Source organism: Rattus rattus, chromosome 5 (genome assembly GCF_011064425.1).
Source record: "Rattus rattus isolate New Zealand chromosome 5, Rrattus_CSIRO_v1, whole genome shotgun sequence".
In the NCBI taxonomy this organism is placed as follows: Eukaryota; Metazoa; Chordata; class Mammalia; order Rodentia; family Muridae; genus Rattus; species Rattus rattus.
In genome coordinates, this window is record NC_046158.1 from 97174225 (window position 1) to 97317862 (window position 143638).

A 143638-nucleotide genomic window follows, 5' to 3' on the forward strand; every position below is an offset into this window, starting at 1 on the left:
GAAAGACAGAAAAAATACAGATCTAGTCAGAGATCTACTCAGCAGAAAAAACAGATGAGTGTAGTTAGAGGCACAAAGAATATGAAGAAGCAAGAAAGCAGGAGCCAGCCACTCAGGACTTTGGGCAGAATGATCTGAAGTGGTGCAAAAAAAAAAGAAGCATGGGCTGGAGAGATGGCTCAGTGGATTAGAGCACTGTCTGTTCTTCCAGAGGACCCAGGCTCAATTCTAAGCACCCAGTTAGCAGCTCACAACTTGTCTGTAACTATAGTTTCAGGGGATCCAACAGCCTCACACAGACATGGGTGTAGACAATCACCAATGCACATTTAATAAATTAAATAAATTTCTAAAAAGAAAATACAAAGAAACAATGAAAGGCAGAGAGAAGGGACTGGAGAGATGGCTCAGTAGTTAAGAGCACCCGACTGTTCTTCCAGAGGTCCTGAGTTCAATTCCCAGCAACCACATGGTGGCTCACATCCATCTGTAAAGAGATCCGATGCCCTCTTCTGGTGTATCTGAAGACAGTTACAGTGTACTTATATATAATAAATGAATAAATCTTAAAAAAAAAAAAAAGGCAGAGAGAACACGGACAACTAGGGGAGATAATCACAGACTGAAAGAAATAAGGAAGAGGACTTCGAGGGAGGACATGAGGGGGGAGAGAGAGAGAGGGAGAGAGAGAGAAAGAGAGAGAACACACCACACACACACACACACACACACACACACACACACAGGAAGTCCCTTTATTCTATTTCTGCTCAAGTTCATCCTAACTATTCTCCTTTCCCAGAAGGTAAAATAGGAGAGCACTGAGCAAGAATGGTTAAATATAAATAAATAAGGTTTTTATTCCCGACCCAGTAGTTTATCTTGCCTGCCAGGTGTCTCTTTGTCTTGTCCTCTCTGATGTCTCTGGACCTGTGATGGCTGGCTGGCCCATCTCTGCCTCCAGTTGGGTAATTAGCACCTTAAGAGGGAACTTCTCCTAAGGCAACAATAGTAAAGTAGGAGCTCATCCCATTACATACATCTCCTGGAGTCTCTTTCACTCCCAACCCACCATAAGCACCTACCCTTGTCCTCTCCTCCCAGGAGATGAAGCTTGAGAATGTTGGGCAGGAATGGGAAGAATAAGAAGAAAAGGTGGCCAGAATGATGATTCAGTGGGTAAGAGCACTTACCACCAGGGCATGATCATACACACACACTATACACACACACACACACACACACACACACACACACACACACACACAGAGAGAGAGAGAGAGAGAGACCCATACCCCACTCCCACACACACAGAAGCACACACCCACACATTAACAAAAACAATCAAATAAAACTCAAAGTTATTGGTCCCCAGCTCCGAAAAAAAGAAAAAAAAAAAAAACTCAAAGTCAAAATAAGATGGATGAAAAAGAAGTTTCTAAAAAGCTTTTTCCGGGCTGAGGATGTAGCTCAGTGGTCCAGTACTTGCCTATCATGAGTGAACACTTAGAGTCAATTCACAGTACTAAAGACCTCACGGGCTACCTGGTCTAGCTGGTCATCTATTGTAGGAATCCCCCTTTTAGCCATTCTGTATGGATGTACAGACTCCTCCAAGGACAGACAACCTATGGCCCATTGTTGGAAGCCACTGGAAAGCTCTCCTGAGCACCAAGTAGTGATTAGTCTCCCTAAAACTCTCATCAGTTGGTTCTAGTTTTGTCTCTTCTGTTTCAGTGTCTCAGCTTTCTACCCAAATGCCTCTAAATATTCTGAAGCCAGCAGTTTCTTAGTTACAATGATAGTTCCTCTGTTCCAGGCAAAATAGTCTTTAATTTTTTTAAAACATATTTTCATGTGTATTAGTTATGTATATATGTATGTGTGTATATATGTGCATATATGTATATACATACACACATATGTGTTATGTTATGTATTTCTCAAATGCATGTCTGCCCTTGAAAGTCAGAAGGTGTCTGTTATGAGACACCATGTATGTGCTGGGAATGGAACTTTGGTCCATTGGAAGAGCAGCAAGCGTTCTTAAATGCTGAACCATCTCTCTTGTCTCACAATCTTTTTTCTTTTCTTTTCTTTTCTTTCCTTTTCTCTTCTTTTCTTTTCTTTTTTTTAAGAAATGGTCTCACGGGCTGGAGAGATGGCACAGTGGTTAAGAGTACTTCCTCATAACCACCTATAACTCCAGCTCAGGAAACACAACTCCCTTTTCTGACCGCCATGGGCACCTGAACACACCTGGCACATACACAGGCACACACACATACACATAAATAAAAATCTAACAAAGGAGAGAAAAAAATAAAGGCTGCTTTGAACTTGTTATATAGTCAACGGTGACCTTGAACTTCTTGCTCTTTCTGTCTCCACCGCCCCCATCCCCCCATCCTCATGGTAGATTCAGGCATTTACCACCATGCCCAGTTCATAGGGTGCCGTGGCTTGAACCCAAGGCCATATGCATCCTAGGCAAGCACTCTACCAACTGTGCTACATCCCCCGCCTTAGACAAAATAATCTTTACTTTTTTGTCTTTTCTTTGAATGACCTGATCCTCTGAACCTCTCCTAGAGAAGACATTTCACTTACTAAGGATCCTTTTAGGGTGTGGGTCCCACATGGTGTGATGTGATTACAATGGGGTCCCACAGAGTGATATAATCAGTGTTAGTCAGTTAGTTAGTGCATCACTGTGATTCAAGTACCTGAACTGGTTGTGATTAAATTACCTGAAGTAGCCTAGGGTCCAGGCATATGTCTTTATTCCCAGAACTCAAGAAGCAAAGGTATCTGGGCAGTGGTGCCGCTTGCTTTTAATCCCAGCTCTTGGGAGGCAGAGGCAGGTGAATCTCTGAGTTCAAGGCCAGCTTGGTCTACAGAGTGAGTTCCAGGACCACCAGGGCTACATAGAGAAATCCTGTCTGGAAGGAAACAAACAGAAAATCTAAACCTAAAAAAAGAAACAAAGGTAGGCAGATCTCAGTGAATTGGAACAGCCTGGTCTACATAGTTTCAGGTCATCCAAGAATACATAGTAAGACCTTGACTCAAAACAACACCCCCACCCCCACTTGCTCCTTACCATTCGTGGTGGGCAGGAGAGCTAGCCCCAAGGTCATGAGAGCTGGCCCTATCTCTTGCCAGCTGCAGCGGTTGGGAGAACCCTGGGAGAGGGAGGGATTTACCTCCCTGGACAGCACAATAGCACTGGCCCTGGTGAAGAAGGCACAGGTGAGTTAGAGAGCTGGTCCAGGTCCTTGCCAGCTTTAGCATTGGGTGACCTAGCCAGGCAGTGTGGGAGACTGGTCCCAGTGGTAGAGGTGCAAGAGAGCTGGCAGGCTGACCAACGCAGGCCCAGATCCTGGGCTGTGAGTTGGCCTACCCCAACATCTACCCTATCAATGAACTGCTCATGAAGGGGCTGGTCTTGCAGATGCAAAGCTGCAGAGTCTCCATGACACAGGGTAACAACAGACTCTGAGAAGAGTCTCACTGAGAATCTAGTATTGATAGTGTAGCAGAAGCCAGAGACCTTGAACCAGACCAATGACTCATTGCAATGAACATTTGCAAATAAAGATGTGTGGACAAAAGGGTATAAAGTGGAACACACACACTGTGACACACTACAGCTTGCACGATGAGATGTTTTTGGTTTGCTTTTGTTTATTTTATTCTTTTTTTTTTCCTTTTGGGGAGAGATTTCAAGGGTGAGAGTGATGCAAAGGGATGGGGAGATGGGTGGGATTAAGGTAGGTGATGTGAAATTCACATAGAATCAATAAAGGGTAAACAAACAAACAAACAAAAGAAAACCAATCCAAAAATACTTAAGCTAAGTAACTTAAAGGAGAAACGAAGATTTCAGATCTTAGCATCAAAGGTTTTCGTTCCAGGTGGGCTGACTTCACAGCTTTGGACATGAGTTACTCTTGTGGCAGGTTGCAGCAGGAGGGAGGAAGAGGACAGGCAGCAGAGGTGGCTGGTCACCCATCAATGTCTGGAAAGGGAGAGAGAAGGGGCTGGGGACAAGATACACCTTCAAAGGCAGGCATGAAGCAGCCTACTTCCCTCCGACAGGTCCCACCTCCTAGTAGCCCATCCCATAAGAACTCATCAGTAAATCCATCCATTGATGGGGTTACATCCTCTTGATCCAATAATATTTTATTAAAAATTTTAGAAATTTTATTTTCTATTTATTATTCATTGGTTGTTTGTTTATTGGAGGGGTTTTGTGTCATGGCATACGTGTGGAGGTCTGAGGACAAGTTGTAGAAGTTGGTTCTCTCCACTGTGTACATTAGAGGTTCAAACTCAGGCCATCAGGTTTGACACCGGGAAACCTTTAAATACATTTAGTGTGTGTGTGTGTGTGTGTGTGTGTGTGTGTGTGTGTGTGTGTGTGTGTAACCGATCATGTGTGGAAGTCTGAGGACAGTGGTCAGGAGTTAATTCTCTCCTTCTATCTTGTAGGTCCCAGGGCTCAAGCTCAGGTTGTCAGGGGTTAAACTCAGGTTGTCAGGCTTGGCAGCAAGCACCACTGAACCATCTCGACAGCCCCAGTCACATTTAATAGTGAGTCCTGCCTTAAGTACACATTTTACATCAGAACTGTACCAGGCCTTAAATACAGTCCACTAACTGTAATTTATCTACTTGTTTTATTGTGGGCTTGTTTTTGTTTTCGGAGATAAGTTTTCATTCTATAGCCCTGTCTGACCTGGAACTTGTTTTGTAGACGAGGCTGTGTGAACTCTCAGAAACCCACCTGCCCCTCAGCCTGAGTGCTGGGACCAAACAGATGTGCCACCATTTTGGCTTAGAACTGTAATTACATTTTTTTTCTTTTAGGTTTGTTTGATGCGTATGTGGGTTTCGCCTGCATGTATATTAGGTACTGTGTGCAAGCCTGATGCCCTCAGAAGCCACAAGAGGGTGCTGGGTCTTCTGGAACTGGAGTTTGGGGTTGGTTATAAAACAACTGTTTGAGTGCTAGGAGCCAAACCCAGGTTCTCTGCAAGCCTGAGTGCGCTTAAGTGCTTCACCGGCTCGAGCTCCAGAACGGTATTTTTTTTTTAACCTAATGCTGCTGACTGGGTTGGATTGTTACAACAAAGTTCTGTTGTTTTGGCTTCTGGGCCTCCCTTCCGACAGCAACAGTTCTTCACGTCTCACTCTCGTGTGCTTCTGGTGGCATGGTGGCCACGCTACCCTCTACCGTAGCCACACGTCTTCCCTGGGCTGTAATCACTATTCAGCTGATGGCCATGTGATCCAGACTCATCAAAGCCCTTCCCCGAGAGAGCAATTGGAGGGCAAGATCTTTCTGTCCTTTCATCTGTTCTTTGAAATTGGTTGGTAGGGGGTTAGGGGCTTGCTACACAGGCTGACAGCTTTCTTTCTTTCTTTTTTTTTTTTTAAAGATTTATTTATTTATTATATATAAGTACACTGTAGCTGTCTTCAGACACACCAGGAGAGGGCATCGGATCTCTTTACAGATGGTTGTGAGCCACCATGTGGTTGCTGGGAATTGAACTCAGGACCTCTGGAGGAGCAGTCGGGTGCTCTTAACCGCTGAGCCATCTCTCCAGCCCCGGCTGACAGCTTTCATGTCGCTAAAGCTAGCCCTGAAATCAAAATCCTCTTGACTCATCCTCCTGAGTGCTCCTCCAGGATGACGATTGTGAGGATGTTGTTGTTGGTGTTGATGAAGATGACGATGACGACGACGACGATGATGGTGATGATGATTACAAGCCCAGAGCTGCCTGTGCTACACTGAGCAGAGAAAAAAAAAATCAGGAATGAAAAGGAGACAAGAATGAAGGTACAGTTAGGATCCTCAGATTCTGATGGTCCTAAGGCTCCCTCTACTTTTGTCTTTTCTAGTCTTTGTGATTTGGCCAAGCTGAGCCTAACTTTTGTTACTATAAAAAACTGATAAACATAGTTTTGACTGGGTATGGTGGCTCAAACCTATAATCTTAGCATTCAGGAAGCTGAAGCAGGAGGATGACTGTATCAAACTACACAAAGTACACAGCTCTTCTTAGCCATCTACATAGAGTTTGGATCACCCTTCCCCTATCACCCTGACCAGAAAAAAATGATGGAATTCTGATCTTAATTTATTACATAATCCATGACTTTTTGGTAGAGTGCTTACAATTTATTTCTCCAAATCATTTATCTCAGTGTTGAACTGCACAGAGTAAAACCAGACAGACAAATAGACAGACAGACAGACAAGCAGGCAGGAAGGCAGGCAGACAGGCAGGCAGGCAGACTCTCTCACTTGTAATTCCAGCATTTGAGAGGCTGAAGTAGGAGGACTGGTAAGGTTTTTTAAGACCAGTGTGGCTTATTTACAGTGAGTTGTTTCAGGTCAGCCTGAACTAGAGGGAGATCTATAAAGAAAAGAAAATGGCTGGGCTGGAGAGATGGCTCGGTGGTTAAAAACACTGACTGCTCTTCTAGAGGTCCTGAGTTCAAATCCCGGCAACCACATGGTGGCTCACAGCCATCTGTAATGAGATCTTGGTGCCCTCTTCTGGTGTGTCTGAAGACAGCTACAGTGTACTTATGTATAATAAATAAATAAGTCTTTAAAAGAAGAAAAGAGAATTGCTGGCTAGTTGGCTCAGCTGTTAAGAGCACTTCTTGTTTTTGCAGAGGATCTGGGTTTGATTCCCAGACCCACAGGGCAGCTTACGACCATCTGTAACTCCAGTCCAAGCTGATCTGATGCCGTCTTCTGACCTGTGTGGGTCCCAGGCTCATATGGGGTACACAGACATACATGCAGGCAAAACATACACATAAAATAAGATAAATCTAAAAAGAAAAAGAAGGGACTGGGGAGCCGGCTTAGGTATTAAAAGTACGTGTTGCTCTTGTTTTAGATCAGCACCCATGTCAGATGGCTCGAAGTCACTGGTAACTCTAACTCCAGGGGATCTGACATCCTCTCTTGGCCTCTGAGAGCACCTGCAGGCACATGCGCACACACACATACACAGAAATAAATCTTTTTTAATTAAAAAACTGTTTATTGATTCTTTGTGTTTCATATCATGCACTCCAGTCCCCCAACCCCTCATAGCTACCCTTTACTCTCCCAAAATAACACACACACACACATACACACCACCACCACCACCAACAACAACAAAACAACAACAAAAAACCCCAAAGCATAGAAAAACATCTCACCGGGAAAGCTGTAGTGTGTCCCAGTGTCCCAGAGCATATCGCTGCGTCCGCACGTCTTTTCTTGCAGATGGGCATTGCAGTTGGTCTGGTTTGAGTTCTCTGCCTTCTGTGACTCCATCAATATTGGATCCTCACCAGGACCCCTCCTGGTTCTCCTGTTATTGCCCTGTGTCAGTTGTCATGGAGGCGAGCAGGTGTCTACTGCCCACCTGTAAGGAGCACAGGAGGACAGGCCTGTGGATGGCACGGTGGTGCAGAGGTCCTTGTCTGTCTTCCTCCCCCCTTGCTGCCATGGGGCAGAGGGCAGGTCTGGGGCACCTTTCCCTGCCTGCAGCACCTGACCTAGCAGACATAGGTCTCTGTTTGTCTTCCTCCTTCCTCAGTGCACTGCTTGGATTTGATGGATCTGATTTGAGATTTTTATGAGTCCTAGGCATAAAATCGTTTTTGGCCACCAAGCCAGGCATCAAGCTAGGATGAACAAAGGACTGCCATCTGCTCTGCCCCGGACTGAACACCACCACCACCAAGGTGTCTCTGCCCATTGTGGTGGTGGGAGACGTGACACGGATGACAAATAATCCTGTAAAGGAAAAAATAATTGCACGTCACTTTATCTGTGCACATGAACACTTTTGGGACGCTCCTGTAAAATCTTGTCAGTCCACCATGCTTCTTTCCAACCCTTCTCTTCCATTTTCCTCCGTCCTATGACTCCATCGGACAGCAGGACAGACAGAGGCTGCCGTGCTCCCCTCCTGCCCGTCTGCCCTCATTGTCATTTGTCAGCCTCAGTGCCACATCCGCACTCACTTTCTCGTCAGACATCTCCTGCGTCTCACTCTTCATCCTCTGGGGCTCGTGCTAAGCATAGCTTAGATGCTGCCGTCCCTCGGAACAGCTCTCAGTACCTTGGTTGTTTGCGTTCCCCCACTCTTCCCATTTTCTCTTGGTGTTTCAGTTCAGACAGTTTTTTAATTTACCTGTGTTCAAGTTCAGTGGTCCTTTCCTCCGCCCTGCCTCGCTACTGAGAACCCGGCTGGAGCTTTTCACCGCAGACAGCATGTTTTTGTTTGTAGCGTTTCCAATTGACTTATACTTTGTATGTCTCTGCAGGATTCCCCATCTGTTCACGCAAGTTGCTCACTTCTTTCCACTAGACCTTTTAACAAATTAATTATAATTATTTTAAAGCCCTCGTCTGATAATTCAGCATCTGTGTCATATGTGACTCTGGGTCTATTGACTTCTTTTTAAACAACAGATCTGAGTGGAGATTTTTTTCTTTTGTGCCTTTTCGTGTGCTGAGGGTGGGGTTTTTTCTTGGAGGGGGAGGGGTCGTTTCCTTCATGGTTTTTCTTTAACTGAATGCCCATGGTATATAAAACAGCAGAGGTTGAGGTCAATGATAAATAGCAGTTATGTCTGAAAGTGGGCATGCCCCTGCCTGCCGCCTGTTGATGTAGGAGGGTTAAGTGAATCTGGTTGAAAGTCAGGTCGTTTGGGTCTCATTGTTCTCATTATCTTCCCATGCAACCCAGGGTCCAAACTCCCCTGCGTGGCTGTGGAGAGTGGGCAAACCTCAGGAAACATGTTCTTGAGCTAGCCTTCAAGGCTTTTCCACCGTCCCACTTGCTGCCCCTCCAGCAGCCTGAGCCGCTTGCCACTTGTTTATTTGATGTTTAGCCTCATGCCGGATGGGATTTGACTCCGTGCTATCCCAGCTTGGCTTCTGCCTTAACAATTAAAAATGAATTGTGAGTGTGTGCTTGAGTGTCTGTTTGTCTGTCTGTGTGTGTGTGTGTGTGTGTGTGTGTGTGTGTGTGTGTGTGTGTAGGTGCCTGAGTGTGTGTAGGATCTTGTGGAGTTTGTGGAGGTCAGACGTGGGCACTGGATCCCCTGGAACTGGACTTACTAGTTGTCAGCCACCATGTGGGTGCTGGCAGCTGAACTTGAGTTTTCTGCAAGAGCAGTGAGTTATTCTTTTTTTTTTTTTTCCGGAGCTGGGGACTGAACCCACGGCCTTGTGCTTGCTAGGCAAGCGCTCTACCCCTTAGCTAAATCCCAACCCCTCAGTGAGTTAGTCTTAACTGCTGAGCTAACTCTCCAGACCCAACCTCAACAATGTTTAAAATTAATTATGTTTATTTCTGTGTGATCTCAAATATATGTGCTCCACATGTGGAGGTCTTGCACAAAACACAGCATGATTTGCCCAGCGTTGTTTTCTCCTACACACACACACACACACACACACACACACACACACACACACACACACACACACACACACACACACACACACACTTTTTGAGACAGGGTTTCTCTGTGTAACCTTGACTCTCCAGTCTGGCCTGGAACTCAGAGACCTGCCTGCCTCTGCCTCCTGAGTACTGGGATTAAATGTATGTGCCTGGCTTAAAAAAATAATAAACAGGGTGGGTGGATAGGATAGGGGGTTTCCGGAGGGGAAACCAGGAAGGGGGATAACATTTGAAATGTAGATAAAGAAAATATCCAATAAAAAAATGAAAAAAGTAAGCAATGATTTATGCAAAAATAATTTGTATTCTCCTTCTCTAATTGTCATTTCTGAGGCTTAGTGCCTCAGTCTGCTAACCTAGGCTTAGTCCTGGAAGCTTCTAACCTCCACAGAATCTTATCTAGGCCTAGAATGTTCTCAGCCTCTGAGACTTGCTGATGACTAAGTTCAACCTTTCTTGTTCTTTCTGAACTCTGGCTGGCTGGTTCAACTCAGCTGTTCAACTCCCGTCCAGGCTGACTGATTTAATCTGGCTTCTTTCTTTCCGTCTTTCTTAACCTCAAACCAACTTTAGCAATCTGTTCCATTCTTCTGGCGCCTTCTCAATCTCTGGCTCATTCTGTCTTCGCCTGTGTCTAGCTTATTCTCTCTCTGCGACCTGTCTCTGTAAAACTGTCCTGGTAAAACTGCCTCCTACCTCTCTGTCACTGTCTCTCTCGCTCTCTCTCTCTCTGTGAGTCTCTCTCCTCCTTCACTACTCTTTTCTCATGAGAGTTGGGCATAGCCTATTCTATCAAATCTTTCTCTGATTCATCATCTTGTCTACCACTCAAGGTTCACATGGGATCAAATATCCTGCAACAGAGTTAGAGCTTTCTCAGTTTGTGCTCCTCTCCTCGTGGCAGCCAAACTCTACCTACAGCTGATGGCTTTAGATGGCTACAGATGACTGTCATCCTCCCGAAACACAGCAGATCTTTGCTGATTCTTCAACCTGCAGTTTCTTGCTCCTGACCATGGGGCAAACAGAGCTTCTCTTACCACTGTTTTTCCTTCTCACTGTCCTCCTCTCAGGGTCTAAGAACTCACTCTGTAGTTCCTGCTCTCCACCCCATCCTCCCCAGTGTTGAGATTTTAGGTGTAAGCACCAACCATGCTCACCCTACACAGACAAACCAGCTCATTGGGGTTTCTTTTCATTTGGTTTCTATCTCTTCCCAAAAGCAATGATCTTTGACTGTGTGTAGTGATTTTGTACTTGCTAAAAACAGATGAGTCTTGCTTTCCTCCTCTTCCTGGAGCAAGGAGCTATTGTCTCTTTTCCCGTGACTTAAGGCTTTTATTTACAGGAGATGATTGTGAAAATGATTGAGGAATTTTATTTCCCCTGCAGCCACCACGTGGACAAGTCTGTTGGCTGTGTCTCCAAGGAGGAAGCTCTGTCCTGTCTCCTACTCTGTTCTCACTCTGTTCAGGTCCCCCGGAGACAGGCCTCTTGAACCAAGGCTGCTTGTGACTATAGATTTCTTGTGTCTGAAATGGTGTCTCTCTCTTTTTTTCCTTTCCAGTGCTGAGTATCCCACCCAGTGTCTTGTGCATGCTACCTGAGAGCTTTACCTCTGAGGTACATCCCAAGCCAGTCTAAAGGGATATGATCATCTACAGACAGACAGCCTTCACACAGCTACTAACATTTTTGTAGACTTCTTACCTACTGTATGGTGGCCACATCTTTGCCAGAGTTGTGGTAGTCTGTGTGCATACCTAGGGCTTATGGGAGGGGCTTTGCTTGATTGCCTTGACCTCCAATTTCTTATCAGTTTAAGAAAACCTATGGTTGAGGCTGGGCATATAGCTCCTTGGTAGAGCACTTGCTGAACAGGAGGAAGTCTCTGGGTTCAGTCTACAGCACCATACACAAAGAAACCAAAACATCTTTGCCGGAGAGGTGGTGGCACGCACCTTTAATCCCAGCACTCAGGAGGCATAGGGAGTTCCTAGGTAGCTGAGTTACACGGAGTCCTAAAATATAGTCGACTGTTGGCTGTGGCTGAGTAACAAATCCAGCCCAAACTCAGTGATGTAACCCATGACACTTGACTTGCCCATGGATTGTTCAGGGTTTAGCAGACGGCCTGTCTTAACTCCACTTAGTGTTAAGTTGGCCTGATTAAAGGCCAGGAATGAAAATGAGTGAAGGGTGGGGGAGGGAGACAGGAAGGATGGGGGCAAAGGAGGGAGGGAGAAGGGAAGAAAGGGAGGGGAGGAAGGGAGGAGGGAAGAAAGGGAGGGGAGGAAGGGAGGAGGGAAGAAGGGAGGGGGGAGGGAGGAGGGAAGAAAGGGAGAATGGGAGGGAGGGAGGAAGGGAAGAAGGGAGGAAGGGAGGATGGGAGGAGGGAAGGGAGGAAGTGAGAAGGGGAAGAAGGGAGGAAGGGAGGAAGTGAGGAGGGAAGGAAGAAAGGGGAGGAAGGGAGGAGGGAAAAGGGAAGATGGGAGGAATGGAGGAAGGGAAGAAATGGGAGGGGAAGAAGGGAGGAAGTGAGGAGGGGAGGAAGGGAGGGAGAAGCACACAGAAAACTTCACAACTTGGCCTCAGAACTTAGCATTCCTTGTGCTGTACTCTGTTAGCAAAGCAGTGACATAAAGGTCTGCCAAGTTCAAAGGGAGGGGGTATTGACCCAACATCTCAATGTACACATCACCCCGAAACGTGAACATGTGAGAGACGAGACACTGAACCAGCCATCACTGGAAAATGGAATCTCAATGTACACATCACCCCGAAACGTGAACATGTGAGAGACGAGACACTGAACCAGCCATCATCACTGGAAAATAGAATTCGTCGCACATAATTCTACTTGTTGTGTAACAGGAGGAAAATAACTTAAAATAAATCAAGTTAGGAAAAAACCCACAAGCCCGGGACTTATAGAGATATATTTATCACTGCTGAATGTGAATAATTTGTACATCTCCTATCACTGTAACCAGGCCATGCCCAGAGTAGCATAGCCATCTTTCTAGATGCAAATCTGATGTTGTCACTTCTTTAAACGGCCATTAGCTCCTCTTCCCTGACCCTAAATCCCTAGCTCCTTACTGTGGTTCTGAAGCCCTCCACACGTGCCTTGCTTTATTAACATCTCGTTTTGATGTTTTCTTTGTTCTGTTCTCTACGCTCCAGCCCCGCTGAACAACTTTCTCAAGATCCTTCAGACACCTTTTTTGCCTTAGGCCTTTGTACACAATTAAGTCCCCCATACTCTTAACTCTCTGTTTCTTCCTGCTCCTACTGGTTCTTCTGGACCAGCTTCCCTAAGTGGCCTCTCTCCCACACCTGCCACCCGCTGGCCTGGGGCTCTGTCTCTCCTCTGCAGGTGCTCAGAAGTGTCCTACACTTCCTTCTGTTGGGGTTCGACTTTAGTTACCACCACACCCAGTGCCTGGAGCAGGGCAGAGGCTCAGCACGTGATGGCTGGATGAATGGATCTCTGCCTTAAATAGTCCACTGCTAGGCTCAAGTGAACAGTGCTCCTACGAACTGTGATTACGATGGTAGTGACCTGTCTCGACTCTTGTAACTGAAATAGAGCCAGTGTGTATGGGATCGTCTGAAGAAAATGTTAGCAGTTTTCTGTGGCTTGGGGAGGCAGGATGGAAGGTGTGGCTCAGGGCACCTTTCCTCTTGCAGCAGTCATCCTGTCAGGCAGGCCTGCCTAGAGGGGACACACCTTGGCAACAGTTGGTGGGATAGCTGTTTATGCTGTGTGAACGTCCGGAGCCTATTTCTGGAGCAGGTACTGGATGGAAGCCTGTGTCATTCCAGCACTGACCTTGCCAAGCCCTGGGTGATGAGTACATGTGCCAGAAAAAACAGTGCCAGTCACTTAGCTTACTTCCCTGGCTCCCACCCAACCTTCCCTGGGTATACCAGATCATTAATGCCTTATCCCTGGCTGGTAATTACCTCCAATGGCTGTGAGGTTGAACATTATCACTGCGTTTGCTCTACCTTTTGATCTGTTTCAGTAAGGACCCGAGAAAGGAAGCTGGGGTGACGAGGCTCTCCCAACACACGCTTCGCCAATTTAAGGAAGTTCTGCCCAGAGTTTCAGGGTGAATGGAGACAGGTCAGCATTTTAGGCCAATCTTATTTTTCCTATGGTTAGTCTAATTACTGAAAGGGAACTGGAACACAAAGAGGTCATTTGACTTATTTATGACCACATAGTAAGCCACAGGACTAAGATAGCACCCCAGATGCCTGGTTTCAAATTCAGTGCCCCCTTCAAGAGCTTAAGACAAATCTATATGAATACAGAGCTGGCTTCGGATCTAATGTCACATTCGGTTTAGGTTAATGGGGTTTCCCCTATTAAAATAGTAATTACTTAAGCTGTCACCTCTGAAACAGTTAAGAGACCATAGCTAAAACTTGCTGAATTCTTAATCAAGATGGCTGGAGATCTGAGACCTTCCTTTCACACCTCCACCAGGGTTTCCTCAGAATCAGTCATCTGCTTTCTCAGACCAAAATGTCCGTGGCTTGTTGTTCTTTTTTCAACATTTTTTTTTATTTGTGTGGGGGGGGGCGGTGCCCCCAGAAGTTGTAAGTGGGTGTTGGTTCCCCTGGAGTCAGAGTTACTAGCCGTGGTGAGCTGTCTGGTGTGGGTGCTGAGAACTGAGCACAGGGCCTCTGCAAGAGCAGCCAGCCCCATAGCAGCCATAACTGCTGAGCCATCTCTCCAGCTCTCAAATGTCTATTTCTGAGGTAGAAAAATAGGAGGTAGAGAAAAGAAAAGGCTAAAGTTTTGCCTTAATTATAGAACCACTACTTTTGGCTATAAAAGAATACTGTCTTACTGTCCTAGGCCAGCTGCTCTTTGGTAAAATTTCTCTGAACCTCTTTTCTTCCTTCTCCTTCCAAAGGAAGAATGATTTTCTTTTATGATGTAGGATGAAGAAAAATCTTAGCGTTTTTCTTTTAATCCTCTCTATTTAACCGAAGCCATTAGATGGTCCTGAAGGAATAGTGAGGTCTGTCATCTGACCTCCAGAGACAACTTGGTTCAGCATTAGATTCTATCAGTGACTCCCCAAGGTGCCACCAACACTCACCTTTTATATAAAATAAATCCAACTCGCCAGGAACAGTAGGAATAGAGCTAACACCAGTAGTTAACGAAAAAAGAGGTGAGAAAAGTGTATCTGGAAATTATAAAGCATTTCTGTCATTAAGCAAGTATACGGTATGACCTTTCTGGTTCCCATCCTTCTCAATAAGGCAAATACTTAATTTGGAAATAAGCAAGTGTTCTCTAAAAAGTTTTTTTTAATTTATTTATTTTATGTGAGCACACTGTTGCTGTCTTCAGACACACCAGAAGAGGGCATATAGATGGTTGTGAGCCACCATGTGGTTGCTGGAATTTGAACTCAGGACCTCTGGAAGAGCAGTTGGTGCTTTTAACCACTGAGCCAGCTCGCCAGCCCCCTCTCTAAAAAGTTTTAAGCATACTTCTTATCATTATGGATTTGGACACTGTCACCCAGGAGCCACAGCCCCAGAATCTTACCACAGAACATTTCAGTGTAAACTGTCAGAAACATGTTAAAAACAAGAGACCTGGGACTGGAGAGACACGTCAGCAGTTAAAAGCATTTATTGCCCTTGCAGAAAACCTGGGTCCACCCAGCATCCACGTGGCATCTTACAACCACTTGTAACTTCAGTTGCAAAGGATCTGACCTCCTCTTCCGGTGATCATGGGCTCTTGCTCATACATGGTATACATAAACTCACACAGGCAAACATACATAGACATAAGTAAAATAAATAATGAAATAAGAAAATACTTTTTTATTTATTTTATGTATATGAATGTTCTATCTGCATTTACACCTGTGTGCCAGAAGAGGGCATCAGATCCCATTACAGATGGTTGTGAGCCACCATGTGGTTGCTGGGAATTGAACTCAGGACCTCTGGAAGAGCAGCCAGTGCAGCTGAGCCATCTCTCCAGCCCCCAACCTTTTCCTTTTGTGAGATGGGGTCTGTCTATGTAGCCCTGGCTATCCGGGAACTTGCTATGCACATCAGGCTGGGAAAGGTTGCTGGCTCCCTGCCTTGGCATACATTTGTCTTTACTTCCCTTGTTCATGTGAGAGGAAATGGGTCAATGGCACCCCCCCCACACTATACCGTTGTTTCAATGAGAAAGTTTTACATAGACAACTCAAACTTTACATGAACAACACAATAAACAAGGAGTAAATGCAAGCTCAGTCGGGGAGCCCGCCACGGGAAGCGAGTTTAGAATTAATCAAGAGTTGTGTCAAACACTAAACCATATTTACAAGTCTAATTTGGAATGTGTAAAGTTCCTACATGGAGAAGCTGGGGGAGAAGCCATGAAATAGAAGATATATCTACACAGATATAAACACCCACAGTTTTACACTTTTTCTCCCCATTTTTTGACAAAAGGAACAAATCAAAAGGAAAAGCCAGGTTCCAGAGAGTCTGTCCTTTTACAATGAGTGAGAAAGCACGCCCAGCAAGGGCTTGGACTCAAGGAGACTGACTTCACTGTCCTTGGCTACACTTGTTCCTGACTACTTAACTATGGAATGCCTGCGACACAGGCATGAAAATCCAGAGGGAGAGAAAACACAGCTCGCTGGACTGATCCATTATATACAAGCTCCAGCGTCTCCATGCACTTTCCTGCTCTGCTCTTCACTGGGTCCTTACAGACCTCTAACCTGCAGCAGCAGCAGCAGCAGCAGCAGCGTGCGGTCAAGCTGTAAGACATGAAGGACAGCAGTGTTTTGATCCAGCGCATACTGGGTCCCTCACTTCATCCAGGACAGTCACACATGGCAGCTCTAAGCAAGTCCCCAGGGGCCAGCAGCTGTTTGCTTTGCGCAGTGGAAGTCTGGGCTTTTCCCCCTCCCTGGATTTCTCCTTGCAGCCGTGCTGTCAAGCTCTCCACTGTTCCCCCTGGGCCCCAGACAGCTGCTTGGCGTATGTGTGTGTAATTTATTGTTCTGCTGCCGCTGGCTCGTCCCTGGCCTCTGGCTTCTCGGCCTGCGACTCAGGAGGGATGAGAAACTGGACCTCCTCTGTGCTGATGGCGACTTTATCTGGCTGGAGCCACCTTTTGAAATGTTCCAAGGTGCTAAAAAAGATCAGAAGAAGGAACGGCTGGGTCAGATCTCACTGATTAACTACTTGATGACTGGCTCAGTTACTCCAGTCCTGCCTCCTGCCCACCACCGATGTCTTCCCACCTCGGCTTTTCCCTGCTGACACGGGGAGAGCCATGCTACTAATACTCTGACAGTTGCACATCCTGGCAGCTCAACTGCATCGTTTACCCCCGAGTGGGCACTTTGGCTCTGAGCAGTGCCGGGGCCCCTTCAAAGCAGGGCCTCTGAAGGCTTGATGGGAAGAGCTGAAGAGCTGTACCTCAGTCTCAGCTTTTGTTTCCTCAAATCTGAAGAGGAAAAAAATTGTCAAGGGGATGAAACACCCAAATAAATATCAAATTATGGGTGAGACAGAAAATCTGAGGTCTTTTCCACCTAAGACAGTGTGAGGCTCAATTACACAAACAGAGCTTATTTGTAAGAACTGTAATTTGGGGGTTTGGGGTGGGGTGACACAGAGATTGAGATCGAGAGATAGAAACCCAATGTTCCCACCAAGGAATGGGCACTAGGCCAGGGGGCATTTTCATTTGTCTGCGTAGAGAGGGGAACTGACTGGTTGTCAGATTCATGTCTCCCTCCTACTTCCTTTAAGTACCCAGGATCACACATTCAAAGTAGACTATAAATGGCTACAAGTACTGTAAACCTCACTCTCTGCTCGTCAATAACTCACAGAAGCCAGGTATTGGTGGCTCACTCCCAGAATCCTCAGCACTCAGGAGGCTGGGGCAGGAGGACTGTCACAAGTTCAAGGCTAGCCTAGACTACAGAAGGAGACCATATGTGCCTAACCAGCCAATGAAACAAACAGCTAAACAAACAAAAGCAGAAAGCCGTAGGACTATGGTCCAACAGTAGCATCTTTCACCAGAGGATTCTCCTACCTGGCTCTCACGGAATACACGATGACCTGTTTAAATGCACAGCTACAGTTTCCCAGAGCTTGCTCTGTATACCGACAGCTGTGTTCCCACAAATGGAGGTAAGAGGAACAGAATCCAGGTCAGAGGTCGGGAGAAGCAGTGGGATGGTGTATGTCCACAAACACAAAGAGAATCAGGTGAAAGAGACGTTTATCCCTTATCGACTGCCTGTTTCATGGAACTGTTCAAATAGTTTAGAAAAGGGAAAATCAGAACAAACACAGGGAAGGTCGCACTGTTTCCTGTACGATCACATAAACTCTGTGATCTGGTTTCAGAAAGGAAATTCTTACTTGACTGCAAGAGAAGGTCTCATCGTCTTAGAACTGGAATAGAAGGATATCTTCAGGAAGACAGGACATTATGCCAAGTTATGAGCAGGTCAGGAATCTATGAAAAATATACTAGTTTTTGAGCCTTCCAGGGGCATTTTGGCTGCACTGGTTTCTGAAGGATCTGAGGGTATGCCGACTCGAGGCATGAGGACACGAGTGAAAGGGCTTTGTAAGTTAAATCAGGGTAACTATCAAGTCTTATTTAGACATGCGTCTTGATTCAGGCAATAGCATCTTCACATGACACAGTGGGACTCTCAAAATCAGTATCAACTATGTGTTGGGAGCTTACGTCATATCCCGCTAAGGCCTTTACTTAAAATTTTAGTTGTTATTCCTTCCATCGATTTTTAAAATTGCGTTTTAATTTTTTTTAATTTAATTTTAAAAACGTGTGATGTACATGTGTGCTGTGTGTGAGTGCAGGTCTGAAGACCCTGGCGTGTACTCTCAGAGGTGAGAAGGAGACATCAGGGTCTTAATCCATCATTCCCCGCCTTAGCCCCTTGAGACAGTGTGTCCCACCGAACCTGGAGTAGGTTGGTGATTTTACGGAGGGTTACAGTTTAGGGGCTGCTTTGGGTCTCATAAAAGACCTCCATCATTAAAAACAGTGTTGAAACCGAAAGACCGTGGGGACTTTTGAAGTTGGACTGAATGCATTTTGCGTTACGGTTCAGTCACCAGTCTGTGAGCGACAGGGAGTGAAGTGCGGTGGTGTGAATGAAATGTCTCTCATATACTCGGGCATTTGAACACTTGGGTCTCCAGCTGTTTGGGAAGATTAGGAGGTCTGGTCTTGCTTGCAAAAAATGCACCCCTGAGGGACAGCTTTGAGGTTTCAAAACCTCCCGAAATTCCAAGTTTACTCTCTCTGTTTCCTGTTTGTGGCTGAAGATGAAGACCCGCAGCTTTCAGCTTCAGCTTTGACTCCAGTCACCATGCTTTCCCTACCATGCATCCCTGCTGTGACGGCAGTGGACTTTTATCCCTCTGAAACCATAAGGTCCAAATAAATCCTCCCTTCTGTGAGTCGCCTTGGCCATGATGTCTTATCACAGCAAAAGAAAAGCAACTCAGACACTCTCCTCCAATCACCAGGCACAGTGTTAGCACATAATAGATACTTAACAAATATCTGTTTGACCCATACGCATTACTGGGCAGCTGGACTAGGACAGAAGTTCTATGGTACTGAGGATTAGAGGATAAGAAGACATGGTTAGCTGGCACTTCAGTACCTATTTCTCCAGGGCATGGCTTGAAGACAGCGGCTTATCCTCAACTCTATTCATCTGTGGCCGAGAGGTAGCTGAGGGTACCTAAAAAATCTACTACTGGTCCATACAAGGACATACTGGACAACCTTCCAAGGGATATCAGTAGTAACTGGTACCAGTCCTCTGACATCACTCTACCTGAGTTCTTTAGTGAGTGAGAAGTGTTCTTAGTGAAGCCGGCTGTCAGCCAATTACCTCTCATCGGAATCAAGTCCATCCACAAAAAACTCCGAGGCTAACTTCTCCTGGAGGAATCGATCCCAGCATTCCTTCTTAGCTTGGGCCAGAGTTCGAAGCATGTCCTTGGAAGTTACTTCCTCGTTTAAACCTTTGATTCTTCTTAGTTTCTTCTCTGAAGGGAAAAGAAATGGAGCGTGGCATAGAAACTATGAGATGACATTTTAATCAAGTCTGAAGTACACTACGCTAAGTGGGCAATTCTCTCCAGTGACAGTACAAGCTCCAGGTTACCTTGTCTCAGATATCCAACCAAACAGACCCCCGCACCCCCCAAAATCCTTTTACTGATGAATACAGACCCTGCAAAATAACTCGTTTTTAGAGAAAAAAAATGAAAGTTGTCTGAATATGCTTCTTTCCCATGTCTTGCACTATATCGAGTAAATGTTTAACCCTGGGAAAAGGAAGAACCACAGGCTCTCATAAGTAAATCAATGGTACGGTTTGTTTGTTTGGGTTGTTTTTTTTTTTTCTGAAATCACAGGATCCCAGCAGGTATCTCTCTAAGGAATGCCCGTTTCCCCTGGCGTGGCATGTGTATTCTAGCTCCTATTTCCAACTCCTTGAAAATAACATCTCTGAGGAGCAAATGGGTTTTTTGTTTTGTTTTGTTTTGTTTTGTTTTGTTTTGGTTCTTTTTTTCGGAGCTGGGGACCGAACCCAGGGCCTTGCACTTCCTAGGCAAGCGCTCTACCACTGAGCTAAATCCCCAACCCCAGGTTTTTTTGTTTGTTTGTTTTCTTCTTGTTAAAAGGACACGAAGTGTTTTCCAACCCTCTGAGAAAGAATTGAGGGGATGGAGAACCCCAATGGGTCATTAGATGCTGGAACTGACTCAATAGGAATGCAATAACAAGAGACCTTCAGGATCTCTATGTGGGACTGCATTCTTGATTAAAGAGAAATATCGCCCAACATTTCAAAAACTTGCTCAATTTGTGGCCTGGACGTTGGCACCTGATAAAAGCAAACATCTTGTAAGCCTTTGAGAGTGATTCACTGGGCTTCCTGGTACTAGACCTTTAATTTCTCTTCTTTGTGTTTTAATTGTTGAGGAGACCCCTTTAGAAGTACACAAGAAGTGACATTACCATTTCTTTCTGCCTTAATTTACAGGTCACTTCAACTATATGATTCAGTCATGTTGTAGTCTAGGACAAGCCACAAATGCCACAGTGATTCCGTAAGACAGGTGACGTCATGTGTGCCTTGCTTTGAGTAAGTGCGCTCTATCCTGTTCACTGATGAAATCGCCTTTCTCAGACCAAATCCTGATTGTTAAGCAAAGTGTGAGTCTGCATGAGTCACAGAACAAGGTTCTCCAAGCAAAACAGCTGCCCCCTTCAAATCAGATGCCCGCTTCCAGGAGAGCATCACCAGCAACCTGTTCGCTGCTGACATTCCCTTAGAGCAGTGGTTCTGAGCCTGCTTAATGCTGTGGCCCTTTAAAACAGTTCCTCATGCTGTGGTGACCCCCACACAAATTGTTTCAAGTCTACTTCATATCTGTAATTTTGCCTCCATTATGGATTGTAATGTAGATATCTGATACCCATGTGAAAGGGTCATTTAATCCTCTATGGGGTTGTGACCCACGGGTTGAGAACTACCTTAGAGGAAGGAGGCTGTTGGACGTTCATCTGTGATTCTGGTTCACCAGCCTGCACTTACAGCCATTCTGCCCTACCTGCATGTGGGTAGCCTCACGGGGTGCTACACTGTATGAGCCGGGGAAGGGAGTTCCAACTATGCAGCTACTAGGAAGCCATCATCCAGACTGCATGAGGTCTTTCAGGGTTACCTGCTTTGAGGTCATCCATTCTCCTACAAGTAACCCCTCACCCATGCTCTGTAAGTGAGCCCAAGGAATCTCATTGGTTCCCCGGGGTGAAGTATGGTGTTGTAGTACTTAGTATTGTGGTTGGGACCCTAGAAGGAAGGAGTAGGAAAGGATGCTCAAAACAACAAGCAGATGATAGCTGTTTGAGGGATGGCGGTTAATCTTAAAACTAGGAGAAATGTTGTAATCCACAGTCTTGTTTCCATTTCTAAACACGTGACATCAGCTAACAGCTGCTGACCAAAACAATAAACACCTTGTATTTCTGTAAGTCACCAGCAGGAGCCCACCCAAGTAAAACACCTGCAGCTGATAAACGTTAATATTTGTTTCCTTAAGGATATAAAAAGGATAATGCATTTATCTGGCTGGATTTATAATTGTTGCTCTTATTGGTAGATTCTTTTTGGCACAGGTTTATTTGGCAATAAAAAACAATCTTCAGATTGTCTGGTCTTAGTTGTCATGGAGATGGGTACTCTTTGGGGCTAGAATGGGCTTCTGAGTGTGCTAAGTTCCCAAGCAGATGTGGTTTTAACAGGCAGGCAGAGCCAGGTACTGTCACACACCCAAACCTGCCTGCCATTATCACCCAGTCCTCTCCTGGGCTGCAAAAAGGCTCTTGGCTTCCTTGAGAAGGAAATCTGTTTTTTCCCCTTAAGATTTATTTATTTTGTAAGTGTTCTATCTGCATATACACCTGCATGCCAGAAGAGGGCATCAGATCCCATTATAGATGGCTCTAAGCCACTATGTGGTTGCTGGGGATTGAACTCAGGACCTCTGGAAGAGCAGCCAGTGCTCTTAACCACTGAGCCATCTCTCCAGCCACAAAATGGAACTTTTAATTTCCAGTTAGTTTCTTAACTGATTATAGAAAGGCCAGTGGAGTTTTAACTTTCCGACCAATATTCATTGATCATCACCATCACTTCAAGAGGGCTTCTTATAAGGCCAGGTCACTTGTTATCAACCAGCCAAGGGATCTGGTTCTTCCCCAGACCAATGCCCTGCTCCTTATCATCGTGCAGCAGATGTTCTGTCTGCCACAAACGGAACTCTCAGGCCCCTCAGCCACGACTGTGAGCACTGCTATTCCTGCTGGCTTCCTTATCAATTTCACGCGAACCCCACATCTTGCCTTCCACTTTTCCACTACATTTTCCTCAGGACTTTTCCTTCTAATAGTCCTTACTGGAAATCCTCTGTCATCCCATTTCTCAGCACTCATCTAAGCCCTCTTCTGGCTCGTCCTTGTGTCCTTCTACAGAGGATGTCCTCCTCAGTAGCAGAGTGACTGCCTCACAGGGGACTCATATTTGACTCCCGCCAACCGTAAAAATAACAAAAGTATTTAAACAGGCCATAGGACTAGGCTTCTTCAAATAATAATTCCCAGATTTAGTTTCACAACGCATGGATCTCACCACAATGGAAACCACGCGAGGAGATGTATTTATCCTGATTTAAACAGTTACACCACGTACAGATGAACTGAAACATTGCATACCACCAATCAAAGCAACAAACACCCAGTTCCTTTAAATTACTAGTAAGAGCTCACCCACAAAACAAAACAAAAGCCCTGCAGGTGATATATGTTAATAGCCAAGGGATTTTCAGTTTTTCCTGAAGGAAGCAAAAAGAGTGATGCCTCTATAACACATAACTAGGTTTTGTCTTTTAGAAAAAGGGGGATGATTATTTAACACACTGCAAGAAGAGTGGTGGGTGTGGCAGCGGTAGAATTGTCAACCTACTACTGTTTTTGTCAGTGAATTCTCTACAAGGTAGGTTTACTTAACAATATGTTAAGGGGACTGGAGCGATGGCTCAGTGGTTAAGAGCACTGACTGCTCTTCCAGAGGTCCTGAGTTCAATTCCAGCAACCACATGGTGGCTCACAACCATCTATAAAGAGATCTGATGCCCTCTTCTGGTGTGTCTGAAGACAGCCACAGTTTACTCAGATACATAAAATAAAACAATATGTTGGCTCTTGTTCTCTCTTGCTCTTGCCTTCCTGCTCCTGCTCTGTCCTTCTGTCCCTTGCCTACCCTTTTGACTCCCCTTCCCTGAATAAACTGTATTCTATACTAAAAAGAAAATATGTCGATAAAAAAAATTACTACAGAGTTGATACATAGAATGTTTGCATTTTTATGCACCCATTTAAAAAGTATATTTAAAAGGGCAGGGAAACCAGATGTGTTTAATTGCCTTGTAAACCCTATCACTCAGGAGTTGAAGGAAGGAGGATCAGAAATTCAAGGTTATCCTCAACTACACAGTAAGTTCAAGGCCAGCCTAGGCTACAGGAGACCTTGTCTAAAAGCAGAAGCATTGGGTGGGGAGTAGACTGGGGATATGGCTCAGAGGAAGAACTTTGGTTTGACCAGTATGTCTGAAACTCTGGGTTTGAAAGCAGAATAAATAAATGAATGAATAAATAAATAAATATCTCAGTCAGAGTCAGCCTGTGGTAGTTTGAATGAAAATGGCTCCCGTAGGCTCATATATTTAATACCTGGTTACCTTGTTGGAGGAGGTGTGTCAGTGGTGGTGGGTGGGCTTGGAGATTTCAGAAGATTCATGCCATTCCCAGTATTCTCTCTTCCTCCCTCTGTTTCTGTCCCTGTCTCTGTCTCTCTCTACCTTGTAAGATGTAAGCTCTCAAAGCCCCTAAACCCTAACCCCAACCCTAACCTGACTTTATTCTCCCACCATGAACTCTGACCCTCAGAAAGAAATTAAACATCTTTCTTTTTCCACATTTTCTTCATTGTGATGTTCTGTCACAGCCATAGAAAAAGTGTCGCTGACACTGCCCTAGACTGACAGTCCCCTTTTCCCTTGCATGAAACAGTTTTGATTTCTTGTGTGTGGGCTCTCTAGATATTTATTCTATGGCCACAGTACAGGATACTGAAAATGTGTTCAGGAAATGCTTTCTAAATGGCCAACAGGGGCCTGGAGAGATGGCTCATCTATTAAGAATGCATACTGCTCTCTCAGAGCACTAGAATTTGGTTCCCAGCATCCATGTTGGGCATCTCAAAACGACCTGTAACTCAAGATCTGAGGGATTTGAGACCCTCTTCTGCCCTCCAAGGGCACCGACCTGCACGTGCATATACACACATACAGCCACACATACATACTCTTTTAAAAATTGCTGTCAGAGACAGAATGACTTTCTGGCAACATGATTCCATTCCCACCAGTAATCTGTTTAATGGAATAGTTTTTTAAGCTTCAGCCATTGGAAATCCCCATGTACTTAGTACAAAACAGTTTTGACTTACTTCAGTGGAAATGGGCAACCGTTTATAAACAAGAGGGTTTCTACAGGATGCCAGAAATAAGACAGAATTTACATGAAATGGTCTAAAGCAGAAGTCAACAAAAACAGTTTTAAAGATAGTACAAGAAAAGGCGTGGGCTAGGCGGGAGCTCCTTTCCAGCAAACAACCTGAGACTTCCCCTAAAATTACATCTGGCCCACATGGCAAGGGCAAAAAACCCTAGAAAACACAGGGGCTGGGAATGGGTAGGGAGGAAAGGAGATGAGAGAGAGGGAGGGAGGGGAAGGGAGAGAGGCAGACACAGAGAGACAGACAGACAGACAGAAATAGAGACAGACCACTCACCTAGAGATGCTAAATACACTTCTGAATCATGCAAGGGAGCCCAGGGCTTTAAGGCTGGCTGGACAGCAGAGTCTGCCGCCGCCACACTGCCTTCACCTGCAGGATGGGAATCCATAAAGGAGTCCGAGAAGGCATTGTTGGAAACATCTTCTTGGGCAGGATTTGGCAGACAAGAGCAGATTTCGGCCCAGAGATCACGGCCAGATTTTGTAGCTGAAGAGTCAAGGCTCTCAAACATCTTCATTTGGAGCTGGAAAACAAAACCCAAGTGAGTAAAGCCTAGTTCAACACAGTACCATACTGGAGACGGTGGTGAGTGCCTTTAAGCCTGGAACCTGGGAGGCAAAAGCAGGCAGATCTCTATGAGTTCCACAGCCAGGAAGTCTCAAAATAAATACATTTAAAAAAAATAAATGAAAGAAAGAAGAATGCAGTACAGTGGTTGGGGAGATGACTCGGAGTTTGGTTTTCAGCATCCACAAAGAAGCTCACAACCATCCTTAACAAAAGTTCCAGGGCATCCAATGTCCTCTTCTGGCTCTGTGGACACCAGGAATGCATGTAGTGCATAAACATGCATGCAGGAGAAACACACATAAAATAAAAAAAAATATTTATATGTGTGTGTGTATTGTAGACAAGTCGTAGTACACACCTTTAATCCCAGCATCCCAGAGGCAAAGCAAAGGCAGGAGGATATCTGTGAATTTGAGGCTAGCCTGGACTACCTAAGTTTCAGGTCAGGGCTACATAGTGAGACGCTATCTCACACTCACACTCACACACTCACACACACTCACACACACACACACACACACACTCACTCACACACACACACACACATACACACACACACACACACACACACACTACAAATTCATAAAGGAGTTTGAGATGTCCATAAAGGAGCTTTACAGTTGGCTAGACAGTGGAGTCTGCCGCCTTGCAATGGCTTCACCTACAGGATGAGACTCCATAAATGAGTCTGAGACAGCTCCAGCCCTTGCATTTTATATATTCAATGAACACAAGACCTCGTGTTCCCACTGTGCACCAGTGGCTAGCTACTCTGCCTTCTGCAGACCTCCCTCATACAGCTGTTCTACCATTCGTCAGTGAGGATCTGTCTTCAGTGGGACACAAACTGGCCGTCTTAAATAGTCCCTTACTTGTGAAAACAGCAAAAATGGTGCTTCGTGAAAGTGTTGGGTCCTATCGTAAGGGAAGGGTATGTGCTCATTACAGTAGCAGTGGGTTGTGTACTTCAAGTTCCTCCACACCCCTATTCACACTTTTTTCCACTTTATTACTACTACTTTAATTGCCCATATTTTTGCAGTGAAGTGTGATAACTCAATAAATGTATGCAATGTGTTCACCCAGATAATTAACCATGAATGCAAATACTGAGAGAGAGGCATTTTCATCATTTTATACACAGTTAGGTGTGGTGGAGCAAATTTGCGACTCCTGCACTCAGGAGAGTATGAATTCCCGGAACTGGTGAGGAAGATGGAAGTAGAACCGGAAAAGGACGAGGAAGAAGCAGGAAGAGGAAATAACAAGATCAAATGAGCAGTTTGCTCAAAGCTGCATTGCTGGTATATGATGGTTTGCTTTCAAATCCTTATTTTCACCCAGCACCAACGGCCTGCTTGAAAAACACACTGAAAGTCGCCCACACCGAGATGGGAGAAGGGCTCTGCGCAGAGCCTAGGGGCTTCCATAACCATCTAGGTTTATAGACTCTGTCAATGCCTTCTTTTAAGAGGGCTTTTAAAGATCAAGAAAGATGACAAGAGCAAAGTCTGAATTCCAGCTAAGTCCAGCCAGCGCGAGGGCCCAAAGTAAAAAAGGTCAGATATGTCACTAAGTCCTTAGAATCTCCACTGAAGTCCTCTACACACCCAAACCCCAAGTCTGTTCTCACTCGCCCTCCCCCCGCGTGTCCCTGACTCCGGAACCTTCAGAACCGTAGAGGAGACGGTGTGTCCAGATACCAGGCCTCAGTCGCCCGGCCTAAACAAATCACTCGCCTTGATGATCCAGTCCCTGATGCCCTCAGTTGTGTTCCGCTGTCAGGACATAGTAAGAGATGCTAAACACTGACACCGCTGCCCCTCACCTACCGCAATCACCTGCCCAGCAGTTTCCAAACACCCGGCTCAGGTTTGTCGCTGGCAGTCAGGAAGAAGCAGGGAGGGGCGGAGTCTCTGAGTGACGGAGCTGAGGAGCCCTCCAATTGATGTCTGATTTTCTGTCGTTCTGTGAGTTGATTGGTAAAATAATTAATGACGCCCAGAGGCGGGCAATCGGTGGGCGGAACTAGTGGTTGCCAGGAAACGATGGAATCGCTTATCCAGAGTTTAGTACCTTCACTCTCCAGGACCGGAGTGATTCTTTGCAGGCTGCAGAGTTCCAGTTTTCCACCACCCATCCCCGAGTCGTATAGGGCAGTCAGTTTTCTAGACTTTTCTTGTTCCCCAGATCATGATTTCTAAAGCCCTACTGAAAGAAGGTCCCTGCCTAGCTTGCAAAACTAGATGGTCCTCAAAGCCCCAAGGCTCTAGGCGCACCCCTTTCCAACTGCCCTTGCTTGGATTGTTTTCAGAGTATATCCCAATATTGGGTGAAAATACAGATCTGGGGGGCAGTAAATCGTGTATCAGTTACCACCCAGACAATTCTCTGAATATTTGTGTTACCTTTACCTCTTGACTATCTCAAGTTAGAGCATGCCACAGTGACATAGGACATCGGGGACTCAATTCACTGACTCCTGAGACTTCATTTAGTTGAAGAAAAACAAAACAAAACAAAACAAAAACAAAAACAAAACTAAGCTCCTACTCTGCTGTATGTATTGTAAGTGTGAATTCAGAACACATAAGACTAGTTATGGGCCCCAGCTTAGTGTAGGAGGAGGACCACCAGACAGACAGATGAATCTACAAGTGGCACCCAAGACTTATGGAAGATGATGAGAAGAAGAAGGGAAGAGGACAGACACACACACACACACACACACACACACACACACACACACACAGAGAGAGAGAGAGAGAGAGAGAGAGAGAGAGAGAGAGAGAGAGAGTTATAACACCTTCAATAGCCAGCTGTAATAGTGCATGCCTGCCACCCTAGCATTCTAAAGCTGAGAGCAGGTGGCTGTGGAGTTCATGACTAGCTTGAACTATGTATTTAGTTCCTGGTCAATCTGAACTGCAAGCGAAGATCTTATCTAAAATTAAACTATTGTACAAAGCTTCCAATGATTGTTAACTTGTTTCTTTAGTTATTCCTATTCCCAATGATTAAAAGATGTTGGGGTAACTTTTTTATGTGTATGTCTTCCATTTGTTGTCTGTAGAAGCTAGAAAGGGGTGTTGGATCCCCTAGAACTGGAGTCAGAAGTGGTGTGAGACTCCTGATGGGGATGCTGGGAACTGAACCTGGTCCTCTGGAAGAGCAGCAAGCACTCTTAACAGTCGAGGCCCATTATCCCAGTTTCTAAAGCTGTTTCCCTACCACAAAGTAAGATGCCGAAAGACTTCAGCCAATCACCAGTACCAGTTACTTGGCTGAGGAGCTGTGTTCCAATTCCATCGGTGTGGCAAAGGTTGCAGCAAACTACTGTCATGAGCAAGTATCACCACAGAGTGCTCTGTTCCTCACAGCTGTAAGCATTCTTAGACTATGAATTAAGAGAAGTGGAAAGCAGAGGGACTAGAAAACAACAAAATAAATAACAGACAAGACTGCAGCAATGCTACTCATAGAATAAAAGAAAGAAGTTGGGTGTTACCTGGCTTACAGAAAGGAGCGTGAGAATGAGGTTCCCAATGCTTCATTAAGGTGTGCCAAGCCTTCATGTGTCACATACATTCTTTATACTCATTTTTTCCTAGACAAGATTTCTCTGTGAATTCCTGGCTATTCTGCAACTCACTCTGTAGACTAGGCTGAACTCAGAAAACCACCTGCGTCTGCCTCCCAGTCACCGGGATCAAAGGTGTGTGTGCCACCACCCCCTCACTCACATTCTTGATTTCTAATTTGGTCTTTCAGATATCTGGATACCACAATGAGATGCCTTTAAACAGTAGCTGTGAATGACCCAGTTGCTGGAGAAGTACACCTTCTTAAATTTACAATCATAAATTAACAACTTAGAACACTACCAATTCATTCAAGTCCTCCAAATCCAATCCACATGCTGGAGTCGGTTGTCCATCGACAGTAGTTCAGGCTTTCTTCTATTTCTATTTTTTATTCCATCTTTAGCAGGTACGTCTTTCCCTCCCAGTTCTGTATCACATATCAACCCTCCTCCCAGAAATGCCCAGGAGTGTGCTAGATAAATACAGACTGATCTCCTGGCTGTCTCTTGATCTTGTAAGGTCAAAATGAACCATCATAGACAGTTTCTGGTTTTCACCTCTTGAAGGCAATAATGTAATGTCAGAAGTTCTCTACTCAAAAGAGGGAGACAGGATCTGGGGGTTTAGCTTAGTGGGAAAGCATTTGCCTAGTTCGTGTAAGACCCTGGGCTTGATCTTCAATACAACAAAAACTCAATGATATTTTAAAATTTTAAATGTTTTCAGATGATGCTAGATGTCCACAAAGTACAAGGAATGCTGGCATGTTGTATATTAGTGCTTCTCAAGCCTGCAGACAAATCACTTGACAATCAGGCTGGAGAGCATATTTCTGTTTAAAAGTCAAGCAGAGTCGGGAAATGAGGTTTTTGACTTGTTTTTACACCCAGCAACTTTGCTAAGCACCATAATATGTGCTTTAATTGAATTAAATTATTAATTATATCAACTCTGTTCTAGAACAGTCCAGTATGAAAGACAGGCTCCAAGTCACATGAGACTGAAGAAAGAAAGAGGCAGAAAGACCTCAGTTCAATTTATTAGGAACTTGTGGATGGAAGTATGGTCCTTTTTGGCAATAAGACCAGGGGATACCTGCCAGAAAAAAGGAAATGTATATTCTGGTTAAAAAAAAAGTGAGTTCAAGGTAGAACTCAATATCAACATCATCTGGCATTGATTGTGCTGGGATCTAGTTACAAAGCTCCCCATATAACTTAGTTTACTTATAGTTACTAGGAAACTATGTGATGAAAATCAACTAAAGTTACTCAGGGGCAATCATGGTTATCCTCACTGTGTCTATGACCAGGTCAAGCTGAGTTTGTACAAACTCTGTGAAGCAGAAACCCTGCTGATGTACAATTTTCTTTGGATAAAATGCTTCCCTCCTTGTAAGTTTCTTCCTTTCCTCTCCCTGACTTTGTCTCTATTTGTCTGTTTCTGTATGTCTTTCTGTCTCTGTCTCTGTCTGTCTCTGTCTGTCTCTGTCTCTGTCATATCTCTGGTTAAAAGGCAGGAACCACCATGACCAATTCTCAATGTAAATTTCTTTTTTTTTTTTCCAGGGCTGAGGGTTGAACCCAGGGCCTTGAGCTTGTTGGGCAAGCCCTCTACCACTGAGCTAAATCCCCAACCCCTCAATGTAAATTTCTTAATGAGGCAACTCACTCATAGTGCTTTCTTTTTGAAGCAATTATGTTCTATCTACAACCAGTGTAAAATCCAACCTCTATTTTTTTTTTTTTTTTTTTTTTTCGGAGCTGGGGACCGAACCCAGGGCCTTGCAGTTGCTAGGCAAGCGCCCTACCACTGAGCCAAATCCCCAACCCCCAACCTCTATTTTTTAAATTATGTAATTAGGAATCCGACATCCAGCATAAGGATTTTGACAGCTTCAGATATCTCAGTCTGCTCTGAAGTAAAATCACAAGGACATCTTCTGTCCTTCACTTCATTTGGTGAGACTTTTGTTTATGGCTTTGAACTCACTAGGTCAAAGATGACCTAAAAATTCTGATCCTGCTATGTCTACCTCCCTTTGTGGGACTTTTGATACACAGAATAATTTATCTAAAAATCTTCTCTTGATCTTCTCCAGAAGGCTAATATATAAGATAAGACTAGTCTAAGCTGGGCTGGAGAGATGGCTCAGCCGTTAAGAGCACTGACTGCTCTGCCAGAGGTCTCAGCAACCACATGGTGGCTCACAACCGTCTGTAATGGGATCTGATGCGCTCTTCTGGGGTGTCTGAAGACAGCTACAGTGTACTCACATACATAAGGTAAATAAATCTTTTTTTTAAAAAAAGAATAGTCTAAGCCAAAATTAACATTTTGTATAATAAATACCCATGAGAAAGTTCATGTTCACATTCTTGAACTGGGCTAGACACTTGACTTGTTTTTAGACATCCGAATATCTACCTTTTTGGAGGAATCCCACTGTGAAGGATAAGGGGCTTATTGACTATTTTCAGGCACTCTGTAAAATAAGACAGACTTAAACCCTCTTGGCAGAAGGAAGGCTCCCTTGTAGGATTCTGGATCTTGAGATAGGATCACAAAGAAGCTGTGATATTTAGTGATTTTCAAGGGAAAAAGGGTTGTGGGGGCAGAGTAATTTGGCACAACTGTGCATCTCACAGTGGCAGCATCCAAGTGGGTTTCTTCTCAGGCAACCGCTGGTTTTCAGATGCTTGGCTTGCCTCGCTTTGGTCTCTTTGCTGAGTCTATACTTCAGCTCTTTTATGACTCCTGTGAAGCACTAATGCCCTTCTAGTAATCCCCTCTCTGATGAAGTTAGCACAATCAGGTCTCGGCATTTTGCACGTAAGAACCCTAGCAAGCAGGGGAGATAGCTCAGTTGTTAAAGTGCTTGTCATGCAACACAGACCTCAGTTTGATCCCCAGAACTGACATTTAAAAGGTGGGCATTGTAGTACATGTTTGTGAGAGACCCTGTCTCAATAAACAAAATGGTTGGCACCAGAGAAAGGTGCTCTGTGGTTGACTTCTGACCTTTATGCACACTCACACATACACCTGCATGCAACTGGCACACATACACAGAAGACTTTGGCAAAAAAAATTTTTTTTTTGACCCATTTGCAGTTCTAATGTGCACTCGGTTCTGGGTAAGAGTTCATGGAAGTCAAATAGGAAATCTCTAATTCTTTTCATGCTGTTAGTAGGAAGGGCAGGTATGAAAAATATTGCTTCTGGGGAGTGTGTGTATATATATGTATAATAATAGCTTTATCGAGGTATGTAACATACTATAATATGCAGACTTTTAAATTATACAACAGTAGTAGTGGGTATAACTAAATGAATGAGTGCTTGAGACTCTAGGATTTCCCGACACTTCCCCTCAAAAGTAAAAGCAAAGTAGACAAAACTGTTGCTAGTACAGTCATAGTTGTAGCAACTTTCATTCCTTTTTAAGGAGATTTATTTATTATATATAAGTACACTGTAGCTGTCTGACACACCAGAAGAGGGCATCAGATCTCATTACAAATGACTGTGAGCCACCATGTGGTTCTTGAAATTTGAACTCAGGACCTCTGGAAAAGCAGTCAGTGCTCTTAACCACTGAGCCATCTCTCCAACCCACAACTTTCATTCTGATTGATACTGTTTTTTCTGCTTGTTTACCTTCTATTTAACAAAATAACAATAATAATAATTACTATTATTTTGCTTGCCCGCTTTTATTTTGAGACATGCACTTGAATAACCATAGAACTGAAACTCCTGATGTTCCTGCCTCTGCCTTCTGAGCGCCAGACTACAGGTGAGCTGCCTTGCTGGCGCTGCCTGTTGTAAGTACACCTTTTTTTTTTTTTTTTTTAAAGATTTATTTATTTACTTTGTGTGTGTGTGAATACATTACTTGTATGCATGTATGTGCATCACATGTGTGCCTTTCTGATCCTCTGGAACTGGGTTGCAGAAGAATCTAAGCCATTTTGTGGGTTTTGGAAATTGAACCCAGGTCCTCTGCAAGAGCAAGTGCTCTTAACCACTGAGTCATCTTTCTAGCTTCCTTAAGTACACTTTTACAGACCCAGGGAATACCATATCTATATGAAATGTGCACCATTATCTCCATTCAAGTCTTTTACGTGGAGCACTTCCGAAGATTTCCTTTAGGAAATACCGTCTGAACTCGTCGATAAGGGGAGTCTATCTGTGACCTCGGGTAGAAGGGCACTCTGGGGAAGAAGTTCCCCAGACACCTAACTCTAAACAACTCACTAATTCCCTTCTTGCAAACCCCGCCTCTGCACTGGGCCTTCCTGATTGGTTGCTGCCTTATGACGCCATCAGATCGCGACCCCGAAGCGGCTTGCCATGCTGTCATGTGGCGAAGTGTCCCGGGCTGCCTACGGGATATTGTGCAGTGGCAGGTGGCGCTCTGGTCCCACAGCTTTGTCCGGACTTGGGGTAGCTGTGGGAAGGCGATGACTGAGGCACTCTCTGCGCAAGCCGAGGCAGCGGGCGGACTGAAGGCTTTGATTGAGCAAAATGGAGATACTGGTAGCGACACCAGGGGAGAGTCGCACCTAGAGCTCCTAGAGCCAGTGACGGTAGGGAAGCAGGTCCCGGAGAGCGGGGAGCAGGCCCAGGGAGGCGAAGAGCAGCTCCCGGGGAACGGAGAGCAGGCCCCAACTCCAGTCGCCGACTCAGGCAAAAGGAAAAAGCGGCGGGGCGCCACTGGGGAACGGGTCGTGCCGCCCCCGAAGAAACGGCGGACTGGGGTGAGCTTTAGCGACGAGCACTTTGCAGAGACCACCTACTACTTCGAGGGCGGCTTACGCAAGGTGCGGCCCTATTACTTTGACTTCCAGACCTACTGTAAAGGTCGCTGGGTGGGTCGCAGCTTGTTGCACGTCTTCAGCACCGAGTTCCGATCCCAGCCACTGGCTTACTACGAGGCCGCTGTCCGGGCAGGACGCCTGCATCTCAACGAGGAACCAGTCCAGGACCTCAACATCGTCCTCAAGGTGGTATTCGATGGGACTAGCCAGAATCAGAGAAAAGGAGGGAAGGTTATGGGATTTTTGTTTGTTTTCCCAGACACACCTTATAAATAAGGGAATAAAGTGATGGTAATTCAGAAACAATCTCATTATCCCTTGGGACTCTTTTAGTTCCCGCTTCCCACGTCCCCAAATAGGTAGATAGCCTTTCCATGCTCTAGAACTCAACTTGTTCATCCTCCCCAGCAAGGCTGTTTGTTTCAAAGAATCAAAAATGGAAATTTTCTTGTTCCTTTTATATCTGCCTTGTGGCAAGGGCACTGCCTGCTCTCTACCCTTCATGATAAATCTCTGTACAAATAATAACAGCAGATACCTCATTCATGTGTTCTTAACTGCATCAGGAACAAAGTCAAGCATTTTGTGCGCTCTAACATTAAACACAAGTGGCTACTTTGGGGAGCATGCATTGCTTCTCCCTTTGTGACCAAACTGAACCTCAAAGTAAAGCAATAGTCCAATTTTCAAAGTGTGTGCTTGAAAACACTGAAAGTATTTGTCATAAGTCCTGATGTGTATAGAATTAGAAGTCAGGGATAGATACTAAGCATGTGCTTTTTTTTTTTTTTTTTTTTTTTCCTTGAGACCCGTGTCATTAACATTGGCTCACAGAGATTGTAAGGAGAAAAGAGGAGGGTTGGGGATTTAATTCAGTGGTAGAGCTTGCCTAGCAAGCGCGAGGCCCTGGGTTCAGTCCCCAGCTCCGAAAAAAAAAAAAAAAAAAAAAAGAAAAGAAAAGAGGAGTTTCAGGATTTGGGAATAACCTCTCCCCTACAGATTTTGAAAACCGTATGTTTTCGAACTGAGTCCTAGAGAGGTTAAAATGACTTACCCAAAAGTATATAGTGAGCTTGTGTCAAATCTGTGTGTAGAGCCTAGAGCTCTGGACATACAAGTTAGTGTCATTTGTTGAAGGTTCTAGTTGATAACTAATAGAAGTTTCCTTTCTAAGGCATTTACTTTCAAATATATTTGTATCAGGATGGTGAGATGGTTCAGTAGGTAAAGGTCCTTGCAGTAAAACTCACAACCTCTTGCTGTCTTACCACACTCACTTCTTTTTCTATCGAAGGCTTTACTGTGACCATTCCTCCATGTCAATAAGGAGCTGAGAACTCGGGTGTCTAATTGACTATCTGTAGGTTGCTGTTCCTGGGCTGAATGTTACGTATGTTTTTGACAGGACAATGATTTCTTGCGGAACACAGTGCACAGACATGAGCCACCAGTCACAGCAGAGCCTATTCGCCTGCTAGCTGAGAACAATGATGTGGTTGTTATAGACAAGCCGTCCTCCATTCCTGTCCACCCCTGTGGCCGCTTCCGACACAACACGGTCATCTTCATCCTAGGCAAGGAGCACCAACTGAAGGAACTACACCCGTTGCATCGGCTCGATCGCCTCACCTCAGGAGTGCTCATGTTTGCCAAGACAGCTGCGGTGTCTGAGAAGATCCATGAACAAGTTCGGGATCGGCAGGTGAGCCAGGCTTTTGCCTGCTGTAGACTGCTTCCTGGGTACACAGAGGGCGCATGGAGTTCTAGACTGAGGGGCATCTATAACCTTCCTCCTCTGAGGAGGTTCAGCTCCTAAAGTTCCAAAGACAATTATCCTACATGCTTCAGAAGGTCTTTGGAGATAGCTTTTACTGCTCCTTAGTAGTTTGCTGTTCTGAAAACTTTAGACATTGTTGATTTGGAATAGAGCTCACTTTGTAGAAAGACTGGATAAAGTTGAAAGAGGTATGAGTAAGAGTCTTACTGGTGGTTCTGCATCGGGGTCCTAATTCATTTGTTGAACACATGCCAGACTTAATCCCAAAAACCTTAGAACCTAATTTACGAAACACTTATGGTAGCCCTGTGAGGTAAATGTTTTCTGATTTCATATTTTCTTTTACAAAATTTTCTATTAGGTGTATTCATTTTATTTTATACGAGTGTTTTGCCTCTGTGTGTGTGTGTGTGTGTGTGTGTGTGTGTGTGTGTGTGTGTGTGTGCATGGGCAGAGGTTAGAATGAGAATAGCTCTTCTGGAACTGGAATTAGGGATGGTTGTGAACCACCATGTAGATGTTGGGAACTGAACCCAGGTCCTCTGTGAGAACAGCAAGCAATCTTAACTGCTGAGCCATTGCCCCTGACTTCATACTTTCTAGATGAGGTATGGGATATACAGAGCTTAAGCAACTTACCCAGAGCAGTGAAACTGACAATGTGTTAGAATTTGAATCATCATCTCTAAGATACAGTGGTGTACCTGCAGAGAGGACTTACAGTTTGTTTTCATTTTGGACTGACTTTTTCCTGTTTCCTCTTGTGTAGCTGGAGAAGGAGTATGTATGCCGGGTCGCAGGGGAGTTCCCTGACAAGGAGGTAATTTGTAAGGAACCCATCTTAGTGGTATCTTACAAGGTAGGAGTGTGCCGTGTGGATCCCCAGGGCAAACCCTGTGAGACTGTGTTCCAGAGGCTGAGCTACAACGGCCGCTCCAGTGTGGTACAGTGCCGACCACTTACAGGTCGCACTCACCAGATCCGAGTCCACCTCCAGTTCCTGGGCCACCCCATTCTCAATGACCCCATCTACAATTCAACTGCCTGGGGTCCTTCTCGAGGCCAGGGTGGCCACATTCCAAAGACAGACGAGGAACTGCTCCGAGACCTGGTTGCAGAACATCAGGCCAAAGAAAGCCTGAGTATGCTAGATCTCTGTGAGGGTGACCTGGCTCCAGGGCTCATAGACTCTACAGCTCCCTCTTCAGAGTTGGGCAAAGACAGCCTGGAAGGGTTGGCTACAGCAGCCCAGAAGATAGATGGGATGGCGGACGAAGCCTCTCAGCATCCGGACACACCAGAGAAGGCAGCTAAGGCAGACGTGAGTCAACAAACAGATCCGCTCTGTGCCGAGTGCCGGGTGTTACGACAGGATCCCTTGCCCCAGGACCTTGTAATGTTCCTTCATGCCCTCCGCTATAAAGGGCCAGACTTTGAGTACGTCTCACCCATCCCAGCCTGGGCACAGGCTGACTGGCAAGAAGACTGAGGGATGTGGCCATTGGAAGAATGGCTTTTGGGTTGGAACAAGGATGAGCCTTGAGGCAGGGACTGCTCCCATTGGTTGGTACTCAGGGTTTGGGGAAGAGCGAGGTTCTTCCACAGTAAGGAACCTGCTTGTACTTGCTACCTCCTTCCTTCTGGCTTGTTTGGGGCTTTCAGATCTGTACATATACCATTTTTCATCTAACACCTTTCATGTCCATTTTTACTGGTTTCTTACAATCCCTCCACTTTCCCCCAGTGCTTAGGATAGGATGTAGGTCCATTGTCAAGGAAGGCAAGTGCTCTACAGCCCCTAAGTATTTTTGAGTTTCTGTAGCTCAGGCCGACCTTGAACCCTGACTCCTCCTACTCTGTCTCCAGAGTGGGAATACAGGTGTGAAGCCCCATGCCTTGCTTTTTTTTAAAAATTGAGATAAAATTCACATAGCATAAAATTAACTGCTTTAAGATAAACACTGGATTGGCATTTACTGTGTTCACAAACTTGAACAACCTTATCTCAAGATTTCAAAACTCATCTCTCATCCCTAAAGGGAATCTGTACCTGTTAGGCACATTCTTCCCTTTATCTCTCTCAGCTCCTGGTGAACAGTTTATTCTTTATTCCACAGCAATGGACTCAGACAATCTGTGTCTTTTCTTTTTCTTTTTTCTTTTTTTTTTTTTTTTTTTTTTGTTTGTTTTGTTTTTTTGTTGTTGTTGTTGTTGTTGTTGTATGTTTGTTTTCTGAGACAGGGTTTCTCAGTGTAACCCTGGCTTGTCTTGAATGCACAGACATCCACCTGCCTCTGCCTCCTTAGTGCTGGGATTCAAGGGGCAATGCCACCACCTCCCGGCTCCCCAACACATCCTTTTCTGTTTGTTCTACTGATTGTGTCTCTCCTGTTGTGTGTGGAGTAATCTCTCACAGTGGAGTTTACTCTTTCTGTTGTGTTGTTTATTATTTATTCTGGACATGAGGCCTCCCTCAACAACAAAAGAATTAGCAGCCCAATTTTAAAATGTCCAAAAGGATTCTGGTTAACACACACACACACACACACACACACACACACACACACACACACACACACACACGTCGAAGCTGGAGGGCAATTCTACAGTCTGGTTAAGAGCACTCTGCTCTTTGAGTGGCTGACAACTACCTGATATCCCAGCATCAGGGGATCCTTCCCCTCTTCTGGCCTCTGCCAGGGCTATATAGTAAGGTATGTTTCAAAATAGCAACAAAGACAGAAGCAGTGCAACTTAACAAAACTGACATGTTTTAGAATGGCATATTCCCTGGAGTCAGGACTGTTAACCACCATGGCACTTACTCAGTTCAAAGCCCTGCCTTCCACAGGTAAGCACTGTGTATATCATGGCTATCTTTTCACTCCAAATTAACTCTTCTCTCATGTGACGAGAATTGTTATTTTCAAAACCACAATTTATCAGCCATTAGCCACATCAAAATAATTGGATAATGTCTTTCTATTTGCGTGTGTACGAGGATCTATGTCAAACAAACAAGAAACACAAACACACACAAAGCCAATTTTTGCAAATCTGGAATCTGGGGTAACTCTTCCTTTCCTCCATCTCCTTCTCTTTTTTCTCTTTGTTTTTCTTGAGAGCATCTTGTTACATAGCCAGGATAGCCTCAACATTACTGTGTATCCTAGTTGGCCTCACACTTTACTTTCTTAGCTTTCCAATTGCTTGAGTTATAGACAACATGTACAAGCTTGGCTTGAACTTTTTTGTTTTTTTAAATCCCAAATGGCAGAATTAAACACATGCACCACCACTCATGCTTTTGAAGATTTCTTGTGTATAATAAGACATAGACTATAAGCAAACATGCACATACAACCATCCATTGCGAGTCTGCCTTCAGCGCTAAGTCTTAGAAGAGCTGCGTGGAGCGTCACCAGCTAACCACTGACAATTCTTCCCTGATAAATTCATAATCAACAGGGAATGAGTCTTCCTGAAGCTGGATCTGGAGGATGAAGACCCATTTCTTTGCACTCAAGCAGTAAATGCTGTTAGTCTTAACTAGGTATTTTTGTATCAGTCCTTTCTCATGGTCACCCAGGGACTGGGGGTTGGAGTATCCTGAAATAGTTAGGTTAGTGTGAAGTAACCTTGCTATTTATTGATAGGAGTGTTTTGAGCAGAGGCCTGTTGATGGGGTCTAAAAAGTAAAAAGATGAAACTCTTCTCTCACGAACCTGGAAGTCGCCACTGATCCAGTAGATGGCGCCTCTCACTCTTTTATCAGTCTCTTCTCTTTCTATTACTAATTCAAGTAATTTCCCCCTCCCGTTCTTTAAAATAAAGTGGCATTGTTGATTATTTTCACTCTCTTAGAAAATGGGAGCCAGGTACTGGTAGTTATGAGTCGGGAAATCATCAGGAGAGAAAATCTTAGTAGTTTCATAGCAAGCCTCAGTAATTTCACAAGGTAACACCCGAGTTTACAAAGGCGTGGCGGTGAGAGGTTCAGGAGTGAGCCTCTTGAAACTGGATACCTGTATCACACCTGCCAGGCTCAGAACACCAGGGAGAAGACCGGGAAAGAACAGAAGAGCCAGAGGATAAGGAGGGGTGCCTTAAAAAGTCTTCTGGGAGTGACTTGGCAGTTGCACAAGTACAACCATAGTTACTGCTGCAAGCCAAGCGCAAAACTATGTCCACCGTCATTTAAACATGCTTGAGGAAGGGGCTACTGGCAGTTAATGGTTGCTGGGAGATCGAATGTCATTTTCTTCAGTGATCTAACCACTGAAAAGTTACCCAGGCACCAGAAAATCACTTCCCGACCATGCCCAAGCAAGCAGCCTTATTTACCTCAGTGCATCACACATCCAAAGACAAGCGCGAAAGTAGGAGGAACCTCTTGGCAAGAAGGGTTTTGGTGAAAGAGGAAGTGGGAATGAGAGAGAGAGTAAATGTCTAAAATGTATTCTATACATGAAGAAACTATCCCAGGATAAATATTTTTTAAATGAACTTCCAATTCATTTTTTCACTCTTATGTTTTATTTTAAAGATTTATTTATATTATGTATATGATTATTCTAGCTGAATGGATGCCTGCAGGCCAGAAAAGGGCATCAGATCACATTATAGATAGTTGTGAGCCATCATGTGGTTGCTGGGAATTGAACTCAGGACTTCTGGAAGAGCAGCCATTTTCTCTTAGAACTGCTAAGTCATCTCTCTAGCCCTGATTTTTGTTTTTAATTAATTATTTTTATTTTGTATGTGAGTGTTTGGTCTACATTTATGTATGTGCACACATGAATACCTGGTATCCAGGGAGTTCAGAGCCCCTGGAACTGGAGTGACAGCACCTGATGTTAGCTGCCATCTGGGCACTGGACACTGAACTCAGTCCTCTGCCGAAAAAGTAAGTGCTTTGAACTGCTGGGCCATCTCTCTAGATTTTTCGAGTGTATTATAAGTTTTCAAAACACCTGAAGACTTTTCCTTTGTGAAAATAACTCACCTGGGGCTGGAGCGATGACTCAGCAACTAAGAATATAGACTGTGCTTCCAGAGAACCCAGGTTTGATTCTAGTACTTATGTGCTAGGTCACAACCATCTGTAACTCCAGTTCAAAGGCATTTAAAGCCAGCTTCTGGCCTCAGTAGGCACTGTACACATATGGTGTGCAGGCAAAACACCCAGACACATAAAATACAGATAAAATGTGTAAAAAGGGTCTGGAGCGATGATGTCTCAGTAATTAGGAGCAGTGGTTAAGAGCACATACTGCTCTTCAGAAGACCTGAGTTTGGTTCCCAGCATCTACATGGAAGCGTCCAATTATCTATAGCTCCATTGCTGAGGATCCAACATGCTCTAGCCTCTAAGGGAAGCAGGCATGGACATGTAGCACAAATGTGCAGCCAGGCGAGGCATTTCTACACATAGAGTAAAAGTAAATAATGAATTAGGAATAACAACCATAGAGCCCAGGCTCATGTTCCTCCTATTTCTACATCCTTAAATGCTGAGATTACAGGCCTGCAACTGCCCCTCCTCCAGCTTCAACTAACTTTTATTTGTAGAAACTGGACCCAAAACAAGCCATCAATTCTAGAAGCTGGTAAAACTCAGGAGATGATTCAGCCTACTCTACTGGTCTGCAGAGGGCGTGCAGCAGTAGCCGCTGACTTTTAAGCACTGCCTCCTCATGATGCTGGGTAAGGGCAGAGGACTCTGTTTAGAAGATGTGCAAAGGCTCAGAAGCAAGCGAGAGCAGACCGACAGAAGGAGACTAGGGATGCTTGTTGATGAAAATGACTTCTGTCCTAGTTTTTTTCTTTTTTTTTTTTTTTTTCTTTTTTTTCCTCATTTCTTTGTTTTTTTTTTCTTTTTTTTTTTTTAAAGATTTATTTATTTATTTCATGTATGTCAGTATACTGTAGCTGTCTTCAGACACACCAGAAGAGGACATCAGATCTCATTACAGATGGTTGTGAGCCACCATGTGGTTACTGGGAATTGAACTCAGGTCCTCTGGAAGAGCAGTCAGTGCTCTTAACCACTGAGCCATCTCTCCAGCCCCCTAGTTTCTTTTCAGTTGTGATAAAGCACTCTCACCAAAAGCAACTTATGGAAGCAGAGGGTGTACTTCAGCTCATAGGTTACAGTCTAACTTCAAGAGAAGGAAGGGTAGGAACTTGGAGAAACCAGAGAAATGCTACTTGCAAACCAACCAGTCAACCAATAATCCATATACATACATATGCATATTTATGCAACAAAAATATTTTATTATTTTTTTGTCTTTTTTTTTTTTCCGGAGCTGAGGACCGAACCCAGGGCCTTGCGCTTGCTAGGCAAGCACTCTACCACTGAGCTAAATCCCCAACCCCCAACAAAAATATTTTAAAATTGTGGAACAGTAATTCATGTATTAATTTTTTTCAATCAGAATTTTTTATTAATCTTTTTTATTTATATGAGTACACTGTTGCTGTCTTCAGACACACCAGAAGAGGACATCAGATCTCTGATGGTTGTGAGCCACCATGTGGTTGCTGGGAATTGAACTCAGGACCTCTGGAAGAGCAGTCAGTGTTCTTAACCACTGAGCCATCTTTCCAGGCCTCATGCATTTATTTTTTAGACTTTTCTTTTAAAGGCAGAGTCTTATATAGCCCTACTGCCTAGGGAATGGTGTTACACAAGGTGGGCTGAACCCCTCTGCACCAACTAATAATTAAGAAAACCCACAGAAAAATCTACTCTGGGCAATTCCTCAGCTAAGGCTCCTTTCCCAGGTGATTCTAGGCTGTGTTGAGTTGACAGTTAATGCTAACTAGGACAACATCTGAGATCAGAATGAGAGACAATAAAAGTTACAGGTTAAGGAATGGGAGAGTAGAAGCCTGTTTTAGGAAAAAGGTAGTGCCAGGCCTGATGGTGCAGGCTGGCCGGTAAGCCAAGCTACTCTGGAAGTTGAAGCAAGAGGATCAAAAGTTAAAGTCTATCCAGGTGGTCGCTGAATCTAGCATTGTGGAGGCAGTTGGATCTCTGTGAGTTCAAGGCCAGTCTTGTCTACAGAGCAAGTTCTGTGGCAGTCAGGGTTATACAGACTCAACAAACAAAACCAACCAACCAACCAGCCCAAAATCCACATATATACTTATACATACCTATGCACAAAAGTATTTTAAAATTGTGGGACAGTAGTTCATGTATTTATTTTTAGACTTTTTAAAAAGACTTATTAATGTATATATAGTTACACTGTCACTGACCTCAGATGCACCAGAAGAGGGCATCAGATCTCATTACAGATGGTTGTGACCCCCTATCTGGTTGACTGGGATTTGAAATCAAGACCTCTAGAAGAACAGTCAGTGCTTTTAACCACTGAGCCATCTCTCCAGCCCCAGACCCTCTCTCTAATTTTTTTTTTTTTTAAAGGCAGAGTCTCATAGCCCAGACTGGCCTCAAACTGACTAAATAGTTGAGGATATCCTTGAACTCCTGATCTCCAAGTGCTGAGACGACAGACATGTGTCACCACATCCAGACCCATTTTTATAAAAGTCTAATGGCAGGTCTAATAATGACCATAGTTTTGAAGTAGTGAATACTGTCTTAGGCTGCTTTCTGTTACTACAATAAAATACACAAAACTGGATGATTTATAAAGAACATAAACTTCTCTGGGTGTGGTTATGGTGGCACATCTCTGTAACCCAGGCCTAGGGAGGCTGAAGCAGGATGTAAAGAGTGAGTCTCAGGCTACTCTTGGCTTCACAAACAGAGAAATCTGTGGGAGGCACTTTGTCTCAGTTCTGGAGGCTGAAAAATCTAAGAGAATGATGCTCTGTCTGCTGCACTAGGTCAAATTTATTCTGTTTTGTTTTGATTCTCTAGACAGGTTTTACTTGTGAAGCCTCTGGCTCTGTCGACCAGGCTGGCCTGGAGCTCAGAGATGCCTGCCTCTGCCTCCCGAGTGCCAAGATTAAAGGCATGTGCCACTACCCAGCTTGGGCCAAACTTTTGACACACGAAATTTGACAGACACTTTCAAACCATAGGAATTCTAAAGCTGTCAAATAATATAAAATACATGATTTCTATTGGAGGCAAAGTCACAGGCAAGATTAATATCACCAAAGCTCACTGCCTTATTTAAAAGTATTTTTAATGAGAGATTATGAGAATGATTGCCTCCATCCTTCTCCCCATACCTCCCCACCCCACCCTCTCAAAAAATAGCCTACTAAATTGCCTACAAGGACCCTGAAGGGATGTATGTTCCACCAGGACAGAAAATGAACAGTAAGACATGGCCGAAGAGAAGTGACCAAAAGTGCTCAGAATGTGGGGGTATCAACATTCCCAAGGGATTTGGACCCAAAATGGAGGAACCAGGAGAAAGGCAACTGCTTTCCGACCATCAGCGCCACAAATCTTGCTGAAGCACCTGCCAGGTGCTGGGTTCTTGAACATTGAACATTCCCAGTGAGGGGAATGTAAAACCGCCATCCCAGGGGATCATTAAGAACTCTTCACAATCTGGTACCTTACAGGTTAAAAATCAGAGTCCAGAGATCTGGGTTACACTATCCTGTCTGCGCCTTAGAAGCTGTATAGCCTTGCACAAGTTAACCTATCAGTGTCACAAGTTAACCTTTCAGTGTAAAACAGCAACAAACAACAACAGAATATAAAAAATATCTGTCATGATCACAGGGTCGCAGATTGGAGAGACATGTCATATAAAATGTACGGTGCTTTTAGTTATGTATAAAAAAATTAAAGGTTTTTAAGTGTGAGTTGGATGAATTTGCCTGATGATTTTACAAGAGGAAAATCTCTGTTCTTTTTTTTTTTTTTTTTTCCTAATCCTCTTCTCTGGTTAAATCCAGAAGACTCAGCTCCTCGTCTTCTGGAAAGGTAGTCATGTTCTTGTTCTTCAGTAGTTTCCGGATTGTACCAAGATCTCAAATGTCATAGGTATCATCTTAATGTATACATTGAAAACAAACCCCACAGCCTGCTTGAGGGCTGGAAGAATTAGCGTTTGTAATGCAATATGGTACTTCCGGACCAGAACAGGTCTTAAAAATCCTAAAATAGCCAGTGTGGTGGGTTAGTTTTGTAATCCTAGCATTTGGGAAGGTGAGACGGGATGATTTTGAACTTGAAGACTGCCTAGACTCCACGATGAGACCGGGTCTCAAAATAACAAAAAACAAAACAAAGCCTTCCGAGTAAGAGCTCATTAAACAACTGAAACCGTTCATGTCAGAGCTAGGTCATTTCATGTTACAGACCACCACGGAACACGAGAGCTATAGTTATATTCTTTGTCCTATTATTTTACTTTGTAAGAAATTAAAGTCATAGAAAAAGTCTCTTTATCTGCTTTTTTCTTCATCTGTGAGTCATAACGTTCCAAAAAATGCCTTAAAAAATCTCAATTCCTTCAATTGATTTTAAATATCAAATTCCTTCAAATTCCAATATCATATACAAAACACTTCTGTGCGGGACTAATTGTGTTAGATAAAATCTGATTGGAATTAAAACCCGAATATTCAACTATTTCCATCCTGTAAATTATAAAATCACATTAAGCAAAAGACACCTTCGACGAGGATGGGATTCGAACCCACGCGTGCAGAGCACAATGGATTAGCAGTCCATCGCCTTAACCACTCGGCCACCTCGTCCCAGAAGCTCACTCCTTCCTGGCAGCTATAGGGAGTAGTAACAGACTGATGTGACGCAATATCATGGGAGTCGCCATTTCGTACGGAAGCCAACAGAGCGATTGTTTACTATGCAAACAATCGAAAGAAGATGGCCGTTCTCAGAATAATAGAGGCGAAAAAGATTCTGTAGAAAAGGAGAAAAACCAGAGGGAACTTAAGTGAGCGCAGAGGAGGACAGAAAAGTCTAAGTAAGTCTTAGGGGTGGGGCCGGCCCGGGGCCGAAGGGGTGGGGTCTGCGTGGCGTGCGGCATTGAGCATGCGCATCACTCTGGCGGTTAGATTTGAATACTTCACAGACAGTGGCGGGATGTTGTGAGGTGACGTCCAATTCGGAGGAGCGCGCGGACCCCAGACAAGTCAAGCAGGTGCTCTGTGGCGGGTTAGAACGCTCCTTTTTGTTCTGGGGTCCTGAGAGGGCTTGGGTTTTGTCTGAGCGCTGAAGGGCGGGCGCGGGTTGCTGAGGGTCGCTCAGTCGGCCGGGCGGTCTCAGAAAGGCCCTGTAGCCTACCGGAACGCACGAGCACCAACGGCCCGCTCTCCTCTTCGCCTGGAACGCCGCGTTTTGCGTCTCCTTTCCCAACGCCGCTCCATTCCCGACTGGGGCTGGTTTCTGTTCTCTGCGCGGTGCACTGTGGGCGTCCGGGCTCGCCCCACCCACCATCTTTCGTCAGGTCTTAGGGTTTCGCTCCACTGTCTCTCTCCATCTCCCTGTGGTAAGTGTTTCTGACCCAAGTTCCCCGCTTCGGCGGTTCTAGGCTCCGTCTGAGCACAGTAGTAAGAGTTAAGGGTTTCTGCAGGTCTAACATTAATAAAGACAGCATCGGTGTGTTAGATTACATAAAATTCCTTTTCCATCGTCAGGCTTTAGATTTAAGCCCTCTGGATGGAAAGAAAAAATATTGTCGACTGTATTAGACGTTGTGGTTTGACTAAGGATAGCTACCCTAAGCTCATATATTTGAATGCCTCGAGAGTGGCACTGTTTGAGGAGATGAGCTTTGAGGTTTCAAAAGCTCAGCCTGCTGTTTGTGGACATTTTCGGCTACTCCTTCAGCATTGTGTTTGCTGCCAGGTTCTCTATGATGACTGCTGTGTAAGTCTCTGAAACTGTAAGCAAACCCCCAATTAGCTGCTTCCTGTTAGAAAAGTTTTGGTCTTGGTGTCTCTTCATAGCAATAAAACGGTGACTAAGGCAGAAGTTAACAGGGATATAGCATGTGGCTAAAACCAAAGTAGCAGCTTATTCTAGACACTAAGGTTGACGTTAGTTTTCATTTCAGTTAAATTGGTTCAGTTGAGTTTCTTGTATGTCTTATAGGTTCATTGTCTTGTGCTAAAGTAGACTTCGTGGAGATGGCATTTCATTGTTTAGATTGTTAGAGGGATGATTTATCGATATGGAAGGAAATATATTGTCAGATCTTTGGTCATTAAAGGTTAGGTTCAAGCAATGTAATTCTTGACTATATATATATATATATATATATATATACATGATGACAGATGTAAATGGAGTAAAGTGTTTGGAGTGGCGATATAAATGATGTGTTTGATGCTGCGAATAAGAGAAGATACTGACTCCAGATACCGCATGGGATAAGCCTTTCCAATAGAATTTTCTGTGATAATGATATTTTATATCTGCATTGTCCTACATGGTATCCATTAGCAATTATTTTTGGAACACTTAAAATGTGGTTATCAAAGAAATGTGGTATGGTTACCAAAAACTTGAATTTTAATTTGTTCCCTTTTAATTTAATTGTATATAATCATTGAATTTGAGAGCATAGGTCTAGAGTCTGTATCAGTGGTGAATGTGGAAAATATTTGCTGTAGATTTTGGTTGTGTAAATTCAGGAATGGACAAAGAACCAGATATTATTTTAGAATTTGCTTGCTGCTGCAGATCAGTAGTGGTCTCTGCTACATGATATTTTGCTGCTGTTGTTTATTTTCTTAAGTTAAAAGAAAGTTCTTGAACACTGTTTTGGTCCACTGTTGATGATCTGCAGACCCCTGGATTATTTAAACAAGTGAATCTCAAATTTTTGGTTCAAACAGTCCAAAAGAAATACTTAATAGCTTTATTTTTATATAGCTATGTTCATTAATATAATGAGTATGTCCCAGCAACTTGGTAGCCATTTGATAAATGTAAGTTGAAGGAAAATATAATAAACTTTTTTCTTAAGTAATCAAGTTACTAATTAAGCCCATTAGCTTTTATTCATACCAATTGCCAAAACTTTTACTTCACAATGATACATTATTATAATTGATGGTAATATAGATAGATACTATTTTGAATTATTTCACACAATGCCTGCTAGATTTCAAGAATGGATGTTTAAAAAACTAGTACTATTAAAAAACCTCTATAAATATGCTATAAGTAAAACCCTAAATGCCAAATGTATAGTTTTCTAGACAATCAATAACTAGTGTGAATGTGATCAAAAGCATTTTATAAGTAAGGTTCATTACAATGGTCTGGGGGATTGGCCTGTTTTGTTAAAAGTGTAACATATGTGTTATATAATAAAATACACATTTAATGAAATTAGAAACTTCTAGAAAGTTTTGAATCTCATTGGTTAAGTGGTCTAGTCCACAAGTTGGAGAGGAATGGTTCTCAAAGACTTTCAAACAACAATGTTTAGGTTACCCTGAATTAATATTTCCTAGTACTGTTTTGAGTACAGAACTTGAAACTATTCCTATAAAAGGATAAGCTGAACTTGAAATTATTCCTATAGAGCAGTGGTTCTCAACCTTGCTAATACTGCAACCCATTAATACAGTTCCTCAGGTTGTGGTGACTCTCAACCATAAAACTATTTTGTTGCAGCTGGGTGATGTGGTTGGCACACACCTTTAATCCCAGGACTTGGTAGGAAGAGGCAAGTTCCAGGTCAGCCTGGATTATAGAGCTAGTTCTAAGACAGGCAAGTCTACACAGGAAACCCTGTGCTGAAAAACAAAAACAAACAAAAATTTGTTGCTACTTTATAACTGTAATTTTGCTACTGTTATGAGTTGTATAATCTATGATATGCTGGATATCTGATATGGAACCTTTGTCAAAGGGGTTTTGATCCCCAAAGGGGTTGCAACCCAGAGGTTGAGAACCACTTCTATAGACAAATGTACTAGTAAATAGTTGTAAGTGTAACATGCTTACTTGTGAAGGATACTTCTTCAGGAAATAGTCATTGAGTTCTTACCATTTAAAAGCACTTCTAGTCTGTAACAGGAAACTTAAGACACACTTTATTTTCATAATTTTATGCTGTGGCAAAGGTAGTTGGAGAGGTGCTAGAGACACCTGTTAATATATAACAAGTTCTAGAACAGAATTTTGAAATGCAGTTGTAAAGCTCAGAGAAGATATGCATAGTGCTACCAAGAAAACTTTGCCTTTTTTTTTCCAAGAGATAATAGCTCTTTATTAATACACTAATTTGGGGAAGAACTCTGCATAGGAGTAGAAAGCTAGTGTGGCTACTAAAATCAGGAAGTAGTAAGGAATAACAAAGTCTAAGAGGCAACCAGAGACCATATCCCCTAAGCCTTATAGGTCCCAGTGAAGAATGTCAAAGCAAGCCACTGAAATATTTTAAGTAGAAATTTCTTTAAATACATAGATTTATGAGCCAAAGAGATGGTTCAATAGTTAAGAGCACTGGCTGATCTTGAGAGGAAGAACCTTGATTCAATTTGTTTTTTTGTTGTTTTTTTTTTAAATGATTTTTTGTGTTTCACATTATATACCCCAGTGCTTTTGCCCTTGAATCCTCCCCCCAAAATAAAAAATACACACACAAATAACAACAGCCAAAAAACAAAGCAAAGCATAGAAAACATCTCATTATGAAAACTGTAGTGGTATGTCATAGTGTACCCTCAGGATTTCCCACTGTCCACACTTTTCCCTTGCAAATGTTCATTGCAATGAGTCACTGGTCTGGTTCAAGGTCTCTGGCTTCTGTGACACCATCAATATTGAATCCTAATTGGGACTTCTTCCATTTACTCTGTGGTCCTGTGTCATAGAGATCCTGCAGCTTTGGAACAGTAGGACTGACCCTTATAAATTCTGGGGTGGGCCATCTCAGAACCTTGGATCTGGACCTAAGTGGTAACAGCTGGTCAGCTCACCAGTTCTCCCTTATCCACACCACCAGTGCGAGCTTTCTAGCCCTGCTCTGGCTAGGCCAGCCAATGGCATCAGCAGGAGGCAAGGTTAGTCTTTCTGCTTTCATACCCTTGGGTCCTGCTTCTCCATATCCCCACCATCAGGGCCAGCTTCAATCTGCTGCCTGGGCAAGGCTCAGGGCCCATTCTACTGAGTGAGGCCAGCTGTGAGAGATGAGACCACCTATCTAGAGCACTGCAGCCAATGAGGGGCAGGACCAGTTTGGCACATCCAAGTGGTCCCCGGTGTCACCGACCAAGGACTTCCTCATGTTCTCTAGTGAAAATATGAGCCACAGACATGGACACCGACCCCTGCTACATATCCCTTGCCACTGCTTAGGCACAAAGTCAGAAATGGCCCCAGTGGCAGGGCTGGTCACTCACAACAGGCTACTTTTATCCTCCCTCAGGTATGCAGTTCCATCTTTCTTCATGATGTTCAAACTGTCCCACTTCTCTCTCTCTCTCTCCCATCTGACCACCAAATACATATACGTAGTGGTGGTTCCAGCTGCAGGCTGGCCACGTGACTGGCAGGTTCCTGGGTGACATCCTCCGTCTATACTGTATGGCCTGTCTGCAAGCTGGTGTCTGTCCCCCCTGTGCCTGTGCACTGGAGGGCAGGTCTATGGATGTCATGATGGTCCACGGGTCTCTGTCTTTCTTCTTCCTCCCTGTGCTCTCTGGATTTGATTTGATTTGATTTGATTTTTATGAGTCCTAGGCATAAAACAGCTTTTGACTATCAAGCTAGGATGAACAAAGGGTTGCCATCTACTTGGCCCCTGCCTAATATAAGAACAATAACACCAACCAGGTGTCTCTTCGCCCCTTGGCAGGGGGTTGATTCAACTTCTAGTGCTTACCATGGCATCTCACAACTGTCCCTAACACAACTGTTCCTAATTCCAGTAGTTCTAGGACATTCAGTTTCCTTTTCTGGTCTCCACAGATAACTAGGTACAAATGTGCTGCAATCAAAGCACTCGTGTACATTTTGTTTAAAGCATCCAAGATCCAAGCCTGTTGTGGTGATCCTTGCTTTAAACCTCAACACTCAGGAGGCAAAAGCAGAAAGGTCATCTGTGAGTTTGAGGCCAGTATGGTCTATATATAATGAATTCCAGGCCAGGTAGAGCTACATAGTGAGACTATCTTAAGAGCCAAAAACGGATGGAGAGATAGATGGCTCAGTGGTTAAGAGTACTGGCTGCTGGGGTTGGGGATTTAGCTCAGTGGTAGGCGCAAGGCCCTGGGTTCGGTCCCCAGCTCCAAAAAAAAAGAAGAAAAAAAAAAGAGTACTGGCTGCTCTTTCAGAGGACTTGGGTTCAATTCCCAGCACCTACAGGGCAGCTCATAACTTCTGTAATTATAGTTCCAGGAGATCTGACACCCTCACACTAATGCACATAAAATTAAATGAATTTTTAAAACAAACAAACAACAACAAAAACTCCAAACCCAAATACTTATTTCAGACTTAAATTCAGACTTACTATGAAGATCTGTCCCCTAAATTTGGCTTTTACCGTATGTGAAAAAAAATGTGAAATAAAATATTATCTTTGGGCTGGAGAGATGGGTCAGGGGTTAAGAGCACTGACTGCTCTTCCAGAGGTCCTGAGTTCAATTCCCAGCAACCACATGGTGGCTCACAACCATCTGTCATGGACTCCATGTCTTCTGGTGTGTCTGAAGACAGCTACAGTGTACTCACATACATAAAATAAAGAAATCTTTAAAAAAAATTTATTTTTTAGGTATATATTTTTCCTTATTGTTAAAAGTAAGAATATTGACTATTAGTAGTTCATGTATATGGTATTGATTTAACGTTATGATAGAAACGGCTAGGAGTAGTTATCAAACCTGAGATGTCTTTTCTTAGCTGAAAGTTAGGTTCTAGTTAATGCATGCAGTGAAAAAAAACTTATATGTATTTATTTTGTGTGTGTGTGTTATACTGTACATGTGGAGGTCAGAGGCTAACTTAATGGGAGTCTGTTTAGGTTCTCTCCTACCATGTGGGTTCCAGCGATTGGGCTTGGGTAGTTAAGCCTAATGACAAGTGCCTTTACTTGCTGAGCTAGCTTACTTAATTGAGTAGATTTCCATTTCCAATGCTATCCAATACATATTGAGTAGCATTCCAATTTGAATAATTGACTGCAGTATTAAAACATTAATATTGTTGGATTTAGTTGTACTTTTCAGTAATCAAGTTTGCTTAGGAGACTGAGATAGGAGAATTAAAAGTTCAAGGTCAGCCTTGTACAGAATGAGTTCAAGGGTACCCAGGCAACTTAGAGAATGTGAATTGTGCTGTCACCCTTGGGTTTTCAAAAAAAACTGAAAACCTAATTATTCTATGAAATGAAAAAAATCTTGAGATTTTTGCAATTTGGGCAATTAACTAAAAAATTAAGCATCATTGCTTGGGTTTGTGCTTGTGCTTGGTTCTTCTTGAGGCAGCGGAGGGGGAAGAGCATCGGCAGGGTTAAGATTTGGTTTTATGAGATATTTAAGGTTGCTGTATAATAATAAAACATTTTCCTATCTTAAGTCTAGGTCACTTAGCTGCAGTAGCTGACCTGCCTTCTGAGTTCCTGAGGCCAGAAACTGTTTAGCCCCTCAATCTTAGGAAGATCACTTGCTAGTTATTAGCTTGCTGACTCCTGACACATCATGTATATGTTAAAATTTAGGGACAGGTATGGTGGCACATACTTCTAATCCCAATACTTGTAGCAACTCTCCTGCCTCTTATCTCCTGAGTTCTGGGATTATAGGTATGTGCTATGATACCCAGCATATTTTCCTAAGATATATCTACTATTTTAGGTATCTTTTTGACTTCCATTTAGAGGTTGAATTATTATATAATCCAAGTATTATATTATTTGATTATCATGCAAACCAGGCCAGGTTTTTATTGGAAAGTTCATATCATCATGCTCAGAATTAGTCTACAAATTTTATTTTGATTTGGGTGGGGGTGGGGGTAGGGATGGAGGGCAAGAGGGATGGCTTCTTGATATAGCCCAGACTGACCTGGAACTTGATGTGTAACTGAGACTAGCTTTGAACTCTTACTCCTCCTGCCTACACTCCCAAGTACTAAGATTAGAAGGATGGCCATAATACCTGGCCTAGATTTTTGCTTTGAGTATAAAAATTCCAGTATTAAATATAACGTGGTACTGTCCTAAATTTCTCATGTTTTAGAGTTCACAATGTAGTGTTTGCTTCTTATTTTTGATCTTCTTTACAAAATAACTCTAAAGTCATACCCAAGGTCCTACTCTCTCATAGACTGTATTTTTTCATCTTTTTTACTTGTTAATACTATATGTCTTTTTTTTTTTTTTTTCAGAAAAACGTTTTCAAAAATGGATGGGATATATTCAGAGGCTAATGAAGAGAAGTAAGTTGATTCAGTGCTATTAAAATGTTATTTTCTATTACAGAAAGGCCATTTTAAATTAGTTAAGAACTATCAGTAATGTCTGAAATTGTTTTCTATTTTGTTCGAAGTAAAAGAAGTCAGTGTTACAAAGTGATAGCCTTTCTGCCATATGTCTGTATAAGTTCATTTAGAGTAAGAACTTAGGACCTGAAGGACTTTCATAGACACCACCTCCCATCTCATTGAGGCCTTATGAGATGAATTGATTTCTCTAAAATTGGTACCATAAACTAGTGACCTGTTTGCAGCCTACCAAACATTTTTGTTTGAGATGGAGTCTTACTATGAAGCCCTGGGCTGGGCTGGGCTGAAACTCCTATGTAGACCAGGCTGGCCTCAAACTCAGATATTCACCTGCCTCCACCTTCAGAGTACTGAGATGAAAGGCATGTGCCACCATACATATATACTTCATTTTGCAGATGATTACTAAAATTACAAATATCTCAAGATTTCATATAATAATTAGGTTTTTAGGGTTTTTGTTTTTGTTTTTTTTTTTTTTGAAAAACCAGGTTGGCAACAAATCTCATATTCTTCCTTGGAACAGTTAACTAGTAGTGATCTTTAGACTAGGCAAGAAAGAACCACCACTAAACTATACTCCCAGCTTCTTCTAGGCCTACCTCTTTGGTGTACTAGAGATTGAATTTAGGATTCCATGCCTGCTAGGTGAGTGTTCTACCACTGAGCCTTGGCCCTCAGTCTTTTATGTTGTAGTATGAGACAGGGTCTCATTAAATTGCTAAAACTGTCCTTGCCCTTACTTGGTGTCTGAGTCAGGCACCACATTTGTGATCCTTCTGCTTCAGCCTCTGAAAACCACCAGGCTTGACCACAGCATGCTTTTTAAATGCAGAATTTTATGTCTTATAACACATAAGGGGGCTGGGATTTAGCTCAGTGGTAGAGCGCTACCTAGGAAGCGCAAGGCCCTGGGTTCGGTCCCCAGCTCCGAAAAAAAGAACCAAAAAAAAAAAAAAAAACACATAAGGGATGAAGTGATGATAGCTTTTAGAAATTCAGTTGTTTATCTACAGATATATAACTTTCCTTTTTTTCTTTTAGTGACAATACACAGAGGCCTATTAGAAGACAGCATTCCTCAGTAAGAAATGTTTTTATTTAAATTAATAGATGTTACTTTTTACTGAATACAATTACAGGAATTTTGATTGTGTCTTTACCTTGGCATCCCAGCTATCTTCTTACTGCTTTCTGGATCAAGACTCAAAAATAATCTGGTTATACACTTCAGTAAATGTACTAAAATCCATATTTTTATACTTTTTTTATAATTTGATAAATTTGTTAGCATATTTCTATAGCAATGTGATATTTTTAAGTGTTTATGTAATGAATTTTATTTCAATATTTTATGTGCTTAAATGTATAACTTTCTTTCTTTTTAACACACACACACACACACACACACACACACACACACACACACACATACACACACACACACACACATATTCAAACTATTGCAAGACAAAAGTTCACCCAAGTTGGTTTATATAGCAAATTCATGTTAGATTATAAAACTGAAAAATACAAGGGTATAGGGTGCCTATATACAAAAGTTACTCATAAGGGATTCTAACACAACTCTGCTGGGATTTTCTTTCCTTTTTTCTATTTCAACTGCTTTTGGGTAGTTTTTGCTAACAGACATAATTTATGTAATTATCTCTGAGCCCTGATATATCTAGCGCTTATTTCTATGTTTAAGTTCTATGTGAAGAGTTTGATATATTTTCTTAAGATACGAAAATAGGACTTAGAACTGAATTGTGTTAATGTAATTATCCTATTAGAGCATGCCCTCATTCCTGAACTGCACATTATGAGAAAACAAACTGCAGACTGTTAGATGGTCTGTATACCCTTGAGTTGGTGTGGAGCATTACCTAGAACACTTAGATAATTTTGTTCAAAAGAATTTGGGTGAGTGGGTCAGGAGAAGGCATAAATGTCAGATATTTAAATCAGTTACATATCAGTGCATAATATGACTCTGAAGAATCTCAGGGATTTTAATTGAAATTTTAGCTCTTGACTCATATAACTTAAATTGACTAGTAGCTACATCAAATATTTTTGACTAATTCTAATTATTGACTCTAGATTTTGAAACCCCCAAGGAGTCCTCTCCAGGACCTTAAATGTGGAAATGAAGTAGTTCAGGTAAGTCTCTTGTGCAAATGCTTTGTAATTTCAGTGATTTTATTTTGGAGGATTTGGTTGGCTGAGATTAGGTTTCACTTACATAAAATGGAGAGACCTTGAACCTATGACAGTTCTCCTGCTTGAGCTTCCCAAGTGCTAGGATTATAGATTTCTGTCATCATGCCTAGCTTCAGAGAGCATGATGAATTTTATTAGTTATGTGAGGAGATAATACTATAAATGATTCCCATTTGAATGTGTACAAGTAAGTATCGCTCCATGTCCTTGTCCAAATAATTCTGGGCTAGATATGGACTCAGTGATGAAATGCTTACCTACTGTACATGAGGCCCTGGGGCACAGTGCTTTTTAAAAAGTCCAAATTATTGAATAAGTTGGCATTTATAATTTTACAATTCCATTTGTTGCTAATAATTTAACCTCTGCTAGGATTAGAATAGAGAATAGTACTTTGACTCTTTAACCTAGAACAGGATCTACTACATGCCTTTACCTGTTGAGCTATGTGGTATAACTATGTGGTTTGAGCTCCATGTATAACTTTTTACATGGATGTTAGGGATTGAGAATTTAGTTCTCTCCCTTATGTGGCAAGCTCTTTATCTACTATCTGTCATGCCTACTGTGACTGGTTAGACTTTTGTCCATATAGACTGTTTAATATAGATGGCATACTATTCCTGGTTCTTTTTAAGATATATTTTTAATTTATGTGTCTATGTGAATGCCTGCACACAGTAGGTATTTTATATTCCTGGAGCCCACAGAACTCAGAAGAGATGACCAGATCCTCTGGAGATGTACATACAGCCAGTTATGAGCGTCCCGATTGGAGTGCTAGAAACCACACCTGAGTTCTCTGCCTGAGCTGTACATATTGCTAACCACTGGGTCGTCTCTCCAGCCCCTCAGAGACACAGTCAGAGCAGCACTAATCACAGTAGTCAAGAGTAGGAAAAATCAAGTGTCCATCTAGTTTGTTTAATAAACAAAATGTGCTATTTATAAATAATGAGATTCGGTATTAAAAATCTGACACACAACAGCATGCAATCATTTTAAAGAACTAAATGAAAAGAAAAAGTCTCAAAAAGACAAATTCTATTTGTTACCACTGATATGAGGTATTGTCAAATTGATAGAGGCCAAAATAGAATGTTAGTTGCCAAACATTTGGAGGAAGGATCTAATGTGTATTTTGTCTGTTTGTTTGTTTGTTTGTTTTAATTTTGTGTGTGTGTCATATGCACTAATGTGTGAAAGTGTCCATGGAGGCCACAGAGGCATCAAATACCCTCCTGGAGTTATAGGTGGTTGTGAACCTCCTAGCATGGGCAATGAACTCTGATACGTAAGAGCTGTGTGCGCTCTTAACTACTGAGCCATCTCTCCAGTCTCAATACGTATAGTTCTCTTTCTGTAATGTGGAAGTCTTGAGAGTAGTTACACAGCAAGATGTTTTCATCACTGTTAAACAGTATACTTTAAAGGTGTTAGGATGAGGGTGGTGAGATGACTTCAGTGGTTAAGAACACTTTCTGGCCTTGCAGAAACACAGATTCAGTTCCAGCTGGGAAGCCCACAAGTACCTGTAACTTTAGTTCCAGATGATCTGATACCCTTTCCTGACTTCCATGGCACCTGCATGTATTTGATACACATAAACTCACACAAGCACACATAAACACCTTTTGTTTTTAATGGTAAAGATGGTAAATTTAACTTTATGTGGTTTTTACCACTAACAAAGAAATGTAAGTACTTGTCAAGGCAGAGTGGTTAAGATGATAAATTATGTTATAGCTGGGTATGATGGCACAGGCCTGTAATTCAGCACTAGGAAAATGAAATTTCAAATTCATCCTTGGGCTTTATAGCAAATTCAATGTAGCCTGGATGATGGACTATAATAACTATAACAGTCACAAAAGATAGTAACTTACATGCATTTCACTATAATGAAAACTTTTTAGATGGACATAGTGCTGCATGCTTTTAATCCCAGCACAAGGGAGGCAGAGGCAGGCTGATATCTGTGAGTTCTATCTAGTCTGGTCTACATAGAGAGTTCCAGGCTAGTCATAGCTACATAGTAAGACCTTGTGCTACAAACAAACAAAAAGCTGTTTATTTGTACTTTTAGAAGAATGCATTGTAATGAGAAAACCAATAATAACTCTTACTGAAAATCATGCTCTAGGAGTGGTGACACATAACTAAAATCCCAGCAATCAGAAAGTTGAAACCCAAGGATAATGAATTTGAGATCATTATGGATTTTATATTGAGGTCTTGTCTCAAGACAAGCAAAACAACAATAAAAGAAAATACATATTTACATGAACCACTGTTTCCATCCATAGTACTGCAGCCACCCAAAAAGAATTTGGAAAACCATATTCATGTTCATTTAGTGCTTCTATATTGGAATGTTTGTAAATCTTACATTATTAATTCAAAATAAGACTTGATCCCTGCTTCTAACAGTCCGGAGAGCTAATTCACAGTGATTTATGTTAAGAATTGTATCCTATACTGTTTTCTCTTAGGAATCTAATGCTCCGAGAACCAGGAAAAGCTCTCGTCGGGTCAGCTTTGCAGATACTATAAAGTAAGTTGAAAAGAAAATTAAGTAAAATGTTATAGGTTTTCTCCTGTCAAATACATTGGTGGTAACTTATTTGGATAATCTGTTTTTGTTTTGCTTAAATAAACATTAAAGAATCTCTCTCTCTCTCTCTCTCTCTCTCTCTCTCTCTCTCTTTTGTGTGTGTGTGTGTGTGTGTGTGTGTGTGTGTGTGTGTGTGTGTGTGTGTGTGTGTGTGTAGGTATGCACATGTAGAAGCCAGAGGTTAATTTCAAGTATCTCCCTCACTCTCTTCTCCTTACTTTTTGAGACAGGGTCTCTCTTTGAACATAGAACTTACTGACTGGTTTACGGGATTCAGGGAGCCTCTAGTCTCTACTTCCCAGCACTGGAAGATTTATTATGTGCACCCTGGGAGTCTAAACTCAGGACTTCATGTTTAGACTGGAAGCACTTTACCGACTGAGCTAGCTTCTCAGAACGAGAGTATTGCTTTATTTTGAAAAAATACTTTTTACTTAAAATTTATTAATGTGTGCACTTATCATTCCCTAGCATGTGTGTAGAGATCAGGGGATAACTTTTTGGCAATTACTTCTCTTCTTCCACTTTGGGTTCTGGGGATTGAACTCAGGGTGTTAGCTTTCACATTAAGTACTTTAATATGCTGAAACATCTTGCTGGCACATTTTTTTATTCCTTTTAAAAAATATATTTATGGGACTGGAGACATGGCTCAACAATTAAGAGCACTGGCTGCTCTTGAGAGGACCTGGGTTTGATTCCTAGCACTTAGATGGCAGCTCAAAACCATCTATAACTTGAGCTCCAGAATACTAAGCTCTCTCTTCTTGCCTTTATGGGCATGATATACGTGGGGTCCACAAACACCCATACACATAACATAAAAAAATTAAATGTATTCCTTATTATTAGTGGGAGTGCTACGAATGTCTGATGTATCTGTGAGTGTGGGTGCAAAATTGTTTTTTAAATGTTATTCAGCATTTTCTATATATGAGAAGTAGAAAGAGTCCTTAAAGGCAGTAACAAACGAATAACTACTAATATTGCTACTATTTAACATAGTATTAGAGGTTCCAGCCAACAAAGGAAGAAGTTTTAAAAATTAGAAATATGGAGGTTGATGCTATAGCTTCATGGTTAAGAGCGCTGATTGTCCTTCCAGAGGACACAGGTCCTGTGTCCATCAGCCACATGGCTGTTCCTAATTGTCTATAGTTCCAACTCTAGCAGATCTGATGGTCCTCTTTTTGTCTCCATGAGTACCAGGCACACATGTGGTACATGAACATTCCTGAAGGCATAAGTAAACATAAACATAAGCTTAAAAATCAGAAACATGGGATAAATGTATATTACCTTTGCAAAATAGTTACAGTGTGTTTCCAGTTGTGTCTTAAGTATGTGTTTATAATTTTTTATTGTTTCTTTCATGAGCTTAATTTTTGCTGTCTTAACTTTCTTGACTTTTTTGTGTATTTCTCCTTTGTATTCTTTCACAGAAGTAATTGCTTTATGTTTTGAAATCCATAACAAGCTAGATATATGATTTTAGACTGCTTTGGCACATAGTTCTGGCGAATGTTTTCTTTTTCTTATTTTTTTTAATCTTATGATTCCTTTTATAGGCTTCTGTTTTGTTTGGTTGTTATGTAGAACAAGCCTCTGACTCATAGACATTTAGGAAGAGATCATATTTGTTTTATGTTCAGAAATGTTAGCAAAGCCCTAGGGTTCGATCTGCATTCTTTCTCATTCCTCATTTATATTTCTCCAACCTTTTAAAGTCCATGTCTTTTTGTTATTGGGTTTGTTTGCTTGCTTACTTGCTTGCTTGTTTTAAGATGGAGTCTCACCATTTGCCTTGCTAGTCTGGAACTCACTTGATAGCTTTCAGAGGCTTTGAGTACCTGGGATCTACATGACTACCCTATGGACACTGGCATGTGCTTAGTAACATGTGTGCATGCACACACATATTACATACTTACACATTATAAAGTGAATGTAAGAAAACATTACTGAAAGAAGAGGCTCAAATATATTATTTGATTTATTATCAACCGTCACTACTAAGCCAAGTGTGATGGCACACATCTGTAATTCCAACATTTAGGGGTCTGAAGCCAAGGGTCACTCCAAGTTTAAGGCCAGTTTGACTACATAGTGAGTTCAAGGGTTACCTGAGCTACAAAGTGAGACCCTGTTGTATGTGTTTTAGCTCTAAGGGAACATTTTTTCCCAATATAAGTGTTTCAGCTTTGAGGGGAAATCCCCATTGTACATGATACGGTTCTGAGGGGAAAGGTTTCCTCTATGTGAGTGTTAGAGCTTTGAAGGGAGAGGTATCCTGGCATTTGGGGGCCAAGGTATACCACAAAGTCACTGTACAACAAACCTCTTACAAGAGATTTGTTGGGAAAGACACAGGAAGGAAACTGCCTCTGCTGGAGCAAGAAGCAGCATTGAACTGAACAGGAAACAGGCTTATATAGGGTTTCCTGGGGGAGAGTTTTCCAGGGTGGAAATTTCCAGGGAATGGTGGGTTTTGGTAGGTTTTCAAACCCAGAAGTAGGTTCACATCTTTTTTTTCTACACCTATCTCAATAAATAAATAAATAAAACCACTAGTAAATATTTCTAGTATGACAGATACTATGTTAAATACATGCATTGTCTTATTGGAAATGTAAAACATAAAAAAACCTAAGTAACAGAGATTGTCAAATGATTAAGATTATTTATGTTGGGCTGCAGAGATGGCTCAGCAGCAGCTCAGCACTGACTGCTCTTCCAGAGGTCCTGAGTTCAATTCCCAGCAATCAGTGATGGCTCACAACCATATGGAATGGGATCCAATGCCCTCTTTTGGTGTATCTGAAGACAGCTACAGTGTACTCATAAATGAAATAATTAATCTTTTTTAAAAAGGTTATATTGAATGTGTTGGTGCAGGTCTGTAATTCCATTATTTGGGAGGTGGAGACAGGAATATCAGGGGTTTGGAGTTAGAAACTATCCTAAGACTCTGTTTCCAGGAAAAATGAAGCAAAACATTTATTGGAGAATAGCAGTGTTACAATGAGAATATACAAGCCAAAGTGAAGCAAATGTGTATTCAAAAGGCTACTTAGGTGCAAAGTTCATTGAGTTTTTTGATGTTTTTGTTTTTGTTTGAGATAGGGTTTCTCTGTGTAGTTATTGATATTCTGCAACTCACAAAGATCTGTCAGCCTCTGCCTCCCAAATGCTGCGACCTCCTGAGTGCTGGGATTAACGGCGTGCACTAGCACAGCTGGGCAAGTTCATTGTTAGAGACAAGAGGCTGGAGTTGGTAGCATCTCATTGTTGGAGGTGTACTACATTGCTGGCTAAAGGCTATTGGGAATCCCATTTAAATAGCTGCATTTTAGAGTTTGTTTTAGTTCATGCTTTGAGGGACTAAAGGCTGTCCTGACAGCTGGAACCTGAGGTGGCTGCTCTTCTAGAGGCCAGAAGAGGGCGCTAGGTACTCTGTATCCAGAGTGGCTTATTACTTGTAGAATTAGATTGTATATATTTCTAGGTCTTTCTGGTTGGTATTGTTTTTATTCTTTGATTTCCAAATTTGCTACCTATACGCCCTTTTAAAAATTTTGGTTTTTTTGAGACAGGGGCTCACCATGTAATTCTGACTAGCCTGGAACTCACTAGTAGACCAGGCTTGCTTTAAACTAATGGAGATCCACCCGCTGAACCACACTCCCCCACCCCAAACACTGGGACTAAAGGTGTGCTCTACGGCATCTGGCCAGGAGTTAGGAGGCAGAGTCAGATGGACATCTTCATGTTTAGGGACAGCCTGTTTTTGTTTTGTTGGGGTTTTTGTTTTTTTTTTTTTTTTTTGGTTTGTTTGTTTCTTGGGATTTTTTTGTTTGTTTTTTGTTTTTTGTTTTTTCAAGACAAGGTTTCTCTGTGTAGCCCTGGCTCTTAAAGCTTATTCTGTAGACCAGTCTGACCCCGAACTCAGAAATCTCTCGCCTCTGCCTCCAGAGTGGTAGGATCACAGGTTTGTGCTCCTACTTCCCGGCTCAGCCTGTTCTGTATGGCTGTAGGCTAGGCTAGGCAAAGCTCCACAGCCAAGCCCAGCTCACTAAACAAACCAGTAAAGTAAGACGGGTCTGTGGAATACATCAAACTATAAAACTTTAAAATTTATTAAAGAGAGAAGCAAATTTGCACTAACAAAAAGCACTTTATGCCATCAATAATAAAACCATAGGAAATTTTTTTAAAAAAAAATAAAGGTTTTTCAGTATTCTTTTTCTTTTCTAGAATATTCCAGACAGAGTCCCATATGAAAACGGAAAAAAATTCAGAAATTTCAGGTAAACATGTAGTTTCAGTCCCTGCTAATCTGTTTTCTTTATAACTTTTCTGTGGTTATGTAATCATAACTTCTCTCTCTCTCTCTCTCTCTCTCTCTCTCTCTCTCTCTCTCTCTCTCTGTGTGTGTGTGTGTGTGTGTGTGTGTGTGTGTGTGTGAAGAAAGCATACACCTGAAGACATGTCGAGGTCAAGAGACAGTTGAGATTCTATTTTCTTTCCACCATGTGGTCTCCTGAGACTGAGTTTGGGGCCTACTTGGCAGCAAATGCCTTTGCCTACTAAGCCATAGATGCAGCTCTAGCTTACTGTTTAAATATTTGCTCTTAAGGGATAGAGAAGTAGCTCTGTTGGTAAGGTGAGTGCTATACCTACATGAGGCCCAGTGCAGCCTAGTTGTGGTGGAGTTGGGGAGGATGCCAGGAGTAGTAGTGCACACCTTGTACTGGTTACTTTTCTGTTGCTGCGATTGAGCACCATGACCAAGGCAGTTTATGGAAGAAATAGTTTATAATAGAGTCTGTCGTGGCAGGATAGTGACAGGCACAGAGGCTAGGGTTGTGGCTTAGAGCTTACATCTTGAACTTTGAACATGAAGTAGATCCAAATGGCATTAGGTAAGCCTGTTTTACTCTGAAAGCCTGCCTCTAGAGACATGCTTCCTCTAGCAGGCCACACTTCCTAAACCTATCAAACACTGCTACCAACTGGGGACCAAGTATTCAAATGCCGAAGACTATGAGGAACATCTCTCATTCAAATACTATGCCTATAATTTTATCACTGAGGAGACTAAGACAGGAGGATCCCTGGAACTCATTGACTAACTATGCTCACCAAATCAGTGAGCTTCAGGTTAAGTTAAAGATACCGCCTCAGAAGTAAAGTGGAGAGTGATAGAGGACAACATAAAACATTGGCCTCTGGCTTACATATAAGTGTCCACACCTGTGCATGTATATGTATACACACCCACGTAAATATATACATGTAACAGACACAAAGTATATCTTTTGCTGGTTGTGTGGGGACTCAAATCTGTAATGCCTGCATCTCAGGGCTGAGGAAGAAGAATAACAAGTTCAACACCAGCTTGGACTTCATAGCAAATTCTAGACCCCTTTGTACTTAAAACTATCTCAGGAGAAAAAATTAAGGTCACAAGATCCTCACTAAACAACAACAAAAAGTAGGGAGAAAAATAAATGAATTATTCCTTTAATTATGAGACAGAAAGGCTAAATGATAATTTCTTTTTCAACTTTTGCTGTTAACAATCTTATTTAACTTTTCTAATACTTGATCAGGTACCTTTGAACAACTTTGTATTTTTACTTTATTTTTAGAGACAGAAGCCAGAAAAAATGTGCTGACCCTACAGTAAGTAAAAGACATGTACTAACTATATTTAAATAGTTGTTTAGATTTTTGTTATTTTAGCATTCCTTCTGTCAGGTATTTAACATTTTCCCTATATCTGAGAAATAAGTCTATAGCGTAGTCTTAGTAGTGATGACAAACTCCATTTTCCTGTAGATTTTCTTAAATTTATCATGTAGTGTAAATTTAACTTCTGGAAGTTTATTTCACCCATCAACTTGTGAATGTTTTAAATGATGACTATGTAAGATTCGCTGAAGTTTATTGTAATAGTAGGCAATGCAAAGGATCCTAAAGATGGCATAAAGATCCTTTATGATGGCATTAAGGAGCTCATTAAATAAATCACACATTTTTCTAGAACAACATGGACATATGCATGCGTTCATATTTACTTCTGTGTACATATATTCACTACAAATGTGTAACATGTTTATAAATACATGTCTTTAACTTTAATACATGCATGAAACATCTCTGAAGAGAATTTTGATTTTTTTTTTTTTGCATTTAATTTTATTGGATTTTTTTATTTACATTTCAAATGTTATCCCCTTTCCTGGTTTCCTGTCCATAAGCCCCCTATACCCTCCCCCTCCCCTTTTTCTATAAAGGCATTCCCCTCCCCATCCACTCCCCATTCCTGCCCCCCATGACATTCCCTTATACTTGGGGTCCAACCTTGGCAGGACCAAGGACTTCTCCTTCCCATGGTGCCCGACAAGGCCATCCTCTGCTACATATGCAGCTGGAGCCATGGGTCAGTCCATTTATAGTCTTTGGGTAGTAGTTTAGTCCCTGGAAGCTCTGATTTTTTTGGCATTGTTGTTTCTATGGGTTGCAAGCCTCTTGAGCTCTCAATCCTTCCTCTAACTCTTCCAACGGGGGTTCTGTTCTCAGCTCAGTGGTTTGCTGCTAGCATTCACCTCTGTATTTGACATGCTCTGGCTGTGTCTCTCAGGAGACATCTATATCCGGTTCCTGTCAGCATGCACTTCTTAGCTTCATCAATCTTATCTAGTTTGGTGGCTGTATATATATGGGCCACATGTAGGGCAGGCTCTGAATGGCCGTTCCTTCAGTCTCTGCTCCAAACTTTGCCTCCATATCCCCTGCTATGAATATTTTTGTTCCCCCTTTTAAGAAGGAGTGAAGCATCTGCATTTTGGTCATCTTTCTTCCTGTGGTCTGTGGATTATATCTTGGTTAATTCGAGTTTTGGGCTAATATCCACTTATCCGTGAGTGCATACCATCTGTATTTTTCTGTGATTGGGTTACCTCACTCAGGATGATATTTTCCAGTTCCATCCATTTGCCTGTGAATTTCATAAAGTCATTGTTTTTGATAGCTGAGAAGTACTCCATTGTGTAGATGCACCACATTTTCTGTATCTATTCCTCTGTTGGAGGGCATCTGGGTTCTTTCCAGCTTCTGGCTATTATAAATAAGGCTGCTATGAACATAGTGAAGCATATGTCTTTGTTGTATGTTGGAGCAGAATTTTGATTTTCTTTTGTGTTTGTGTTCTTGTTTGTTTTATTTTATGTATATGAGAGTTTTGCCAGGATGTGTGAATGTGTACTATGTGTATGCAGTGTTTGCAGAAGCCAGAAGAAGGCATCAGATTCCCTCGAACTGGAATTTTAAACAGTTCTGAGCTGCCATGTGGGTCCTAGGAACTGATCATTGGTCCTCTGGAAGAGCAGTCAGTGTTCTTAACCACTGAGCCATCTCTTGTCCTGCTTGCTTTTTTTAATGTTAAGGCTTTGGAAAATGAATTGACTTACAGGCTTTTGTTTCTGTTTTTTGTTTTTTAAGTGAAAAAGCATGCCTTTAATCCCAGCACCCAGAAGGTAGAGCAGGCATATACCTGAGTTCCAGGCCAGCATGGTCTACATAGCAAGTTCCAGGACAGCCAAGGCTACAAAGACCCTGTCTCAGGAAGGAGGGAGGGAGGAGGGAGAGGAGGGGAGGGGGGGAGGGGGGGAGAGAGAGAGAGAGAGAGAGAGAGAGAGCATATTTTTATGTTTTTAGTTTAGCACACTATTAAGACCATTTAAGTAAGGGACTGAAATTTTCTACTAGTTACCCTATGAAAAAATTTCAACTTCCTCAGTTTTTTGTTTTTTGTTTGTTTGCTTGCTTGCTTGAGAAAGAATTTTACCTTGTATAGGTCTGTCCTGGAGCTCACTATGTAGACCAGGCTGGTCTAGAATTTGTGGAGATCCACCTGCCTCTTCCTCCCAAATGCTGGGATTAAAGGCTGCATTTACAATGCCTGTCTGTCTTCCTAAGTCTTTCAACTGTTGTGGTTCTTCGTAATTATTTGGAATATAATATATGACATTTTCTTTTAGGAACAAGAATTTAGATGATAACTATTATGCAATTACTGGTGAGTATGACCAAGATATATCTCTTCTTCATATATCTTTTGCTTCAACTAGACTGTTTGATGCAGGCAAAACACTCATACATAAAAATAAATAACTTTAAAAAATTAGCACATACACAAACATGTGGTATACACCTGTAATCCTGTCATTCTGGAGGTGAATGTGAGAGGATCAGAACTCTAAGGTCATCCTTGGTTACATAGCAAGTATAAGTCCAACCTGGGATACATGAGTTAAAATATAAACAATAATGCCAGGTGTGGTGGCACACACCTTTAATTCTAGCACTTGAAAAGCAGAGGTAGTTGGATCTCTATGAGTTCGAGGTCAGTCTGAGCTATATAGTGAGTTCCATCTAGGCCAACCAAGGATACATAAACATTGTCTCAAAAAACAAGCAGATAAAATAAAATTGCTAATACAGACAAAATATTTTTTTCCAAAACAGATATAATAATCACTGTTTTCTATTGTTAGAAAAGGTTCTTAGGGACTACAGTATAACTCAGTAATAGAATGCTTGCTTGCCATGTTTTGGGTTTGATCTCCAGCATTGGAAGAGGAAAATATCAGTTCAAAATCTTTTTTATTTAAATTTTTAGTTTTCTGAGACAGGGTTTCCCTTTGTATCCCTAGCTGTCCTGGAACTCAATCTGTAGACTAGGCTGCCCTTGAACTCAGAAATCCACCTATATGCCACCTGAGTGCTGGGATTAAAGGAATGTGCCACTACTGCCAATCTTAAAGATATTTAATTATTAGTCCATATGAAGAGCTTAATAACTATTATCTTAGGTTTTTGTTTTGTTTTGTTTTCAGAGCTGAGGACTGAACCTAAGGCCTTGCGCTTGCTAGGCAAGTGCTCTACCACTGAGCTAAATCCCCAACCCCTTATCTTAGGTTTTTATTGTTCAGTTAAACACCATGACCAAAAACAACTTGGCAAGGAAAGGGTTTATTTTTGTTTGTAGTTGTAGTTCATTATGATGGGAAGTCAGGATAGGAACTCAAGACAGGAACAACATGGAGACAGGAACTGAAGCAGAGACCAAGGAGGAACATTGCTTACTGGTTTGCTCAACATGGCTTACGCAACTTGCTTTCTTATGCAGTGCAGGTCCACCTGGTCAGGAATGCCACGACCCGCAGTAAGCTGGGCCTTTTCACATTACTCATTAATCTAGGAAAGGCCCTGCAAACTTGCATATTCTCAACTGAGGTTCCCCTTTCCCGAGAACTCAAGCTTATGTCAAGTTGACAACCAAACAATCAGGATACTGGTAAATACTTCTAACTGATGACGGTCTTAAAAAGGGAAAAGACTCCTGGCATGCTATCCTGGCATGCTGTTTTTCTTACAATAATCTTTTTCTTATTGTTCTATAGGAATGAACACTTTGCTTTGTGCTCCAATTCAGACTCAGATGCAACAAAAGGAGGTATGAGATCGTGCAAGTATCTTCATAATTTAATCTCTCACAGTTAAAATAAAATTTTATCGTAATGGTATAATTTTGAAATAACTTACCAAAGTGAATCATCATAACCTATTAAAACTTCCTATATTTTCAGTTGAGGACAGTTAAGTCATTGCCAATTTAAATAATACCAAGACCTTTCAAACTTTAATGAGCTCATGAAATATCACAGAATTTTATTAATTATAGAGGGTTTTTTTTTTTTTTTTTGGACTGAAGATATAGCTCAATGGTAGTTTATCTAGCATATGCAAGGATCTATATTCAATACCCAGCATCACATACACATGGAAAATATGTATATGTATTGTGTAGGTAGACAAACAAATCTGTGTCCAATTGAAAAGGGTAAACTCTTCAGAGATGATATATATTTTTTAAATATTTATTTTGTTACAAGATGTATGAGTGTTTCACTTCATGTATGTATGCACGGTGTACATACCGGGTGCCCAAAGACTCTAGAAGAAGATACCAGATTCCCCGGAACTGGAGTTGAAACAGTTGCTGGTACTGAACCTTGGTCCTCTGAAAGAGTAGAGAATGCTCTTAACTGCTGAGGCATTTTTCTAGCCCCAAGAATCTGTACTTCTAACCATCTCTTGAATAACACTGACATGCAGATATACAGACTGTACTTTAAATAACAGGGAATTAGAGACTATCTTCGAAAACAAGACCTCTGAAGTATAGAGTGTAATATGAATTAGCCATCGGCCTATGCTTTTCTAAGATTTTACTTCGGGTTGGAGTGACTATTCAACACAGATGCCTTTTAAGATTTTTTTATTTAGGGTTGGAGTGACTATTCAATACAGAATTTTCATTATGGTTGCATTTCATACATTCAGTGCTTTTTATTTTTTTAGTGTAGAAGACATATAATTTATTTACAGACTTCAGCTTTTAAAAAAATGTTTGAGACAGGTCTCCAGCTCAGTCTGGCCTGAAACTTATTATGTAACTAAGGATGAATTTGAAATTTTTTTGTTGTTTGAGACAAGACCTCACTGTGTTGTGTAGCCTTGGCTATCTTGGAGATACTATTTAAACTTGGTTGACCTCAAAAGTCACTGAGATCCCTACCTCAGCCTCCCAGAGTGCTGAGATGAAAGGCACACACCACTATGCCCAGCTCCCTTGAACTGCTTGCTGACCCTCCTGCCTCCATTATAGGTGTGAACTAACATATCTGGTCTGGGGATTGATCATAGGGTTTTATAATAGCATGGTAAGCAAGTACTCTACCAAATGAACTATATCCCTTTCCCTAGGGAAAAAAATGTAATAACAAATTACATATAATAGACTATACCAAGTAAAGCAATATAGCTTGAAACCATTACTAATTGTGCTTATATAGTACATGTTAGGGGCTGGAGAGGTGTCCCAGCAATTACAAGCACTGTCCACTCTTCCAGAGTTCAATCTCCAGCAACCAACCCCATGGTGGCTCAGTCATCTATAATGAGATCTGATGCCTTCTTCTGGCATGCAGGTGTATATGCAGATAAAACACTCCTTCATAAAATGAACAAATCTTTAAAAAATGCATATAGTACATGTTATAACATACTTTTTTCAAAATTTATATTTTGGGGCTAGAGAATTGGTTTAGTTGGTAAGTGTTTTGGCTGCTCTTCCAGAGGACCTGGGTTTAATTCCTAGGCACTTACATGGCAGCTCGCAACCAGGTATAACTCCAGTTCTAGGGAACCTTGTGGTTTCCACAGACATCAAGCAAGCAAGTGGTTCATAGGTACACATGCAGGTAGAAGACCCTTGTACATAAAATAATAAAATAATAAGATACAAGAAAAATTACATTTGGTCTAATTTTTATATTTTTTATTATAGTTTTCAATTACAGACTGCAACCCTGAAAGGAAACATGCAAATGATCAAACAGTCATCTTTTCAGATGAAAATCAGATGGATCTGACAGCAAGTCACACTGTGATGATTGCCAAAGGTCTTGCAGACTCTACCAAACATGAAAATTCCACAAAAATAGATACCACATCCTTTCTGGAGAATTTAAAGCATCGTGCTGCGAATTCAAGAGTTAAAAAGGATTTAGCATGTCCAATAATTTCTATAAATCAAAACATTTTTTCAGAAAAGAAAAATTCTGACAACTTCATAAAAAGATTGAAAATGGGGAAATATAATACTTCTTCTACAGAACTTGATAAGGAAAATGCTGAAATACCTGTTCATTCCAAAGACTCAAATAGTGCCTCTTCAACATGTCAAATACATGCATCGCTTAGTGCCGATGAACATAGTAGTAATAAGACTAGACTCTTTACAGAACAAGATGATGGGATGAATTTGACCCAGTGTCATACAGCCTGTATTCAGACTTGGATTCCTCCATCCAGGGAGGCCACCTTGGGAGAGGTTAAAGGTGATAATACAATTTATGGCAATGAGTGTATGGAGTTGACAACTAACTACACGATACAGGTGTTGTCATCAGAAAATAACTTACCTGAAAGAGAAAATCAAGCTCAAAATGATATGATTGATGTTACAACAGTCAATGGAGCTACAGCTCCAGAGGAAAAAACAGCCCTTAAGGATAAACTAAATGCTGCTTTTCACAGCTCTTTCCCAAACCTTGAAAATAAACTTCATATTACCAAATGTCATCCTATAGAGTCAGAAACTCATACAGTCACACAGATTTCTAATCAAAATGCCAACACATTGGCTATGACCTCAGAATCTGTATGTTCTAGCCCAGCTATTCAAGGGTATAAGACAATTTTTTACTCTAGTAGCAATGATGCAATGGAACTGACTAAGTGTCTATCAATTATGCAAGAGGAAAAAAAATTGCTGAAGACTGATGATAAGTATTCTAAAATATGTACCAATTCAGATGCTAGCCCACTCAGAGAGAAAACTATTTATTCAGAAGAGGATAGCATGGACATTACCAAAAGTCACACAGTTGCAATAGATAATAAGATATTTAAACTCGATCAAGAAAACATTAAAAAAGAAATAACAGCTCTACCAATATTTGAAAAAGAAATGATGCTCCAAAATCTTAAAACTATGTCCAAAGATGAGAAAATGAATGTGAATTCTATTACAGTTCCTCAAGTATCTAAAGAAAGATTACAACAGAGTCTGACAAATGCCTTATCTATTTCATTGGCTGATAAAACAATGGAATTCTTAGCAGGTGAAGATATGGATTTGACTAAAAGTCACACAACTAAGTTAAGTCAAGTTATTCCTACAACTTTTGACTTAGCATCAAAGAATGTCACCAAATCTTCCTCTCACAGCAAAAGTCCTTCAGATGAGTGGGAAAGCCTGGATAAACAAATTGTGCCAGGCCAGCATTCTAAACTTCCTTCACCACAGAGGAAAGATTTAGATGATCCTGACTGTTCTCATCATAAGATAATGTATTCAGAGGAGGTACAAACTATGTATTTAACCGAGAGCCACACTATTGTGATTGGGTTTGGTTCTTCTGAGGTACAAGAACACAGTAAAATTAATTTAGAACACAAAAGCAGCCAACTTACAGCAGAAAACAGACAAACAGCTGTGAACATTCCTGGAAAAAACTTTAGAGTAGTAACAACTAATGATATAGACATGTTAAAGGACAGAAGTATACATAAGCCAGAATTGCTGGAGGAAAAGCAAAACGTCAAAATTTATGGAAGAAAAAGTATGGGTGGACTGAAAATTGATAAAACTATATTATTTTCAGAGGGTAATGAGGATGATATGGATATCACTAAGAGTTGCACAGTCAAAATAAACCGTCGGTCTTTATTAGATAAACATGATTCTCATTTAGTATCTTTGGCAGGAACTTCTAAAACCATTTTGCATGCACGTGGACAGGATGAAATGGAAATCAATAGAAATCACACGACTCCTTTAGAGTGTAAAATTATCTCACCCAGTGATATAACTTCTGGTGATCTGGGTAAGACTGTGATGTCTATAGATGATCATGAGGAATTAGAAATGACTAAGTCCCATACTGTTTTCATTGACTACCAAGCAGAGGCAAAAGGTGTACTTCCAGACAGACTTGACTTTCAATTATCCAAAAAGGAAAGCCTACAGAAGCCAAAAATGACATCTACTCATGCTGAAGAGATTGTTTCCATTTCAAAAAATAGTGAAAGCAACTATCTACCAGCCAAAGGCAGCCAGGTAACAATATTAGAGGAAGGATCTAATAGTGGGCCTGGGGAAGAAACTAATGATGCACAAAAGCCTGGATTTCTGAATGAACCTCTGTCAGGCAAAACTCAAAGAAGAGAAAGCCTTAAGCTCAAAAATAAGAGTATTACATTTTCAGGAAATGATAAAAGTAATAGAGATATCACTCAGAGTTCTGTGGTAGAAATAAATAATGAAACTAACCTGGAAGATAGAAAGGGCTTCAGTTTTGTGCCATTGGCAGGAACTTCCAAGCCAGTTTTGTCTGCATATAGGCCAGAGGACATGGAGATCTCTATAAGTCAAACCTCTGCTTCAGAGTATAAAACTGTCCCACCAGATGAAATGACTACTATACCTATGGATAAAACTGTAATGTTAGTGAATAATCTCAGTGATCTGGATGTCACTAGATCCCATACGGTTTTCATCGATTGTCAAGCCAAAGAGAAAGTACTTCATGAATATACCAACTTGGGAATACCAAAACCACAAAACTTGAGTGGTTCTGAAGATAATACCTGTATTCAAGAAATCACCAAAAAACCAGTAGCTGAATACAAACACCATATGACAACTGTTATTCCTTCTAATACATTATTTAGTGATCAAAGTACAATGAAAATCAAGATACATAAAGCTGATATAGATGAAGAGGGCATAGGAAAGGAAGTAGAGGCCGATACATTGAAACAAACTAAACTTGAAAAGTGTCTGTTAAATAGAACTGATGGAAAAAATGTGGATTTTACAAGTAGTCATATAGCTGATGTTTGTACATCCAGAGACAAGTATTCCTCTTTACCAAATGTTATTTCTTCTTCTGATAGTTTGGATAGTAATACTAAGTCCTTGTGTGATAAAAGTAGGGAGAAAGCTTATAATTGCCAAGTGCCAAATGAGTTTACTTTTGCAGATAATTTACCAAGTAGATATCACCTGGATTCTGAAATACCATCTGTCTTTGTACCATGTCCTTCAAAAGAAGTTACTCAAACTGAAAGTGCCATAGCACTACTTCAAGATCAAGAGCCTCTGGGACTCTCAAAGTGTGCATCTCTTAAGTGTGCAAAGGATCAAATGGAGGCCTTTGTTGATGTTAGTGTTGCTTCTCAGCCTCATCTCTCAGCCCAACAACCTCCATCAACTCAAAAAGGGCAGGATGCCGCCAATAGAGATGAAGGAATGCTATCTAAAGCTGGGAAGAAGACTTTACCTTTTCTTATAGGAAATGTCTCTGCACCCACATGTGAAAATGAGCCCAAAATGCCTACTAATGAGGAACACTTTGCTGTAACCTATAACAAAGAACTGGAAAAAAGTATTCAAACAGATAAATGTAATACAAATGTACACAACCATAGTAACTCAGTTCTGACAACACAAGTCATTCAAACACATGCCAGTGCCGAAGCAGCATCAGACTCTAAAGTTCCATCTAATGATTCCTGTTTTAGTAGTGCCAAACCAAGTCTGAGTAATTTGAATAGAAAAACTGGGAAGGTTTTAGACTTTAATACTGTTCATATATTACCTCCTGCAGAACAGTTACTTGAAGCAGGAAATCAGGCACATAGTATGAGTATAGTACAAGGTACAGAAATACATAGCCTCAGTTCCAGCAATGACAGAGATAAAGAAAGTAAAACTCTGCATAATGAGGCCGAAGCTACATCTGTACCACTGAAAGCAGTTGTTAAAGACAAAGCAAGAAGATGTTCATTGGGAATATTTTTACCTAAATTACCAAACAAGAAAAGTTGTAGTATCACTGGTGTTGATGATGTGGAACAGATTCTAGCAGATGCAACTGACTTAACTCACCTAGAAACCCAGCCAGTCTGTAGTCAAGATCTGGGCATTGGCTCTGTTGCAGCCAAACTGAACTTGAGTCCATCTCAGTATATAAATGAGGAGAATCTCCCTGTGTATCCCGGTGAGATACTTTCATCAGATTCTGTCATCCTGGACATTGAGGAAAGTGCTCCGATCGACACATATGATAAAGAGATTTTACCATCTGAAAACAAAACAGAAACCTGCAGGGCCCAAAAAAGAGCCTGGGTTCAAGAAAATGAGGTTAAAAATGAGAAAAAAATCAGAACACATGATGGTGCACAAGATCAAGAGGTAAGCTATCTTGAACCAAAAAATGTTCTTGAATTTTAAGTTTCTAAGCAATAGAAACTATTTTTACTTACTATAGATAAGTGAAACATTCCTGTGTAGAATTATTAGAGGGCACCTGGTAAAGAATTTAACATTATGGCGTGGTGTCCTATACCTGTAATCCCAGCACTCTGAAGGTCAAGGCAAGAGGACTACTGTGACTTTGAGGCTAGCTGAGGCTACATGACAAGACCTTATCTCAAAACAACAATTTGGCAAATACCCACAAAAATAGAATTAAAATTGTATAAATGCCAAATATTATAATTGTGTCTTGACTTTTGCGATAGTATCTTACTTTATTGTCCTGAATAGCCTCAAGCTTGTAGACAGATCTCTTGCCTCTACCTCCCAACTGCTGAAACTACAGATGTACTCTATAATGCCAGATCAAACTTGTATGATTCTACATATCTAGTCACTCTTGCTGGTGATTTGTCACTATCGTTTTGTGTATAAGAATCTCTTGGGGTTGGGGATTTAGCTCAGTGGTAGAGCACTTGCCTAGCAAGTGCAAGGCCCTGGGTTTGGTCATCAGCTCTGGAAAAAAAAAGAAAAAAAAATCTCTTGGGAGGGTTATATGTAGTTTGAGGTGTGGGGGGTGGTGTATGAGGGAAAGGGCACAGCACTTGTATGCAGGTCAGAGGACAACTATGTGAAGTTGGTTCTCTCCTACTTTGATATGGATTCTAGGGATCAAGTTGAAGTCATTAGACTTGAACAGTAAGTGCTTTACTTACTGAGTCATCTCCCTAACAAATTTTATTTCTTAAGGTAATGTCTAACTATGTAATCAACACTGATTTCATCCTCTTACATGCTGGGATTATAGGCATGTGCTATCATGTCTACCTTGAAAAGAGTCTTCTATGTTATAAATATTTAAGGTATAAACATTTTCTACTATTCAAAATGTGAAAAGCAAAGCTTGACAAGGTTTGTTTGGTATATCAAGACATGTCAAAGAGCTGATTTCTCTAGTGACTGGAAGACTACCTAGGTTAAGCCTAGGTTGAAAGTGAACCAAGATTTATTTATCTATTTATCTGTTTCTTTGTTTTTGGCTTTCTCAGTGTAGCCCTGGGTGTCCTAGAACTCTCTCTGTAGACCAGGCTGGCCTTGAAAGCATAGCCATCTGTCTGCTTCTGCCTTCCAAGTGCTGTGATTAAAGGCATGCACTACCACCGATGGTAATTTGTTTTATCTATTGAAAGGCTTTTTGTTTATTTACTTATTTGTTTAATTATATGAGTGCTCTGTTGCATGAATACCTCCATGTCAGCCTGAGTTGTAAGTTGAAGTAAGGCTTGTGTGCACACATGCGTGTGTGTGTGTGTGTGTGTGTGTGTGTGTGTGTGTGTGTGTGTACATAAAATTGATATAAATAAGTACAGAAGATGACTCAGTGGTCCTGTGTTGCTGGAATTTGCTCTGAGGTGTGGTGATGAGAAAATAGCCTAAGCTTTGAGAAGCCAATAATAGTAATATACCACTTAAATCTGACTAGATTTTATAAAAACTAGTATTCTGTTAAAATATGGTATATCTACTATACACTAGATCAGTGGTTCTTAACCATCCTTAATGTTGTGACTATATATATTTTGTGTATATGAGTGTTTCATCTGTATGTACATTTATACACCAAAAGAGGACATCAGATTCCATGGGACAACAGTTATAAATGGTTGGGAATTGAGCTCAGGACCTCTGAATGAACAACCAGTCCTCTTAACCACTGAACCATGTCTCCAGCTCCCAGCTTTGACCCTTTAATAGAGTAGTTCTTCATGTTGTGTCCCCAACCATAGAATTATCTGCATTGCTACTTCAAAACTGTAATTTTGCTACTGCTATGAATCCCTGTATTTTCTGATGGTGTCAGGCAACCTCTGTGAAAGTGTCCATTCTAAACCCCCAAAGGGATGTAGCTCAGTTTTTAAGACTTTTTTAAAAACACCTTTTTAAAGGTTATTAATCTTTTAAATCTTAGGCCTTAGCAGAGCAGTCTCCCAGCTACTCTAAACCTACTAATCCTGGTTTCATGTCCTGCCATGTGGCCACGTCTACCTCTCTGCTCAGCTCTGGTCCATGCCTTCACCTCTGTGTCCCCTGGCTGAATCTCCCAGCTCTGATTCTTCTCCCAGAGTTCCTCTCTCTGCCCAGAGGATCCACCTTTCACGTCCTGCCCAGCTATTGGCTATCATATCTTTATTAAAGCTAATTAGATCTAATTCTTGATTACCTTAGGCAGGCGAGGAAGGAACAAATATTTACAAAGTATGAGACTGGTGATAGGCCATAGAAATAACAGTACTAAGATCTGGCTAATATTTGGCTCTGTATAGGTGCAAAATTAAGAATTGAATATACAGAGATATAAATTCATATACTATACCCTAACAAAATTAAACACTTTTGTTTTGAGGTGGGATTCTCATTAAGTAGCCCTGGCTAGCCTGGAATTTGCTATATAGACCAAGCTAGCCTTGAACTCAGAGTCATAACTGCCTGTCTTTTGAGTGCTGGGATTGAAACACTGATACTTGCTGTGATGGCTAACAGGTTTAATCCCAGCACTTTTGGAAGGCAGAGGCAGGTGGATCTTTCTTGAGTTTGAGGCTGACCGTCTACAGCTAGTTCTAAAACAACCAAGGCTACACATAGAAACCCTGTCTTGAAAAGCCAAAATAAATAAAATTCTACTCTGCATTTCTTTAGTGTACGGTGAGAAATACATTTTTGTATGGGTATATTTGCATGTTAGTGTGTATGCATGTGTGTATAGGCAATAAGTCAATGTCAGTTGTCTCCCTTTATCATTCTCCACCTTATTCTGAAACCAGGTCTCTCACTAACTCTAGAGCTCATCACCAGTTCAACTAGGCTGGCTGGCCATTGAGCTAATCTCCACCTCTCTCCCTCCCTTCTCTGCCCTTCCCTCCTGGGATGATAGGTGCATGCCCCTGTGGACACTAGGGATCTAAACTCACGTCTTCATTGAACTCTCTCCTTAGACTGTAGTTTCTTCCTCTTCTGAAGTAGCTCCACTATTGGTGACTAGCAGCTAAATAATTGGATAAGTTGGTTTATGGTATCTTTCTATAACTGAGATACAACTAAGAAACAATTTGTTTATACTGTGTACAGCACATTGACTACCATTAAGACATAAACTGCCTGATATTCTACTTCTTTTTTTAAATTTTTCTTTTTTTTTTTACTTTTTTTATTTTGAGACCCAATTTTTCTGTGTAACCCTGACTGTCATGGAACTTGCTTGATCTATAGATCAGGCTAGCCTCAAATTCACAGAGATCCACCTGCCTCTTCCTCCCAAGTGCTCCCAAGGGCATGTGCCACCACTGCCCAGAGATATTCTATTTCTTTAATAAGTTATTGTACAGTAGTTATGTAGATAAATTTTGTTAGAAATAGTATTTTTGGCTGGATGGTGATGTAGTGGGCCTTTAATCCCAGCACTCAGGAGCCAGAGGCAGGTGGATTTCTGACTTCAAGGCTAGCCTGTTCTACACAGCAGGTTCTAGGACAGAGAAGGCCGAATAGAGAAACCCTGTCTCAGAAAACAAAAAGGTTTTGCTAGTGTTCAAAATTTAGTCACTGTAAGTACCAAGCTCATAACTTTATGCTAATGTTTTTTAATTATGTACATGAGGACACATTTGTGTATATGTATGGTGTGGAAGGAGGAACATGCCACAACACGCATGTGGATGTCATGAGAACAAAATTGATGTCTCAACTTTGTGTGGCCAGTTATCTTCTTTTCCCTTTAAATGGGTTCTGGGGATGGAACTCAGGCCCTAAACTTGCATAGCAAGTGTCTTTACTTTTAACTGGTTCTTATGGTGATGTTTCTTTGATAATTCCAGATATTTGATCATTATACTGAAGAGGACATCAATAAAAGTATTAACAATGTATTTCTAAAAAGCCTGAGCAGGACACCGTCTAGTTCTAGCAGCTCTCTGGATTCAATCAAGGCTGATGGAATCTCTCTGGATGCCAGCAGTAAGACTTTTATGAAGGCTAAATAATAACATTATTTGATCCTTGATTAATAAGTGTATTTCAATTTAGGAAGTATTTGGATGTTGTATAAGTCTTTTCAGTGTTGTCGAGTTGATAATATTTCACTTTTGATTTTTTAAAAAAAATTTAGAGAAATGACAAGTGTTATATTATAGAGGAATAGTTGATTTCCTCCAAAAGCTTATCAGTGGGGAAACACTGAATGGAACCTTATTATTACAAATATTTTGTCTTATTAAATGAAAAGCTTCCCAGAAACATCCTAGTACATGGGATGCATCAGGTTTATGAACACATCAATCTAAAAGATAATTAAAATTTACTTTACATTTTAGTGTTCGTTCATTTGTTTTTGGTACAGGGTCTCACTACCTGTAATTTTGGCAGCCTAGAATTGTGATGTGGACCAGGCTAGCCTTAAAGTCAGAGGTCTGTCTGCCTCTGCCTATCCAGTGTTGGGACTAAAGGTGTGCACCACTATTTCAAGCCCTACAGTTTAGCTTTGACTTGCTTACCATTTACATACGTTTTGCATTGTTTCTAGCACAGCGTAATAGCCAAATGGAGTCGCAGTTTCTTGGTGACACTATCTGTGAAGAGAGTTTGAGGGAGGTATGGCTATATATTTCTTATTTTAGTTATTTTTACATTTATTTATTTGTGTGTGTGTGTGTGTGTGTGTGTGTGTGTGTGTGTGTGTGTGTGTGTGTATTTGAGTGCATGTAGTATTTGAATGCATGTATGCCAAACTACATATGTGACAGTCTGAGGACAACTTGCAGAAATTGATCTCTGTTTCCATCATGTGGGTCTCAGGGGTTGAACTCAGTCTGACAGGCTTGGTGTTGAATGCCCTTGTTAGCTGAGCCATCCCATGGGCCACTATTTCTCACTAAGGTTTTTATTTTGTTTCTTTCTTTGTGTGGAAACATCATCTTTCTTTGTGGCCCTGGCTAGCTTTGAACTCACTATGTAGATTAGACTGACCTCAAACTCCCTGAGATCTGTCTGCATCTGCCTCTGAAGTCCTGGAATTAAAGGCATGTACACCGCTACATTGGCTTATGTTTTGCTGTGTTTTTTGTTTTTTCTGAGACAGGATTTTTCTGTGTATCCCTTACTGACCTGGAACTCTCTCTATATACCAGGCTAGCCTGGAACTCAGAGATTGACCTACCTTTGCCTCTCAGAGCGCTGATATCAAAGTCATATACCACCACTCCTCACCTTTATTTCTCACTTTAATTTTTTTTATTTTTAAGTGTCTTTTGTTAGTTCTTTTTCCTATTTATTTATTTTTTATGTATGTAAGTATATTGTCACTCTCTTAAGACACACCCAAAGAGGCCATTATAGATGGCTGTGAGCTGAGCTACCATGTAATTGCTGGGAATTGAACTTAGGACCTCTGGAAGAGCAGCCAGTGCTCTTTCTTAACTGCTGAGGCATCTCTCTAGCCCTATTGTTTTTTTTTTTTTTTTTTGTTTTTTTTTTTTGGGCTGGGGGCCTTAAACCCTCTGTGTAGCCAGTGCCGGCCTTGATCTTCCTGCTTCCACCACCCAAGTATTAGAATTACAGAAGTGTGCTACCACACCTGGCTTAGTTTTTTGTTTTGTTTTGTTCTTAAGGTTGCCTCCATATGTGACAGCTGACCTCAAACTTAATATATATATCTGAAAGTGACCTCAAACTTTTGATCTTCCTGCCTCTACCTCCTGAGTGTTAGGATTACATACATGGGCCACATGCCAAATTTTATGTAGTACTAGGAATCCAGCCTAGACCTTCATGAATGCTAGGCAAGAACTTTACCAACCGGGTTGTATCTCCAGCCTTAGAATTTTTAAAATTATAAAGTATTTCAAATGTATAGAAGGCTCATTTTCTTTGTTAAGGATTCAACATAGTAGTTATATCAAATATTATCTTAGTCTGTTTTCTCTTGTAATAACTGAATACCACAAACTGGGGAGTTTAGACAGCCAGCTTGTGGTTCATTAAGCCTTGTCAGGTATATATAGTACTGCCACAAGTTCAGCATGTGATGAGGCTGCCAGACTGGAGGTACTGTGCAGAATCTCTGGGTGACCCATAGCATCTCATGGCTATAGCTTACCAAGTATCTCACTGGCTATAGCTTATAGCTCATTTTCCTCTTACAAAGCCATTAATGCAGTCCCGGGCGCCATAATATTATGACTTCATCCAGTTATCTTCTTCTGCCACATACTATTGGCATATGACCTTGGGAATTAATGTGAGTTTTGGAGAGATCAAGCACCTTGACTTTAATAAGTAGAAATTAAGAACAAATGTTTTGTACTTTGAAAACTATATTGAATAACCTTAAAATTTTGTTAGACTGGGTTTGGTGGTTGGCACCTTTCATTCCAGCACTAGAGAGACCAAGATTGTGAATTCCAGGCCATACCGAGCTGCATAGCAAATTTGAACTACAGAGGGATATCTTTTGGGTTTATTTTAAGGATTTATTTATTTCATATATATGAGTGCTTTATCTGCATATACACCTGCATGCCAGAAGAGGGCTTCAGATCCTATTAGAGATGGTTAAGAACCACCATTTGATTGCTGGGAATTGAACTCAGGACTTCTGAAAGAAGTTTGGTTATTTCCATAACTTGTAGATAAAGCTGTTTAGAAATGAATGGTGTTGGGGTTGGGATTTAGCTCAGCGGTGAGCGCTTGCCTAGCATGCGCAAGGCCCTGGGTTCGGACCCCAGCTCCGGAAAAAAAAAAAAAAAAAAAGAAAGAAAGAAATGAATGGTGTTAAAGTCAGAGTGAATGTACTTTGAGTGAGCGTTCATATAAAGTCCTTTTCTTTCTTTTTTTTAGAAACTGAAGGATGGACAAATTACAATCAAAGAGTTCTTCATACTTCTTCAGGTCCATATCTTAATACAGAAACCTAGGCAGAGCACTCTCCCAGCCAAAGTAAGTGCAATTTCTTGGCAAAATATTCATCCTAGCTAAAATATATCATGCATTGTTGTTGTCATTGTTGGTGTTGATTAAGTTAGGTTGCACCACAGCAAGCATTTATTAAAAGATAAAATCATGGGGTTGGGGATTTAGCTCAGTGGTTAGAGCGCTTGCCCAGGAAGCAAAAGGCCCTGGGTTCGGTCCCCAGCTCCCAAAAAAAAAAAAAAAAAAAAAAAAAAGATAAAATCATGAACTGGGGAGGTAGCTCAGTTGGTAGAGGCTTGTCTACCACGCTTGAAGCCTTAAAGCTGCCAAGTCTAACAACCTGAGTTTGTATACCCTCACACTGATGCACTTGTAATACCAGCTGTAGTCTCTCCAGCGTTCCAGTGATGCTTTTGGAGGCAAGATCTCAGATCAGTATCCAGCTTGCAGCTCTCCCAGTTTGACATCCATGAGGTTTTTTTCCTCCATCAGTGGTATAACTAACAACATCTTCAAGTCTCGATGGATGTCAGTAGAGCCAAGTCATGCTCAAGAAGAAAAGAGACTTGAAAAATCTTAGATATCACAAGGAATGGGTTATATGTAGATCCTGGGGAATGAGGTTCATAGCTGTGGGCATCTGTCCCAAAATTTGGATTACTGAGAGTCTCTGAAGAGTAGAAGTGGGAAACGTGTTTGGTGGGAGTGGAGATGTTTCTAACCTTCGTAGACAATGTTTGTAGCTACCTCATATTTCTGTGTGTTGTAGGAACTCAGCTGCCTGCACTGGCAGAGGGTGCTTTTATAGTCATCCCCGATCCTTGCTGTTTATGGAGAGGTTCAAGCTAAAGTTCTGTAACCCACAAAGTATAATTAGGCTGAAGAACTCCTTGGCCAGAAATACCAAGTGTTGTTTATATAGAAGTTGTACACTTATTCAAAATGAGTAAAAATGGCTTGTACACAGAATCTCTAATTCAAGATGCAACAAATTACTCCGCCCACTAAGTACAACAATAAAAACTATCCAATCTGTTCCACAGTGCATGAACCTTTTATTCACTGGCACCTCTGCCATTTACTAGCATGATTGTAGGCTTTACCTTTTTAAAACTTATTTTTCTTTTATGTTTATTGATTTTTTTTTCATGCATGTTCTGTGGATCACATTTATGCAATGCCTGAGGAGGAGAGAAGAGGTCATTAGGTACCCTGGGGCAGCAGTTAACAGATAGTTGTAAGCTACCATGGGGTACTCAGAACCAAATCTGTGTCCCTTATAAGAGCAACAAGGGCTCTTAACTAGCAAGCAAAAAAAGAAAGAAAAAGAGATTGGCCTTATATTGAATGGAGATGTCATGTAATATTTTTATAACTTTCTTTTCTTGTTCTTTTACAGAGAACCTTGATTTCATTTAGTACCAGTGTTTAGAAAACACAATCAACATTTTACTATCGCCATTTTGTTTTGAGTCAGTACACATAATTTTGATTTTTATGCATTAAAAAAAAATTTTTTTTTTTTTTTGAGCTGGAGACCGAACCCAGGGCCTTACGCTTGCTGGGCAAGCGCTCTACCACTGAGCTAAATCCCCAAGTTTTTAAGAACTCTAAGAAGTTCTTAAAGAAGATTGTAGCCAATTTTTAACTTCAACACTTACAGGCAAAGACATTGCCCATCTCTGTGAATTTAAGGCCAGCCAGGGCTTCACAGTGAAACCATTTCTCAAACAAACAAACAAACAAATAAGAACCTGATAATTGAGCCAGTGAGATGACATATTGGGTAAAGGTATCTGACACTAAGCTGACTGCCTAAGTTTGATTCTGCAGAACCTACATGGTAGAAGAAAAGTGACTTATACATCCGTGCTGTGGCTTGCAAGCCACACATATAATAAATAAATATAATTTAAAATAAAAAATAATTTTGACACTATGCTGGATGTGGTGGCCCACATCTATAATCCCAGTTCCTGATAGATACAACCAGGAGGATTACAAGTTCAAGGTCATCCTTGACTACATGTATATTTCAAGGGCCACCAACTCTCTGTGAGACCTTGTCTGAAAAGAAATAGCTGGAGGGGCCCAAGGAGATGGAATAGTTGTTAAAAGCAGTCTCTCCTGTTGCCGATGATCTAGGTTTGAGTCCCAGCTCCAATATGGCTGTTCACAACTGTATAGTCCATTCCCAGGGGATTTGACAGCCTCTTCTGGCTATTTAGGTCACCAGGCATGAATGATGGACATACATACATACATACATACATACATACATACATACATACATACATGCAAACGAAATATACACACCTAGGTCATGGGGACTGAACACAGTCCTCATGCTTACTTATCTCCCAGCTTCTTAATAGATAAGTCCAAGGTTTAGAGTGTTGAAATAACATATTATGTGCTGTACTGCTTGTAAGTAATGAATGAAGTGGTATTTGATTTTTTTATAGTAATGAAATTAAAAGGCTTATTTAGGTTAATTTTTTCCAAAACAAGATTATGTTTATTTGTCTTTAAACTAGAGTTGTAAAACATAACAAACTGTTCTTTAATGGGTGGATGGATTGGTTGGTTGAGATAAGGTCTCTAGTTTAAGGTACCCTGGAATTTACTATGTAGCAGAAGATGGCTTTGAACTCACAAAGACAAGGTCCTTTTGTGTCAAGTCTCCTAAATACTGGAATGGCAGGCATGAGCCACTACTACTGCCTTTTTGTTTTGTTTTGTTTTTTGTTTTTTCCTCCTTTCTAAGTAAAGTGGTTCCTGGTTAGCTAAATTTTGAGGTATTGATTTTTAAATTACATTTGTCTATTGCATGTATATGTATATGTGTACATGCATGTACATGCTTTGAGGTCAGAGGACAATTTATGGGAGCCACCTTGCTAACCCTTGATTTTTCTTAAAATAATTCATGATTATTTTTAAACCACTTTCAGTCCTATAAGTCAATATTCTTAGCTTAACTGAACATCTGTGGAAGAATGGATTTTGAACCAAGAACCTCATGTTCCCTATACTGAACTGTTTGTTTGACTTTAAGAAATAGACACTCTGGGGTTGGGAATTTAGCTCAGTGGTAGAGCGCTTGCCTAGGAAGCGCAAGGCCCTGGGTTCGGTCCCCAGCTCCGAAAAAAAGAACCAAAAAAAAAAAAAAAAAAAGAAATAGACACTCTAAAACTTGAATTTGTTCTTGTATCTGTTTTTGTCCTTAAAATGCCAATTTTGAGCTAGGTATAAATCAGGTACTTCTATAATTCCAGTACTTGGGAGGATCAGGAGATCAGTGAGAGTTCCGTATAGACCCTCTATTTAAAAAAAAAAAAAAAAAACCAAAATTGTACAAGAACAAAAATCAACATCTGGTTCTGCCAGACATGGTGTTATAAGCAAGAGGCCAAGATCACACATTCCAGGCCAGCCTAAACTACATAGTAAGGTTCTATCTTAGATTTTAAAATAAAAAGGTATCAATTCTGATTCATTGATTACTTTTTTTAAAGTTTACTATAAACACATTACCTACCACAGAAGATCTGATGTTGAGACAATATGTTTACGGACCCAAGATACAAATTTACAGAGAAGATTGTGAGCTTCTTCGACAGAAGATTGAAGAGTAAGGAAGTTTACATTTATTTCCCTGTAATTGTGTTTTGAGGGTCTGGTATTTTAATTAGAACAACAGCACTGTGAAAAAAATGAATGGAATTAACAACCAGTATGACAGGAATAGAAACCCAGTTCAACCTATAATATTGTATAGCCTTGAATAGTTATTTACTTTTCTTTTCCTCTTCATAAAGTAGTAATGATATCTATTTAATGGATACCATGAGCAATAGCCATTATTTACACAAAATGTTTTATATCATGATGAATAAAAAGATAAACTGAAATTATTATGTTATGATACAAATTAGTTAAAACAGAACATCTTCGAAAGGATATAATATGCTGCTGTTCACCTCCCATGAAAGACAGGGTTTCTCTGTGAATCCCTGGCTGTCCTGGAACTCTCTATGTAGACCAGGCTGGACTCAAAACAGGATATACCCCTACCCTTGCTTTGTGAGTGCCAGATTCAAGTTGTAAACTGCCACACTTTAATTTTGGGTTTGTAAACTGGGTGTTATGGTTCATGACTATAATACCAGCATTTGGGAAGGGAGGTGGAGAGAGGAGGATCCTGAGTTTAAGGCCATGAGGTTGTAGAGATGACTTTAATGGTTAAGAGCACTTGCTGTGTGGTCATGAGGGTAAGAGCTCTGATTCCAATATCCACATAGTAAGTCAGACATCACGCCCATTTGGCCTTCAAGCCCAAAGATACACACATCTATTCATGCAAATAGATAAATAAATCTTAAGAAACAAAAAAGCCAGGCCATTCTGGTCTACATGATATCTTTTCTGCAAAAAATAATTGTATATATAACTTGATATGCTGGCATAGGCCTTTTCGTTTTAATACTTAGGAAGCAGAGGCAGGGCAGATCTCAGAATTCAAGGCCACCCAGGGTTGCAAAGCGAGATCTTGTCTCAAAAATATAGTAATAACAATTGTATAGTATTCAAAATCAAAGTTATTTCGGTGTTTCTAATTTTTGCTACATGTTCCCTCAATTTACATACATAAAAGAATATAATTTTACTTAGAAGATAGCTCAATCTTGGATCTTTGTAAGTAGTACACCCAGATTTATAATTATAAATCTACTTTTCTTAAGATAAACTAAAATTCAAAATAATGTTTATTTCATGCTATTTTAGTACTTTCCAATTACTTTTGACACAATATAAAAAATAACTTTTAAGTGTTATGGTTTTTTTTTTTTTTTTTTTTTTTGTTTTGTTTTGTTCAATTTGTGTGTGATACTGGGCATTGCTTGACCTAAGGACTTTAGTGCTAGGCATTTAATTTCTCTACTGCTGAGCTATATCCTTAGCTGTAAAAATCATGTAGTTTTGAAGTTATTTATTTTATGTGCGTGGGTATTTTGTCTGCATGTATGCATGTGTGCCTAGTGCCCATGGAGGCCAGAAAGGGCTTCAAATTCCCTGAAATTGAAATTGCATGGTGAGCTGCCATGCGGGTGGATTTGGAACTGGTCCTCTGGAAGAACAGTCAGTGCTCTTAACCATTGGACCGTCTCTCCAGCCTTACTTATGTAGTTTTAAAAGAAATTTAAAATAAAACTGTTAAGTCAGTATTTCATCTGGATATAAGGCATATACCTATAATCTCCATACTAACGAAAAAAGATGGTGAGTTCATAGCCGTCCAGTGATAACTATATTCCAGGTCAGCCGGGGCCATGTAATCAGACCCTATCTCCTGAAGAACAAACAAATGCAGCGAGGTCCTCTGGTGTGGTTAAAGGACCTGAGGTCAGACCTCTAACACCAGTGTGAAAGCCGTGAGAATAATAGCACAAGCATCTTTAATTCAGAACCTCCTACCGGAAGATGGGAGGCAGAGACAAGAGACTCTAGCTGTTCAAGGGTCATGTAACCCGCTATATACAGCATCAGAAAGCAAAGAAGGGACTTGGGCCTTAAACAGCTGGTATCTGAGGGTGTTCTCTGACTTCCACACATGCCCATAGACACACTAATGTGCACATATACACACTGTATACTCACACAAACAAGGGGAAAAGAAGGAACAAACAAAAATTATGGTACAAGGGGCTGGGGATTTAGCTCAGTGGTAGAGCCCTTACCTAGGAAGCGCAAGGCCCTGGGTTCGGTTCCCAGCTCCGAAAAAAAGAACCAAAAAAAAAAAAAAAAAATTATGGTACACCAATTTTGTCTGATTCTTGTTCATTCAGCATATCTATCTATTCAGCACTGCCACAATCTATATTAGTTCTAGGGTTCATCACTGAATAAGACAGATAAGATTCTTAATGTTGTAAAGTGTGAACTGGAGGAGCCTCGACAGGTGGCTCAGTGAGGAAGAGCATAAGCGGCTCACGGCCGCCTGCAACTCCAGTTCAGGGCATCGATGCCCTCGTAATTGTTTAGTTTCTTTCATGCACCTAGTGTACATAAGCTCCTTCAAGTACACACAAATATATATAATACATAAAGCTTTAAAAAAAAAAGAAAATTAATCTAACCTTAAAAAGAAGCAGCTTACCAACCAGAGCTCCCAGGGACTAAACCACTACCCCAAAGGCTATACATGGACTGGCCCATGGCTCCAGCTGCATATGTAGCAGAGGATGGCCTTGCTGGGCACCAATGGAAAGAGAAGCTTTGGTCCTGCCAAGCTTGGACCCCCAGTGTAGTGGAATGTGGAGGAGGGGACAGGAGAGGGGGTGGATGGGGAAGGCAACACCGTTATAGAAGAAGGGGAGGAGGATGAGATAGGGGGCTTATGTCTGGGAAACCAGGAAAGGGAATAACATTTGAAATGTAAATTTAAAAAGAAGATCCAATTAAAAAAAAAAAAGAGTGGCAGTTGGTTTAGATTTGTTCTGTTTGATTTTTTTGTACCTATGTGTCGAGGATATAGTTCAGTGGAACATTTTCATAAATATGCATGAGGGTATACCTAATTTTCGGTATCACAAATATCTTTGTTAGAGATTTACTTCCTCTATTTATTAGTGAATATTGAAATTATAGCAGCTTTCTTATTGAACAGTGTCTCATTGTGCCAGGCTAGTCAGGAACTCATGTTTCATAGCTCATACTATCTAAGAATCACAGCTTAACTTTGCTGTGTTTTATAAATTCTATTTTGTTAAAGTTTGATAAACTTTGGGGTAAATTGAGAACTTTTACTTAAAACACCAACTACAACTTCACAGCAGTTATACAATGACATCTTAAACTTGAAAGCAATGTGTTTCCACTTACAGTAAGCAAATAGTGTGATGTAGGACTCCTTGTTAGAAAGCTTTTGATTTGTAACACTTCTTTTTTATTTTTTTTACTTTAAAATTTTATTTTTATTGTTTTAAATTGTGTGTGTGTATGAGAGAAGGGAGAGGGGGAGCGAGTACAGATGCCCAAAGAAGCCAGATGTTGGTGTCTCTAGAACTGGAGTTAATAACATTGTGAGCCGTCCAGCATGGGTGCTGGGAACTGAACTCAGGTCCTCTGAATAGCAAGCTCTTAACCACTAAAATTAGTACTTATTTATAAGTACTTTTCTATCTTGTTCTTTTGAGACAGTGCCTCAAGAGACTGAAGTCTAGGCTGACTATTCTGGGCAATCTTCCTGCCCTGGTCTCTGAAGTATTAAGAGTACAAGTGTATACCATTCCTCAATTGCAAATGCAGCCGTCTTATATAATTTAATATGTGCAGTATCTGCTTTGCATAAAACAATAAATAATACAGGCAATGGACAGGTAGTAGTAGGAAGGTGCCTTCCTGGAGGGGGGTTGGGATTTTGTAAGTATTAGCCTTGACATATGTAGTATAGTCTATGGAGAAACAGGGGCAGTCATTTCTGGAAAAGCCAAATCCCTGTACTGAGGAGGAAGGAAAAACAAAAGAAAACCAAAAAACTCTAAGAGCAGATGGATGTGCAGAGTAGTACAGTGGGTGTCCAGGTGTGGGTGGGGAGCCTGCAAGGGTGGGAAGCTTGAATTTTCAGAGTGATTGGCCAGAGTTATGGAGAGGAGACCCTAGGGAGTGAGGGCTGATATTATCTGTCAAGGTCTCTAGAGGATCTTGGTTAGCTGCTGGCTGAGTGAAGATTGGGGGTCTGGTGAAGTGAGCCTGAACTGCCTCCAGAGGCTGCTGCACTTGCTGGGATGCTGACCTCTTGAGTTTAGAACCTAAGCTGCAAGGAAGTGGTGGATCCCAAAATGTATTGGGGAGACAGAGCAAGCAGAAGGAAACCTTCATGGGCTGTGGGAGTAAGCCATTGAGGGAATTTTGGGAATTCAAGGGTGGGAGGACGAGAGTTTGGGACCTCTGGCCTGATTTACCAGGCCCACAAAGGCTGAAAGTTTCGGGGGCTCAGCCTAGAGCTATCCTAAGACTCAAAATCAAGTCTTTGCCCCCTTTTTTTCTTGCTGAAGATCCTGGAAGCTAGAACCTTAGTAATCCGGGTGCTACTCTCTCCTACTGCCTTCTCCACCCCCTCCAAGTCCTGCCATCCCCCAAAGGTACCAAGGCCCCCTGGGTTCTCCAGTGGACTCTGGCCTCTCTGACCCTGAGATCTATCCCTCTTCCCAGCATCATCGGGACATTGTCTGTCTGTCTGTCTGTCTGTCTGTCTGTCTGTTTGTTTGTTTTTCAAGATAGGGTTTGTTTTTGTAGCCCTGGCTATCCTGGAACTCATTCTGTAGGCAAGGTTGTCCTTGAGTTTACAGAGATCGGACTGTCTCTGCTTTCCAAGTGCTGGTACTAAAGGTGTGCCTAACCACATTAGGCTCATTGTGACATTCTTAACTTTTGTTCTTTAAATGTTGAATAATCGTCTAGCTATGTTTCCTGAGTGAATTAGTCCTCCTGTGTAGAAAAAAAAAACCCTAGAAATAATTGTTTGGCTGTATGTTTAAGCTGGCTTATTCAAGCAGAATTCTAAATCTTGTACTAACATTGTTTATTTTAGATTGAAGGTATCTGCGTTGAACCAAGATAAACTATTGGTGGATGTAAATAGGAACTTGTGGGAAAAAATGAAAGACTACTCTGACGAAGAGGTATTTTTATTCTATTTTCTGAATAAGAATTGACACGTTTTGATACATTTGGAACTGTTGCCTAGCCTACTGTGGTGGCACACTCAACCTTTAATTCTAGCATTTGGAAGGCAGAGGAAAGTGGATCTCTGAGTTCAAGGCCAGCCTGAACTATAGAGCTAGTTCCAGTATAGCCAGGACTACACAAGGAAACCCTGTCTCCAAAACAAATAAACAAACAAACAAACAAAAAAGAACTGTTACTTGATAGTATGGAGTTCTTTAGTCTTAGATCTAATGCGTTGCTGTGGTCTTATCTAATTATTACCAAGTAATTGTTAAATATAACCTTTCTAATGCTTGATGTCTAATTTAACATGTAAGAAATATATAGGATGTTCCCAGCCTTTTATTTGCATTTTCCTTAGATTTAAATGAAGATTTTCTTTAATTGGTTAGCTACTTATTAGTTCATTTTACTTATGTCCTCATATATAATCATGTTTTGTTAATTAAGAGCCAGTCATTTTCTAGTTTATAAAATGAATAAGTGAAAGAATCAAAACTGAAGTTTTTATATTTTTAAATAGATATGCAGATCCTAAGTGTGGTGGCAAGCACCTGTGATCGCAGCTCTTTAACGGCAGGAGCTGGAAGAGCATGCGTATAAGACCAACCTGGTCCATATGACTTCACATCTACCAATTTGCAAATGAAAAGTTCTTGCCTTAGGATCAGAATCTAGATTAGGCAAAGCACAGCACAGGCAATTGAACAGATCTTACTTACCTTATCTGACTTGTTGGTTTTTTTTAGTAAAATGTATTCTTTAACTTTCTCATACAGCTGAAGACCTATGGAATTTACCTTAACAAAATAAAATCACGTTATACCAAGATGACGAAAGTCTTCACTCACCAAGGAAAAGTGGATCTGTATAGCAAATTGGTGCACTCAGCTGAGGTAATGTGGGATGGTTGACATATAGTAATGTATAGTAGATATGAAATGCTTCTTAGGAGATACATAAGTGAGGCTTGGATAAAAGTTTGTTTATAAAAAGTGAGGTTCTAATAACCAAAAACTTCAACCTTGGGCATTAGAAGTAAAATGAAATATAGTTACTATTATGGGCTATGTCTCATATATTGTCATCCATTTTACATATTGAAATAAAATACTTGTGATTCTGTGTCCCTATTCATACAGAAGGCAGTATTATCTTCTTTATATCCATATTCAGTTGCATATGTATGTGCATGTGTTTATCCTTTTTCTTTTACAAAGGCTTTACACATGGAGCTGAGATTATAGCTCAGTGTAGAACATTTGCTTAGCATTTGTTCAGTCTCCCATTTGAGAGACAGAAGTAGGGTGCTCATGCCGGTGAGCATGAGCATATACACGTGTACATAAGACCAAGCACGGTAGCCTAGCTCTGCTTAGTAAGTACCAGCAAATAAGTACAGGAAGTATGGTATACAGTGTCATCTGTATAGAAATAAAAATGCAAAAATAGCTGTGCCTGGTGCATATACCTACAGGAAGCTGAGCAGGAGGATTGCCATAAGTTCTGGATCACATAGCAAGAACCTGTCTCGAGTTGGGAATTTAGCTCAGTGGTAGAGCGCTTGCCTAGCAAGCGCAAGGCCCTGGGTTCGGTCCCCATCTCCGAAAAAAAGAAAAAAAAAAAAAAAGAACCTGTCTCAATAGCAGCAGCACAGACAGAGCCATCCGTTAGAGAAAACTAGCTCTTCTCACACAGTGAACTCAAGGCAGTTCCTGAAACATGCATAGAAAAGAAATGCTATAATAAAGAGAAAGACAAAATTCATTTGTCTTTTTAAATTAAAAAATTTTAAGTTCAGACTAAAAGTTGTGACCTCAAGATTTGCCTTCATGCCAGTGTGGTGGCGCAGGAAGTCCAAGGCAGGAATATCACAAGTTCAGCGTCAGCCTAGGCAATTTAATTGTAAGCCTGGCTTTAGTTGAAAATAAATGGATAGGGATAAAGGGCAGCAGTAGATCATGTGACCAGCATGTTCAGTCACTGTTATTGCCAGATTAAAAAGGGAAACAAGATTTGCCCATTCACAGTCGTGACAGTAATTGAACTATTAAAGGATTCTTTGGAGCTTCAGCTTTACAATCTATAACGTTTTTGTGTTTAGACTGAGAAGAGGAAACTTCAGATAAAAATCAACGAGATGGACACCATACTTAAGAAGATCAATAACTGTCTCACTGCAGTAGAAATAGGTAAAGTAATGCTTTCCTTCAGGGGCTGAGGACAGAGCTCAGTGACAGACGACTTACCTGGTATGCAAAAGGCTTTAGGCTCAACTTCTGAAAGTACACAAACTTAAAGGATAATTTTCTATAAATGGTACTATAAGTTAGAAAATTTGGTCTTAACTATGCTATTTTAGCAGCCTGAGTTCTTAAATTGGAGCAAAGTAATACCCTTTTTTTGGGCTAATGAGTTAGTTCAGTGCATAAAGGTGCTTGCCACCAAGCCTGATGACCTGGGTTTGATTCCTGGGCCCACATGATGGAAGAAGAGAACTGGTTCTCATGTGTTCCCTCTGTTCTCCATAGGCATGCTGTGGTGCACACCCCACACCCCAGAATAAATCAGCGCAGTAAAAATACTAGAAGCTGGTTTCCTATCATCATCCGTGACAGTAAAGAAGAGATGTCCAAAGAAATAAGTTCTTTTGCAAAGCTCTTCATAACCTATGCCATAATCTTGTATGGTTTTGTTTATTTGGGGGACAGAGTCTGCGTAGCCCAGGGTGGCCTGGAATTTGCCTGAGCTACTCTTGAACTTGTGGTCCTCCTGCCTTGCCTCCTAAGTGCTGGCATTACAATGTGTGCCTCAATGCTCAGTATTCTGGGGTTTTGATTTTTTTGTTTTTCAATCACACTTGTTTGTGTTTGTTTCTTAGTGTATGTACTTTTAAGGTTATGTATTTATGAGATTTTTTTAAAATTTTACTTTAAGTGTATGAGTGTTTGCCTACATGAGTTTGCACCATGGAGGCTAGAAGAGGGTGTCAGATCCCCAGAACTGGAGTGACAGATGATTGTGAGCTGAAGTGAGTGTGCTGGGAATTGAACCTGGTACTCTGGAAGAGCAGTCAGTGCTCTCAACTACTGGGGCATTTCTCCGGCCCCACCCACACTTTTCTCTTGTGTGTGTTCCCAGGGTGTGTGTGCCACGGGGGACATATGGAGGTCAGATGATAGCTTTTGGGTGTCAGTTCTCATGTGTCTCCATTCTGGGTTTCTGAGCTCTAACTTGGGCTTACGTTACTGCTGAACTGTCTCATTGGTCCATGTTTTTAATAGATAAATTATCTCTATGTGGAAATTACTTAACCATCTTCTTTGGCCGCTTCAACTCCCAACTTTTAGTTTTGCTTTCCTTTGTCTTCTCAAAGATCACAAAATTCCACATACTCATATTTCATGTTCCTAGTCTTTAGTCTGTTTCCTTTTTTTTGACACTGCTGATTGTTCTTTTCTTCCTAAAACATTTATTTAACTTACCCTCTGAGGCATTACAACACCTGACTCTAATTCTATTCTTTACTTCTGGGCTGTTCTTTTAGCTCCCGTATGGGCCTCTCTTACCCAAACTAACCCATCAGCACCTAGGCCAGGTATGACTGCCCATAACTCTAGTTCCAGGGGGTCCAACATCCTTTTCTGGCATCCTCAGGCACACACACATACACACAGGCACATGCACATTTGTGCATACCTGTTACTGTACACACACACACACACACACACACACACAGATAGACATAAAATAAAAATAAATTGTTAAAAAATTGTAAGCTGTGCTCGCTTCGGCAGCACATATACTAAAAAAAAAACTATAAGCTTCATGGAGGTAAAATTAGCATGTTTTCTTCCATTTTTTTAAACATCTCTAGCATTGTGAATTGCATAGAAAAAGTGTCTAATACATGCATCCTGCATTTAATTGAAAACAAATATATGAATATCATAGTTTTAAATAACTTACCTCTTTATTATTTTACTTTATACTTCATAATAAAAGAAATATAAGCCACTAGACTAGATCTTCCAAACTTCCTAATAACAAAGTTTATACATTCTTTTTTCCTTCTTTTCTTTCCCCTAACACCGATCTTCCCATCTAAACTGATTTTGTCAAGTGTGGTAGTACCATACCCTGTAATACCAGCACTCAGGAGGCTGAGGTAGAAGATTTGCTAATGAGGCCAGCCTGAACTACATAGTGAGTACTAGGCTAGACAGCACTAAATAGCAAGATACCGTCTCTTTTCAAAAACACATAAATTAATGATTTCTATTATGTCTTCACAGTAATCTTAAATTACTGATTCCTTCCCTTTATCATTTTCATTCCCATTGAATTTATTTACCTCACTGTCATCTTTAGCGTGTGCCTAGGGGTATGGCTTAAGTGTTGTTTGCTTAGCATGCACAGAACCCTGAGTTCCATCTCCAACAGCATCTCATGAAGTCAGATATGAATGTACATGCCTGTGACCCCAGCACTCTGAAGGTTAAGGCAGGCAGAACAGAAGTTCAAGATCATCCTGAAGTACTTGAGGTTTTCAAAAGGAGAAAAACAAAAAATAGTTGTGTATTGGTGGCTCAACAATTGCAGTCCCAGCATTTGGGAGGTCAAGTCGAGAAGACTGCCTTGATTTCAGGACTGGCATGTGTTGCATTGTTGTGTTCTAGGCTAACCTGAATAGTATGAGGTCCTTCAGAAAGGGAGAGAGAAGGGCTAGAGAGATGACTAAACAGTTTGTGAACACTGGTTACTCTTCCACAGGACCTCAAATTTTATTCCCAATACCCACATAGTGGCTATAACTAAATTCCCAGGGGACCTAATGCCCTCTTCTGACCTCAGAGGGCACCAGACATGCATATGGTACACAGACATACATGCAGACAAATCACCCATTTACAAATAGTAATAAGTTTGTTTAGAAGCCTCTCTACACCCCAAGAGCAAATATAAATAACAAGGCTGGGGGTGGAGTTCAGTGGCAGAGTATTTTCAGGTCCTTGGATTTGATCTTCTCAGGACTGAAAAAAAAAAAACAAACCCACAACAGAAGAAAAACCCAACAGCTATGCTTCTTTTCTCATTACTTACTTTACAAATTTGCTGAGTTTGTACCTTTTGTATGATAGTACTCAGAAATAAGAACATACTAGTAACCAAAACCAAATATTATTTGTGCCCTTGTGGAACTTTTTTTCCTCAGACAGGGTAACATGTAGAATATACTGACCTCTAAAGTGCTCCAGAGTATCCTTAAACACCTGATGCTTCTTCCTGTACCTCCACGATATTAAGATTACGTACATATGGAAATTTTAATATGAAGTAACTATTGACACTAAACAAATAAGCTGGGTGTGGTATTATATGCTTGGCATCTCAGCCTGTAGGAGATGGAGACAGGAGGATCAAGAGTCTGAGGCTAGCCTATGGTACATAGGACCTTTGTTCAAAAACAAAAACACCGAAACAGCCTTCCCTCAAAAGTAATTTTATAGTAAGTTTTGAAGAAGATCTTATAAGTTACTGAGATACTTCAATAGAAATCTGATCTAGTTAAGAGGTCAAAGCAGCCTTACCTATACAGAAGAGACTTTTCAGCTAAAATATGAAAGATTAATAGGCGTAAAAAGACAAAAAGAGAAACCAGACATGGTTCACATCATTAATCTCATCACTTGAAAAGCTGAGGCAGGAGGATTGCAGTGTGTCTGAGGCCAGCCTGAACTACAGAGTAAAACAGTTTCTTTAAAACACGTACACAGATAAATGTGTGTTCAAGCACATACACAAAGAACAACAGACTATTAAAAATTAATACACGTAGAAAACTCATAGCAATTACATGTTTGAAGATAGAGATAAAGTAACAGAGAACAAAAGGGAATGTCTTCTAAAAGCTAGATTTGTTAAGGACTAGGCATAGAACAGCCTTCCAAGGAGCTCTAAATAGTTTTATAAGAAGTGAATTAGCCATGTGTTTATTAAGCACTAATGGTGGTAAAGAGCTTGGGTTTGGATAGATAAGTAAATGCAAGCTGTTTGTCCTGGTGCACATCTGTAATCTCAAGCACTATGAAGGTTGAATTAGAGTCTGCATAATGAATTCCAAACCAACCTGAGCTACATAGTGAAACCTTACCTCAAAAGAAGATGGGAAGTATTTTTGAGGTAAAATTCAAGCTTGGAGTAGGTATTTTAATCCCAGTCCTTAGAAGGCAAAGACAGGAGGATCAAGAGTTATCATCATCTTACTCGGTGGGGCCAGCTTGGGCTACATGAGACCCTATTGCAAAAAGGAAAAAATTGTCAATGCTAACTTGAGACAAACTGGGCAGCTGGCGCCCCTGTAATTTTAGCTACTTGGGAGACTTTGGCAGGAAGATTACAGGGTTATGGCTGGCCTGAGCCAGACTCTCGGGTACTGGAGAAGCATCGGCAGTGCTTACCACATGAGCTGCTGATGACCCATTAGAGGAGAACTGACTCCCGAAAGGGTCTGCTGACCTCTAGTGCTCACCAGTCCCTCTCTCTCTCCCTTCCTCCTCTCTCTCTCTCTCTCTCTCTCTCTCTCTCTCTCTCTCACACACACACACACACACACACACACACACACACAGAGAGAGAGAGAGAGAAATGATAATAATAATAAATGTTTTAAGTATAAGATGAGATCACTGTCATTTGCTCTGAGTTCACTTATCTGATACCAAAAGTCTTTGAAATAATAGCCCAGGTCTTTAATGGCAGATGTGTATTTGTGAAATATTCCCAATGCTTCATTTGACCTCTAATGCTTGATGTTTACCTTAGAAACTAAGAATTTGGAGGCTGAAGAGAAAAATGATGCCATGGAAGATTGGGATTCTGAAATACGAGATGCAGAGAAAGGTAACTGATTTAGTTAAGGTGTTAAAGCCAGAGAGAAATGCACTGTTGAGCTCATTTACGTGTTAGATGAGATTAGGTTAGGTCAGAATTTTCAGTAAAGTAAGTGATTGTGTTTCAGGTTTCTCCTGGTGTCCTTTTTATGCTTGTTTTGTTTTTGTTTTCATAGAACTGGAACAGCTGAAAACTGAGGAAGAGGAACTTCAAAGGTCAGCTAACAGTTGAATGTTAAAAAAATATGATGTTGCCAGATATGGTGGCTCATATGATTTGATCCCAGTGCGTTTTAGGCCTAGCCAAAGCTACATATTCATTCTCTCTCTCTCTCTCTCTCTCTCTCTCTCTCTCTCTCTCTCTCTCACACACACACACACACACACACACACACACACACACACACACACACACACACACACACACACACACCAGCAATGCACATAAAATTTGAATTGACAAACATTAACTTGACAGATAGTAATGTTCGACTGAAATTAAGTTGACAGAACTCTGGGTATGTTGGTACATGCTTATAATCTTAGCAGTCAGAAGGCTGAGACATAAAGCTTGCTGTAATTCAAGGTTAGTATGAAGGCTTTGAATTCATAGAGATCTGCTTACCTCTGCCATCAGTGCTGGGGTCAAAGGTGTGCACCACTGTAGCACCACTGTAGCCAACCTCTGCCTTAGCCTTTAAGACAGAAGTTCTGATTGAACCCGGAGCCTACCAATTGGTTAGACTGACTGACCAGCAAGACCAGGGTTCATCTGTCTCTGAAGCACCTGTCCCAGCACTATAACAACACCTTGCTTGTCTTTCCTGGGTGCCAGGGATCCAAACTCAGCTCCCTAAGCTTTCACAGGGGAACTTTTTATCAACTGAGTCATCTCCTCATCCCTGAAACATTTTGTTACTATTCTGAACTCACTAACAAATACTTGTTTTTCTGTGAATACCTGATTTTATTTGCAGAAAGTTCTTAGAAGTAGAGACACAGAAAATGCAGACCCTTGCTCAGATAGAATTTATAAAAGAACAAACAACTAAAACAGAAGAATTACTGGATCAATTGAGGTAAGAAAAAGCAAATGTCACCAGTTTCTGGTCTATCCTGTACCTTATATGTTGCTATAGATTTTTGGAGGATTTGGGGGTTTATTATTAATGTTTTAAGTTAGATTTTACCTGTGTTGCCCAGGCTGGCCTAGAATTTCTGGGTCCAAGCAGTTGTCAGCCTCAGCTTCTGAAGAATATCCATCCACATTCTAACACCACAATACCCAGCAATTGCTATGGCCTTTAAACACCTACAGCTGCAGTTCTTACCTTCCTTATGCAGCAGCTGCCCTTCAGTAAAGTTCCTCACATTGTGTGACTCCCCCAACCATAAATTATGTTATTGCTACTTCATAACTGTAATTTTGTTACTGTTATGAATTATAATGTAAATATCTGTGTTTTACAATGGTCTTAGACAACCACTGTGAAAGAGTTGTTTGACCCTCAAAGATTGAGAACCGTTAACCAACCTTTCAAAAAAGCCATTATACTTCAAACCTAAGGTAAAACAAACATATAGGGCCATGAGTTAGGTTAAAATATTTTAAAATATTTTTGTATTTCTGGAAAGCTGGTTCAATGGTTAAATATACTGTTCTTGCAGAAGATCCAGTTCATTTCTCAGTACCCACATGGTAGCTCACAACTGCCTATAATCCAGTTCTAGGGGATCCGATGTTTAACATTTTATCAAATAGATCCCCTTCCCCTCCAATATATGATACGAGATCGAGTCATATACATAAGATTGAATCAAGTGTTGTTGAACATAGTAGTAATCCCAGCACTTGGGAGCAGAGGAAAGAGAGTTGTTGTAAGTTCTTGATCAGCCTCATCTACATAGCAAGTTCTCAGCTAGCCAGAGTATACAGTAAGACCTTGACTCAAAACAGAAAACAAAAACAAACAAAAAAAACCAAAGGAACAAGAAAAAACAAGACTGTGTAATCATATATTTTTTCAGGGTTTTGTTTTATGTTGTTTTTCCTCAAAAGGTCCTTATTGCTCACAAAGATTCCATTGATGATAGGTCTCCATGTGTATGTGTGAATGGAATCATAAAGTTTTGCATTATCCTTGCACAAGGGTTAATTTGTTCTTATTTTAGTATATGTGTTGCCAAAGTGCTTGTCTGGTGTTTTGAGATACCATCTCGCTGTGTAACACAGGCCAACCTAAATCTCAAGATGATCTGCCTACTTCAGCATCCCAAGGGCTAGGACTGAAAATGTATGTCCTTCTCCCAACCTGACCATTCAAATTATTTAAATAGAAATATTATTTTCCAATCCAGTGGAGAACAAGAACAGTAGCTACTATTGGTTCTATTTGAATGATATCATAAATTCTTTATTTGGGCTAGTAATTTCTTGGGTTGAACCCCCAGCATTGGGAAGGGACGAAGGAAGGAAGGAAGGAAGGAAGGAAGGAAGGAAGGAAGGAAGGAAGGAAGGAAGGAAGAGTAGACTTACTTGTTTTTCTTGTTTATTCTCTAGTTTTTCTGAGTGGGATATCATCGAGTGGAGTGATGAACAAGCGGTATTTACCTTTGTTTATGATTCAATAGAACTTATCATCACTTTTGGAGAGCCTCAGGGTAAGCAGTAAAGCTAAAATGATCCTCTACAGACAAATGAATGCCCTAAAGATAAAAGCCTACATTCTATTGTAATAGTAACTATTGACAAATGACAATACTGCTGAGAATCTCAGAAGAATAAGTTACTTTAATGATAATAGTTTGGGGAAGTTTGCTAGAGTTTGAACCCAGGAACTCCTACATGCTAAGTTTAAGCTATCCCAGTACAAACACATTTTGTGTTATAGAACTAAGACTATAGTAGAGCAGAGTGTGGTGGCATGGCTGGACAGGGTCACCTGCTACCTGGTGAGACCCTGTCTCAGAAGACAACGAACAGTAGCAATGAAAATACACTGGTTTTGAGTTCTTTTAGATAATAAAATTATCTCTAACAAATAATATTTTTCCTCGTGTGTGTGTGTGTGTGTGTGTGTGTGTGTGTGTGTGTGTGTGTGTGTGTGTGTGTTAGAAAATTTACTTGAATGGCTGTTATTCTTGATTGATTTTAGCCTGAGAATACAGCTCAGTGGTAAAGCACTTGCACTGCTATACCTGATTCCTTGGGTTCCATCTGGAGCATTGGCAGGGAGGGTAAAATTGTAATCCCCTAAAAAGTTCTCTATATAATAAGCCATCGGAGTAGCTAGAAATCTGTAGACACTACATAGTTACTGAACAGAATATGTCATGATCATGTCTTTTTTTTACGTTTTAATTTTAATATGTCTATGTTTTCAGCATGTGTATATATGTATGTGTGTGTGGGTACCCATAGGGATCAGAAGAACCTGTTGGATGCCCTGAAGCTGGGAATCATGAGAGATTGTGAGCCTGATGTGTGTGCTGGGAACCAAACCTCTACACCTCACATCTGTTTTCCTCATGCACCTATAGTACCTAGGACATAGCAAGTAATAATAAACCATTTAACAGAAAGAGTTGGAATCTGAGAAGCAAGAAGTAACTTAAAATTTTGACGAATTGGGGTTGGCGATTTAGCTCAGTGGTAGAGCGCTTGCCTAGGAAGTGCAAGGCCCTGGGTTCGGTCCCCAGCTCCAAAAAAAAGAACCCAAAAAAAAAAAAAAAATTTTTTTTTTTTTACGAATTAGCAGCTAGTAGATTAGGAGATGTTGGCCCCACTGTTCTCATAAGGCTTTACTTGATGTTTTGTTTGTTTGAGACAAGGTCTCAGAATGTATATATACTTAACTGGCCCCAAATTCAGAGATCTACCTGCCTCTGCCTCCTGAATGCTGCTGCTGTGCACCTTGTGCCTATTTGATTCTTGAGAGGAACATGTTTGCACAGAAATCATAGTCGAGGGAGGAGCTCTTAATATTTTTCAGTTGTAAAATACAGTCTCTGGGTACTGATGGTGACCCAGGACCCAGACTTGTTGGCTTGGCTTTTTTTCCTCCCTGTTGTTAGTGTTGACTTTATTTCCCATAATTTCCCCCATAATTTGTTTGGGTTTTTTTGTTTGTTTGTTTGTTTGTTTTATTTTGTTTGTGGGGTGTGGTGTTATGCTTTTAGTTTATCAAGATAAGCTCTCTATTTAGCCATGGCTGTGCTAAAACTCATTCTGTAGACCAGGCTAGCCTCAGACTCAGATTTGCCCAAGTGCTAGGATTAATGACATTTACTACTAAGCCTGGATCATAAATTGGTTTGATGTACCCAAGCCTGAAGACAGGCACAATAGCATAGTCCTTTAATCCTAGCACTCAGAGGCTGTAGCAGATGATCTCTGAGTTCAAGGCCAGGCTGCTATACAAGTTCCAAGACAGTCATAAGTACATAGAAAAAAATCTACCTCAAAAAAAGGAAAAAGGAAAAGAAGCAGCAGCAAAAATAAGATACACAACCCCAGTCCTAAAGTTTCTTTTAAAATAAAAAAACAAAAACAAAAAAAAAAAAAACTGAGCTGGTCATGGACGTAGAGGTCTTCTTTAATCCTGTCACTCAGGAGGCAGTGACAGACAGATCTCTGTGAGTTTTAGGCCAGCCTGGTCTACAGAGATAGTTCCAGGACAGAACGGCTCTGTTACACAGAGAAAGCATGTCTTGAAAAAGAAAAACAAAAATCAAAAGAAGAAGGAAAATGTTATGAATAAATAAACAAACAAACAAATAAATCCTTGTTTTACACTTTAATTTCTTTCAAGGGCCTACTAAGCCAATATTATTGAATGATATCAGGGGATCTTTGCCATATACAGAGAAAAATGTGATTCAGGAATAACCTTCAGTGGAATTCTAAAGTATTGGAAAACGTTTAGGAGACAGCTCAGTTAGTAGAGCGCATGCCTGGCACTCATGAAAGTCTGGGTTCTGTCCTCTGCACTGCATAAACCAGCTATGATAATATATGCCTATGATTCAGGAGGTGAAGTTAGGACAAGAGCATCTAAACTCCAGAGCTGTCCTCAGCTAACGATTTTGATGCCAGCATAGGCTATGTAAGGATGTGGAGGAAATAAGAAAGAATAATCTCCTATTTTGTTTCTCCTTAGTTGGTCTCCCTTTCTTGGACAAGGCTTACAGGACGATTAATGAACTCAGTTTTCAGTCTCTGTTAGACGGTAAGTTCTAAATATTTAAGCCTCTAAATTATATTGGTAATCTACAGGTATAATAATGTCCTTAAAATGTGTTTTGAGACATAAAACTGCTTGTATAGTATTCTAAATTCTGATTAGACTTTAAGAGAAATTATTATATTACTTCTAGATATTAAATAATGATTAATAAATATTTTTATTTTTGAAATTAGCACTATGGGTACTCAGTCTATACCATATATTATATTACTTATATCAATGCTATAAGTAGATATTATTTTCTGCTTTACCAGTTAGGAAACCACAGATCATAAAAATTAAGTGCTATGCTTATAATTACTTAGATAGTAAAGAAAGGCTAGCTTTGAACTTAGAAATTTTATGATCCATTTAAATTTATGCTTTCACCAAAAATTTGTTATATATGCTTAGGCTTAAACTTTTATAGAGTGGCTTCTATAACTCCATATGTTATGGTCATGTTTGAAAATAAAAAAATAAAGAAGGCATCTAGTTTGAAATGTTTCTAGCTTATATAACATTATATTCATACAGTAAGGTGATGAATAAATAATATCATTTTCATTTTTTCCTTATTCAGAAGATAAAGCACCTCCTTCCTCCCTCTTGGTCCACAAGCTTATTTTCCAGTACATTGAGGAGCAGGAGTTCTGGAAGAAGAAGTGCACAACACAGCATCAGGTGCCCCAGGTAAAGTCTACTGAAGCTTTCAGATCTTGCCTCTTAGTCACAAACAGAACTGAAATTCTACATATGTAATAATACCCTGAAATTATAAATATTTCAGTTGTCCACATGTGGGGGATTATAATAGCCTCTGAACCTCAAAAGGTTTTCTTTTTGCATGTGTGAGTGAGTGTGTGCACGTGTGTTGAGCAATGGGATTAAAGCTACATGCCACCATTGATCATTTTATTTTACTTCTTTAGTTCATATTCAAAATAATGTAGTGTTGTTTTTGTTCTTGTTCTTTGGTTTTGTTTTGAGACTATGTCTCTGTAGCCTAGTCTGACTTGTGTAGCCAAGGTTAACCATGAACTTTTTATTTATTATTTATTCATTCATTTTATGTATGTAAGTACACTGTTGCTATGTACAAACACACAAGAGGGCATCAGATCTCATTACAGATGGTTGTGAGCCACCATGTGGTTGCTGGGAATTGAACTCCGGATCTCTGAAAGAGCAGTCAGTGCTCTTAACCACTGAGCCATCTCTCCAGCTCAACCATGAACTTTTGATCTACTTGTCTTCAGTGCCCAAGTGCTGGGATTACAAATATGCACTATGATACCTCATTTACGCAGTGCTGGGAATCAAACTCTGGGCTTTGTGCATAGTAGGCCCAGACCTTTTATTTATTCATTTATTTATCTATTTATTTTCTGTATATGAGAATACTGTCACTGTCTTCAGACATACCAGTTAGGGCATCAGATCCCATTGTGAATGGTTGTGAGCCACTGTGTGGTTGCTGGGAATTGAACCCAGGACTTCTGGAAAAGCACCCAGTGTTCTTTCTTAACTACCAAGCCATCTCTCTAGCCCCAACTTTGTTTTTTTAAGTTTTATTTTTTATTTTATGTGTTTAGGTGTTTTTCCTGCATATATGTCTGAGCCAGATGTGTGCAGTGCCTGAGGTTGCCAGCAGAGGGCGTCCAAGTCCTCTTAAATTGGAGTTACACATGATTTTTGACCATCATTTGGATATAGGATTCAAACCCAGATCCTTTAAAAATTCAGCTAGTGCCCTTAACTACTGAGCCACCTCTCTAGCCACTAGAGCTGGACTCCTGACTAAGCTTCATCCCTAAGTCCCAAAATAAAGTGTTTCAGTATGATCTTTTCATACACACACATACTTACAAAGTCTATTTGTTTGTTTATTTTTCTAGATGCTTCAAGAACTCTCATTGGTAGTTAACCATTGTAGGCTTCTTGGAGAAGAGATTGAATTTTTAAAGCGATGGGGACCAAATTATAGCCTAATGCATATAAATGTGAATAATACTGAGTGAGTATGTTCGGTTCCTAGGCTCTGTTATAATAAAGTATAAGTTGAGTGGCTTAAATAGCAGAAACATAATTGACTTAATATTCTGGAGACTAGAAGTCTGTGGTCAGTATTAGTGGGGGTGATGACATCACTAGCCATTGAAAGACCATGTTTCAAACGAAAAGGTTGAAGGTGCCTGAGATCTGGATCACATGCTCACCTCCAGCCACGCCATGAATGTGCGTACTTGTGCAATCTTTCCCTGTCCTGTGCAATAACTATCACGGTGTCTTGCTCCAGATGCTTCCCTTTTTTATTTTTCCTATTTGATAAGGACACGAAATTATAGCCACATAAGTTTCTTACACAAGTATAAAAGAAAAATCTGTTTTTACTTGTGTCTGTGTTTATAGGTTACGGCTTCTATTCTCCAGTTCTGCAGCATTTGCAAAGTTTGAGATAACTTTGTTTCCCTCGGCCCATTATCCCTTGGTCCCACTACCATTCACCATTCAAAATCACCTTGGGAAGACTGGGTAAGTAAACATTCTCAGCGAGAGGTCCAACTACTTTTGTACTCTTCTTAATTCATTCCAAAAGTCCTTGAGAGTGTCAGCAAATACATTGCAAAATGTGTCACTTGTTTCTGTCTTCCTTTTCCAGTATTCTTTTTAAAGTCAGTGGTATTATTACTGTTTCGAGTGGATGCCAGAGTCCTGTCTTTTATGATGGCTTCAGGTTTTCAACGCTTCTCTGTAAAACAGGCAAGATTTTATAACTGGAGATGTGCTCAGTTGGTAGCATGCAGAAAGTCTTGGCTTGCATTCCCAGTACCATGTAAATCAACCATGGTGGTGCTGTACATCTGTACTCCAGCCACTTTAGAGGAAGAGGGAGCAGGATGAGAAGTTCAAGCTCATCCCCATTAGACCATGATCTACTTTAGAATTATTTTGATAATACTGTGATATATTAGAAGCTGTCCTTCTTAAAGTCATCAGCAAACAATAGTTTAGGATTTTTGTAGCTGACAAAATTAACTTGGGACCAGATGGCTCAGTTGGTAAAGAGCCTGCCACAGAAAACATGAAGACCTATGATCCCATGCCTAGCACACAGGTAAACTCAGGGTGAGGTTGGTACACACCCCTAACCCCAGTTCTGGGAAGATAGAGACAGCCCAACCTGAGAATCACTAGCCAGCCCATCTAGCCAATCAGTAAAAGACCTGTCTCAAAAAATAAGTTGGAGAGCAACTGAGGAAAACATAGTTTGTCTACCTCTGGTCTACACCCACACACACAGGAACACACATGTGCATGCATGCAAACACAAAAACAGGGTAGGGATTGTGGAAGGGGTTGGAGAGATGGCTCGTAGTTGCGAATGCTTGCTGTTCTTTCAGGAGTCCTGGGTTTAGCTCCTAGCACTCACCTAGTGGTGACATATTAGAACAAAGAGTACAGCAGCCTACAACCATCTGTAACTAACTCCAGGCCACTCACTGCCCTCTTCAGGGTGGCGCCAGCACCTGCCCTCCCATGTGCCCATTCCTATACACACATAATTAAATCAGAATCTTTTGGGTTTTTTTGTTTTTTTTTTAAGCCATTAGTGGGGTTGGAGATATAGCCAAGTGGTAGAATGCTCGTCTAGCCTGTACAAAGGCCTAGGTTTAATCTCTAGCGTTATAGGCAAACAACAACAAAAAAAAGCAACTAGACCAGGATATTTACAATTATATATAGAATTGGTTATTCTTCCTTATTTTAGAATACAGTTTCAAGTAATGTTCTGCTTATTTACAGAAATATACATTTGTGCTTCCTAGGAACTTAAGAGAGAATGTCCAAGGACATGAGTAGCCCTGAATTGGAGAGAAGTATAAGTTTCTCAGGAAAAGTAATTAAAATACCCTTTTGTCTTTTCTAGCCATGATGAAATTGCTGCCGTTATCTCTAAAGTGCCCTTAGAGGAAAACTACCTGAAGAATGTAGTCAAGCAGATTTACCAAGATCTACTTAAGGACTGAAACTTTTTTCCATAAACCACAGATCACAGCTATAACAACCAAGAAAAAAAATATCCATTTACCCAGGCATAGAGGTGAACTCTTGAAATCTCAGGATTCCAGTAAGAGATGATCAAGGCCAGCCTGGGCTGTCTATGAGAACTGGTTGAAAAACAGAGTACTTAAATGGTACATCAGGGTCAATATTGATATTTACCCTTTGTCTTAATATCATATAAAACTAGCAAAATTCCTCCCCATGATGTCATAGTTAATTTGTATCATTAGTTTTAAAATACCTAGTCGAAAATGATGAGGTCTCAAATAACATATTATCTACTTGCTATTATACCTATAGGTTAAGTGATCAGACGTGTGAAAATTTTCCCCTAAAGTAGCTTATTGATAGAACACTTATCTTGTGTGTATGAAGCCCTACATTTAATACCACAAAAAAAAATTTTTTTTAAGAAAGTCGAAAGTTGTGCTCTTGCCTTAATACAAGCTCTAAGAGTAACATTTATGAGGAGGTAGGACACAAAGATTAGTAATTCCTCCTATCTGGAGCTGTGTATTTATGGTTTTTGCATAGCAGATCTATCTACAGTAGAAACATTTCTATCAGTTTCTCCTAAAAGATACCTACAGCACAGCTACTCAGAAGACTGAAACGGGGGGACCACATGACCTCATGCTTTAGGACCACTCAACATAGTCAGTGGATTTGTCTCAAAACCAAAAGAATATGTCTCTTCACAAACTACTCATACTTCTCCATTTCAGAAAGCTGTTAAAGAAAGTAGAAGCACTCAGCTATTGGAATGGTTGCCATATTTTCTTGAGAGTCTTGGTATTTTCTTTACAGTGTTTATTAATGTTTTCTCTTTCTAATGTGTACTCTTTCCAGGAAAAGTTCACTCATTTTGGCCTGATATATTATGTAAATATATGACTGGTTTTGTATTTGTGATGTATGTGATAATGAAATAGTATGCCTTCAGTGCAGGTCATTTCCTTTTCTATAAAGAATGCTTTACAGCAAGATTTTCAATCTTTTTTTTCTAGTGGAATTTAAACAATATCACATTGCATCACTAGTTTCTCACAATCATAAAAAACTTGCTTTCTGAAACCACATTTTTCTCATATACAAAAACAATATATAGATTGTTTAATAAATTAACAGTATTGTCTCTGAGGCAGAAGGTGTGAAGGACTTCCCCACATACTTGTCAATTGTAATCACGCTGACTTCGTTTACGCTTAATTCTAAACTGTGTTTACATTTTTAAATTAATTTATCTTAAATTTTTTCTTTTTATATCATGGTAAAGTCCTTTTAGTTCCACAAATGTTTTTATCTTATTTTTCTGATGTATATTATGATCTATACATCAAAAGGTCACACACTCTGAAGGCTTTCAAAAGTCAACTCAAAACCCTTTTGACTTAGAAAATAAGCCAAAGTAGCCATAAAAAAACTTGTAAAGTCATCAGTATGATTTGCTTCCTATGAAATTTAATTCATCCTTCTGACGAATTTTTTTACCTATATATCTAAAAATTAGAGGTTTTCTTTTATTTTTTCTCTTAAACTTGAAAAAACTGCTCCAAGAATTTTTCTTATAATGGCTTATAATGGTTTTTTGGCTTTTGATAATGTAATTATGTTTATATAGGTGTTTGTGTTTTTCAAAGTTTATAGTTTGACAACTTTCATAATTTCTAAGTTTTTCTTTTCATTTAAGGATTTTTTTCATTATTAAAGTACATTCATTACGTGTAAGCCTTCATAATTTATATCTCTATTAAGAGTATTCTGTAGTGGGGCTGGCGAGGTGGCTCAGCACTTAGGAGTACCTGTTGTGCCTAGCGGCTTTCATCCAGTTCTAATCTTGGGAAGCAGAGGCCAGTGAATCCCTGAGTTCAAGGCTGGCCTGGTTTATAGAAGGAGTTGCAGGACAACTAGGGCTACACAGAGCAACCCTGTCTCAGAGAGGGGGTGAAAAAACAACACTTGCTACTCTTGTAGCATTAGTTCCCAGTACCCACGTGGTAGCTCATAACTGTCTGTAACTTCAGTTCTAGCACATCCATTACCTCTTTAGCCTCCATGAGCACTAAGCACACACGGCACACACGCATACACCGGTCAAACACTCATACACATGAAATAAAAATGTCTTCTTTTTAAAAAAGGATAATTTTGCCTGGTATAGTGGTGCAGGTCTTTAATTCTAGCATTCAGGAGGCAAAGGCAGGTGGACCTCTGAATTAAAGAGACCAGCCTGGGCTACAGAGCCTAGTCCCAGGATAACCAGGGCTATACAGAGAAATCCTGTCTCCGAAAAAGCAAACAAAAACATGTATTTTGTAGAAGGTGTCTGGTGGTACAGATCTGTGATTCTAATTGTTTGGGATACGAAAGAGGACACATTATATGTTTAAGGCTAATCTAAACTACAAAAGTAATTTTCAGACAGCCTGAGCAAGTTAGTGAGACAATTCTTAAAAGTAAAAAAAGGACTGTGGCTATAGCATGGTGGTAGAGCATTACCCTAGCAGGCATGCACACACAACACCTATGTTTAACCTTCAATATTACAAAAAGAAAAAGGGAAATACTTAGCCTTTTGAGGTAGCACAAGTCTGATGTCTGTTCTAGAAACCTCAAAGGTCATCTTTATTGAAACGGCAAGTGCCATGCCAACCTAGATGCAAAAGGTGCTGTCTCGAAATTAAATAATTAAATAAGAATTAATTAAATAAGTGATCTAGCTTATTTGTTAGAATGCTTCTCAGTATAGGAGACCTTAAATTTAATTCCCAACTCTACAAAATAAAAGCCATTAGCCTTAGTTCATAAAATTTTCAGGGTCAGCCTGGACTGACCCTGGAAATTATGAACTAATTATGAAATCATGTTAGATCCTGTCTCAAATAACAAGAAAAAAGGAGGAAATGGAAGAAATGAAGAACTCAGCTGAGGGGGCTGGAGAGATGGCTCAGTGGTTAAGAGCACCGACTGCTCTTCCCGAGGTCCTGAGTTCAATTCCCAGCAACCACATGGTGGCTCACAACCATCTGTAAAGGGATCTGATGCCCTCTGGTGTGTCTGAAGACAGCTACAGTGTACTCATATATATGACAAATAAATAAAATATTAAAAAAAAAAGAACTCAGCTGAGAATGGTTGCCTGTTCTAGAATCCCAGCACTCAGGAAGCAGAAGCAGTAGGGTCTCATGGTGAGATCTGTCGAGAAAAAGAACACATTGAAATGGCCCAGCAGGTAAAGGCTTAAGTTTGGTCTCTGAAATATACATGGTTCAAAGGAGGAACTAACACTAAGTAAACAAATAATTTTTTTTAATTTAAAAAGAACGCAGAAGAGTGATGATTGCAGTTAAGAGTTACAACTTGGGGCTGGAGAGATGACTCAGCAGATAAGAGCACTGACTGCTCTTCCAGAGGTCCTGATTTCAATTCCCAGCAACCACATGGTGGCTCACAATCGTCTGTAATGGGATCTCATGCCCTCTTCTGCCGTGTCTGAAGACAGCTACAGTGTACTCATATACATAAAATAAATAAGTAATTCTTTTAAAAAAAAAGTTAACTGCCCTGTGCTTGAGAAATAGTTAGCTGTTCAGAGTACTAGCTTCTCTTGTAGAAGACCTGGGTTTAATTCTCAGCACTCATACAGTAGCTTACAGCTTTCTGTAACTCCTGTGCCAAGAAATCTGATACCTTCTTCCAACCTTCGGAGGGACCAGGCACACATATGGCACACAAACATACATGTATGCAAATAATTTATTCAATAAAAATAAAGATATAATAAAAATTAAACAAGTATTGTCACATGGCAGAATGATAATACCATAAGTCAGAGGAACTTCAGTTGGCCCTGACAGTCTTCCCACTCCCCTGCCTCCAAACTGAATAGCAATAGAGCTGCCTGTAGAGAACTCCCATAATAAACCCCAAGTGGCTTATTTAGACCACCCTCCCTACACATACTCTTGTGTTTGAGGGGTTTTGTTTGTTTTGTTTTGTGATAGTCATCTATCTATTCCAGACTTGCCTGTAACTCATGTAGCCAAGGATGATCATAAACTTATCTTAATGCCTCCATGTTAAACACTATATATTTGTATATATTTGGGGAGGGCAGGGAGGAAACAAAGACTTTCTGTAGCCGTGTCTGTCTTGGAACTGACACAGAGCTCCCCTGGCTCTGTTTTTTAATTTTTTAAAGCTACATTCTAGCCCATTTGTTTTGTATATAATTGGGGAATAGAGCCTAGGCTACCTTATCATCAACAGCAAATCATAACTTCTTTTTATTGCTGTTGGGTTTTCTTTTTATTGTTTGGGTTTTCTGAGACAGTTTCTTGATAAGTAACTTAGACTTACTGTGAAATCACTTTGAAGCTCAAGGTTGGCTTCAAACTTCAAACTCCCTCAGCCTCTTAAGTGTTCCTCACCATGCACTACTTCGAAGGGTTTTGGGGGTTTTTGTTTTTGTTTTTTGAGACAGGATTTTACTGTGTCACTCTGGCTGGCCTGGAATTCAGAGATCTTCCTGTTTCTTCCTTTTGGAGTGCTGAGATTAAAGGTATGCACCCCAATACCCAGCTTTTTCCATGACTCTTAGTTTCTCTGACTCATTTGTTCATGTGTGCAGTGAGGGGGAGGGTGTGTGTGTTCACCAAAATGCCATGGTGCACATGCTGTGACAATACATATAGATGTTAGGAGTGCAAGCTCTGGTGTTAGTGCTCCTTGACTTCTACCTTTTTTATGACAGGATTACTGTTTTCTGCTGGTTATGCCAGAGCAGTGGCCGGAGAGGATCAAGGAGCTTTGCCTGTGCTTCCCACCTCTGTAGCCATGTTGATAATATCTGTCTAGATTTAAGAGGGTTTGATGGATAAATTTCACCTACTGAGTCAGTTCCCTAGCTTACATCATTTTGTTTGGGTGGTTGGTTTTGAGATAGGTTTTTACTGTGTATTCCTGGCTGGCATGAAGCTTACAATGTGATTTATTTTATGTACCTGGCCCTTTAAAAGATTCCCCAATGACTAGTCAGCTGACTCTTTAGCAGTGCTTAGCAGTTAGAACTGCCTGAGCAAATGACCTTTAGCTTTGACTGCCTCTTGGACTTCTGGGAACAGGAGAGGTCATAAAAAGCCAGAAGACGCTTGCAGAAAGATGGTGGGGTCCAGTAGATGGAGGATTAGGGTCCAGAAGACAGGCATTGGATTGGAGAGAGAAAGAGAAAGTAATTGAGCCAGGAAAAACTGAGCTGAGCCAGAGAAGATTCTGATAGGAGACAGGAGGAGAATGGGCACAGATCCCAGATGATATACTGAAAAGAAAGATTGAAAGCTACAGAAACTTCATATGTTGACCATGCATGCTGTCTACAAAATCAGAGAACCACCTGCCTATGCCTCCTAAATGCTTCCCACCTGTAATCCCAGCACTTATTATATATTATCAATATCCCCTGTAAACATTCCTTCTTGGATGGAAGGGTATCTTGGGACTCTGAAGTACAGGGACTGCAAGAACTCTGAGGGAAGATGGTATCCCAATGGAATGGCATCCCGAGACACTGGAGCTCAGGAAGCACACAGCTCTGAGAGCCTCAGCAGAGGCACTGCCGCTCCTATGGGAGGGTATCCCCAGCTAGATGGTTCAGGAGCCTTAGCCTAACTCCCCCCCCCCTCCGCCGCCACCCCGGCCAAGCTCAGGAGCTCAGGAGCCTCAGCCCTGCTCCACTGCTTTGCCTCTAACCTCCTAAAGTGCTTCTTGACTTCTTCCCATGAGAGAGTTACTCCAGCCAGCCAATACCATAAAAGATTTATTGGAGGATCCAGGAATGGGAGGGATGAATCCAGGAGTGGCTGCTTCTGCTCCTGGGAGAGGATAGAAGGGCATTGAACAAGGGGAGGTGGGGACAGCTTATATAGGATTTCTTAGGGGGCGGAGCTTTTCAGGGCTGAGATTTCCAGATTTGACAGTTGGCGAGAGTCCGAGTTCTAGGTTTGGGGAACTCAAGAACTGGTGGGTTTACCTGTTCATGGTTTGGTGGGTTTTTGTGGGAAGCTCAGAGATTGGTAGGTTTTCTGGCTCAGGGATTGGTGGCTTTTTTTTTTTTCACCCTCTTTTTCCTGCATCAGGCTTGTGGGTTAGGATAGGAAGTTCTTCTCAGCTGCCAGTGGCTTTGGCCGAGGTGCCATTTCTGTGGAGCTACTCAAGAGAAGTCTGAGAAGAGACGTTGCCACTGTGGACAGCTCCTGTGGTGCTAATTCATATCATAGGCTGAGGTAGGAAAGGAGCCACTACCATGGACAGCTCCTTTAGCTGTACCCCTAGATAGTGGCAGGCAGAATTGGGAAAGGATGTGTTGCCACTGTGGAAAGCTCCCCATGATAGCAGCAGGTTGAGACATGGCTGTTTGGCAGGTGATGGCATTTTGACAGCTCGTGTTGAGGCGTCTTATGGGTAGCTGTAGGTTGAGGTAGGAAGGAGCCAGCAACTGCTTTGACAGCTTGCCCAGGGTCTCTATTCTACTACATAGCAAGTCGAAGGCCAGCCTGGGCTACACAAGATCCTATTTCAAAAACAGACTGGGGATTTAATTCAGGAGAGTGTTCATCTAGCATTTGCCTAAACTTACTGTGGTGCATACCTGTAATCCCACCCCTCATGAAGTAGAGGCGAGAATATCAAACAAAAGTCATTCTTGGCAATAGAGCAAGTTTGGGCTGTATGAGACTATCTTTAAAAAGCTATTCCCAAACCTATAATTACAGTGGTTATACTTTTTATTGTCATTCAGACAACTGGTCAAGTTCTTTCGGCCATAGACACCACCAGCTACTCCCTACTCCCAAACTGTGATATGAACACATGGATCTTGTCAACAAAATTAACAGAGCAAATGTAGCAAGGCTTGTGTTGACCCAGAATTGCTAGTGAAAAAACTTAAGAGGCCAGGTGTTTTTTTAACAAAATCTCATTTGTGCACAGGGATTATCCCAAAATTTCCCTTTTATAGTACAATAAAAGTCCAATTTCTATAATAACAATTAACTACATACAATAAGAACAATAATGAGAACTGTTAGGTAGGAATCACATTCACAACCTCTAGTCATTTCTGTTTAGCAACCTTGGAGAAAGTACCCCACTATCCTAACTTGGAGAATCTAAAGTTCTGTACTTTCTATCATAATTTGTTAATCAACCTAAGAACATATTATTGTTCTTATCGTATCATGGTATCAGTTGTGCTAAGGTCTGGGGCCCTGTTACAGTAGCAATGAAAAGATGGCTATCTATGCAGCTATCCATTTAATAAAAGATTTTGCCACTATTGATTGGTGACACATTGATTATCATATACTAAATTGTTGATATTTGTATCTATTTCAGTTTGTGGAGGGCAGAACAATGAACCCTTAAGGATGTCTACATTGTAACCTTGAAATGTAATAATGCTACTCTATTTGGCCATAGAGATTTTGCAGATGTATTAGCCTGGCAGGTATGCTATCTCACACCCAGCACTCAGGAGGCTAAGCAGAGAGGATTGTTCCCCAGGCTACATACTGAGACTGCCTTTAAGAAGCAAAAAAAAAAACAACAACAACAAAAAAACCAACATTTTTTTTCAGAAAGAAGATTACATTGCTGCTGGTTCAAATCTGATTTTATTAGAACTTGCTTCCCTGGAATTTCAGGTCATTATTGGGTTGTAGATGTGGGTGAGTTGAGTGCTTACATAGTTCATGAACCCAGAGTTTGATGCTCAGTACCACATACACCAGTCATAGTGGTAAATCCCAGTAATCTCAACACTCAGAAAGATCCAAGTATCTTCACCTACATAGCAAATTTGAGGTCAGCCTGGGCTACATATACCTGTTAAACAACAGACATCACTAAGATTGTGTAGTTCAATATTATTTCCAATTACAGTTATATTTTCAAGAATTGTTGCTTCTCTGTTAGAAATCTAGTTCATCTTTTTTCACAGTTCTTAGGGTTTTTTTTTTTTTTTGGTTTTTGAAAGAAAAGTACTGAGTAGTTTAAACATTATTTTTAAAAATGGACGTTAGCCACTGACTCATTCTATTTTGGAATGCATGGGTCGCTAATTGATCCAAAGCAACATCCATGCTGCTGGGCATCTAAAGAATTGGAAAGATCTGAAAAGATACCAGAATACAAAACAAGTTTTTTGTTTTGTTGGGTATTTGTTTCTTCTCCTGCTTTCTGTCTCAATTTACCTGAGAATGAATAAACCTTTTTGTGTTTGACAGCCACTGGTGGCCTTTGCCTCTTAGATTTCTAAGCTTAGATTTGCCCAGATTGCAATCCTAATTTCCAGGAGCAATTCATTATTACCTGCTATCTACTAATCAGCTTGGTTGTTCCTACAACCAAAATGCTTTTTTTTTTTTTTTTTTTTTTTTTGGGGTTGGGGACCGAACCCAGGGCCTTGCACTTGCTAGGCAAGCCCTCTACCACTGAGCTAAATCCCCAACCCCACCAAAATGCTCCTTAAACTGTTCTGTCATTGTCGAATATTTAACTCAAACCTCTGTCTCACCTGAAATATTTTAGAAGTTTCACGAAAGAGATGGCTGCTGCCACCAAGCCTGACAACCTGAGTTGAATCTTGAACACACGTGGTGGAAGGAGATGACTGGCTTTCAAGTTGCCTTCCTGCCCTCTATTTGCGAACACCCATACACACACAAACACACACACCATCTTTTTAAATAATGTTTTTGATGTCCTCATCTCCAGAAATCTATACTTTGATGTAACAATAGTGTAAATAGTGTAAAGATAAAAATTTTGTCCACTTTAAAGCACCTCACAATCAGCCCTGGTGGCATACACCTGTACGGGAGAAAAAAAGCAGCTATATGGTAAATTTATCCAGAGAAACTTATCTAAGGTGTCTCTCAAAATATATACATCAAGAATGATGGCTTTTTCATGTAACCCCAGCCATTGGGGAGCAAGTCCAATCTGGGTTACAAAGAATCAGTCTCAAAAATAAGTACCTAGGGCTGAAGAAATGGCTCAGTGGTTAAGAGCACTAATTGATCTTCTAGAGGTCTTGAGTTCAATTTCCAGCAACTTTGTGGTGGCTCACAACCATCTGTAATGGAATCTGATGACCTCTTCTGGTGTGTCTGAAGACAGCTACAGTGTGCTCATATTAAATATAAGTAATTTCCAGCTGGGCATGCAGCCACGTTGTTGAAGTGCTTGTGTGGCATGCTTACAATGCCGGGCTCAATCCCCAACACAGTAGTAATGCATCACTCCTACAATCCCAGCACAGGAGAAAAAAAAAAAAGGTGGGGGAAGGATTAAGGTCATTCTTGGCACTAAGAGTTTAAGGAGTATTGAGATCTTGTCTGAAAACACCTAGATGTATAAAGAAAAACACAAAGTTCCTGGCAAACTACACAGACCTTTACTTGATTCAATTTTGAGCCTACTCTTCTGGAGCCCCAATAACCACTACAAAGCGAGAGAGGGAAAAATACACTAGAGAGTTATTTCACTTTAGTCTTTGGTAGTTTTAATAATGTATATATTTGGATTCTATCCACCCTCCTAGACCGCCTCTCCCAACAAAGTTTTTTTCACCTCGCTGATTCCCACACTAATTTTCTTTCTTTTTTTTTTTTAAAGATTTTATTTATTTGTTTATTATATAAGTACATTGTAGCTGTCTTCGGACACACCAGAAGAGGGCATCAGATCCCATTACAGATGGTTGTGAGCCACTATGTGGTTGCTGGGAATTGAACTCAGGACCTCTGGAAGAGCAGTCAATGCCCTTAACCACTGAGCCATCTCTCCAGCCCACACTAATTTTCTAGTCGCTGGCTCCGTTCGCAGGTTTTATCTTTATTCCAGCTTCTTCACCTCTGCGGCCTACAGACACCAGAACTCCCAGCTGCCAAAGAACCGCATTCTGACAAAATGGTACAACGCAAAGACCTTTCCGACCCGAGTCCACACCCGATGCGCAAGAATTTTTCAGAGGCGCTTCCGCAGTAGTGCATTATGGGTTATGTAGTCCTGGACCGATCACTTCGTCTTTGCAGACTTGTAGTCTTCAATCAGGTAACAAGAAAGGATTGGTCAGAACAGTCCTAAAGAGGGGAAGAGTGACCTACGAAAACACTCGGCTTCAAAGCCGTCAGGCCTGTCCGTCAGCAGAAGCGGAAGTAGGTATAAGGCGGGTCGGAGAAAGGCGTGATGACGTTGCAGCGATGCGAGCGTGAGGATTTGGCGGGATTTCTGAAAGTCGCGCGCCCATCGCGTATCTGCGCCTGGGCAAAGCTGAGGCGTTCCCAGAAGTGTGGTTAGGAGGACTGAAACTTTCATAGAAGAACTGACAGGAGCTGCGAAGTGTGTTTGAGCCGGGTGACGGGAGTGAGCGTGGTGTGTGCAGAACCGACTGCCGGAAGGAGCAAGCGGCCCACGGCTGCGAGACAGGTGAGTGTGAGGCGCGGGCGGACTCCTCCCCACTGCCGCTCGGCTTCTTGGGCCAACTCAGGCCAGTGCTCCCATAGTCAGCTCTACGGGTCCCCTCTACGCCAAGAAACCGGAGAAAGGCGGAGCAAGGCGACCAACCGACCGACGCTAACTGACGCACTGAATTCGTTGTGGAGAGAACCGACCTGCACTTCAAACTTTTGTTTTGAGACCCGAGCTCACTACCTAGGCTAGACTTGGTCGGGCTCGAACTCCCGCCTACGGCCTCCCAAATGCTGAAATTTACAAACTTTCAGGTTCATTTCTGTGGTCCGGACGCAGGAAGCTGAGATCCAGAGAAAAGTGCTCACAGCTGTTAAATAGGGCCAGAGCTAACACGTTCTTGGTTACTTTAGTGTTGTAGTGGCTGGTCTCTCTGGAGACTGAAGTAGGAGGCTCCAGAGTTCAAACATTGCATAAGCAAAAGCGTAGTAAAGACTGAGAAATATAACACAAATTTCTATATAGAATCCTGGCTAGATGACTCACACCTATAGCACTTGGAAGAGGCAGGAGGATGACAGTTTCAAGACCAACCTGAGCTAGAAATGGAAGAGCTGTCTCAGAAGAAAGAAAAGTGAAGTACAGGGGCTGGACAGATGGCTCAGTCGTTAAGAGCATTTGTTGCTCTTGCAAAGAAACTGAGTTCAGTTCCCAACATCCACATGGTGACTCACATCGAACCATAACTCCAGTTCCAGGAATCCAGTACCACCTTCTGACCTCATGTACCAAGCATGCTTGTGGTACACATAAACGTATGCAGGCAAAACACTCATGCACAAAAAATAAATCTAAAGTGAAGTATAAAATACAAAGATCGCAAGTGTACACATGAATTATTACAAAATTAATATACCTCTATAATCACTAATAGAATGCTACCATGCTAAAAACCTCCCATTATCCTGGTTTTAGTATTTTTCCCTCACTCTGATGGCTAAACAGTGATTTCTAAAGCTGTTCACTAACATGGGCTGTATTTAGGCGGGGTCAGACTTTGTAACCCAGAAGCTAGTTTGAAACTCAGGATCCTACTATCTCTGCCTTGTAGGTGCTGGGACTGTGGGAGAGGGTTACTGTGCAGGCCATTTTTTTGGTGTTTTTTTTTTTTTTTTTAATCCAGGATCTTGTTTTTTTTATTATAAGCTGACCTTGAACTCACCATCCTGACTGCTTCCCTTGCTGTCTTTGCCCGTTTTTAAGTCTCATGTAAATATGCTAGTGGTATCAAATGTTTTATTGTTACACATGCTTGCCAACACTTGATTTTTTTTTTAATAGTTTATTTTATATGCATTGGTGTTTTGTCTGCATGTATGTCTGGTTGAAAGTGTTTAATCATGGAGTTATAGACAGTTGGGAGCTGTCAAGTGGGTGCTGGGAATTGAACTCAGGACCTCTGGAAGAGCAGCCAGTGCTCTCAACTGCTGAGCCATCTCTCCAGTACCAACACTTGGTATTTTATGAAGGTCATCTAGTATCTGATGAACTTTGGATAGGGAGTGGGGGCTGATTTTTGAGATAATCTACCTATGCAGCCCAGCCTGACCTTGAATTTGTGGTAGTCTGCCTGCCTCAGCCTCCCAAGTGCTAGGGCAGTCATGGGCCTCCATACCAGGCTCTCTCCTCTTGTGGTTCTAATTCTCCTGATGATTGGGATGCTTGTTCGTGGTTTTGGTTGTGGAGACATCTCCCTCTTGAATCTGATTTCTCTTGTCCTTTTTTTTTTTTCTTATTTGAATGAGTTCTTTATGTTCGTAGTCTGATTGTCCACCTCTGACTATGCATGTGGCAAATAGTTTTTCTCTACAGTTTTGATTATTTTTTCCTTTTGGAGATAGGTTCTTAGGTAATCCAGGACAATCTCAAACTTGATATACAACAGAGGATGGCCTGGAAGTTCTAGTCTCCCTACCTACCTCCTAAATGCTGGGATTACAGACATAACTACCATGCCTGGTTTTATGCATAGCATAAAATTGATCTACCTCGCAAAGCCCAAAGTTGTAAGTTCAAATGTAGTCAGAGCTAAGGGTTTATTTCGGTAGTTACTTAACCCGTTCAGGGACCTGAATTCCATCTTCAGCTCTGACAGTAAAATAAATATACTCAGTGTCTTGTTTGCTTTGTTGTGTGAGGACTCACTCTAGTGCCTTTTTCATATGCTAGGCAAGGCCTGTGCCCCAGGCTTCTGTATTCCCAGCCTGCGTTTGCAAGGCTGGAGGTACTGTTCACTGTTGGATAGTTGTTGCTTTGTGTATCCAGCTCAACATTTCCTCTATTCCAAGAAGAGATTCTATTTCGGAATTTTACTCACCCTCTAGTATGGGAAAGCTTAGAACTTGCTGCCTTATAAAAATATTTTTTTAATCTGTTTTGAATAAGCTATCCTTGGCAGCATGCAGCACACCACTGTAGGTTAGATATGTCTGGGTTGGTTGTTCGTTTAAGCTTACTTTTATGTTTGTGTTTGAATGTTTTGTCTCTGTGCCTATAAGCATAACACTCCTGTCCAGTGCCTTCGTGGTCAGGATGCTGGACCTCCTAGAACTGAAGTTATAAACACTCATGAGTTCCCATGTGGGTACTAAGAACTGAACCTGGATCCTCTGCAAGAACAGCAGTTGGTCCTAACCTGTGGCTAGGAAGGGCCAGCTCCAGTCCTTCAAAGGTGTGTTGGAAACTGAACGTGCAGGTCTTTATTACCCCAGAGTATCTCTCTAGTGTTCACTCACACTGATGCCTCTATTTTTTAGTAATGGCTATGCAAATGCAGCTTGAAGCAAATGCAGATACTTCAGTGGAAGAAGAAAGCTTTGGTCCACAGCCTATTTCGAGGTTAGAGGTATGTTCTCAGTTGCTAAGTATTTACTTATAGTGCTGTAATGCATTCTTCTATGTAATGGAACAAATTAACCTTTACAGAAATTAAATTGGGGTTTCAGGAAATTGTCAAGATTTCTACAGAAAAGCATAGGATTGTTGCTAGAAGTCTCTTCCTACTCTGTTTTCTAAGAGCTGAACTTTAGAAACTAAGGCCTAGGATCCCAAAGTGGAATCTCAGTGTTACTTATACTAAGTATAAAAATGCTAATGGGGGGGCTTGGGGATTTAGCTCAGTGGTAGAGCACTTGCCTAGGAAGCGCAAGGCCCTGGGTTCGGTCCCCAGCTCCGAAAAAAAGAACCAAAAAAAAAACCCAAAAAACCAAAAACAAAAAACAAAAAATGCTAATGGGGAATTAGTGGTATAACCCAGGAATGCAGGGGGCAAAGGGGATCAGCCTCTCCACTGGCCCAGGCTGTCATGAGGCTGAAGAGTGTGGGGTTGTTAAGATGTCAGACCGACCTCCATTTTAGGACTCAACATTAAGAATATGAAGCATTAGCTGGGTATGGTGGCCCACTCACACCTGTAATTCTAGCAGTTGGAAGACTGAGGCAGAATTCTTTTGGAGGCCAGCCTGGTCTAGATAGCAAGAAGTTCTAGGACAACAAGGGCTACATAGTTGAAACCTGCCTCAAACAAGCACAAAAAAAGGAGCAGCAGCAGAACAAACAAGAGGCTTGGGGAGATGGCTCTGTGGATAAAGTCCATGCCGTGCAAACAGTGAGGGCCTCAGTGGATCCCCAGCACACACAGAATCCAGGCAGAGTGGCAAATGCCGGTAATCTGAGAATCACTGGGACTTTTAGGTGAGCCAGCCTAGCCAGTCAGTGAGAACCAGGTTTAGTGAGAGACCCTGTCTCCTAAAGTAGGGTTAAAAATGGCTGAGGTAGGCATCCCTGGCCTCCATGGAGCCACCAGAATTGGGTTCTGGGAACAGAATTTCAGTTCTCTACAACAGCAACAAACACTCTTAACTGCCGAGCCAGCTGGCCTTCATTTTGTTTTGTTTGTTTAAGATTTATTCATTTTTCACAGGAACATGAAATATATTTTTCTACCCAGTAACTTTTTAAATAGGACTTTTAAAGGCACTGAGGCTAGTTCTGCACAATCATTGTTTAATATATTTGTTTAAATATATTGAAATGAAGACTTCTTGAGGGAAATGGTGCTGGGTAAACAATTTTAGTTCCTAGCTCTTCATTATAAATACACAATTATTATCTCTAACAGGCTGTGTTGTCTGTCGATTATTTAATTCATCTTATTGGGGCTTTTTTTTTTCTCCTTTTATTATTATTTATCTATTTGTTTATTTATTTATTTATTTAGAGAGGGTCTCTACATAACCCTGGCTATCCTGGAACTCACTATATAGGGCAGGGTGGCCTCTAATTCACAGAGATCCTCCTGACTGTTCCTCCCTAGATTTTTTATTTTATTTTTTTTATTTTATTTTATTTTATTTTATTTTATTTATTTTGAGACTGGGTTTCACTATGTGGCCTTGGCTGGCCTAGAGCTCACTATGTAGAGCAGGCTAGTCTGTAACTCATACAGATTCATGTGCCTCTGCCTCCCCTGCTGGAATCCACCCCTGGCCTAGATTTATCTATTTTTATTTAATATGTGTTCTGGGTGATTTTTGTCAGCTTGATACAAGCAATAAAATATGAGAAGAGAGAACCTTAATTGAGATATAAGATCAGACTGCAGGTAAGCCTGTAGGGCATTTTCGTAGTGATTGATATGGGAGGGCCCAGCCCATTGTATGTTGTGCCACCCCTGAACTGGTAGTTCTGAGTTCAGTAAGAAAGCCATGGACCACAAGCCAGTCAGCAGCACTTCTCCATGGCCTCTGTAGCAGCCTCTGTCTCTTAAGTTCTTGACCCTGTTTAAGTTCCTGTCCTGACTTTCTTCAGTGATAAATGGTCATGTGGGAAAGTAAGCCAAATAAACCTCTTCTTCCCTGAGTTGCTTTAGTCATAGTGTTTATCACAGCAATAGTAACCCTAAGACAATACGTATGTGTGTTCTGCCTGCATGTGTGTATCTATCCAGCATTTGAATACCTTGTGTTTGAGGAGGTCAGAAGGCATGGGATTCCCTGGAACTGGAGTTAATGGTGATGGTGCCACATGGGTCCTGCAAGAACAACATATGCTCTTAACCACCGAGCTACCTCTATAGACTCCCATCCCCATAATGTTTTATTTTAATGCTTTTTGGTTTTGCTTTTTAGTAGTCCTAGGCTTTGAACCTGAGGCCCTTCTGCATTCAAGGCGAGTGTGCTGGTTAGTTTTTAATAAACTTGACACAACCTAGAGTCATCTTGGGAAGAGGAGACCTCAATTGAGAAAATGCCTTCATTGGATTTGCCTGTAGCTAACTAAGTCTTTGGGGTGTTGAAGGACATTTGATCACATGGTGAACCCCAAGATTGCATTATTTACTGAAAAAAATCTACTTCTAGTTATGGTGTGGCTCAGCCTTAGAACATACTGTTAATCCATCTGGCTGGTACAGACACTCCTTTAATCCCAAATATTGAAGGTAAAATTATTTTGCAGAAGGAAGCACCCTTGTTTGAAGGTGGTATCTAATTGACTGCCAAAGTCGCAAATCAGGGAAAGATTTTTCAGAATAATATATGCCCAACACTTACAAGAGAGAGGAATACAAGGCTACTTAAGAGAGAAGGTAGGGAAAAGAAGGCAGTTTTACCAGGACAGTTGTATAGGGACAAGTTGCAGAGAGGAAATAAGCTAAATACAGGTCAAGACAAAGTGAGTCAGCGAATATGAAGGAGCCAGAAGATTAGAACATACTGCCAAAGTTAGCGTGAGGGTAAGCAGAGCAATTCAGTAAGAAACTGAGAGAAGCCAAATTGAATCAGTCAGCTTGGAAAAGTGTTTGAGCCAGCTGAGTTGAACCAGCCAGCCAGAGTTCAGAAAGAACAAGAGGGGTTGGGGATTTAGCTCAGTGGTAGAGCGCTTGCCTAGGAAGCCCAAGGCCCTGGGTTCGGTCCCCAGCCAAAAAAAAAAAAAAAAAGAACCAAAAAAAAAAAAAAAAAAAAAAAAGAAAGAACAAGAAAGGGTGTGAGCTTATTCAGTAGCAAGTCTCAGACTGAAAACTTCCTAGGCCTAGATAAGATTGTATGAAGGCTTCCAGAACTGGGCCTAGGTTAGCAGAGGCAGTAAGCCACAGAGATAACAGTTACATCAGGTGATTAAAAGTTACTTTTACAGTGGGGGCATTTTCTTAATGATTAATGTGGGAGGGCCCAGCCATGGCACGTGGTCCCAAGCTGTGTACAAAAGCAAACTGAGGAAGCCATTACACACAAATCAGTAAGTAGTGCTCCTCCATGGTCTGTATTTCAGTTCCTGTCCCATCTTCCCTTCAGGACAGACTGTATACTATAAAGTAAAATAAACACTTTCTCCCCAAGTTGCTTTGGGTCATGGTATTTAAAAGAGCAATAGAAAGCAAGTTAGGACAGCAAGTATTCTACCAGTGAGCTTCACCCAGCCTAGATATTTATTTTAATTTTAAGACTAGGTTTCGGGGTTGGAGATTTAGCTCAGTGCACTTGCCTAGCAAGCAAGGCCCTGGGTTCAGTCCCCAGCTCCAAAAATAAAAAAAAGAAAAGAAAAAAAGACTAGGTCTCATGTAACTTAGCATGGCCTAGAATTCACTGTGTAAATGAGGATAACCTTGATTGCTAATCAATTTCACCTCCTGAGTGTGATTATAGGTGTGTAACCAGTATTACCTGTCGTTTTGTGTGTTGTATTTTACTTTTTAATTTTTAGATTTACTATTTTTTGTATATAAGTGTCTGGCCTTCATGACTGTGTACACCACCTCTGTGCCTAGTGCCCAGGGAGGTCAGAAATGAGCTTCATATCCTCCTGGAACTGGAGGTGAAGGCAGTTGTGAGCACCATGTGGGTGCTGGGAACCCAGGCTGGCCCAAAAGTCACGCCTGTTTCCCAGGGCCTCCTTTTGTGTGTGTGTTGGGGGTGTGTATGTGTGATTTTTTTAAAATTAGCCTGTGTTAAGTTGCATAATGATGTGTTTTGTTATGTTTATGATGTATTGATTGGCTCCCTGTCACCTTCACTTGCCCTCCTCCTACTGATCCCTTTCTCTTCTCAGCCCATCCCCTTCTTTCATCTGTTTCTGTTTGTTTTGTTGACAGTTTTTGGTATGGAGCTCACTGACTAGGCTGCCTGGCTAGTGAGTCTCAAGGGTCTACCTGCCCTTGCCTCCCCAGGTGATGGTAAACACTGCCACATCTCACGGTCTCTCCAGCCCAAAACTATAACTTTGATAATGAAAACGTTGATAATTTGGTGTTTGGGGGGTTTTTTCTTTAGACATAATGATATTTTTGCACTATGTAATTCAAATGTTGATTTCTGAGCTTCCATATCTAGTTACAATATTCTATCTCCTGCCTCAGTGTTGTGTGAGCATTGCTCCCATTTATTCTTTGGTCAATAAAGCTAGTCAATCAGCCAATGACTGAGCAGCAGAGAAGATGGGGCTGAACTTCCTTCCTTCCATCCAAGGGAGAGGGCATCAGAGAGAGGAGGTAGGAATTAGCCATGGGGAGACAGTCTAGGAGACACCATGAGAAAACAACTAGAGCGGAGAAAGCCATAGAATGCAAGTATCTCCGAGATTCTGGCTCGGAAGTAGCCAGATTAGCATAGAGGATTAAAATAGAGTAATAAATAAGTTGTCATGTCATTACAGATTTGGTAAATAAAAATACAGTCCAGTCTTAGTTATTTGGGATCTAGCTGGCTTAAGAGGAAAATTGTAACACACTTATTAAAAAACCATTAGCAGGTGGGAGAGGGAGTTTAAAAAAAAAGCCATTAACAGGTTTTAGTTTTCTTGAGACAGTAATTTTTTTCTGTGTGTGTGTGGGGGGGTAACAGCCCTGGCTATCCTGGAACTTACTCTGTAGACCAGACTATTCCCAAACTCAGAGCTCCACCCGCCTCTGTCTTCCACGTGATAGTATTAAAGGTATATACCTTTAATTTGTTATTAATAACTCATGTGTAGTCAAACTTTTCAGGGGTTTTGCATATATTTGTGATCTTCAAACATGTCTCTGAGTGTAATTAATTAATATCCGCATTAGACAAGAGACCTAACTTTATTCATTGTTTTCTTACAGCAATGTGGCATAAATGCCAATGATGTGAAGAAATTAGAAGAAGCTGGTTACCACACGGTGGAGGCTGTTGCTTATGCACCAAAGAAGGAACTGATAAATATTAAAGGAATTAGTGAAGCCAAAGCTGACAAAATCCTGGTAAGTACCTATGTGATGGCGGAGAGGCGGAGGCATTAGTGAGAATAATTAGTACAGGGTGTTGTATAGTGATTGGTCCTTAGTCCCCTTCCTCTGTCTTGTCACCTGGTTTCCATTCTGGAAGTGACTGCTGACAGCTTTTATTTTAAATTCTTATTTCCTGTGGAGAACTGCAGTATCGTGGAAATTGATATAAATACTGCCAAAAACACATTCCCACCAGCCCACAGTAAAGTTGTTTATCTTATCATTTTGAATGTGATCTCACCTCAGAGGGATATTTAAAATTATTATGTTATGTATTTACTGTTGTGGTCCGTGTACCACATACTTGCCTTGGGAAGCTAGGAGAGGGTGTGAAATCCCCTGGAGCTGGATTTACAGATGTTCCTTAGCCATCATGTGGGTGCTGGGTATCAGACCTTGGTTCTCTGATAGAGCAGTAAGTGTTCTTAACCCGTTTCTTCCAGCCCCCAAAATAGGTTCATAGTATATACAACTAAATGCAGCCACTGAAACAGTTCAGAAGAATGCTGATGCTGCGTTGTAAGGTACAAGCCTGTAGTTCAAACTATTACAGGGCCTGTGACAGGAAGCTGGAAGCTAGTGTGTGCTTCAGAGTGAGTTCATGTAGGCCAATCTGGCCAACTTAATTGAGTGAGACCCTGTCTCAAAATAAACTGTAGGGCTGGAGAGATGGCTCAGCAGTTAAGAGCACCCGACTGCTCTTCCAGAGGTCATGAGTTCAATTCCCAGCAACCACATGGTGGCTCACAACCATCTGTAAAGAGATCCGATGCCCTCTTCTGGTGTATCTGAAGACAGCTACAGTGTACTTATATATAATAAATAAATAAATCTTAAAAAAAAAAAAAAAAAAAAAAAACTGTAGAAAGAGAGGCTGAGTACATGTTTCAGTGGAAAGTACTCGCCTAGCATATGCTAGGCTCCAGTTAATAGTCAGTACCACCAGAGAGGGGGAAAGAGAATGATATTGGTAGAATGTTGATATAAAAGTCACATGGTGACTCAAGCATGCTCAAAGTCATAGGTTCTATCTCAACAGCCACTGAAATGCCAAGATAACAGTGCACATCCACAGTACCTCTTAATGTTTTTATTAACCTATATTAATACGTAATATTCCGGGGACTGGGGTGCAGTGTGAAGGGTCTAGAGAGATGTTCGTGGTTAAGAGTATAATCTGATCTTGCAGAGGACCTGAGCTTAGTTTTCAGCCCCTATGTCGAGTTATCTTACAACTTCCTTTAAGCTTCAATATAGAGATTTGTTAGAGGGCTACCAGTATGCCTTTTCTGGTCTTGGGACAAATGTGTGAGAAGATACTCAAACATGAGACTCTTCTCTGCCAAGTATAAGATCAAAGGCACGAGCCCTCCGCCCCTTCTCCCCCCCCCCAAAAAAAAATTCCACTTTTTATTCACCTTTAATCCCAGCATTCAGGAGATAGAGGCAGGTGGATCTAGGAGTTCCCTCACAGCCAGAGCTACATAGTGAGACCATGTCTCAAAAAAAAAAAAGGGGTGGGGGGGACAGAAGGAAATTGAAGGCAAGCATGGTGATACACAGCTGTAATCTCAGCGGTCTGGTTTATGTAAGTTCATGCTGACATTCAAATTCTAAATACATGGATGATTTTAGGATGTATTTAATTTACGTGTGTGAGTGTTTCACTTGCCTGTATATATGTGCATCATGTCCTGGTGCCTGCAGAGATCAGAAGAAGGTAGTGGGTCCCTGGCTCTGGAGTTTTAGGTGATTGTGAGTCACCACGTGGGTTCTGGGAACTGAACCTGGGTCCTCTGTAAGAACAAGAACTCTTAACCACTCTCCAGCCTTTAGATGTTAACTGTTGATTGCTGTTATTGTTGCAAAGATTTATTTCCTTATATATGTATGAGTGTTTTTCTTGCATGTATTTAAGTGCACTATATGCATGCCTGGTGCCTGTGGAAGCCAGAAAATGGTGCTGGGTCCCCTAGAACTGGAATTATGGCAGTTGTAAGCTTCCATGTGAGTCCTCTGCAAGAGCAGCAAGTGCTTTTCACCACTGAGCCATCTCTCTAGACCCCCAGGTGTTTAGTTTTATTGTCCTGTCATATTGACTGATTTTTTTTTCAACCTAAAGTCTCATTTTTGTTGCTGAGTGTTATTTGTATATACTTGGAAAATAAACAATAAAGAGAAAAGCTGCGAATAGCATCCTGGTTTTACAAGGCAGGAGAATCTGAAGGGATGACAGATAGGAAGTAAGGTAGGAAGACATGCTACCTTGTCTTTTCGGCTCCTGTGGTGGTGAGCTCCTGTCATACTAGCATAAGAGTGTTTTCCTGTTGTGTTCCTGGGTTTGTCTTACAACACATGTAGGTTGAGCATCTCCACTACAAAAATAAGGTTATATGCACAGAAGTCTGAATTTTTTTTATCAAAAACCTCACACTCAAGATTCAGTTTTGGGGTTGGGGATTTAGCTCAGTGGTAGAGCACTTGCCTAGGAAGCGCAAGGCCCTGGGTTCGGTCCCCAGCTCTGGGAAAAAAAAAAAAGAAAAGAAAATTAAGAAGATTCAGATTTTGGGATATTTGGAATTTTCAGTGAAGGATATTCAACTGTTAGTCTACCCAAGTGCCCAAAAATATACAAAACTCACAGTCTAAAGCATTTTGGGTCCCAACTTTCCCAGATAGTGGTTTCTTTACCTGTGTTACATTACTACTTTAACCTGTCCTATTGTTTTCTTAGGCTGAGGCAGCGAAATTAGTTCCAATGGGTTTCACCACTGCAACCGAATTTCACCAACGCCGGTCAGAAATCATCCAGATTACTACTGGCTCCAAAGAGCTGGACAAACTACTTCAAGGTATAGTAACCCCTCATCCTATTTTATAAACCCTAACTAATTAACACAGATGGGAGGTCAAAACAAAGCCAGACTATTGAATTCATCCTAGGGGAGAATACTACATAGAGAAGTATGAATAGTAGATTTCTTCAGGGTCTTGACTGGCTGATTCTGTAGGTTTGCTTTTTTTTTTTTTTTTTTAGTTCTTTTTTTCGAGCTGGGATCGAACCCAGGGCCTTGCGCTTCCTAGGCAAGCGCTCTACCACTGAGCTAAATTTCCAACCCTTAGGTTTGTTTCTTTAAAGATTTTAGTTTAGATTTTTCTTTGTTTTGAGGGGAACTGTTTTTTGGGGGGTTTTTTTGTTTTGTTTTGTTTTTTGGTTTTGTTGTTGTTTTGTGGGTTTTTTTGTTTTGTTTATTTTTGATTCCTTGGCTTGTATCAACAGATCTAAGATTCGGGCTGAATCGAATGTATTTTGGACTGTAGGAATGTCCGCTTCTCATAGATCCTTTATTACAGTTAGGAAAGATTAAGGTAACATTGGAGGAAGCCAGGTGACGTGTACCCAGAACTTCCTTGTATATTTCTTCTTTTTTTTTTTTCGGAGCTGGGGACCGAACCCAGGGCCTTGCGCTTCCTAGGCAAGCGCTCTACCACTGAGCTAAATCCCCAACCCCCAAATGTAACATTTTTAAAATAAGACATTTTTATTTTTTAATTATGTTTAGTGGTTTTAGGAATTGATTCAGGAGCTAACAATATACTTAAATTCCCCGTCTTCTGCACCTATACTCCAGGTGTGAAGATTTGACATACGCATTAGTTACTCATTCTGGCTCTGATTTATAAAATACTAAAATTACCTATCTATAAATTAACTTTTGGCTTTGTTTTGTTTTGTTGAAACAGTGTCTTGCTTTGTAGCTCTGACTATATATAAAGAATTAGTTCCCCTGTTTAAGGGAATAAGTATTATATGTATATTATATCTTAAGTGTTATTTTTTATTTTTCTTTAAGGATTTATTTATTCATTATATAAGTACACTGTAGCTGTCTTCAGACACACACCAGAAGAGGGCATCGGATCCTATTACAGATGGTTGAGCCACCATGTGGTTTCTGGGATTTGAACTCAGGACCTCTGGAAGAACAGTTGGTCCTCTTAACCGCTGAGCCATCTCTCCAGCCCTGTTTATTTTCTAATTTTAACACAAGATTGGAAACTTGATGGCTGGTAATGCAAATGGTTGTCTTACAACTCTGATGACCTGAATCCAATCCCTAGAACCCACAGTAGAGGGAGATAACCCATTCTCCCAAGTTATCCTCTGCCCTCTACCTGTGAGCTGTGGCACATGCCTGCCCAACCTCACACATGTCATACACACAGTACAATAATAACAAACTTAGAAACAGAAGAAGTATATGGGAAGGGGGTGAGCCCAGAGACTCACGTCCCCTACCACTGAGCTATGCTTCCTGCTACAAAACACTGTTTAAATACTACTCAGTGTAGTGCATATTAGTATGTATGTATGTATGTATGTATGTATGTATGTATGTATCTGTTTGTTTATTGTGTGGTACCAGCTAGCCTGGAACTCACAGAGATCCCACTGCTTCTATTCTGTAAGTGCTGGGATTACACCTTGTCTGGGTGGTTTTAAACTTTTGAAAACATAGTTGTCCTCATTGTTGAAAAGTTTTTAAGTTTGGTTCTTGCTGTTTTTCTAGTTATTTGATTATTTACTTTTTCTTCCTTCTTGGAATACAAAATAGCCTGGGTTCAGGAATCATGCAGAATTTGAGTTTTAAACCCTCTAAGAAGATACCCTTCCCTCCAGGACACAAAGGCTGTGTAGAGAGACCATGGATCCTGCCTGTAATTCCAGCACTTGGGGTGTGGAGGGAAAGGGGTTAGATGTTTAGTGTTATCCTCAGGTATGGGATGAGTTTGCGGCTAGCCTGAACTACATAAAAGCCTGTCTCATTAAAGATAAATAAAAGAATTCTCATTTCTAGTATTTACTTAATGTGCCTATGCCTGTTTTCTTCAAGATGAGGATGATAAGTCTTCTTATCGCGTAGGCTTTTAGAACTACATGAATGGTACGTTTAAGTAAAATGGACAAGGAGGTTCACAAAAAATAGTAAATACCAGGTTATATTAAAGCAGCTGAAGCCCTTGTTGGCTTTTCTTGGTTGAGTTCTGTAACTTCATTATGGTAGCAATTACTTGAAGCTGTACATGCAATAAAATTGCCTGAGAACTATAGCAACACCAAATGAGTGCATATGGAGAGATGTGAACATACTGAGGGCTAAGGAATGTAAGGCTAAGCCTGGGAGACTCAGGGATGAGTGCCCAGACCTTCAGTTTACAAATAACCTATACTTATTTAAAAATAAGTGTGACTTTTATTTTTGTCGATATTGGGAGTTGAATGTAGGCCTTTTATCTAAGGAGCATTCTACTACTGAGCTGCATTCCCAGACTCAGTGTCTCACTGTACTATGCAGATTGGTCTTGAACATCCCAGGCAGGTTTTAAACCTTAGAACTTGCTGTTTCATCTTCCCACACAGCTGGCTTACGGGTGTGAACTAGTAAGCCTAGACAAAAAGAAAAGAAGCAAATTGATGAATTGCTGATTATTGAAAATGGGAGTTTAAATTATGGAACATTAGTGTGCTCCAAGAACAATTTCCTGATTGTAGTTTGTAAGCAGTTATTCTATGTGACGGACTTGTCAATTTCATAGGTGGAATTGAGACTGGGTCTATCACAGAGATGTTTGGAGAATTCCGAACTGGGAAGACACAGATCTGTCATACATTGGCTGTAACATGCCAGGTGAGTTGTTGGGGTTCGGGCTAATCAGATCAGCAAGTATTGGTTGACCCATGATACCTGCAAGCATCTGTTAGGATGGATGTAAAAGGTACTTCCTCAAGAATCCCATATGTGGTTAGAGGTTAATTCCTACTGAAAAACATTCCACATCAGAGAAACTTTCCAAATGCTTGATTCAAAATATTTCCTACCATATCTTCTTTCCCTGAATTTACTTGCCCTTCTTTCATTGGCCTGTTTGTTTGGTTGGTTGGTTGGTTGGTTTATTTGTTTATATATGTGTGGGTGAGTTGCTCCCATGGATGTCTATTCCTGGTACCACCACCACCTTACCCTGAGCTGGAGTTAACAATAGTTATGAGCTTCCATGTGGTTGCTGGGAATGAAACCCCATCATCTGGAAGAGTAGCCAGTGTGTACTTAACTGATAAGCCATCTCTCTAGCCACACAGTCTATATTTTATGTCTCAAAAAATATATGTATAACAATAATAACCTGACATGATTCATTAAACACTGTATCTGGTCTTTTTAAATAGAAATGTTTTCTCTATAACTTTTTATTTTCTGTATGTGGCACACATGTGTATGTCTGAGGGGCATATGCCTGTGTAGGCTTAGAGACCAGAAGGTACCAGGTCTCTTCCTCTATTACTCTCCACTTTGCTTCTGAAAGGCAGGGTCTCTCCCTGGACTTTTACAGCTCCTGTTTTTTGACTAGACTGACAGTCAGCAAGCTTGGGTTATTCTGTCTCTATTTTTCATAGCACTAGAATTGCAAATTCCTTTGAGACTATACCTGGCTTGTTAAATTAGTCCTGAGATACAAATTCAGGTCTTCAGGATTGTATAAGGAGCACTCTTAACCGCCTCTAGCCAGCTGCTCGTGTCATTTTGACAGATATATGTAGAATAGATGTTTATATCTATGGTTTCTATGGCAACTCTGCATACACTGCTAATTCTTTAAAATGCAAATAGAGTTCTAGCCTGGCAGTGTTATTAAGTAGTAAGGTGATTCTGTTGACACTAAACAAAGTCTTCAGTAACATTCTAGGTGCTCACAGCAATAGGTCTTTCTTACTTTTTCCCCCAAGAATGCTAATTCATTAATAGTCACAACAGTTACATGTTATTAGTCTAAGAGCCAGAACCAGAATATGAGCGAGTGTTGGATCACTACTTAAATTCAAACATCTGTTATCATTGTTCAGATTTTCCCAGCTTAATGAAATGAAACCTCACTGCATTAAATCTCTAATAATTTAAGTTCTAGAACGTTTCACATTTGTCCAAGAATAAATAGATGTCTGAAGAACTTATACTGTAGCATATTAAAATAGTAAGAGTGATAAAATGACATGCATCTCTATAAACTAGAGATGAATCACAGCACTAAACAGTATGGAAAACTCTTAACCCAGCCAAGCGTTATGGTGCAAACCTATAATCCTAGCACTCAGGAGATCATGAGTTTGAAATCAGCATAGCTACACAGTGAACTCTGTATTAAAGCACCACTAAGAACATCCACCACCTGCTAACTTCATAATGTCTGCATCTCCACCTTATTCCTTGGAGACAGAGTCTTTCCTTGAACCTGGAACTCACTTGGTTTTTTGTTGTTGCTGCAAAACTCAGCATGCTGAAGTAATCCTCCTCTGCTTCTGGCAGCACTGGGATTAGGGTCTTAGAGCCACCATACTCAAGGTGGATGAGTTTATTTTGAAGCAGTGTTTTCATGTTGCCAAGGCCGGCCTCAAATTTACTGCATAGCTGACCTTGAACTCCTGATCCTTTTCAGAGCCATCATTGCCAGTTGTCAAATGATTGACCTTTGAACTAATCTGTCTTAACGTTCAGTTTTATCTCATAGTTTGGACTGTTTCAAAGCAGTTCAACTCCAGCAAAACACTAACTTCATGTGCTCTGTGTATGTTATTAACTTGTATTTCTATCCAAAGAAAATATGCCCTATTGCCTCTAATTGTCCTGTTTGTTTGTTTTACTATGTATGTATGTCTAGGGCTCATGAAAGCCAGAGTCCTATGTTGGACCTTGGAATTAAAGTCACAGGGTTGTGAGTCACCAGGTATGTCCCAGGAATGAAACCTGGCCCTCCGGAAGCACAAGCAGTGCTCTTAACCATGGAGCGGTCTTTATAGGTCCTGCTGCCTTCTTTTCTCTTTTAAATTATGGCTTGTTTTTATGTGCTTTGCCTAAATATGTCTGTGTGAGGGTGTCAGATCCCCTGGAACTGTAGTTACAGACAGTTGTGAGCTGCCATGTGGGTGCTGGGAATTGAATCCATGTCCTCTGGAAGAGCAGCCAGTGCTCTTAACCTCTGATCTCATACTATAACCCAGGCTGTCCTGGATCTTAATATGTGGTCCAAGCTGGCTTCAAACTCATGGAGATGCCTCTGCCTCCTAGATGTGAGCTACTATTCCAAGTTAATGATCTTAAAGGGTTTTTTGTTTGTTTTGTTTTTTAAAGATTTATTTATTTATTATATTTATATATATATACTGTGTACATTGTAGCTGTCTTCAAACACACCAGAAGAGGGCATCAGATCTCATTACAGATGGTTGTGAGCCACCATGTGGTTGCTGGGATTTGAACTCAGGACCTCTGGAAGAGCAGTCAGTGCTCTTAACCACTGAGCCATCTCTCCAGCCCTTAAAGTTTTGTTTTTTTTTTTTTGTTTTTTGTTTTTTTTTTTTTTTTTTCTTTTCTTTTTTTTTCCGGAGCTGGGGACCAAACCCAGGGCCTTGAAGCGCTCTACCACTGAGCTAAATCCCCAACCTCAAAGGTTTTTTTAATTATGATAAGTTTTTATGTTTTGAGATTATAATATATGTTATATAGTTAATATGTGTACTATATATATGTAATATATAGGGCTAAAGTGTTTTAACCCTTATTTAGAGTGGAGGAGGTTAGATTTATAATGGGGAACTTGGAGTCTATATCAGAAGAGTGGGTGTTTCCACTGTTTCTTTTCCCCCCGCAGCTCCCCATTGACCGAGGTGGAGGTGAAGGGAAGGCAATGTACATTGACACCGAGGGCACCTTTAGGCCGGAGCGGCTGCTGGCGGTAGCTGAGAGGTGGGTCATGAAACTTGAATGTGTTTAGCAAGTTTAACTTGCCTGAAATGTGTCTCGTTACACTACACTTCAGTTGTGTGTGTGGTTGAAAACAACAATCTTTAATGGAAAACATTCTTTTTTTTTTTCCCTTTTTTTATTTACATAGGAAAACATTCTTTACTCGGCAATCTTTAACTATCTCAGATGGAATAAAAAGCAAGATCCAGGGCTGCAGAGATGGCTCACTGGTTAAGAGCACCGACTGCTCTTCCAGAGGTCCTGAGTTCAATTCCCAGCAACCACATGGTGGCTCACAACCATCTGTAATGGGATCCGATGCCCTCTTCTGGTGTGCCTGAAGACAGCGACAGTGTACTCATATACATAAAATAAATCTTAAAAAAAAAAAAAAAAAAGCAAGATCCAACTATATATTTCTTTCAAAGAAACACTTTAAAGTTGGTTGCAAATAAAAGACTTGAAAAGATAATCAGGAACCCTAAGAACAATTAAAAGACTGCAGCAGGCTACCCCCTGATCCTTTGGTTTTCAAGATCAGGTTTCTCCATGTAGCCCTGACTGGCCTAGAACCCACAGAGATCCACTGTCTTTGCCTTCTGAGTGTGGGGACTAAATGTGTGTCATCACTGCCTAGTGAGGAAACACTTGTATGTGTATAGGCGTGGACAGGCCCATACATGATGATATGCATGTGGAGGTCAGAGAACATTTTCCTGGAGTCAGTTCCACCATGTGGGCTCCAGGAGTTGAGTTCAGGTGTGATGGCAAGAGTCTTCTGGGCCTCTCACTTGCCCAGGCAGAACATTGATCATTAAAAATTAGTTTCCCAGGAAGGTGTAGTCATTATAGACATCGTTAAGTTGTTTTATTTTATGTATATGAGTGTTGTCTACATGTATGGCTGTGTACCAAGTGCGAGAATTTCCTGTGCAGGCCAGAAGAGGTATCAGATCCTCTAGAACTAGAATTATAAATGGTTGTGAGGCATCATGTGGATGTTGGAAAGTAAGCCCAGACAGGTCTCTGCAAGGGCAGCAATCACCAATATCTTTTCATCCAAAGGGCATCACAGAAGTCTAAATCATGTCAAAATTCTAGCGATTTTTTTTTTTTTTGCAAATTGATAAATGCAAGGTTCATATGGAAAAATCTAGAGCTCCATTTATTTATCTGTTATTTATTTGCATGGGGTGGGGTGGGCATTGCCTGCTTGTGTCTGTTCACCAGACACCAGAATATGTACCTGTTGCCTTCAGAGGCCGAAAAGGGCATTAGATATCAAACTGGAATTTTGGTGACTATTATAGTTGAGCTGATGTATGAGTGTTGAGAATCATACTTAGGACCTGGAAGAGCAGCCACCGTTCTTAAACCACTGAGCCCTCTCTGCACCCAAGTCCTGAACTGAAAACTTCTTATAAAACTACAGTAGCTATTACAGGTGGTCATGACTTAAACATAGATTTGCAGCTAGGTATAGCACAGTGGTAAAGTACTTGTCTGGTATATAAAAGACCCTCTCAATACTGGAACCAAAAAAAAAAAAAAGGTGTGTGTGGGGAGAGTTACTCATTCAAGAGACAGAAGCAGCAGCTGTCTCTGAGCTGAAGGCTAGCTTAGTCTGAAAGCTACATAATGAAACCGTCTCCAAGAAAACAGAGCAGTAAATAGAGAACTACGCTATGGATCAATGGCCCAGAATATAACCTTCAAAAACACTTGCACCAACATGCCCAGCCCCTTGGTTTTGTTTTTGAGACAGGGTCTAACCATGTAGCTCAGGCTTGATCAACTCTTATGTAGCCTGAGGTATCCTGAGCTTTCTATACTTTCCTCTCCGCCTCTGGTGTGGTTAGCTCATGATGTGTTATCATCCCTGCCTTATTTGAGACTCTCGTAGACCTAGGTGGCCTCGAATGCACTGTGTAGCTGAGGTTAACATAGAATTCCCGATCCTTCTGCACCCACCTTCAAGTATTGGGAGTTATAAGCTTGTACGACCATGCAAGAGCTGCATGCGCTCTACCACTCACGATCGATCTCTCCCTCCCTCCCTCCCTCCTCCCTCCCTCCCTCCCTCCCTCCCTCCCTCTCTCCTTCCTCCCTCCTTCCCTCCCTCTCTCTGCCTCCTGAGTGCATGGGTTAAAGGTGTGTACACTTTGTTTAGTCTTTGAGTTTCTTGAGACAGTCTTACCATATATATAACTCTTTATGAGAGAATCATGGACACACGCTCTCAAAGAATTAGAGCCCATTTAAATAACTTAAACTTAAAAAGGGAAATCGTACTTTGCTAGTGTGCACGTTGGTGCACACTCCACAGCACATGTGTGGAAATCAGAGAACAACCCACAGGGCTCTGTTTTCTCACTCTACTACATGGGTTCTGGAGATTGAACTGAGGTAGTCAGGCCTGGCAGCAAGTGCCTTTACCTACGAAACCATTTTGTCAGCCCTAACATTATCTTTTGAATTATTACATAAGAGAACGGCTGTAAACAACAGAAGGTGACTTGGGTCAAAAGTGACTGCACATGTTCTCGTTGGCGTGTGGATGAAAACAACAGTACTCAGTGCTTGACTAGCACAAAACACACCGGAAAGTGTTCATAGCTGTGTAAAAGAAGGTGTCTCACGAGCACCTGACAGACAGGCAGGAGAGTCTCCGTGGTTTCCAGGCCAGCCCAAGATACAGAAACCAGGAATGATGGATTCTCTGCCATGTTTCTCCCTGCACTCTGTTCTGTGTCAGTCCTTCACCTCTGCCTCAGTATCCTCATCTCAAGTAAGAACTAGTAAAAAAAAGTGTAGAATCATCTGAACATTTCTGGAAAGCCTTTTCTCTCAGTGAAGAAACCCTTTAATGCCAGCAAGGTATTTAACTAACACTTGTATAGTATTTAGAGAGTTTAGAATTTCAGAGGCCTTGAACACGGTGAGACCCTGTCTCAAAAATGGGTTTGGCATATGGCAAAGCAAATTTTATTTCCACTTGTTCTTCTCCAGTGTTTAGACTCTAGCCAGGTTTTAGAAGTGCAAAAGGAAGAGAATCCAATCTATTTTAGATGTGAGGGGAGGCTGGCAAAGTATGGTTTCTAGATTTTTGTTATCCAGCTACTGTGGAGGCTAGGTCTTGAGATGACTATAACCTGGGAATTTTGATTTAACCTAGAACACACAGTCATTACCTCCCCACCCCCACCCTCACCCCCAAAAAAAATCTCAGAAAGATTTTCAACAGGCATTTGGTTAAATCCTCAGGTGAATACATCAAACTTACTGCCTTCAAACAAGGAGTCCCTCCTGTTGTTACAGATTCAGTAAGAATGAAGTTGTTGGGCCAGGCATATTGAGATACACCTTTAATTCTACCACTCCAGACATGGCCAAGCAATTATCTGAGTCCCAGGGGATAGCTGGGGTGACAACATAGTAAGAGACATAAAGAGACATAGAGAGAAAAAGAGAGTGCCTTACTTCACCTGTCTTTGTGTCTTAGGTTACAAAGTTGAGAAAATACAGATCATACTATGAAAACAGGAAATACATAGTTGGCTGTTTTTAAGTGCAAAAGAAAATAATCATCGAAGCCTGAGAAATACTAACATAATAAATGACATTCATTTAACATAATCTTTGAATGGTTTGTTATTTTTGTTTATGCTAACTCTTGAGTGTAGTTTTTGGCTTTTCTGACTTGAAAATTTCTCATAGTTTGAAGGCCTCAGAGAATAAATTTGATGTATCCTTAGGTCTCACTTAGTTTAAAATAGTTGTTGCTGTCATCTCGAGTTGGCTTGGCCACACTTCTACTAGAGCAGGAAGCCTATCTGTGGGTCCTAAAGCCAGTGGGAGTACTGCTGCTTATCTTTGTAGATGAGAGAAATATTGGGTATTAATTCTCACCTGACTGAGCACTGTCTACAGCCTAAAATCTCCTCTTCTCTAGATACGGCCTCTCTGGAAGTGACGTCCTCGATAATGTAGCATACGCTCGAGGGTTCAACACAGACCACCAGACCCAGCTCCTTTACCAAGCGTCAGCCATGATGGTAGAATCCAGGTATGTCCTCAGTAAGACACTCAGTGTGCCTATGGCCCTTTCCCTGAATCTGGATGATAGTTTGAATAGAAATGAAGGGATTCACATTTTAAGGGTTGATTTTCTTTTTTAAACAGGATCTCTCTATCTAGTCTTGGCTGTCTTAGATCAGGCTGGCCTCAAACTCAGGGAAATCCTCCTGCCTCTGCCTTCCCAAGTAGTGGCATTAAAGGCATGTGCTACCATACCTGGACGCAGGGGGTTTTGTTGGTTGATTCTCCTTTTTTTTTTTAATATGAAAAACAATTAAAGATTTATTTTTACTTATATGTGTGTTTCCGTGAATGTCTGCCTCATGTGTCGAGGTACAACAGGGCATCAGATTCCCTGGGGCTGGAGATAGAGGTGGTTATGAGCCAGCTACCTAGTGTGGGTGCTGGGGAAACAAACTTGGGTTCTCTGAAAGAGCAGAAAGTATTTTTAACAACTGAGCCATCTCTCAACCCCCAATTTCCTTTCTTTAAAAAATATTCTCTATGCATTTTGTGTGTGCTATGATTGTGTTTATGTGTACACACACATTTATATGAGAGTGTGGACATGCATATGAAGTGGCTCATGTTCAAGTTGGAGGACAAGCTTGGACAAGTTCTCACTCCACCTTATTTGAGGCCTCATCTCTTTATTGATCCCTGTTGTGATAACCAGGCCAGCTGGTCCACAGGCTTCTAGAGACACTTGCCATCTCACTGAGACGACAAGCACATGCTACCTTGACTAGCTTCACATGGGGTCTAGGGATTCAAACTCAGATCCTCCCACTTATATGGCAAATACTTTACCCACCATATCATCTTCTCTGCATCTTCAGTTTTTTTTTTTTTTTTTTTTTTTTTTTTTTTTTGGTTCTTTTTTTTTTTTTGGCTGGGACCATATCATCTTGCTCTGCATCTTCAGTTCTTATACACTTTATGATTCCAGTCACATCACTCATAAAAAATTCTTTTCTGGGGTTGGGGATTTAGCCCAGTGGTAGAGCGCTTGCCTCGAAGCACAAGGCCCTGGGTTCGGCCCCCAGATCCAAAAAAAAGAAAAAAAAAAAAATTCTTTTCTATAATGCCTGAGGCCCTGTGTTTACTCTCAAATATAGTGAAAAACAAAAACCCCAGGGCTTCTTTTGGTCACATCTGCCAAAACCAAATCAGAAACTATCCATCAAAAGTCACCATGATCCACAACAGATCTACCATGCAACAGATTGAACATTTTATAAACATTTTAAGAAAATGTGTATAAAAGGCGATGTGTGTGTGTGTGTGTGTGTGTGTGTGTGTGTGTGTGTGTGTGTGTGTGTGTGTGTGTGTGTGTGTGTGTGTACCTGCTCATGAGGTCACATACTAGGAAGTCAGTGTCAGTTACTCATATTTTATCTTGGGGAGACTGAAGCAAGAGGATCATACATTTCATGACAGTCTGAGCTACGTAAGTAACAAATCCCAAAAAAGGTAAAAAGTGGAAAATACACAATACACAAACACTGTCATGTGGTGGTTGTGCAGGACTTTGATCCTAGCACTCAGAAACAGAAGCAGGTGGATACCAGAGTCCTAGGACAGTCAAACACAGAGAAACCCTGTCTCAGGAAAGAAAAAAAAATCTTTAATGGCCTAGAGAGAGGATTTACAAGTATTTGCTGCTCTTCCAGAGGACTGGAGTTCAATTCCCAACATTGACATGCATGGCAGCTTACAACTGTTGGGTATTTGACACCCTCACATAGCCACGAATGCAGACAAAAACACGAATGCATATAAAATAAGTTATTTTTAAAAAGGTGTAGGGTTGTAAGGGAGACAAAATTGACAATTCTTGTTTCTTATAGGTATGCACTGCTTATTGTAGACAGTGCTACTGCCCTTTACAGAACAGACTACTCAGGTCGGGGAGAGCTTTCAGCCAGGCAAATGCATTTGGCCAGATTTCTAAGGATGCTGCTTCGACTTGCTGATGAGGTAAGCTATAGAAAAGAAATGGAAAATGTTGATTTTCAGTGGCTCCAAATTCCAGGAGTCTTCTGAGGACATTAGTGCCTTGTATTATCAAAGATGAGCATTAGTTGGCCATTTCTTTGTTGTGAGCATTAAGGTTCTTGGTATGTCTGTGGTCACAAAACTGACGTTCTTTCCCGTATCAGTTTGGTGTAGCAGTGGTAATCACCAACCAGGTGGTAGCCCAAGTGGATGGAGCAGCCATGTTTGCTGCAGATCCGAAAAAACCCATTGGAGGAAACATCATCGCTCATGCATCAACCACCAGGTATGGTGATGGCAAAATGGATGTCATACAAACTATGATATAGAGATAAAACACGCACTAATCCTACTAAAAGTGCGACAGTGCTGACACTCCGGAAGCCTCACTGAATTTGTTGTGCTTTGGTCGATGTTTGCTTTGCAGCTGGAGAGATGGCCGGTGGTTGCAAGCCCTGTTGTAGATAGAGAACCTGAGTTCCATTCCCAGCACCCCATGAGGGGTTCTCAACCTCCCATAACTCCAGTTCTGGGACCTCCAATAACTCTGGTCTCTGACAGGCACCTACCCACATACACCTACATGTAACTAAAATCTCTCGGTTATGAAAAAAGATGCATGAATAGTTGATATGCTTCCCTAATTATAAAGTATTTGTTTCATAGAGCTTTTCAATAAGGGAGTCATTGGCAGAAATGATCCCTCCATCCTGGAAGTACACTGAAAAACTATCCTAAAAATCCTTTTAGGAAATTGCATGTATCTGAAGCAATTAGTTCTATTATAGGAATAGAATTGTTTATAACTTTGTATTTTTGTTTGTGTCTTTGGGTCAGGCTATACCTGAGGAAAGGAAGAGGGGAAACCAGAATCTGCAAAATCTACGACTCTCCCTGTCTTCCTGAAGCTGAAGCTATGTTTGCCATTAATGCAGATGGCGTGGGAGATGCCAGAGACTGAATCACTAAGTTCCTCTCCTGTGATAAATCTTTAAATGCTGTATTGCTAATGAAGAGGACTGTCACTGGGCCGCTTCAAGCTCATGCTGTGACTGCGGGAAGGGCTTCCAGGAAAACAAGTATGGTGTCAGCTGGTAGCAGAAACAGGTCTGATTGGAGATGTTAATCTCTTCTTACTGTATTAATAACTTCTGTATTAATAACTTCTTACTGTATTAATAACTGATTCCTTTGGTGTTTGGAGGAGAGGTAGGAAATGACAGGTGTGGGACAGTCTTATGTCTTCAAAAGAAGCAAACTAGAAAGACCTGAGTACTCTTTTCACTTCTCAAGAATGGTAAAATAATGCCTGAGGCTCTGTAAGTGGGAATGGGTGTTTACACGTTCTTTTTCTCTGTAAGTAAGATGCAAACTTAGAAATTATATGCCTGAACTGTCACATATTTAAAATTTATTTTTTGGTTAAGGAGTCTTGACATGTGGCATGTTAGGCTAACAGCCCTCCAGTTGCATGCTTGTTCTTTTAATTACTGAGACTTCACCTAAGCGAGTTTGTTCTGCTTCTGCTAAGTAAGTAGTTGTGTGCAGTGGATGTGTTGTTTGCTGGAGATATTCTAGTGCAAACTGAGTACTGCAAAGCAGCGCTTCCAGAACAGCTCTCCCTACTATGCAGCTATGGTCAGCTGCTATAGTCGTAAGTTGTGAACCCTAAAGAAAGCTCTACACTCATTACTGCATTGTATCCTTTAACCTAAGAATAAGAATTCCAGGCTGATTTACCGTATTGTTCCTGTGCTCTTTGTTCTTATTGTATAAGTTTTGTGTTGCAGAGGTCTGACATTATCCAAACAACTCTACTTTGGGAGTATTTCCAAAAACTGTGGTCTCCTTTTGAGTCATTGAGTCTCATTAATAAAAGAATTTCAAAACAGATTAGGAAGGAAGCTCAAAAGCAATTTTATTCAAGCTTGGGAGAAAAGCAATAGAATAGGTAAGCTGAAAGTGTTAGCAGCTGCTAAGGGTTGAAGAGATGAAGACTTTTGTTTTTAAGTTAGGCGTAAGGCTAAGAGAAACAGAAAACCTGAAAGGCCAGGGAAGCATTGGGACCTCCATGGACATGGCTAAGCAGTTAAGATTGCCCGCTGGCTTGTTCTGTGGAAGGACTGAAATTTAGTTCCAGCACCCATATCAGGTAGCTCACAAACAACTTTATCTTCAGCTCCAGAAATCTAACTCCTTTCTGACCTCTGGGAGCATTACACGTGTGTCGGTGCGTGTGTGTGTGTGTGGAGGGGGGGTGTTAGTTAGTTATGGGTGCTGAGATAAGAACTGGGCCTGGCCCTCTGTAAGAGCAGCCAGTATCTGTGAGCGCTTATAAAGTAATGAATTAAAGATTAGGATTTTTGCGGTTGGGGATTTAGCTCAGTGGTAGAGCACTTGCCTAGCAAGCACAAGGCCCTGGGTTCGGTCCCCAGCTCTGAAAAAAAGAAAAGAAAAGAAAAAGAAGATTAGGATTTTTTTGTCTCAAACCCAAGTTTTATAGTATTTGATAGGAAAAATTTACCCCTTTAGAGATAGCAGTTTAGAGCACGTACTGCTCTTCCAGATAACCTGAGTCTGATACCCAGTTCCCATGAGAGGTGGCTCAGAATGCTTAGAACTCTAGCTTCAGACCCGATTCCCTCTCTGGCCTCCTTCAGGCACACAAGGCATGCGTTCACATGTGAGTGTCTTTGTTGTCAGTTTCCTCTGGAAGAAAGGAACTCTGAAGTTGTCAAAAATAACAGAAACAGAACATACCTTCTAATCAAATTTAGTTTATTTCTAATTTGTACCAAAAAATATTCCAGGTACCTCTTCAGATAGATCACTTTCAAAATATATTTATAGACCCTTTGCCAGTGCTGTCATCCCAAAAGCTGCCAGAACTCTGGAAGTCCCGTGGTCCAGCCCTCAGCCCAGGAATATAGGTAGAGTCTCCATGATGGGTGGTAAGAGAGCAGTACCTGGGCTGTGCTGGCTCCTTTCCTCATAGGTAAGGTATGACATTAAAGGACAATAAATACGTGTTGAATATTAGCAAAAAAAGATTACAAGTCCTATGCTTTGTTGCCGTGGCTCTTTGAAGTTCATCTACCTCACTGGCAGCTGGAAGACAGTTCTGCTGCTTCGTTCTCAGCTCTTGGCCTTCTGGGCTGTGTCCACACTAAACCCTATGGCTATACTGTCTTGATTTTTCAAGAATTCACTTAAGAGGAAGAAAGCAGAAACCTTAGCTGCAAGTTCATTCCCCGATTTAAATTGTGGTAGAGTAGATTAGTGATAACATAAAAAACTGAGGGGTGGTGGTGGTACAGTCAGATCTCCAGGGGCCAAGACATCTTGCTTGTGAACTCAGTGGAGTCACAGGGGGAAAAGCAACTTGATTTTCTCTTCCGCATTAAGTAGTGGCCCCCAGTAATTGAAATGTGATTATTTTCCTAAAATTACTTCCAGTTCTTCCAGGTCTTTTTGGAAAGCTGAATCCTAGAATACAAAGGAAACAAATCTAGTATAGAATCAGAATTAAGCTTTTCCCAAATCAGTAGAAGTTGACAAGGGACCCTTTTTTCTGTTTTACTGAGCCATTACCAGTCTTCCTCCTAACTCTCCCCATGATAGCTTAGAGTCTGTGCAATCTGTCTCCTCCCTTGGGAGAGACTGCATGTTGGAGACTCTGCACAAAAAGGTAGTAAACTTTCATTCCTAAGAAAGGTGACTCTGGAGATATCCGTATTTAAAGGCTCTTTAAAAACTTTACCAGCGTCCGGGAAGATGTCAGTAAGTAAAGCATTTGCCTTTTAGTTTTAGGGTGTGAGTGTGCAGAGCTCAGAACCCACATCAAAGCTAAGTGCAGTAACAGCCATTGTGGCCAGTGCTCTTCAGGGAGATAAGACAATGTAGAGGATGCCCTGAAGCTCTCTGGCCAGCTAGCTCTGCATGCACAGTGGCCAATAACAAACTGAAGGTGAGAGCTGACACCCAAAGGTTGTCCTGACCTTATGAGTCATGATGGAGGCCATGGCCTCCCCGCACAAAGCAATACCACCTAGGTTGTGGCATATTGATGTGCTCCTAGTACTTGGGAGGCTTGTGGTCAGACAGAAGCCAGCCTAAACTACATTTTAAACACTGTCTTTAAAAAAAAAAAAAAAAAGAAAAAAAAATTTTTTTTTACCTCATTAGTGATGTCTGGCAGCTCCTGAGCCAAATTCAGCCACTTTCTAGCTTCAGAGTTTTTTCCTAATTCTCTATAGCACTAAGAAAGAAAGAACAGAAGCTGAGGATGCTGGGGCCCACCCTTATTCTCAGCACTCAGCAAGCCTACGCAGGTGGGTCTCTTACATGCTAAGGCAGCCTGGTCTACACATCAAGACCTTGTTTCAAGAGTAAGAAAGGGGGGGA

At 41.0% G+C, this 143638-nt stretch overlaps 5 protein-coding genes, 1 non-coding gene and 1 pseudogene across 7 annotated transcripts in view; 3 read left to right on the forward strand and 4 right to left on the reverse strand.

Moving 5' to 3' along the window:
- Window positions 1–14831: 14831 nt before the first annotated feature.
- Window positions 14832–27204, reverse strand: Ccdc32 (coiled-coil domain containing 32). Its single transcript, XM_032903946.1, has 4 exons — window positions 27118–27204; window positions 24989–25238; window positions 19454–19610; window positions 14832–16686 (listed from the first exon to the last, which is right to left on the reverse strand). Exons 2-4 carry the CDS (start codon window positions 25230–25232, stop codon window positions 16548–16550), a joined length of 540 nt encoding a protein of 179 aa, XP_032759837.1. The 5' UTR covers window positions 25233–25238; window positions 27118–27204; the 3' UTR covers window positions 14832–16547.
- A 6001-nt stretch (window positions 27205–33205) lies between these two features.
- Window positions 33206–38774, forward strand: Rpusd2 (RNA pseudouridine synthase domain containing 2). The gene is made up of 3 exons (XM_032903947.1): window positions 33206–33881; window positions 35101–35397; window positions 36242–38774. The coding sequence occupies exons 1-3, from the start codon at window positions 33237–33239 to the stop codon at window positions 36959–36961; spliced, it is 1662 nt and encodes a 553-aa protein (XP_032759838.1). The 5' UTR covers window positions 33206–33236; the 3' UTR covers window positions 36962–38774.
- Window positions 38775–45092: 6318 nt separating this feature from the next.
- On the reverse strand, window positions 45093–45174 carry Trnas-gcu. The gene has a single exon. It is a non-coding gene; the product is annotated as a tRNA-Ser (tRNA).
- Window positions 45175–45494: 320 nt separating this feature from the next.
- Knl1 (kinetochore scaffold 1) lies at window positions 45495–107308 on the forward strand. 2 transcript variants are annotated; one of them, XM_032903949.1, is made up of 24 exons: window positions 45495–45581; window positions 52790–52840; window positions 53951–53990; window positions 55013–55072; window positions 57625–57686; window positions 62001–62053; window positions 67217–67269; window positions 69166–73641; window positions 77574–77712; window positions 78278–78345; window positions 80590–80688; window positions 84180–84295; window positions 89258–89348; window positions 90174–90290; window positions 91499–91586; window positions 96220–96297; window positions 96464–96503; window positions 97265–97366; window positions 98848–98948; window positions 101447–101515; window positions 102096–102205; window positions 103411–103529; window positions 103925–104047; window positions 105444–107308. In XM_032903949.1, exons 2-24 carry the CDS (start codon window positions 52806–52808, stop codon window positions 105541–105543), a joined length of 6339 nt encoding a protein of 2112 aa, XP_032759840.1. In that variant the 5' UTR covers window positions 45495–45581; window positions 52790–52805; the 3' UTR covers window positions 105544–107308. The 2 variants fall into 2 exon arrangements, with proteins under 2 accessions (XP_032759840.1, XP_032759839.1); XM_032903948.1 differs by lacking the exons at window positions 45495–45581; window positions 52790–52840; window positions 53951–53990; ... (17 more) ...; window positions 103925–104047; window positions 105444–107308 and adding an exon at window positions 65650–65829 and having other exon boundaries at window positions 69166–73858.
- On the reverse strand, window positions 50128–50260 carry LOC116902562 (annotated as a pseudogene).
- An 8113-nt stretch (window positions 107309–115421) lies between the features above and the next one.
- On the forward strand, window positions 115422–140195 carry Rad51 (RAD51 recombinase). Its single transcript, XM_032903950.1, has 10 exons — window positions 115422–116068; window positions 118867–118955; window positions 124194–124331; window positions 127093–127210; window positions 129957–130048; window positions 133065–133159; window positions 137112–137225; window positions 139087–139216; window positions 139399–139520; window positions 140072–140195. The coding sequence occupies exons 2-10, from the start codon at window positions 118869–118871 to the stop codon at window positions 140193–140195; spliced, it is 1020 nt and encodes a 339-aa protein (XP_032759841.1). The 5' UTR covers window positions 115422–116068; window positions 118867–118868.
- A 1796-nt stretch (window positions 140196–141991) lies between these two features.
- Window positions 141992–143638, reverse strand: part of Rmdn3 (regulator of microtubule dynamics 3) — a 20095-nt gene continuing 18448 nt past the window's right edge. Inside the window, exons 12-13 of the mRNA XM_032903951.1 lie at window positions 143412–143492; window positions 141992–142720 (exon numbers count right to left, since the gene is read on the reverse strand). Of these exons, the coding sequence (XP_032759842.1) occupies window positions 142667–142720; window positions 143412–143492 (135 nt within the window). The 3' untranslated portion in view covers window positions 141992–142666. The remainder of the gene's footprint in view (window positions 142721–143411; window positions 143493–143638) is intronic.

Bases quoted from the DNA above. Each gene is read 5' to 3' on its own strand.
- Ccdc32 (XM_032903946.1), bottom strand. From the start codon at position 25,232: ATGAAGATGTTTGAGAGCCTTGACTCTTCAGCTACAAAATCTGGCCGT. The intron at 19,611-24,988 runs GTGAGTGGTCTG...TTTTCCCTTCAG, and splicing joins AGTGTATTTAGCATCTCTAG to AGAAGAAACTAAGAAGAATC. The intron at 16,687-19,453 runs GTAATTGGCTGA...GATCTTTTTTAG, and splicing joins GGACTTGATTCCGATGAGAG to CACCTTGGAACATTTCAAAA.
- Rpusd2 (XM_032903947.1), top strand. From the start codon at position 33,237: ATGTGGCGAAGTGTCCCGGGCTGCCTACGGGATATTGTGCAGTGGCAG. The intron at 33,882-35,100 runs GTGGTATTCGAT...TGTTTTTGACAG, and splicing joins ACCTCAACATCGTCCTCAAG to GACAATGATTTCTTGCGGAA. The intron at 35,398-36,241 runs GTGAGCCAGGCT...CCTCTTGTGTAG, and splicing joins AACAAGTTCGGGATCGGCAG to CTGGAGAAGGAGTATGTATG.
- Knl1 (XM_032903949.1), top strand. From the start codon at position 52,806: ATGGATGGGATATATTCAGAGGCTAATGAAGAGAA. The intron at 57,687-62,000 runs GTAAGTTGAAAA...TTTCTTTTCTAG, and splicing joins AGCTTTGCAGATACTATAAA to AATATTCCAGACAGAGTCCC. The intron at 104,048-105,443 runs GTAAGTAAACAT...TGTCTTTTCTAG, and splicing joins AATCACCTTGGGAAGACTGG to CCATGATGAAATTGCTGCCG.
- Rad51 (XM_032903950.1), top strand. From the start codon at position 118,869: ATGGCTATGCAAATGCAGCTTGAAGCAAATGCAGATACTTCAGTGGAA. The intron at 118,956-124,193 runs GTATGTTCTCAG...GTTTTCTTACAG, and splicing joins AGCCTATTTCGAGGTTAGAG to CAATGTGGCATAAATGCCAA. The intron at 139,521-140,071 runs GTATGGTGATGG...TCTTTGGGTCAG, and splicing joins GCTCATGCATCAACCACCAG to GCTATACCTGAGGAAAGGAA.